The following is a 144,179-nucleotide window of genomic DNA, read 5'->3' as shown; positions in this document are numbered from 1 at the left end:
TCGATAGACCTTTAAAAACCCAGGCTTAGCATTGCCTAATCAGTGGTCTGTGTGGTACCTTGCCTATTGCCAAGTCTAAGAATTTTGGAATTGACATCCAATAAGATAATTTAACTGAAGTCAAGGCAACCTGTTTATGATCTGCACTGCATTCTATCAACTCTCAGTCAAACTTTAGTGAAGCTTAACCAAGCCCAATAAAAAGCAAAGTTATTATGACTCCTTTCTTGCAAAATTATTACTCCACAAAGAAAAGGGGGAAATAATGTTAGCACACTTTGGAGCAAATTACATGGTACTGCGGCCTGAAGGAATATACTGTGTTATACCTCTATATTGTGTTATTCCAAAACATCTGGAAACCATTGGTAGGCTACAAGTCAGGATTGTCAAGAACTGAGGCATAGGAAAGTCTTGGCAGACATGAGGCAGTAGCAATTCAAAAGGCTTGTTGCTCCCTCCCCTCTGACAGGATATGATTTTAGAACGTCTGATTAGGCCCTCATAGAAAATCATCCCTGTTGTGATTCACTTCAGTAACTTGAAATTATTATAACAGGGCATAATTATGTAAGAGGCAGGACTATACAGATATATAAAAACATGAATACAGACATTTAATGATTTTGGGAGCGATTCTCTGGTGGTGTTGCGCCCGGAACAAAGCCCGCTATGTTGGGAGAAGAGTGGGAGAGCAGTGGGCAGCACGGTGGTGCAGTGGGTAGCACTGCTGTCTCACGGCATCGAGGTCCCAGGTTTGATCCCGGCTCTGGGTCACTGTCTGTGTGGAGTTTGCACATTCTCCCCGCCTTTGCGTGGGTTTCCCCCCCCCCCCCCCCACAACCCAAAGATCTGCAAGGTAGTTGGATTGGCCACGCTAAATTGCCCCTTAAATGGAAAAAATTAATTGTGCACTCTAAATTGATAAGAAAAAAGAGAGGGAGAGCTCCTAAAACAGGGTTTGCGCTGGGCGCCGAACAGTGTGGGTGATGGGGGAAATGGCTGGGCAGTGTCTGACCCTGGTAGCTTGGCAGTGCTAACCTTGCTGCCAGGGTGCTAGGGGACAGTGACAGTTTGACATTGCCAGAGGGGGCTGAAAGAAGGCAGCGTCTGAAAAGAATGGGGCCTGAAAAGGGAGGGTTATGAATTGGGGCATGAGGTATGGCATGAAGGCTGAGCATTTGGCGACCCCATAGCAGGGTGTCACTCAGGTGGTTGTGGGGAGGAGGGGGAGGGGGAGGGGGGGGGTGGAAATGCTGGTACCAGCAATTGGGGGGAGGGGACTTGATGCCAGTGAGATGATGTACGGGACAGATTGGGAGAATCCCGATGGAGTGATCTTGGGGTGGGTGTTGATGCCGGCTCGGATAATGTTGGAGAGGGATGCACTGAAGCCTCGATGCAGGCAATGCTGAGGAGGGTGGGCTTTTATTATCACTTTGAATTTGGGGCACGCTTTTTAAATGGCTTCTCTCAGTACAGGTGCAAATCACACGCATAACCCGTCAAAAAAAGGATCAAGTGCGGGAAGATCGTGATGCAATCATGCTGGAACAGCTGACACAATTCACACCGATTTTCCAGCCGGAAGTGACACTTAGGGCATGATTTAACAATCGCGTTGCACTTGATGTGGAGCCGGGCGCACCGGGTAAATCCAGGGAGAGCCCAAAATTGGGCATTGCAAATGGCGTCGGAACGCTCGCGAGTCACTCGAATCGTTCCGACCTGCACGATCTGAAACTCGCCTACACAGAATTCAGATCTGCATATTTAAATAATGGCCATTAGCCAATGGCCATACCTTCGAGACCTTGCCAGGGCACGGTTTAACACTGATCTGCACAAACTTGAACAAGGCGTTTTGGCATATCAGGGCATCTCGCAGGGTTTTAGGGACCCCTGGGTGGTCGGTAATAGGGCAGGGACGTGATGTGTTGGGTAGGCTGGGTCTATGTGGACTGCGTTTGATGCAGTGTAGAGAGAGACAGACTTCCAACACTTGGTGAGATGCAACATGATTTTATTTAACATCCAACTATTTTACATGCTTAACTGTGGGTTGACCCTATGCTGACTTGACTGGAGACCTGAGGCTAGCCTGACCAGACTAACTGACTACCACATGGTGTTTGTACTAGCTGCTGCTCACGAGCTCTGACTGTCTCAGAGGCTGGATCCCTAGAGGGCAGGAAAACTGGTGCCCTCTGGATTTATCGCGGTTGTGGAATCACTGCCTGTCTGCACACCATTATAGACATGGATGTATATTATGGGTACCTTGGCAGTGCCAGAATGTCCAGGTGGCACTGCCAGGATGACAGGCTGGCACTGCCAGGTTTCCTAGGTGCCAGGGTTCAGGCCCATGGGGGGGGGGGGTGGCTTGCAAAGTGGAGGGGAGTGAGGGGAGGTTCCCAGGGGAAAGAGAAGGTTGGGAGGTGTGGGGGGAGGGTCCATAAAGTGGGGATGCCTGAAAAGGGGAAGGAAGGACTGGGGCACCCCGATCTGCAAACAGCCATTCCCGCTAGCAGGTAATGACTCGAAGTGTGGCCTCGACGGGGAGAAACTCCCTGAGGCTAAAAAAATGCCTAACTGATGCCACTTAAAATGAAACATCTGCTATTCTTGTTGGCTGGATCATTGGAAAGGGTGATATTGTTCAAGGAATGGTTTCCTGGTACCATATCATGTGCTTTGAGGAGCGGCACATTGGCACAAGGGGTGGCAGGGTGGCACAGTGATTAGCACTATTGCCTCACAGCGCCAGGGCCCCCGGCTCAATTCCCGGCTTGGATGACTATCTGTGTGGAGTCTGCACGTCCTCCCCGTGTGTGCATGGGTTTCCTCTGGGTGCTCTGGTTTCCTCCCACAGTCCAAAGATGTGCGGGTTAGGTGGATTGGCCATGCTAAATTGCCCGTAGTGTAAGGTTAATGGGGGGATTGTTGGGTTACGGGTATACGGGTTACGTGGGTTTAAGTAGGGTGATCATTGCTCGGCACAACATCGAGGGCCGAAGGGCCTGTTCTGTGCTGTACTGTTCTATGTTCTATGTTCTGTGTGCAGGTTAGGTGGATTAGCTATGCTAAATTACCCCTTTGTGCCCAAAGATGTGCAAGCTAGGTGGAGTTATGGGATCATGGGGATAAGGCAGAGGAGTGGGTCTAGGTAGGGTTGGTGCAGACCCGATGGGTCGAATGGCCTCCTTCTGCACGGTCCGAATTCTGTGGTTCTGTGGTTCTATCTTAAGGAAGTGGTGGCTGAAAGAAATGGTGCCACCTGGTGGCGATAACCAAAACTACCGTATATTTGATATCTGAGCAGGAGTCAGCCAAACAGCCCATTGCACCTGCGTTGCCATTCTATAAGATTTTGGTTGATCTGAGAATTCAACTTTACCACCCAACTTGATTCCCTTAAAATCCAAACATCTATTGATTTCGGTCCTGAATGTTCTCAATTACTGAATACCCAGTCTAGAGTAGAGAGTTTGAAAGACTATCGGTCCTCAAAGTGAAGAAACCTCTCCTCATTTTAGTCCTAAATGGTTGACCCCATATCCTGAAATTATGTTCTCAACCTTTTCGCCAGTGGAGATATCCTCTCAGAATCATCTCTCATTCCTCGAAACTGCAGAGTGTATAGGCCCTTCTCTCCACACAGGAAAACCCTCTAATCCCAGGAATAAATCTAGTGAATCTTTGTTGCACTCTTTCTGAAGCAATATTCTTTCTTAGTTACGGAAACTAAAACTGTACAGGGTATTCGCGGTATGATCTCACCAAAATTGTAGCCAGGGTTTTTTAAATATATGCCCTAACCACCCTTGCAATAAAAGCCAAATGCCATTTCCCTTCGGAATTACTTGCTGTATTTGTGTTTTGACTTGCTGTGCTTCAGGTATACTAACACCAACATCTCTCTGAACACTGCCATTTAGGGCTGGATTCTCTTGTTCCCCAGCCATGTGTTTCTTGGTGGCGGGATTCTCTCCTCCTGCCGCTTGCCAATGGAATTTCCCATTGAAGCCTCCCCACGCCGCCAGGAAATCCGTGGGGGGGAGTGCGCCGACAGTGGGAAAAGTGAATCGCAACAGCCGGAGATACTTTCTCACCCTTAAACAAATATTCTACTCTTTGTACCAAAGTAAATAACCTGACATTTCCCCAAATTGTACATCTGCCACATTCTTATCCTTTCAGATAACCTGCCTGTGTCTCTGTGGGTAGAAATGTCCCACAGCTTTGGAGGCAGCTTTGGAGGCAGACGGGAGGTGGAGCAGGAACTTTGGAGAAGAATGTGCAGGGCGGTGGCTTCCCGATCTGTTCCTGTCCACTTGCGATTCGTCTGGAGGCAGCTTCAGGAGCTGACAGTTCCGCCAATGAAGGTAGTGATGGTGTCAATTAGTGCTCATCATAAGACAAAAGTGAATTTTGCCAGTGGTGTAGGGCACCCCTACTATGTCTGTAGCCCAATTACTCTCAGACAATGAGTGGGAGGTCGGAGCAGTGTGATAGCACAACAGGAGGCCATTGCCTGTCGTGTCAGTGCCGGCCCTCTGTCAGGGAAATTTCCTGAGAGCCACTATGAAATTAAATGAAATGAAATTCACTTATTGTCACAAGTAGGCTTCAAATGAAGTTACTGTGAAAAGCCCTTAGTCGCCACATCCCGGCGCCTGTTCGGGGAGGCTGGTACGGGAATTGAACTGTGCTGCTGGCCTACCTTGGTCTGCTTTCAAAGCCAGCGATTTAGCCCTGTGCCAAACCAGCCCCTACCTTCTCCCCGTATCCTGCACATGTCTCTTTTTGATATTTTAATCCAATTCCCTCCAGAAAGCCTCAGTTGAAACTCCCTCCCCCGCACTCTCAGGCAGCGCATTACAGACCCTAACCACGCGCTGAGGGAAACACTTCTTTCTCACGTCATCGATGCTTCTTTTGTCAATTACTTTAAATCTGTGTCCTCCAGTTCTTGATCCTTCTACCAATGGGGACAGTTTTTTCCCTAACTACACCATCCAGATCCCTGTTGATATTGTATGCCTCTAACGATTCTTGCCTCATTATTCTCTTCTCCAACGAAAACAATCTCAATTTCTCCAATCTATCCATATAACTGAAGCTCCTCAACCCTGAGAGCATTTTCAAGAATCTTTTCTGTATCGTCTCTGATTCCTTCACATCTTTTCTGTAGTGTAACACCCAGAACTGGACACAATACTCCAGTTGAGGCTGAACCAGTGTTCTACACAACGTGTTCTATATAACCTCCATATGCTGTGGTCATTTTAAAGGACCAGATTGGCAAGCCCCAGGCTGTTCACCTGCAAAGGCTTGTAAGTCTCACCAGTAGATTGATCCACCAAATAGCACTGGACATGAGGGATTGGTCAGTCCCATCATCAGTATCACACTTTCAGGGTATGTCAGCCTCTCCTGCTCGATGCAATGTAGCATTGTGCAGGCTTCACATTGGTGCCCCTGGCTGCCCTTTATTTAGGGTGGTCTGATTGGCTTTCTCACTTCCTTGAGCTGCCTGCCATCCCTATGTGGATGGCAAATTCAGAGGCAATTTTCTAACTGATCACCTCTTGCAAATATAGCCAGCAGGCCCGCCACGGCAGTGAATGAGGCCCCGATTTGTGCTGGGCCCGAGACAGCTGCATTCGGCGAAGGACCAGAACGCTGTCCAAGTCCGGGACATGAATGGCCGGCACCGTTGTCCGTAGCATGGGATTCATCATTAATTGAGCCGGTGACAGGCCGGTGAATAATGGAGCGGATCAGTAAGCAAGCAAGGCAAGATAAAAATCGGATCCTGCATCGGCCGCCTTGCACAGGAGTCCTTTTACGATGTGCACCCCCTTTTATGCTTTGCCATTGGATTGGGGGTAATGGGGACTGGACGTGACATGCGTGAAGTTGTATCGTTTGGCAAAATTGGACCAGTCCTGACTGGCAAAACACGGGCCATTGTCGGTCCTGCCTCTCAAACACTTTCAACAGTTGGGAAAATTCAGTCCTTTGTATCCTCCTCAGAGCTTATTTACTTTCGGTGACTCCCATAACTTGTATAAGAAAATGAATATAAACTCTATGATTTTATGCTCTTATTGAATGGCAGAGCAGGCTCGAGGGGTCGAGTGGTCTCCTCCTGTCCCTAATTCGTATGATGGTAACTAACTACAAGAGCATCGCATTCAAATTTTGACTTCCTGGAGGAAAAATAATCCTGGATGCAAATCTGCTGCCTCATCATGCCCGACTTGCTGTCGGGATGAAGTCATTGAATCTCCTGAGAGGACTCTCACAATATGTGCGATGGTCAAAACGTCTTGCGTGATTCAATGGAATTGAGCGAAATGTCGCAATCTGGATCTCTCCCTCAGAGGGCATGATCCAGATCAGCATACAGCTAATTCAAATATAAATTCGCTGGATTCACCCATAAAAGACAATGGACTTCGGAATCCAACAAGGAATGGTGGCCTTCATCCTGGTCGCCACAGCCCTGGCGGATGCATTGCGGCAGTGCGAGCTGGAGCTGCTCGAGGAGGACCCTACAGCGGCAGAGCCTGCTCCCGAGGAACAGGAGCCAGTTGGTGTGAATGGAGAGCCGGCCACCCAACAGGCCGAGGAGGAGGAGGTGGGAAGGAGGCACCGCATGAGGCCTCGAGTGTACCGACAACGCCTGTCATTCGATGACCTGCCGGACCGGTCATACCGTCAAAGACTCCGGCTGAGCAGGGGGATGGTGCGATATATCTGCCAGACCATGGCGTGCCTGGCACTGCGGAGGTATGGGGGAGGTCACGCACTCCTGGTGGCCGTCAAGGTAATGGTCACCCTGAACTTGGACGTCATGGGATCCTTCTAGGCGCCGAGTGCGGACCTGTCCGGAACCTCACAGAGCTCGTTGCATAGGTGCATCCGTGCTGCCATGGAGGTGCCCAGTAGGCACAAGATATCAAATTCAATGTGGACCATGCCCACCAGGATGCCCGGGCAACGTGGTTCGCTACCATCGTCGAGATGCCCCAGGTTCAGGGGGTGGTCTTCAGGATGCATGTCCCCCTATGAGCACTGGCACATGACAGACCGGTCTTCACAAATCGCAAGGGGTTCCACTCGATGAATGTGCAGCTGGTGTGTGACCATGAGATGCTAGTCAGTGACTGTGCCACCTCCCTCTGGATCTGTTCCATGTCATTCAGTGCCTGGACAATACTGACATTGGCTTCAGCCATGACCCATGGTGACTGGATCAGGGGTTGGGGTGGTGCTGGAGAGGGGGGGGGGGGGGGGAGGTTGGGGGGGGGGGGTGTGACGTGGGGGTATTTGTACATTGTTAGACAGTCGAATGCATGCAACACAGGGGGTGGGGGGTGATTACGGTGTGTGGGGCGGGGGTTGGTGCCAGGGGCATGATGCTGCCTATTCAACCTGAGGAAGTTGTGCAGCCTTTTCGGGCACTACTGCCTGGTCCTTGTAGTGTGGCTCACAGCACGTATGGCCTCTGCTACCTGTGCCCAGGCCCAGTGTTCGGCGGTGGGAAGTAACCTCCTTCCCACCCCAGGCAACAGGGTGGCCCGCCTCTCCTTCACAGCATCCAGCAGGGTCTCTAGCTCAGTGTCCAGCTGGGGTGCCACTCTCCAGATGCCATCTTGTTGGCTGGGATGAGAGTGTGTGGGGAGTGGAACACTAATATGTGACTGCGGCTTGTCAACCTCTCGAGTGGCAATCCCGTTCCCAGTGAATCCGACACCATTTTTCAGAGGAATTGATCGTGTACCATGTGGCGCCGGTGCTAGCCCCTTAATGGTTGATGAATTGGTCCGGGTACGGCGCTAATTTTGTTGTCCACCGATTCAGTTCCAGCATTAACACTTGTCTCCAAAACAGAGAATCCGGCCCAAAACTCGGATTCATCGTACCAGAAAATTTCCAGTGTAAAATGTGTGATCGATTGATAAAGAATGGATTTATGTTTAGATACACATTGTAAACAGAGGAAATCTCCCCTCACTGGCCAAAGTACTGGAGAAAGGTCATCTTAGGCAAAAGTTATAAAAAAAGGAACACTTTAAGTACAGCTACAGTCATCCCTCACGTTATAAAGGTGAATCCAGGTGTGCAAGAATGGCCTCACGTTTCAGTTTATAATGCTATCACATGCACCAGGTCAGAAAGATAGGCTTCAGGTTTCTCTGTCGGTGGGATCCTCCGTTTTCTGCAGCCCACGGATTTCCCAACAATGTGGGGGTGGCCACAATGGCAAACCCTATTAGCCGGCTGCGGGAACGGAGAATCCCGCTGCTGGTGGGCGCACAGAAAAACAGGGCTGGCGGGGCGGAGAATCCTGGCCAGGGTGTGAGATTCAGCAGACTTGAGTTAAAGTCTTCTGATCAGCACGTTTAACGAGGTGTCTCTCTCCGCTGGCAGAGCCAAGAAACATCTCGCTGCTCAACGGCACATTGCTGTTTGTCGATGCCTTGGGTGATTCTCTCCACTGAAACCACACAGAGGGATTTCTTGCTGTCACCCTTTCAGACTCATTCCCCTCTTGTTTTCAAACCCCCAGACACCCGCAGCCTTGGAGGAGCATCCAGGAATCTCCCCTAACCCTCTATCTAACTGATAAGGCCCCCTGGGCCCAATCCCTGCCAGTGTCAACCTGGCCCCTGGGTGCCCTGGCACTACCAGCTATGCACTCTGCTAGTGGCCCTGCCAGCTCAGTAGTGCCAGGTTGCTAGGTTGCCAGTCTGGCACTGCCAAGGTGCTTGGGTGCCAGGGGAAGAGCCAGGGTGTCACCCTCCCATCACATGACCGTCCTGGGGTCTCCCATGGCTTGGGAGCACCCCCCCCCCCCCCCGGTGCTGTTATGCCTGGTCCAACTTTGTATGGACTAGTACTAAACGGCACCCAGGCAAGGCCACCCAGGCACGGCCATTGAGTACCGGGAACTGGGTGAATCCAGCGAATTTATATTTGAATTAGCTGTATGCTGATCTGGATCATGCCCTCTGAGGGAGAGATCCAGATTGCGACATTTCGCTCAATTCCATTGAATCACGCAAGACGTTTTGACCATCGCATATAGTGTGAGAGTCCTCTCAGGAGATTCAATGACTTCATCCCGACAGCAAGTCGGGCATGATGAGGCAGCAGATTTGCATCTAGGATTATTTTTCCTCCAGGAAGTCAAAATTTGAATGCGATGCTCTTGTAGTTAGTTACCATCGTACGAATTAGGGACAGGAGGAGGCCACTCGACCCCTCGTGCCTGCTCTGCCATTCAATAAGAGCATAAAATCATAGAGTTTACAGTGCAGAAGGAGGCCATTCGGCCCATTGCATCTGCACCAGCTCTTGGAAAGAGCACCCTCCTTAAGCCCAGGCCCCCACCCTATCCCCATAACCCCACCTAAACTTTTGGACACTATTCCATCATGGCCAATCCATCTAACCTGCACATCTTTGGACTTTGGGAGGAAACCGGAGCACCCGGATGAAACCCACACAGACACAGGGAAAAAGTGCAAACTCTACACAGACAATCACTCAAGGCTGGAATTGAACCTGGGTCCCGGGAGCTGTGAGGCAGCAGTGCTAACCATTTTGCCACCGCCCCGCACATAACCATGGCTGATTTGATTGCAACCTCAACCCTGCATTCTTGCCGATACACGGCAATCTTCCCCTCCCTGTGTTAATCTAGAATCTATCCAGCCCTGCTTAAAAATATTCAAAGGCTCGGCTTCTCCCACCTTTTGAGGAAGAAAGTTCCAATCCACTTCATGCATGTCTCAAACCTGCGGAAACAATTCCCCATTTAGAGTAATGTTTCCCTCAAAACGACTTTGGATAAGGATTTACATCAGTGATTAAATGGTTGACCATGCTCCATGTACGGAATGCTAAGAAAAGGAATATCCTTGGGGTAAGAATCTTTGTAAATTTATAAGTGTCAATACTACAGTCTACCTTGATGAATTCAGTTGTTTCTAATTTTAAATACCTTGGGCGGGATTCTCCGATAACCGGCGCGATGGCCGGAACCCAGCGCCAAAAACAGCGTGGATTACTCCGGCCCCGAATGGGCCAGTAGCGTCACAGCACAAAAGACGCTCCCCCCCCCCCCCCCCCCCCCCACCCCCCCACCGCCCCCGGTCCAGAGACCCGACAAGATGGCAGCCTGCTGTGCAGCTCCGAGGTTCCAGGAGCACGACATCGAGGCGCTCTTGGATGCAGTAGAGCATAGGAGGGAGGCCCTATACCCCGAACATGGATGCAAATTCTCCCCAGGCCTCAGCCGGCGCCTGTGGAGGGAGGTGGCAGAGGCCGTCAGCGCTGTGGCTGTAACACCAAGGACAGGCACCCAGTGCCACAAGAAGGTAAATTACCTATTCAGGGCAGCCAGGCTGAGTACCCCCCCCCCCCCCCCCCCCCAATGTGTGGCACACCCCCAGGTGCAACTAACCCTGACCCGAACCCTAATGTGCTGCGCACCTCTGCCAATACATGCACGACCACTGGCCTGCATGCATATCCCTGCCGAACACTGTTGTCCTTTATCCCTGCCACCCATTCGCCCGCCCCCCACAGGAGAAGCGCGCACACAACAACAGGGAGCGTGAGAGGACCAGAGGGGGCCCAGCTGATGAGAAACCACTCACTGTTCATGAGGAAAGGGCCCTGGAACTGGCAGGCAGACCTGAGGACTGGAAGGTTGCCAGGTCGGGTCCCGCCAGCAAGTGAGCCACCCACGGCCCTTCCCCATTCCCCCAATATCCCCCTCCCCCATATTCCTCAACCCCCATATCCCCATATCCCCCGTATCCCCCTCTCCCATATCCCCCTCCCCCATTTCCCCCCTCCCCATATCCCCCATATCCCCCAAACCCCATATCCCCCTCCCCAATATCCCCCATATATCCTCTCTCCCATACCCCCATTCCCCCATATCCCAATATCCCCCATCCCCAATATCCCTCAGCACTGGAGTGCTGAACTGGTAGCATTTGAGTGCTACAGTGAGAGTCTGGTGACTGAGGGAGTATAAGGGTTCATTTTTATTTAAAGTCTAGTATTTCTTTTATTTAGTTAATTAACTTAAAAGTTACTGTTTGGTCTATAAGAAGGTGAATTTTGAATCAGCTTTAAACAAGGTTCTACTTGTAGGTACTTGCAGCTGGAGTTTGTTAATTAGTTAATTGGATTAGGTCAGTTTTCAGAGGCTAGAGTCACAGTATAAATCTGAGCTAGTTACAGTGCAGACTTTATTTGCACTGGAGTGCTGAGCTTGTGGCATTTGAGTGCGACAGTGAGAGTTTGGTGACTGAGGGAGTGTTGAACTTGGTGCATTTGAGTGCTACAGTGAGAGTTTGGTGACTGGGGGAGTGCTGAACTTGGTGCATTTGAGTGCTACAGTGAGAGTTTGGTGACTGAGGGAGTTAGGTGAGGAGGGAGTAAGGTGCTCCTTATATTTCATTTCCTATATTTATCAAAGAGCGTGAAGGGAGCCAGTAGTTTAGAGTACAGCTGACTGGAAGCAGAGTCAGAGGGCGGATGTCCAGTTGGTCTACGGGGCAGCTAATTCTGTAAAGTAAGAGGGGATGGAGGCTAGGGCAGTTGCATGCTCCTCCTGTAGGATGTGGGTGGTGAGGGATACCACTGGTGTCCCCGCTGACTATACCTGTGGGAAGTGCACCCAACTCCAGCTCCTCAGAGACCGTGTTAGGGAACTGGAGCTGGAGCTGGATGAACTTCAAATCATCCGGGAGGCAGAGGGGGTTATCGAGAAGAGTTACAGTGAGGTAGCCACACCCAAGGTACTGAACAAGAGTAGCTGGGTTACAGTCAGGGAAAAGAAAACTAACAGGCAGACAGTGCAGGGATCCCTCGTGGCCGTTCCCCTTCAAAACAAGTATACCGTTTTGGATGCTGTTGGGGGGATGACCTACCAGGGGAAGGTCCTAGCGGCCAGGTCTCTGGCACTGAGTCTGGCTCTGGGGCTCAGAAGGGAAGGGGAGAGCATAGAAAAGCAATAGTAATAGGAGATTCAATGGTCAGGGCAATAGGTAGGAGATTCTGTGGTCGCGAGCGAGACTCCCGGAAGGTATGTTGCCTCCCGGGTGCCAGGGCCAGGGATGTCTCGGATCGTGTCTTCAGGATCTTGAAGGGGGAGGGGGAGCAGCCAGAAGTCGTGGTGCACATTGGTACCAACGACATAGGTAGGGCAAGGGGTGTGGAGGTAATAAACAAGTTTAGGGAGTTAGGCTGGAAGTTAAAGGCCAAGGCAGACAGAGTTGTCATCTCTGGTTTGTTGCCGGTGCCACGTGATAGCAAGACTAGGAATAGGGAGAGAGTGCAGTTGAACACGTGGCTGCAGGAATGGTGTAGGAGGGAGGGCTTCAGGTATTTGGATAATTGGAGCACATTCTGGGGAAGGTGGGACCTGTACAAGCAGGACGGGTTGCATCTGAACCAGAGGGGCACCAATATCCTGGGGGGGAGGTTTTCTAGTAGTCTTCGGGAGGGTTTAAACTAATTTGGCAGGGGAATGGGAACTGGATTTGTAGTCCAGCAACTAAGGAAGCTGATATTCAGGACGCCAAAGCACGTAGTGATGCAGTGGGGAAGGTAACACTGACAAAGGAGAGTACTTGCAGGCAAGGAGATGGGTTGAAGTGTGTATACTTCAATGCAAGAAGCATCAGGAATAAGGTGGGTGAACTTAAGGCATGGATCGGTACTTGGGACTACGATGTGGTGGCCATCACGGAAACTTGGATAGAAGAGGGGCAGAAATGGTTGTTGGAGGTCCCTGGTTATAGATGTTTCAACAAGATTAGGGAGGATGGTAAAAGAGGTGGGGGGGGTGGCATTGTTAATTAGAGATAGTATAACAGCTGCAGAAAGGCAGTTCGAGGGAGATCTGCCTACTGAGGTAATATGGGTTGAAGTCAGAAATAGGAAAGGAGCAGTCACCTTGTTGGGAGTTTTCTATAGGCCCCCGAATAGAGGCAGAGATGTGGAGGAACAGATTGGGAGACAGATTTTGGAAAGATGCAGAAGTCACAGGGTAGTAGTCATGGGTGACTTCAACTTCCCAAACATTGAGTGGAAACTCTTTAGATCAAATAGTTTGGAAGGGGTAGTGTTTGTGCAGTGTGTCCAGGAAGCTTTTCTAACACAGTATGTAGATTGTCCGACCAGAGGGGAGGCCATATTGGATTTGGTACTTGGTAATGAACCAGGGCAGGTGATAGATTTGTTCGTGGGGGAGCATTTTGGAGGTAGTGACCAATTTTGTGACTTTCACTTTAGTAATGGAGAGGGATAGGTGCGTGCAACAGGGCAAGGTTTACAATTGGGGGAAGGGTAAATACAATGCTGTCAGACAAGAATTGAAGTGCATAAGTTGGGAACATAGGCTGCCAGGGAAGGACACAAGTGAAATGTAGAACTTGTTCAAGGAACAGGTACTGTGTGATTTTGATATGTATGTCCCTGTCAGGCAGGGAAGAGATGGTTGAGTGAGGGAACCATGGTTGACAAGAGAGGTTGAATGTCTTGTTAAGAGGAAGAAGGAGACTTATGTAAGGCTGAGGAAACAGGGTTCAGACAGGACAGCCAGGAGGGAACTGAAGAAATGGATTAGGAGAGCTAAGAGAGGGCATGAAAAATCTTTGGCGGGTAGGATCAAGGAAAATCCCAAGGCCTTTTACACATATGTGAGAAATATGAGAATGACTAGAGCGAGGGTAGGTCCGATCAAGGACAGTAGCGGGAGATTGTGTATTGAGTCTGAAGAGATAGGAGAGGTCTTGAACAAGTATTTCTCTTCAGTATTTACAAACGAGAGGGGCCATATTGTTGGAGAGGACAGTGTGAAACAGACTGGTAAGCTCGAGGAGATACTTGTTAGGAAGGAAGATGTGTTGGGCGTTTTGAAAAACTTGAGGATAGACAAGTCCCCTGGGCCTGACGGGATATATCCAAGGATTCTATGGGAAGCAAGAAATTAAATTGCAGAGCCGTTGGCAATGATCGTTTCGTCCTCGCTGTCAACAGGGGTGGTACCAGAGGATTGGAGAGTGGCGAATGTCGTGCCCCTGTTCAAAAAAGGGAGTAGGGATAACCCTGGGAATTACAGGCCAGTTAGTCTTACTTCGGTGGTAGGCAAAGTAATGGAAAGGGTACTGAGGGATAGGATTTCTGAGCATCTGGAAAGACACTGCTCGATTAGGGATAGTCAGCACGGATTTGTGAGGGGGAGGTCTTGCCTTACAAGTCTTATTGACTTCTTTGAGGAGGTGACCAAGCATGTGGATGAAGGTAAAGCAGTGGATGTAGTGTACATGGATTTTAGTAAGGCGTTTGATAAGGTTCCCCATGGTAGGCTTATGCAGAAAATAAGGAGGCATGGGATAGTGGGAAATTTGGCCAGTTGGATAACGAACTGGCTAACCGATAGAAGACAGAGAGTGGTGGTGGATGGCAAATATTCATCTTGGAGCCCAGTTACCAATGGCGTACCGCAGGGATCAGTTCTGGGTCCTCTGCTGTTTGTGATTTTCATCAACGACTTGGATGAGGGAGTTGAAGGGTGGGTCAGTAAATTTGCAGATGATACGAAGATTGGTGGAGTTGTGGATAGTGAGGAAGGCTGTTGTCGGCTTCAAAGAGACATAGATAGGATGCACAGCTGGGCTGAGAAGTGGCAGATGGAGTTTAACCCTGACAAGTGTGAGGTTGTCGATTTTGGAAGGACAAGTATGAATGCGGAATACAGGGTTAACGGTAGGGTTCTTGGCAATATGGAGGAGCAGAGAGATCTTGGGGTCTATGTTCATAGATCTTTGAAAGTTGCCACTCAAGTGGATAGAGCTGTGAAGAAGGCCTATGGTGTGCTGGCGTTCATTAGCAGAGGGATTGAATTTAACAGCCGTGAGGTGATGATGCAGCTGTACAAAACCTTGGTCAGGCCATATTTGGAGTACTGTGTGCAGTTCTGGTCACCTCATTTCAGGAAGGATGTGGAAGCTTTTGAAAAGGTGCAAAGGAGATTTACCAGGATGTTGCCTGGAATGGAGAGTAGGTCTTACGAGGAAAGGTTGAGAGTGCGAGACCTTTTCTCATTAGAACGGAGAAGGATGAGGGGGCGACTTGATAGAGGTTTATAAGATGATCAGGGGAATAGATAGAGTAGACAGTAAGAGACTTTTTCCCCGGGTGGAACAAACCATTACAAGGGGACATAAATTTAAGGTAAATGGTGGAAGATATAGGGGGGATGTCAGAGGTAGGTTCTTTATCCCCATATATCCCCTCCCCCATACCCCCATATCCCACCTCCCCCATATCCCCCATATCCCCCCTTCCCCATAGCCCTATATCCCCCTTCCCATATCTCCCCTTCCCCATATTGCCCATATCCCCCTACCCATATCCCCCTCCCCTATATCCCCTCCCCCATATCCCCCCTCCCCCATATACCCCCTCCCCAATATCCCCCGTATCACCCCTCCCCATACCCCCCTCCCCATATCCCCCATATCCCCCCTTCCCCATATTGCCCATATCCCCCTCCCCATATCCCCCTCCCCCGTATCCCCCTCCCCCATACCCCCCTCCCCATATCCCCATATCCCCCTCCCCATATCCCCCTCCCCCCTATCCCCCATATCCCCCATATCTCGCTTCCCCATATCCCCCTCCCCCATATCCCCCCTCCCCAATATCCCCCATATCCCTCCTCCCCCATTTCTCCCGATCACCGCCTGCGTGTCTAACCATGCATGCTGTATTGTGTATTGTAGGACCAAATGTCGAGGCACCCGTGCCCGCGGATGCCGACCGCCCGCAGGAGAACCCCAGGGCAGCCATGAAACAGGGAGAGACCCGGCTCCTCTGGCATGTGATGCCCCCACGACACCCCAGGGTGACCTCGAGACAGGGACAGGCCCGGAACAACAGGGGGACCATGCCCCGTCTTGTGCGGGTGCGGTGATGCAGGCGTGTGACACCCAGCGACGAGGGGAGCTGCCATAGGCCCCCGTCGCAGCCGAGCCAGGACACACCTACCCAGGACAGCCCTACCCAGGACAGCCCTACCCAGGACAGCCCTACCCAGGACACCCCTACCCAGGGCAGCCCTACCCAGGACAGCCCTACTCAGGCAGCCCTGCCCAGGACAGCCCTACCCAGGACACCCCTACCCAGGACAGCCCTACCCAGGACACCCCTACCCAGGACAGCCCTACCCAGGAGACCCCTACCCAGGACAGCCCTACCCAGGACACCCCTACCCAGGACAGCCCTACCCAGGAGACCCCTACCCAGGACAGCCCTACCCAGGACAGTCCTACCCCAGGCAGCCCTACCCAGGACACCCCTACCCAGGACAACCCTACCCAGGACAACCCTACCCAGGACAGCCCTACCCAGGACAGCCCTGCCCAGGACAGCCCTACCCGGGACAGCCCTACCCGGGACAGCCCTACCCAGTACACCCCTACCCAGTACACCCCTACTCAGGACAGCCCTACCCAGGACACCCCTACCCGGGACAGCCCTCCCCAGGACACCCCTACCCAGGACACCCCTACCCGGGACAGCCCTCCCCAGGACACCCATACCCGGGACACCGACACACATGAGACCGAAATACAGGACAGTGGCACACAGCGGACGGGTGGACAGGATTCGCCACCCCAGGGGACCATGGACTCTGGGTCGGACAAGGAGCACGACACAATGCCACTGCTATCTCCAACACCCTCCACCATCGCAGAGACACTCACCTCCATTGGGCACTTTAGTGATGAGGCTTCTGGCACACTCACTGGTACGCACAACACGGCCGTACCGGTACAGCAGGTGGAGGTAGGAGCAGCAGAGGGGCCGGGTGGTCAGAGGGCATCCAGGCGCAAGCAAATATCTGCCGCCCAGACAGGTCCCGGGTTCCTGGAGTTACCACACCCACCCACAGACACAATGCAGCCACCGAACCAGGGACGATCGAAGGGGGTGACGGCCGACTTGCGGCAGCTGTAGACGCAGGTGGAGGAGTCCACCCGGGTCCAGGAGCTGGGAGTGGTGCCGGTCATGTCTGCCACCCAGGCCGAAACTGCACGGGTGGCGTCCGCGGTGGAGGCAATGGGTGCGACGGTGTCAGACATGGGGAGCAGTATGCAACGCTTTCCGTGCAGGCGACGTCTGTGGCCCAGGACATGGTTGCCCTCTCACAGGAAGCCATGAGCCAGAGCCAGTGGAAGATGGCAGAGGTGCTCAATACCGTGGCCCTGTCTCAGCAGGCCATGGCCCAGTCTCTGCAGGCAATGGCCCAGTCTCAGCAGGCAATGGCCCAGTCTCTGCAGGCCATGGCGTAGTCCCAGCAGGCCATGGCCCAGTCTCTGCAGGCAATCACCCAGTCTCTGCAGGCAATGGCCCAGTCTCTGCAGGCAATGGCCCAGTCTCTGCAGGCAATCACCCAGTCTCTGCAGGCAATGGCCCAGTCTCTGCAGGCAATGGCCCAGTCTCTGCAGGCAATGGCCCAGTCTCAGCAGGCAATGGCCCAGTCTCTGCAGGCAATGGCCCAGTCCCAGCAGGCAATGGCCCAGTCTCTGCAGGCAATGGCCCAGTCTCTGCAGGCAATGGCCCAGTCTCTGCAGGCAATGGCCCAGTCCCAGCAGGCAATGGCCCAGTCTCTGCAGGCAATGGCCCAGTCTCAGCACACCATCACTGAGGGTATCGGCGCCATTGCTCAGGTGCTGACCGGCGTCGCCCAGACCCAGACAGGGATGGCCAACTCCCTGAGCTCCATGTTTGCAAACTTGCAGACCCTTGTCGATACCAGGGCGGGCCTCCAGGACTGGCAGCGTCAGGTGTCGTGGAGGCGTCGGATGGCCAGTCCGTTCGCATCCCCGACCCATGTAGAGGCCCTGGGGCCATCGGGCACCCCGAGGGAGGAGGAGGTGCTGGGGCCCATCCCGGGTCCCCCTGTAGGGGAGGTCCCGGAACACCGCGGCATCTCGGACTACCCCCCCCTTCCATCCCAGGTGCATCTGGTGGGCAACGGACAGGAAAGGCTGGCAGCTCGCCATCCCAGTCACCCGAGCCGCAGCCTGGCCCATCTAGGCCGGGCCGCTCCAGGAAACGGCCGCCAAAGGGATCCGGAGTCACAGGGCAGGAATCACAAGAGTCCACCTCCAGTTCTGCTGTACCATCTGGGGAACCACCTAGGTGTAGTCAAAGGGCCTGTGAGGCCAAACAATTAGACACTGAGTAAGTTGGCACGGGTGCAGGGCACAGAGGAGTTATAGGGGCTAGGGCACGTGTATGGACTGTTTGTTATTAAAATCACTTTCACATTTGCAGAAGCTGCCATTGTGCTGTGTCCGAAGCGTGCGGGGGTGTTGTGTGCGTTAAGCACCAGTGTGTGTGTGAGGGGTGCCCCCCCCGGGTCGCCCTCACCATCCCCCAGGCAGAATTCGGGACCGTGCGCTGCAGTGTCACGGCCGCATGCAGGGATGGTCCGGGTGGAGGGTGGTACTGTGGCCATCAGTCAGACATGGTCCAACGATGTAGAGCCAGGAGCTCATCGCAGAGCGGGTCGTCATCATCCTCCATGGCCTGCAATAGACACGCTTCCACCGGCGACCATGTGACCCCGGCCCATTGTGCCACAGGTGGATGTTCAATGGAGGGATGGTGTTCATGCGGATGGGGTGAGGGTGGTTGGTGATGGGTGGGTGGGGGAGGGTTTGGTGGTGGGCGGGTGAGGGGGGGTGAGGGTAGTTGGTGGTGGGTGGGTAGGGTGTAAGGGTGGCCGGCTGGTGCCGTGGTGTGCGGTCTGTGCCCATACTCGGCGATTCCCACGACCCCCTAGTCAGTGAACCGGGAGGCTATCAGCCTGTCCCGTGCCCGCTGGCCCAGCCGGTGACGGTGGGCAGCCTCCCATCCATTTCCAGCCCGTCTATCCTGACCATTGCCCCCATCCTCCTCATCTGGGGAGGTCTGCACCTCGTCCTGCTGCTCCTCCACTCCCCCCTCCTCTGCCTGTGGCACATCGCCCCTCTGCTGGGCTACGCTCTGCAGGGCGCAGCAGACCACAATGATGCGGCCGACCCCATCTGGCGGGTACTGGAGGGTCCCTGCAGAGCGGTCCAGGCCTCTGAAACGCATCTTTAGCAGCCCAAAGCACCTCTGTATCACACCCCTTGTTGCTGCATGGGCATCGCTGTAGCTGTTCTCCGCGTCAGTCTGTGGCCTCCGTATCGGAGTCATCAGCCACGACCGCAACGGGTCATCCCTGTCGCCCAGCAACCAACCCCTCAGCCGGTGGGGGGGGGGGGGGGGGGTAGGGGGGGGGCGCGTCCCTCAAACATGCCGGGGGATGTAAGCCTGCGCAAGTACGTATGAGTCATGTACACTTCCCGGGTACCGGGCACAGACGTGCAGGATCATCATGCGCTGGTCGCAGACCCTCTGAATGTTCATGGAATAGGTCCCCTTCCTATTGGTGAACACGGCCCTGTTATCTGCAGGTGGCCACACGGTGACGTGCATCCCATCGATCGCGACCTGGACCATGGGAAACCCGGCCATGGCAGCGAAGCCCACAACCCGGGCATCCTCGCTGGCCCTGTCATAGGGAACCGGATGTAGCGGGCTGCAATGGCATAAAGGGCGTCTGTCACTGCCCGGATACACCGGTGCACCGATGTCTGCCAGATGCCGGACAGGTCCCCACTCGCCGCCTGGAATGACCCCGTGGCATAAAAGATCAGGGCCTTGATGGACACGGGGAGAGGTTGTCCTCCCCCAGTGCCACGCGGTGCCAGGTGTTCCAGCAGGTGGCAGATGTGTGCCACGGTTTCCCAGCTCATCCGGAGTCTCCTCCTGTATGCCCGGTCCTTGAGGTCCTGGTACGACGAGCGGGGCCGGTAGACACGGGGCCTCCTCGGGCGTGTCCGTTGACGTGGCACCAGAACCTCCTCCTCCCCCTCCTCGTGCTCCTCCTCCTCCTCGTGCTCCTCCTCCTCTTCGTGCTCCCCCTGCTCAGCCTCCGCCTCGTCCTGTCGCCCGGGCGGCCCTCCAGCCTGGGCGGATGCCGCCTGCCCCTCTGCGGCATGCTCCTCTGCGGTTGCCTATGCCGCTGCAGCAGCCTGCGCTGCCTCCCTGGCACGCTCCTCCCCCTCCCCCAGGGCAACATGATGCAGAAGTGCGACTGGCTGGGTGTGGGGGGAGGAACGACGACATGTCATCATTGCCTGTACCCCCCCCCCCCCCCCCCCGCCCCCGCAGCCAGTTGGAAGCTGGCACCTGGCCTGGCGGACAACCTGCCCCGTGCGCTCCCCCCCCCCCCCCCCCCCCCCCCCCCCCCCCCCGGCACACTCACTCCCTCACCCCTCCCCGGCACTCGCCCTCTCCCCCCTCCCCGGCACTCCCTTGGCACTCACCCCTTCACCCCTCCGACCCGGCGGGGGGGGGGGGGGGTCGGAGAATCCCGCCCCTTATTACGCAAGGCGATCTTCTGCACGGTTAACAATGTATGAAAAGTCATTGACATATATGGGAGACTATCCATTACATTCCACCCTCGCACTTTCCCAGGCCTCTGATCAAACATTCTTACTGTGGTGGACCTAAGACCAGGGATTGACTGGAATTAGATGGTCAAAGCGTTTTCCCCTGGTTGTGCTTCCACATGCTTGTGCTCCAAGCAGTGGGAATATATTGATTAACAGCATCTCTTTCGATATCTGAGCGCAACACTGTTATATACATAGAGCCTCAGGCAGTTTTTATTACAGTGCTTTCCCTGAAGTTGTGGAACGTGATGCTCTTTTCTTCTGTGAGATTTAACCATCGTGCATTTCTTACAGACTGGTCCATTTACTGTGTGTGTGTGTGTGTGTGTGTGTGGTGATTGTCTAAGGACTTTTTGTGTGTGGTGTAGTGATGTCATGGCTGTGTTGTAATTCACCTACTGACCACTAGGAGTCTCATTAGGCTATAAGTGAATGTTAGAGTCAGGTGACCCTTCAGACTGGCTGGAGGAAGCTGAAGAGAGAGGTTCCTTGTACTTGATCTTACTGTTATTCATCTGTTGTTTTGTATATAGTTTACCCACAGTTAATGTTCATAAATCGTTTATAGCTTTAGCTACAAGTGTTCTTGTAATATAAATCAGGCCATCCGACAAGAACATTACGAATGGGTGTAAGGAAAACAATGACAACATTGCTTCCCTAAACTCCTCCCCCTCTGCTCACAGCCATGACCAGCGGAAAAGTTACTCCTAAAAGTGCAAATTCATGCATCAAGAGGGGCAGAGAATGAGGGAGTATCCAAAGGCCACTGTGCAAGTGTCCTTTGGTTGGGGTGAGCTCTGCTAATCCCCACCTTTTTCTGCAATGGGGCAGCGCTTTTGAAGTGTGTCAACACCTGGGGCGCCACTGTGGCACTGCTGCCTCACAGCGCTAGGGACCTGGGTTCGATTCTGGCCTCGGGTGGCTATCTGTGTGAAGTTTGTATGTTCTCCCCGTGTCTGCATGGGTTTCCTCCGGGTGCTCCGGTTTCCTCCCGTGGCCCAGGGATGTGCGGATTTGGTGGATTGGCCAAGCTAAATTGGCCCTTAGTGCCCAAAGATATGAAGGTTAGGTGGTGTTATGAGGATAGGACGGGGGAGTGCGCCTAGGTAGAGTGCTCTTTCAGAGGGCCAGGGCAGACATGAAGGGCCGAATGGCCTCCTTCTGCACTGTAGGAATTCTATGGATATCTATGGTGGGCCACTGATTGAGCTTGGCCACATCCATCCCCTTGATGATACAACTGGGGTATGGGGTTTTCCAGAGGGGCGGCCTGGGTTGCCTCACAAATAACCAGAGGCTCTCTGAACATTGACAGGACACAGTGAGCAGTCAGCAGAGTGAGCAGCCAGGGGCCTGTAAGTAGCACCAAAGGGGAGGCAGGAGCACAATAGTATTGTCGCTGGAATAGTAATCCAGAGACCCAGAGTCATGCTCTGGGGACCTGGGTTCGAATCCCACCTTGAAAGATGGTGAATTTTGAATTCAATAAAAAGCCTGGAATTAAAAGTCTAAAGGTAACCATTGTCGATTGTCATAAAAACCCATGTGGTTCACTGATGTCCTTTAGGGAAGGAAATCTGTCGTCCTTACCTGGTCTGGCCCACATATGACTCAAGACCCACAGTGATGTGGTTGACTTTTAAACGCCCTTAAATGGGCAATAATGCTGACCCAGCCAGTGATGCCACATCCCATGAACAAATGTTTTAAAAAATTAAATCCACATACTGCACCAATGGTGGCCTGAGCCAGGCCACCCGATGCTGAGAATGACACCATGTCGTTCCTGGCTACTGCTCCCGGCCTAGGCAGCCACCCCCAGCACCCCTGCCAGCAAGCCCGACAATTTGTTAGGCTTTTTCAGAGTTGTTCTAGCCTCCCGCTCCCCCACAGGAGCCATGGTACCCAGTCCCCACTTGTAAATACTTGCACCAATTCACGCCCGCAGGACACCTGCCTAAGAGGGGTGGGGCATCACGGGGTGGTGGAGCATGATGTGTCCAAGCTGCAAATGACATTTAAATCCATGCAAGTAACAGTTTCGCATGGACACACCAGTGAGGGACCAGAGCATGGCGTCAGAATGAGTGCAATTAGTCAGGATTTTTTCCATTTCGTGCACAGACAGTTATATGGAAAAGCTGGGAATGGAAAGTTATGGGCCAAATGCGGGAAATTGGGACCAGCTTAATGGCAAAAACTGGGCGGCATGGCCAATTTGGGCCGAAGGGTCTGTTTTCATAATGTAAACCTCTATGATTCTATGAAAAAAATGCTAATTTACACAAAATTAGAAATGTGCGGCCGGATTCTCGGTTCCTGAGACTACGTGTTGATAACGGGGCAGGATTGGTGGAGGTCTACAACAGCAAAACTGGCGGCGCACCTCAACTAATTCACTGACTGTTGAGGAGCTCACACCAGCGCCACATGGAACACGATCGATTCCAATGGAAAAAGGTGTCGAATTTGCCAGCGAGGGTCAGGATTAGCACTCGAGAGATTGAGGTTGGAGAATCCCGCCCCTGGTGTCTCTTTTTAATTTATACTGTAACCCAAACTTTGCCGTCTGCTGTTCCAAAGATCTCGTACCCGAGTCCCCAAAATTATGTCAATTCCAGCCCCTTCAAGCGGCTATTGGATAGGTACATGGATTAGGGTAGAATAATGGAGTGTAGATTAATTTCTTCTTAAGGGCAGCACGGTAGCATTGTGGATAGCACAATTGCTTCACAGCTCCAGGGTCCCAAGTTCGATTTCGACTTGGGTCACTGTCTGTGTGGAGTCTGCACATCCTCCCCGTGTGTGCGTGGGTTTCCTCCGGGTACTCCGGTTTCCTCCCACAGTCCAAAGATGTGCAGGTTGGGTGGATTGGCCATAATAAATTGCCCTTAGTGTCCAAAATTCTATGATTAACCTCGGATAAAAGTTTGGCACAACATCGTGGGTCGAAGGGCCTGATCTGTGCTGTATTTCTCTCTCTCACTTGGGCCGGAGTCACAACACAATTGAATTGACCAATAATTCTTAGAAAAATACCCAAAGTCCTTGGCCCGTGGCTGACTAATAATTACCGTTTGTACAATTAAACACAATTGCTTTTTATTAATAACCAGAAATATAATGAAATATGCAGCAAATATTAACAATTATCTAATTCCTAAACCTCCACTTTAACTTCTCCTCCCCCCACCCTCTGCCCAAGACAGACAAACACAGAGGAGCAGAGGGGGGTGAAAATAATAAGTAAAAGGATAAAGAGTCTTTGTTTCCGATGGTTGCCTTTAAGCAGACTTTCCTTTAAAGTAGGCTTTCAATCCAGGTCTCTGTTTGCAGCTTGTAATGGTTTCACTGTAGATTCATTCAGAGATTCATTCAGGTCTCTGCAGTTTCAGAAATACAGCAGCTGACAGCATTTCTGGAGAAGCCTCGAGTGAGAGGGAGCAGGTCCTTTCCTCTGTGTGTCCAGGTCTCAACACTGCTTTCTTTAGGTCTCTGGAAATCATCTCACTCAGACAGGATCCAATCACCACCTGTTACTGGGCAGAAAACGGTCTTTTGGTCAATTCATTGGCTGCCAGCCAGCCAAACGAATCAAACCCCACTCATCTCTCGGGTGCCGAAATATCTGAGTTTTACTGTCCAAAGCTAGCAGAGTGGTCTCTGTTGTAACTTTGAAGTTCCTCATTCTTCCTGCTGTTTGACATATCCATTAAACATCCAAATTGGATCAAGAATGATAACAGCAAAAATAAAGGGCGGGATTCTCCCAGCCCCGCGCCAGGCCGGAGAATCCCCGCATCCGCGCCACGCCGCCCCGACACCGGCACGTGATTCTCCGCTCCGCAATCGGGGCCCACCAATCGGCGGGCTGGCCTCTGTGGCTGGGGGTCTCCTTTCCTACGTGCCGGCCCCTGTAGTCCTGTGCTATTTTGCATCGGGGCTGCACATTGAAGGAGGCCACTGCGCATGTGCGTGTTGGCGCCGGTGCCACTGCGCATGTCCTCATTGGCACCGGTGCAACTGCATGTGTGGATCCCGCGGCACACAGTTCGCGCCGGGACCTGCAATAGGAGCGGCGCAAACCGCCCCAGCGCCATGCTGGCCCCCTGTAAGGGCCAGAATTAGATGTGGGAGCGGCCCGTTCACACCATTGTAAATGCCGTCGCGTTTTACGATGCTGTGGACACTCTGCCGCGGGATTGGAGAATCCCTCCCAAAGAGAGGGGAAATGTGGGATCCTTTACATCGACCGAAGCAGGCAGGTGGGGGCCTCAGTTTAACATCACATTCAAAAGACAGCACCTCTGAGTGACCAGTATCAACCTTAATTTTCCTGGAGGCATGAACCTGGAACCTTGCCACTCAGAGGCAAGAGGTCGACCAGCTGAGTCAAAGTTGACACTGAGAAAGGATTCGCTGCTCTGCTGCAATGTTGCCATGGCATCCACCCAAGAGTGCAGACAGGCCTCAGTTTATATTCCCATCTGATTTCAAGCCTTTGACCCCGTGCCACCTTCTCAATACTGCAGGGGAGTTCCAGCCTTGACAATAGGCCCAAATTACTGGAGTGAAGCCCACAACCTTCTGGCCTCGTTGTAAATATGCTGACGTATCAAAAGGCCTTCACTAAACGCACTACCAATGGCTGCATTGGTGACCAGAATAAATGGGTTTCTGGACGGTAATGCAAGAGATGGAAGAGGATGTCACCGCACCTGATCAGAGGCAGCAAATGTCTGAATACTTTGGAAGAAGACAGATCGCCTCACTCACTGCCATCTTGCAGATGTTACAGCCATTCAGCTCAACAGGCCGCCGCCATTGTTTATGTTCCACTTGAGTCGCCTCAGCTAACTCCAGAAATATCTCTTTCTATTCCTTACTCCCTTGTGCATTTGTGGGTAAAGTTGAGACTAAATATGAATGTGTCACTGAAATGCATTCTGCTCTGCTCCTCGTGATTGTCCACTTGATGGAGCTGACACAATCAATACCCGTCACTCTGGGCTCACGTCCACATCTGCTGGAGCCGACAGGCAGCAGCTGTCTGTGCTCATTTTCAATGTGGTTAATGGCAGACGCTGACAGTTACTCCAGGCACTGTTTAGTTAAACACAAATCAGGTTGCTCATGGGACATCGTTCTTAAGGAGCTGAAGCTCTCACTTGATGTAAGGGCAAAACACTTGGCCTTTCTGTAAGTGAAAATATGAGAAGGAAAACCTGTTCCACAAAAAACCTCTTTTGGAAAGAAGGTAGGAAGAAAGGGTTAAACAAATAAAGCATGGAAATTCCTCTAAAGCCAAAGGCAAATTGCTTGCTCACCAAGAATTCATTCGACTGGATTTTATTGCTGATGTATTAAAAGCCGTAGTTAATAAGATCCTAGATGGTTTGAAATTTTTTTAAGCTCACAGATGTTTGTCTATTGAGCATTTGCCAAATATAGCATTAGTTTAAACCACAACTTGCTTTTTTTAGGTAGACGGTGGTGTTGAAGTTCTGCTGTTAACAAGGGGGTGGGAAGAAAATTGGTTTCAAACTTCAACACAAAGCTGGCAGACACACAATCTTTCTATTCATGAACCCAGATCTGCTTTACTGCCAACTGAGGCCTAGTATAAGCAGGGAGGGGTGGCACCTCCTCAGACACACTGTACACAGGCTTTCTGTTCTATAATCCCACACCCTTCCCACCCACCGTATAGCCCTCCACCCCCAAAAAGAATTTATGGGTCCAATAAATAAGGCAGCTGCTTCAAGAAGACGTGGCTTTCACTCTCTGTTGGCTCCTGTTTATTTCAACTGGCAAGGATAAATAAACTCGGGTGCCCTCACAAGAAGCGGCGATTGTCTGTTGGCCGACTGCACGTGCTCCCCCCACAAATCAATATTTTTTACTGGTGCTTGCAAAGGGAAATCCTCGTAATTTATTCCTGCCTGCTGGCACCTCAATCCAGCACCGAGGTGCGAGTGGACATGTTTATTGGTCTCTGTCAGCCTCTGATTCAATGCTCTGAAGCTTTCGGAGCATATCTTCACAGACTTTCTGGAACTCTGGCCTTGAAAAAACAATGGAAGAATGCAAAATGCCAACGTCATTCAAAAAGATTTTGTCTGCGAAGATCAAAATAATCGATTATGACTGCATTACTTGTTTGTCACACTGATCTGGGTTCTTAGGTGTTAGTTCAAATGACACACAAACGTTTGGTGATTTTATTTTTCAAAGATCTGGTGTGCTTGTTTCAAATCACTTCAACTATATATTTATTGAATTCCTGTTTCTCTGAAATCTACTGTGTTGTAAGTACACATTTGGGCGGGATTCTCCGTTGCATGATGCCGATCTCATAATCGGCAATTGGGCGGGGAATCCCTTCCGGCACCCAAATCGGGGGCGGCGCCATTTTGATGCCGGTTTTCGAGTCTCCGCCCTCTCGAAACTACATCATGGCGTTGCGCGGCGCTCGCCATTGGAACGGTGTTGTTGCATCATCGGAAGGCCCTCCCCCGATGCTCCGTCCGCAATGGGCCGAGTATCCGACCACGCGGTTGATGCGCGGTCTGAATGGTCGGGAACCCTGTGTGGCAGCCGCGGACTGTGTCCAGTGCCGCCACAGATGACCGGGAGCCATGCCGCTGGCCGGGTGAGCTTCTGTGAGGGCTGGAGGGACTGTTGAGGGGGTGGCCAGGGGGTGGTCAGTGGTTGTTCTGTGGGGCCGTATTTTGCTGGTCGGCCTGCCCCATATTGTACGGTGCGACCGCTGCACGTCGTCGCCGTGCACATGCGTGGCCACGGACCCGGTCATTCTCCAACCGTTGTTGGCGCGGGAGCCGGCAGTTTTACCCAGTGCCGCTGCTGGCCCCTCACTGGTACTGGAATCAGTGAGGGTTCAGCGCCGATTTTGGCATCGTAAAACACCACAGTTCCCATGCCGGCGTCGGCACTTAGCCGCAGAATCTGAGAATACAGCCGTTTGTTTCTCAACACTTAGGCGTTGAAGTGCTACTATTATTTTCATATTTAATACCTCTCATCTCCACTTTTAAAAAGCTTCTGTTCAGAGAACATACAGTGCAGAAGGAGGCCATTTGGCCCATCGAGTCTGCACCGACCCACTTAAGCCCTCACTTCCACCCTATCTCCGTAACCCAATAACCCCTCCAAACCTTTTTGGACAGTAAGGGCAATTTAGCATGGCCAATCCACCTAATCTGCACATCATTGGACTGTGGGAGGAAACCGGAGCACCCGTAGAAAACCCATGCAGACACGGGGAGAACGTTCAGACTCCGCACAGTGACCCAGCGGGGAATTGAACCTGGGACCCTGGCGCTGTGAAGCCACAATGCTATCCACTTGTGCTACCGTGCTGCCATGACAGAAGGCTCTTAATAACCCATTTCAGCTACAATAAGCAGAAATGTTTAAGCAGGCCAGGGTCCACCATTCAGCCGCAAACCAAATCAAAGCTATGTTAGCCAGATGGAACTGTTTTATTTAGCAAGGTAAGTGGTAAGAGTGTTTGCCTGCAGGGTGTATTTCTGTATGGGTGTGGTGGGAGAAATGAGGAGTAGGGGCAATATAGGAAAGGTGTGAAGTTGACCACCCAGATGAATCCTGTGCCGGGATCGGTGTTCAGCTCTCAAATGTCCCATTTTATTATTATTTTTAAGCACCCTGCAGAAACGGCATTCCATTCTCGGTATGGGTGGTTGAAGCTCCCCTTTCAATTCTGTCTCCTCAATTGCACGTTAAAATTATAGTGCAAAGCCAACAAAGCATGGATGAAGTTATGAATGATGGCCATGCCCGGCCACTCAGCAATCAGAGTTGTTCCACAACCCTGTTCTCATCGATGCCCACACAGTCCAGCAAATGACATTGGATAGTGAGCTGTTGCAGGATTGCGAGCTGCTCATTTCCTTCATCACCCAGAGGCAGGGAGTTCAATGCAAACTTTTCACTGCCACCTCAGCTGAGGTTAGCCAACCCTGCATCTGGGCCTTTTTGCTTAATTTCTCTCATTTACCCACTGCTTTTACTGGCTGATCCGCTGGGTGATCTGATCTTAATTACCTTCCATGATTACTGTCTAAAATGATCGCTGCTGGTGGAATGCTTTTGGCACTGAATATTGTCCCTGCTGAGCTGACCCCCTCATGGCTGCAATCGTGTTGGGGATTTGAATGTCACTCCTGTGTTTAGAAACAGAACTGGCATGCTGGAAATATCTGGAACAGTGCCAACACATGGTTGCAATTCCTTCGCACAGCCTATCTCATTGGATTCACCGGTGTTGTGTGTGTTACACAGGATATGTCACACAAGTACACACACACACTAATGTTCACACTCTCACATCCTCATTTACATACCAGATCTGTGTTCCCACTCACCCCCCTCATTTACACTCAAACCCCTCACAAATGAATATGCATATTCACACACACACACTTTCATGTACAACCTCTGTCATACCCACTCACTTACTAATGCAAGCATTCACACAGGCACACAAATTTTTGCAGTCCACAATTGGTTAATCCATTATTTTTCTACAATCCCAGGTCTTTATTTTCCTCATCAATCACTGATGACAGCTCTTCATTGTTATTCTGCACATACATAAAGCTGTAATACATAAGACTTATGGTATTTGAACATCGGATACTGAGGAAGATGATCACATGGACCCTCTGTCCCCACACCCCAATTCCATAGTTTATACTCCTAAACCATAGAAGCAGAGAAATGTTACCGTGTGGAAAGAGGCCATTCAGCCCATCGTGTCTGCGCTGGCCAAAAATGAGAAAGAAAAACTAGCCGCTCATTTTAACCACATTTTTCAGCACATGGTCCGTAGCCTTGCAGGTTCCAACACTTCAGATACAGATCCAGGTACCTTTTGAATGGGTTGAGTATCTCAGCCAGGGTAGGCCAGCCTCCTCATGTCTCCCTCAGCACCCGTTGGCACACCCCTCACAAATCCACAGTGACCTTATTCCCACCCATAATCCCATAATCGCCAGGAGAGGGCCCAGACTGGCGGTGGTGTGCCTGGGCTAAGAATCCTCACCACCTTCGAGGAGGTGCCCTGGAGATGACCAGTGTGGCTGCGGACAGAGCGGTCACCTACATGAAGGATGGCGGATGCCTCAGAGGTGAGGAACCACCGGCCTCCACCCGGAGGACCTGTCAAACGTGAGTACTGATCGCCTTACTGACTGACGCATCCCTCCCACTGACCACATGTCCATTTTCCAGCAGGCCCTCCAGCTGACAGTGCAGCCCATCTCCAGGCAACCAGGAGACCACTTCAGAGGAGAGCTCCAAGGAGGCAACCGTTATAGTGGCAGCATTGCTTTCATCCCCACCCCCACCAGCGCAGATACACACATCTCGGTGGGACGTGTTAGTGGTCAGGCTTCGGGGGCACAGCCTGTTGCGCACCACACTGCTGCTGATGTACATCAGCTGGAGGCAGAAACCCCCCCCCCCCATGAGACAGCAGTTGGGGGGCTGCTGGATCCCAGGACCCAGCTGGGCCCCAGCCTGCTGCTGAGCATCTGGAACAGAGTTACCCGGAGCTGATGGAGAAGATAGGGAGCAGCCGAGACGTTCAGAGGGAGATGTCAGCATTACTCCAGCAGATCCATAGCCGATTGCAGGAGTCCTAGAGGCTATGGGCCCTGGAACGTTCGCTGGCAATGCGTGGCACTGAGGCCAACACTGCTAGGGTGGCGACCGCAGTGGCGGCACAACGTCGGCACAATGAGTGAAATTGTCCAAGGCACGCGCAGTCGGTGATGGCCATGGCTGAGGATCTCGGCAGACTGTCTGCCTCTCTGGGATATGTCACCCAGTACTAAGCTGACCTTGATGAGGTTCTGCAGCACCTATCTCATTCACTAATACATTAGCTTTCATTGAACTCTCTGAAGGGAAGACCAAATCCCTCTCTCGTGAGAGAATTTGAGTAGTACCTGTGCTCCTTCAGACATTATGGGTTCGGCTACATCAGTGAGAAAATGAGGTGATCTTCCCCATAGACAAAAACCCTTTATATCTCCTATCTACCTTATTCATCATACCTGCTCTCACAGTAGTGTTTATCTCAGGTCCCCTAAATAAATAAATTAAAAAATCTAATGATGACCACTAAACCACTGTTGACTGTTGTAAAAACCCATCTGATTCACTAATGTTCTTTAGGGAAAGAAACCTGGCCTACATATGACTTCAGACGCACAGCAATGTGATTGACTCTTAAATGCCCCTGAAATGGCCGAGCAAGCCACTCAGTCCAAGGGCCATTAGGGATGGGCAATAAATGCTGACGCAGCCGGTGACACCGAGATCCCCTGAACAAATAAAAATAATGTCTTGTTAAAGCTACAGTTTGTCCTGAAGCATTTTCCGCTTTGGTTCCTTTTTGAACTCCAAGAACTCCAAGAAGTCCCATGGGCTTTCCTCGCAACTTCAAACATGCTGAGCGAACATGTCCCACCTTACTACAATGGTAAAACCTAGGTTTTCCAGTCTCACTTTCACCCTCAGCACCAACCTTCCTGATCTGAGGAGGAGATCTTGGAGCATTCCCAGCTATTCTTTCCTTACCTTGGCTACCTGCCTTCCTTTCACTCTCCCGCTTTCTATAATTTAAAAAAAATATGCGGGTGGTGGAACAAATGTTTAAATTTATGGATTAGCTCATAATCGTTAATCATAATTGCTGTTCCTCTATCCGTCGTTACCCTTTGGTGTCCAACATGGGTTCTTATCACAGAAGGCAGGGAAACTCCTCTGAAAGAATGACCTCTCTCAGAGCCTCATAGGAAGTTGCAACGCCCAATGCTTGGACCCATCTATCAAAATTAAAATTCAATTAGCCAATAACTCTCAGAAAAATACCTGAGGTCTTTGGCTCTTGGCTGCCCAATAATTACAGTCACCAGATTTGCAAATTGAAACACAATACTTTTTATTACTAAAAAGAACTATAATGAAATATGCAGCAAATACAACTGGTAGGCTATTATCTAATTCCTGGTCCCCTACATTAACCCCCCCACCCTCTACACACACACACACCCACACATGATAGACAGACACAGAGGGGAGGAGAGGGGTGAAAATCATAAGTAAAAGGAAAAAGTGTCTTTGTTTCAGATGGTTGTCTTTAAGCAGACCTTCCTTCAATATAAGCTTTCAAATACAGATCTCTGTTTGCAGCCTGCAATGATTTCATGGTAGATTCATTCATGCAGGTTATCTGTAGGTTCAAAAATACATTAACTCACAGCTTTACTGGAGAGCGAGCTTTTGTACCTGTGGGTCCAGTATTTAAACTGAGCTCATTGGCTCTCTGAAACATTGCACTTGAGTCGGACCCAATCACCACCAATTGCCGGGCAGAATACAGTCTTTTGGTCACCAGCCAATCAATCAAACCGAGTACCACCGCATCTCTTGGGTGCCAAGAAGTCTGAGTCTTGCTGTCCAAAGATAGCAGCACCGTCTACTCTGTTGCAACTTCTTGAATTCATCCTCCCCTTTGCTTGACTTAAAAATACATGTCCATTAAGCATCCATGGATCAAAATGATAACAGCAAAAATAAAAAAGGGGAAATAAGGGAATCAGCAGGTAGGGTCCTTATACCTGTTTAATTTATTAGAATTCTTTGAGGTGGTAATGAGAAGGATAGATACAGGGGAACCATTAGATGTAATATACTTGGATTCCAAAAAGCATTTGATAAAATAACACACAAACTACTTAATAAGGTATAACCACAACGTGTTAGGGTATAATATTAGCCTGGATAGAGACTTGACAAACTAATAGAAGACAGATAATTGGGATGAGAGGTGCATTTTCAGGATGGCAATCTGCAAATAGTGGGTTGCCACAGAAAGCAGTGCTGGGACCACAACTATTTATAACATATATTAATGACTTTGATGAGGGAAGTGAATGTACTTTGCGACATCGATGCTCCTGGATGCAGTGGAGCAGAGGAGGAAGGCCCTGTACCCCGGACACGGCTGCAGGGTCGCTCAACGCCTCAGCCGGCGCCAGTGGAGGGAGGTGGCAGAGGCCGTCAGCGCTGTGGCTGTGACACCAAGGACAGGCACCTAGTGTCACAAGAAGGTCAATGACCTTGTCAGGGCAGCCAGGGTAGGTACCCCCTCCCCCCACCTCTGATGTGCGGCACAGCCCATGAAGCCTGCAGTGCCAGGAGGTGCTGTGTACCCCTGCCAATATACGCACAACCGCTGGCCTGCATGTATATCCCTGCCTAACATTGTTGCCCTTTATCCCTGCCACCCACCCGCCCGTCCCCCACAGGAGAAGCGAGCACACAATAACAGGGAGCGTGAGAGGACCAGAGGGGCCCAGCTGATGAGAGACCACTCATCGTTCATGAGGAGAGGGCCCTGGAACTGGCAGGCGGACACGAGGACCGGGAGGTTGCTGATGCAGATTTCGGGGGCGCACCACCAAGTGAGACCCCCCTTGCCCATCCCCCATATCCCCATTCCCCCATATTCCCCCTCCCCCAATCCCCACATCCCCCCTCCTCCATATCCTCCCTCCCCCATATCCCCCACATCCCATCTCCCCTATATTCCCCCTCCCCCATATCCCCCCTCCCCCATATTCCCCCTCTCCCATATCCCCCCTCCCCCATATCCCCCATATCCCCCTCACCCATATCCCCATATCCCCCAAATCCCCCATATGCCCCCTCCCCCATATCCCCCATATCCCCCCTCCCCCATATCCCCATATCCCCCCTCCATATCCCCCGATCACCGCCCGCGTGTCTAACCATGCATGCTGTATGGTGTGTTGCAGACCAATCGTCAAGGCACCCGTGCCCGTGGATGTCGGCCGCCCCCAGGACGATCCAGGGCAGCCACGAGACAGGTAGCGGCACCGGCCCCTCCACTATACGACGTCCCCAGGGCGGCCACGAGACAGGTACAGCCCCGGGGCACCACGGAGACGACGCCCTCGTCTCGTGAGAGTGCGGCAACGCAGGCGTGCGACGCCCAGCGACGAGGAGGGCAGCCACAGGCCCCCATCGCAGGCGAGCCAGGACACCACTACCCAGGACAGCCCTACCCAGGACAGCCCTACCCAGGACACCCCCTACCCAGGACAACACTACCCAGGACAGCCCTACCCAGGACAGCCCTACCCAGGACAGCCCTACCCAGGACACCCCTACCCAGGACACCACTACCCAGGGCACCGCTACCCAGGACATCCCTACCCAGGACACCCCTACCCAGGACACCACTACCCAGGGCACCGCTACCCAGGACACCCCTACCCAGGACACCCCTACCCAGGACACCCTACCCAGGACACCACTACCCAGGGCACCGCTACCCAGGACACTCCTACCCAGGACACTCCTACCCAGGACACCCCTACCCAGGACACCACTACCCAGGACAGCCCTACCCAGGACAGCCCTACCCAGGACACCCCTACCCAGGACACTCCTACCCAGGACAGCCCTACCCAGGACACCACTACCCAGGACACTACTACACAGGACACCCAAACCCATGACACCCGAACCCAGGACACCCCCACCCAGGACACCCCTACCCAGGACACCCCTACCCAGGACACTACTACACAGGACACCCGAACCCATGACACCCGAACCCAGGACACCCCCACCCAGGACACCGCTACCCAGGACATCTGAACCCAGGACACCCCTACCCAGGACACCCCTACCCAGGACACCCCTACCCAGGGCACCCCTACCCGGCACACCGACACACATGACACCGACACACAGGACACTGACAGACAAGGGACGGGTGGACAGGAACCGCCACCCCAGGGGACCATGGACTCTGGGTCGGACAAGGAGCACGGCACAATGCCACTGCTATCGCCAACACCCTCCACCATCGCACTCACCTCGGTTGGGCACTTTCGCGATGAGGCTTCTGGTACATTCACTGGTGCGCACAACACAGCCGTATAGGTACAGCAGGTGGAGGTAGGAGCAGCCGAGGGGCCGGGAGGTCATAGGGAAACCTGGCATAGCAACCGTCTGCCGCCCAGACGAGTCCTCGGTTCCTGGAGTTACCACACCCACCCATGGACCTGATGCAGTCAGGGAACCAGGGACGATCAAAGGGGGTGACGGCCGGATTGCGGTGGCTGCAGACGCAGGTGGAGGAGTCCACCCGCATCCAGGAGCTGGGAGTGGTGCCGGTCATGCATGTCACCCAGGCTGAAACTGCAAGGGTGGCGTCCGCGGTGGAGGCAATGGGTGCGACGGTGTCAGACATGGGGAGCAGTATGCAAGGCCTGGGGCTTTCCGTGCAGACAGCGTCTGTGGCCAAGGACATGGCTGCCCTCTGACAGGAAGCCATGAGCCAGTGGCAGATGGCAGAGGATCTCAACGCCGTGGCCCAGTCTCTGCAGGCAGTGGCCCAGTCTCAACACACCATCGCTGAGGGCATCGGCGCCATTGCCCAGGTGCTGACCAGCGTCACCCAGACACAGACAGGGATGGCCAACTCACTGAGCTCCATGGCTGCAAACTTGCAGACCCTTGTCGATACCAGGGTGGGCCTCCAGGACTGGCAGCGCCAGGTTTCGGAGGGGGGGGGGGAGCCTCTGATGGTTGGTCCGTTTGCATCCCCGATCCATGTAGAGGCCCGGGGGCCATCAGGAATGCTGTGGGGGGAGAAGGTGCTGGGGCCCATTCTGGGTCCCCCTGTAGGACAGGCTGGCAGCTCGCCATACCAGTTGCCCGAGCCGCAGCCTAGCCCTTCAAAGCCGGGCTGCCCCAGTAAACGGCCGCCAAAGGGATCCCGAGTCACAGGGCAGGAATCACAGGAGTCCACCTCCAGTTCATCGCAGAGCGTGTCGTCATCATCGTCCATGGCCTGCAATAGGCATTCTTCCACCAGCGACCGTGTGAGCCCGGCCCATTGTGCCGCAGGTGTATGTGCAATGGAGGGGTGGTGTGCATGCGGATGGGGTGAGGGTAGTTGGCGATGGGTGGGGAGGGGGGTGAGGGTGGCCGGTTGGTGCCATGGTGTGCAGTCTGTGCCCATACTCGGCGATTCCCACGACCCCTTGGTCAGTGAACCGGGCGGCTATCAGCCTGTCCCGTGCCCGCTGGCCCAGCCGGTAACGGTGGGCAGCCTCTCGCCCATGTCCAGCCCGTCTGTCCTGACCATTGCCTCCATCCTCCTCATCTGGGGAGGGCTGCGCCTCGTCCTGCTGCTCCTCCACTCCCCCCTCCTCTGCCTGTGGCACATCACCCCTCTGCTGGGCTATGTTGTGCAGGGCGCAGCAGACCACAACAATGCGGCCGACCCTATCTGGCGGGTACTGGAGGGTCCCTGCAGAGCGGTCCAGGCACCTGAAACGCATCTTTAGCAGCCCAAAGCACCTCTGTATCACACCCCTGGTCGCTGCATGGGCATCGCTGTAGCTGTTCTCTGCGTCAGTCTGTGGCCTCCGTAGAGGCGCCATCAGCCACGACCGCAACGGATAACCCCTGTCGCCCAGCAACCAACCCCTCAGCCGGGGGGTGGGGGGGGGTGGGGGGGGGGGGGGCGGCGTCCCTCGAACATGCCGGGGATGTAAGCCTGCGCAAATATGTATGAGTCATATACACTTCCCGGGTACCGGGTGCAGACGTGCAGGATCATCATGCGCTGGTCGCAGACCATCTGAATGTTTATGGAATAGGTCCCCTTCCTATTGGTGAACACGGCCATGTTATCTGCAGGTGGCCACACGGCGACGTGCATCCCATCGATCGCGCCCTGGGCCATGGGAAACCCGGCCATGGCAGCGAAGCCCACGACCCGGGCATCCTGGCTGGCCCTGTCATAGGGAACCGGATGTAGCGGCCTGCAATGGCATAAAGGGCGTCTGTCACTGCCCGGATACACCGGTGCACCGATGTCTGCGAGATGCCAGACACGTCGCCACTCGGCGTCTGGAATAACCCCGTGGCATAAAAGTTCAGGGCCATGTAACTTTGACATCCATGGGGAGAGGGTGTCCTCCCCCAGTGCCACGCGGTGCCAGGTGTGCCAGCAGGTGGCAGATGTGTGCCATGGTTTCCCAGCTCATCCGGAGTCTCCTCCTGCATTCCCGGTCCGTGAGGTCCTGGTACGATGAGCGGGGCTGGTACACACGGGGCCTCCTCGGGCATCTCCGTCGCCGTGGCGAAACCACCTCCTCCTCCCCCTCCTCCCTCTCCTTGTGCTCTTCCTCCTCCTCATCCTGTCGGGCGGGCAGCCCTCCAGCCTGGGCGGCTGCCACCTGCCCCTCTGCGGCAGGCTCCTCTGCAGCAGCCTCCGGGCCTCCCTGGCACGCTCCTGCTCCAGCTCCCCCAGGGCAACATGTGGAAGTGCGGCTCCCGCCACGGCGGCCAACATCGCTGGCTGATCACCAAACATGATGGCCTGCAGGGGGTGGGGGTGAGGAGGGGGGAACAACGACATGTCAGCATTGCCCGTACCTCCCTCCCCCCTCCACGCAGACAGGTGCCATGGGCTGCATGGTCACGTCTGTTGGGAGCTGGCACCTGGCCAGGGCGGACGACCTTCCCAACCCCCCCACCTCCCCGGCACTCGCCCACCCTCCTCCCCCCCTCCCCGGCACTCACCCTCCTCCCTCCCCGGAACTCACCCTCTCCCCCCTCTCCCCGGCACTCGCCCCCTCTCCCCGGCACTCGCCCCCCCCTCCCCGGCGCTTGCCCCCCCCTCTACACCCCCCCTTGCACACACCCCCTCCACACACACACCCCCCTCCACACACACCCCTCCACACACACCCCCCCTCCACACATACACGCCCCCTCCACACACACACCCCCCCTCCACACACACACCCACCCTCCACACACACCCCTCCACACACACCCCCCCTCCACACACACCCCTCCACACACACACACCCCCTCCACACCCACACACCCCCTCCACACCCACACACCCCCTCCACACACACCGCTCCACACACACCCCCCCCCCTCCACACACACCCACCCTCCACACGCACACCCCACCCTCCACACACACCCCTCCACACACACACCACCTCCACACTGACTGTGGCCACGCCATCATTTCTCCTGCGGCCACCCCACGCCGTGACTTACCTCCACGCTGACTGGCATCATCCATCAGCACTGTTTGACGCTGTTATCTAGGTGTTTTAATTTACGCCGACGTGACCACACTTTGACCCATCCGGCCATGAGAATTCGGGCAGCCCCGGGGCCCGTAGTGTCGCGCCGGTCCCCACCATTCTCCGAGGCGGGCGGCGCGATTCACGCCGGGGAAAATTTTGGGGGATCGGGAAATTCGGAGGACGGCGGGGGCGGGATTTACGCCGACCCCCGGCGATTCTCCGACACGGCGGGGGGTCGGAGAATCCCGCCCCTGGTGCGTGTATCACAAAAATTGAACATGCAAATTAAGCAGCTAATAGGGAAAGAAAATGGAATGTGAGCCTTGATTTCAAAGGAAACAGGGTATATAAAGAGGGAAGTCTTGCCAAAATTGAACAAGGCAATAGTTAGACCACACCTGAAATACTGTGAACAGTTTTGGTCCCTGTATCTAAGGAAAGATATACTGGCATTGGAGGCAGTCCAGAGAAGGTTCACTAGGTTGATCCTGGGTTTGGAGGGATTTTATTATAAGGAGAGGTTTAATAAATTGGGATTGTGCTCATTGGAGTTATGAAGTATGAGAGGTGATCTTACTGAGACATAAAAGATTCTCAGGGGGCTTGATAGCGTAAACGTTGAGAGGATGTTTCCCCTTATGGGAGAGTCTAGGATCAGAGGGCATAATCTCAGAGTAAGGGGTCACCCATTGAAAACAGTGATTAGGAGGAATTTTTTCTCTCAGAAGGTAGTGAATCTGTGGAATTCTTTACGGCAGAGGGCTGTAGAGGCTGGGCCATGAAGTATGTTCAAGGCTGAGATGGAGAAATTTTTGATTAGTAAGGGAATCAAGGGTTATGGGGATAAGGTGGGAAAATGGCATTTAGGATTATCAGATCAGATCAGCCAAAGGGCCTACTTTTACTCCTATGTCCTCTGGTCTTATGGTGCCTTGAGTGGTCGATCATATGTCTTAGTCTCTTGGATGCCAAGGTCAGTCAAGATTGCAATGTTGAGATACCAATGTCTCGATCTGGGACATTATTTGCTGTCCCATTGGATGTGGTGTTGTTCAGATAAGTCATTAAGCCAAGACCCTATCAACTATCTTAGGTGGATATGAAAGATCCCATGACACTACTTCAATTGGGCAGGGGAGGTATCCCCGGTGACCTGCCCAATGTTCATCCCTCAATCAACATCGCTTAATCAGCTGATCTGGACATGATCGCTTTGCAGTGCGGTGAGAGCTTGCAGTGCACAGATTGACTGCCTCAATTCCTACAATAGTCAGTGCGCCTCAAAAGTACTTGATTATCTGAGAAGAGCTTTACGGTGTCCTGAGGTGGTAAAAGGCGCTATCGAAATGCAAGCCTTCCTTTCTTTTCATTCATGTGTGTGCGTGAATGTTAGTATCCCACTGCGCAGTGTAATTGCACATTTCAACCTACGTGCCTCATGTTTTAAGATGACAGAGATCGGCTGGATCTTATATCACCATAAGACTGTAGGCTGTCCAAGTAAATTGGCCTAATTTGATCTGTCCCTCATATTTTCTAATCCATTGTACCACACAGGGCCATTTTTCTCCCTTGACCTTTGCACATTTTTTCACAGGGTTACAAGGCATCTCTATGTAACACTGCAACCTGACACCGCTGTGGTGATATGCCTGTGAATAATATTGCATACACTTAGCAATGCGACCTCCCAAAAGCAGGTGGCGACAGACATCATTCTGGCATCCGGCTATCATGAGAAGGTGGTAAAGCATACACCAGGACAGTCACACATCGAATAGTTCCAGAAGAGTCTATGGAACTCAATCAGTAACTTAGTCTGTACAGAGTTCTGATTATTACCTTACCACGTGTGAACCAATAAATCAACATTCTAAGTAAGCCATCAGCAGTGCTGTATGAATCATTGCTAGGACAAGACAACAGAACACAACAACTTCCACCCAACACTGCCAGCTGACAATGCCACCTAACACAGCCAGTAAACACTGCCACCTAACACTGCCACCTAACACTGCCAGGTAATGCTGCCAGGCAACGCTGCCAGGTAACACTACCAGCTAACGCTGCCACCTAACACTGCCACCTCACATCTTCTTTCTGAACATCTGGCGAAAAAAACATTTTCCGTTGCTGAGTCTAAGTGCTGACACCAACGTCAGAAACATCGGCCCAAACCCGCATCGATTCCGCTACCGATGAGGGACTAGCACCGGCGCCTCGTGGAACACCAGCAGAACACATGAGAAATGGTGTGAGAATCGTCAGGTCCAGACACTCGCAGGGCTGACAAGCTGCAGCCGTGCTTTAATTATACACCCCATACACACACTGATCGTGGCCGTAAATATGGGACAGGTTGCCCTGGAGCGCCCATACAGCTGATGGGTCGGTTGGGGCCAAAGGGCACGCAGGGGGTTGTTGCACGTTTTACTGTGGTTGTAAAACGCGTTTATTGGAGTGTATTAACACGCCTCCGAGTTCGACGTGTGCTTAACACTACTAGGCTCTGTTGTATGTAATTATTTAGCTCTGGAGTCGCCAGTTGCCGTATAGGCAACGTCACAAGTATTCCAAGGTCAAGTTCAAAGTAATAAAGACGATACACCGATTAGTAAAGTTCAAACGATCAATATTTATTATACAGTTATAATAAATACTCATGCACACACTAAGAGACTAAGCTATAACTAAACTTAAGTGAACAGAATACTTATCTAACAGGAACAGGCAAGGTCAGAGAACGAGGCCTTCGTCCTGGTCTTGTACTGCAGCCTTCAGCAAGCGTTCTGGTACTTGGGAGTCTAGTGGGCTTGGATCGCGTAGCGAGCGTTGAACTTACGGTTTCGGCGGCTGGTGCTCAACGGCTGGAGTCAGGATGCAAGATGTCAGTCAGAGCCGGAGCACGAGTTTAACAGACCGGGCTCTGTGGGGGATTTGCTTTTATACCCCTCTCTAATGTCCTTGCCCCCTTCTAGGCGGGCTCTACCTTTCGGTACCGATTGGAACGTTTCCAAACGGCTACCTTCGAAATCCTCCAATGCGGGGGCTTCCCTCGATGTTGGGGGGTGGTTTCGATATTCGTTACTCTGGTGCCATCCTGTTTGCACAACCAATTAAGTGCTACATTGAGATGGAAATGTTGCCATTGTGTGTGCCTGGATCTGGGCTGCCTCATCAGAATGTTAAGCGCTTTGCCATTAACACCTTTGGCTTGGAGATCTGCACCTGGCCAGAAAACTGGTTTGCTGCTGGCAAAATGCTAATTAGTTGAGAGCAGGCTGTCTGTTCTCACTAAACAGGCTTTCCCTGCTGTCTTCCATTTTAGTTTGGCTCTGTGTCCATTTTGCGTGGCCAGCATGGCTACATTCCCTCCTTGTGATCCTTACAATCATACTATTGTGAAGGATCACCTATGTACTTTGCCTTCCTTGTGTTCTGACCTCTTGCCAGTTCCTGTTCTACTCTATCTTAAACTATGGGAAGAAGAAAAAATTTTTTAACTAACATCTCTACTTGGCCCTATGTCAAAGGGACATGCATTACTACAACTGGGAACCTCTACCTATCACTATTAACCTTAACCTTAACTTAACATTTCATCACTCTAAAATCTTAACCATTCACACCACAACATCACACTTCCCAACTCGGCAGTCGAGTATGGAACAATATAATACATGGCTGAATTTTTATTTACAGAGTGTTGTAATCAGTGAGGGGTTGAGGGGTTTGGTGGAATCCGAAGATGGGGGATTGAACTCTATAGATGGGTGAGGTGTTGGAACGAGAGGCTCTCCTCTTTCATTTCCTCAACCTGAGGGTCTGCACTAGTATGATGAGGATCGCGATCACCAACAGTGATTCGATTATATAGGACATGGAGTACCACGTCATGAATTTAGTGCACCAGGTCTGAACCTCGCTGATCAGAGCTGAGCACTGGGGGTTTGCTGTAATTGAAACATTTACGGTGGGGGTTGTGGGGGAAACGTGTCTTGTTTCCACACATATACATATGACATTAAACAGTAATAAGTGGGCTTCCATCATTTTGCTGTTCTTCTTCTTTCTCTTCCTTCTTCCTCCGGTATTGACAATCCTGGCTTCGACCTCTGTCTCGTCCTTTGAAACCTTTGGGATCAAGCACAGTATCTGTCAATACACAGTTTAAGACCTTTACTTGTTAGTGCATCTGTCTTTCAAAACCCAATTGACCCTTTAAAATGACTGGCTAAGTCACACCCTGTGACTCCCCTCATTTTTTTTTTCAAAAAGCGAATTTAAAGACCAGCATACACCTAACAATCCTTCCTTCTGCGAGCCGTCTCGCAGGCTTTGCTGATTTACCATCCGAATGTTCCCGGATGTAAATAGCATGTGGGATGGTGGCCGAAGGGCTACCTAACGTAAAATGAAAACAAACTTTGAAACAAACATCCGAATGAGTTGCGTATGGGCCGCTACGGGTACGAGTTGGATGGGATCCCCGGGTAGGGCGTGCTGTGCCATACCCGAGCTTGGCTGACCAAGGGTTGGTTCTCAGACAGGGCGGGTCCTCAGTGCCGTTTGTCCACTGCCTGAGTAACCTGGAAAGAAACGGGTACGAATGTGTTGACCATGACTTGCAGCCTCTATTTCGCCGAATAGAGGGGCACCTAAAAAACCAAGGGAGCCAAGATGCTCCAACTGAGGACATCACTGAAGTTCTCAGAGATATCTGCGGACAAGCTATTTGGCGTGTGGCCTTACAACTTTGGAAAAGATCTCCAATCAAACCGAAGTTCTCAAAAGTATCTGCGGACAAACTAACGTGTATGTGAGGTGGTCACAATCTTTTCAGCTGAAAAGAAGATGTCCATCCTCCAGCTGAACAATGTACAATCCTGAGACAAACAAACATAAAACGAAGACAAACATACGTGCAGGTTCCATCAGAAAGGACATCGTTTCCCTCAAACGATTCCTATTTTACATCATCTGGACACCTCACTTTGATTCTGCCTCTGTGAACAGGGTCACAAAGGGGTTGCCGTGTCGGGAGTCAGACACCGTGTCGCCTGCTCTCCCGGATCCCACACCCTTGTGTGGATCAGGCATGAAACTTTGAAATTGTGTGACCGGGGGTCACTTTCATCATTGCGGACAAGTCTGTAGGAATTGTCCCTGTGCCATTGTGTAGTGTCGAGTGTGTTGTCGGGGTAGTCGGGGTCGGGTGGTGGTTCTGGATATTTGAGGTAGGTGACTTCCATGGGGTCAATGGAGTCGGGGTCGTAGCTGGTGCAGTGTGGGCTGTATGGCTGTGTGCTGTCGCTGTCTTCAGAGTCAGTGTCAGTCCTGCTGTCTCTGCTGTGGCAGCTTGCGGGCGTGTCGGGGCGTGGTCTGTAGTGGTCTGTGGGCGGAGTCGTGGGCGAGTCCGTGGATGAACTGGTCTGTGAGGGGGATGGTGGAAAAGTGTCTCTGGTGGGCGGGGTGAAGTGTTCTGCTGCATCCAGCAGGACATGGTGAGCATGGTTGGCCTGTGTTCCATATGCCTTTAACTGGTTTATATGGAACCACGCGGTCTTCCCATTAGGATATTTGATCCTGTAAACGGAGGGGCTAATTTTGTCCGAAATTGAGTAGGGACCGGAATATTTTGGAGCCAAAAAACTGCTGGGGTTATAAACAGATAACATTACCTGTTGCCCAACCTGGAATTCTGTGGTGTGTACGGTCTTATTGAAACAGGCAGTACGTTGCTGTCGGTGTTTCCCTAGCTGGACTGCGGCTGCGATCTGTGCAGACCTCACAGTCTCAACTAGATCTTTAACTGCCTTTTCATGTGTGAGGGCCGTCACTTCGGGGCTTGTCATGTCCAGTCCTAAAAGGAATTCTGTACCTTTCATAGGGCGTCCGGTCATGAGTGTGTGTGGTGTGTATCCTGTCGATGTGGAGACAGTGTTCCTTATGAACATAAGTGCAAATGGGAGCACTGAATCCCATGTGGAATTATTCTCTTGAACCATTTTCCTGAGGGTCGTTTTTAGGGTCCGATTCATGCGCTCCACAATCCCGCTGGACTGTGGATGATACGCAATATGAAAATTTTGCTTTATACCGAATATTGTCAGGACGTTCCTCATGACCCGTCCTGTAAAGTGAGATCCCTGGTCCGAATCGATACTTCGGGGTAAACCCCATCTCGTGAAGATGTGGTGGGTCAGGATCTTTGCAGCTGTCTTAGCTGTGTTTGTTCGTGAGGGAAATGCCTCTACCCATTTGGTAAAGGTGTCGATGACCACCAGAACGTATTTATAGCCATTCCTACAAGGGGGCAATGGACCTATAAAATCGATCTGGAGGTTTGTCCAAGGGCCGTTAACTGGGCGAGTATGCCGAAGTTGTGCCTTCTTAGAATACCTCTCCGGGTTATTCTGAGCACAAATCAGGCAATTCTCAATGTAGTGTGTGACATCAGTCCTGAGATTAGGCCACCAACAGAGTTGCCTGAGGTGCCTCGTTGTTGCATCAATTCCCTGATGCCCGTGTCCGTCATGGAACAAGGCAATCATCTGATTCCTGTCCTGCTTCGGGACCACATAAAGTTGGTCCTTAATGATCACACCCTCATGTGTGGTCAGTGTGTGTTTAAAGTGTTCGTACGCAGGCACAAAGTTTCCCTTGAAAACCTCCCTGAGGTCTCCGTCCTGTTTCTGTGCTGCTACGAGATCTTTAACCTCTGTTTGTGAGACTTGTACTGCGCTCACAGGGGCGCTAGCTGGTGCGCTAGCTGGGGGGGTCCATAAGTGTCCTCTCCTGGAACCTGCCTTAGCCAATGCGTCGGCTTTTACATTCCCAGGGGGTGATGACCTATGGTGGCTGCGAACTTTTATAATGCCGAAGGTCCTGTCCTTCGCTTTGTCTAGGATGTGCTGGAGTAAGGGGGCTGATGGAAGGGGTTTTCCGTCTGCGGAGACAAAACCTCGTGTCCTCCACAGGGGCAGAAAATCTGTTAGGCTATTGCAGACATATAAGCTGTCTGAATATATGTCTGCTGGGCTGGGGAAAGAATCGGGGTGGTCCACTATATACGCTATGGCTGCTAGCTCTGCTGCCTGCACGCCTAAGTGACCAGGTAACTTCAGAGCTATCTCTTCGAGAGCGCGCCCCTGCGCGTCCTCTACATAGATGCCGCATCCTGTGATACGCTCACCATTTAAAACTGTGGAGGAACCGTCTACATAAATCCTCAAGGGTCCACACGTGTCTGTGGGCTGGGGGCTTTGTTTTGGGTTCCCTATCTTCCTGGGGGGTGTTTTGGCTAAAAAGGGTCCTGTGTTATGCAGGGGAGCTACAATTTCACAGTCATGGGGCTGTCCGGGGTATTGGAGGTTGTCTGCTAAATATGTGTGTGTGCGTGTCCGTTTTACAGTAATGTCCCGTCCTTGTAAAAGTAGGGTCCACCTAGCTGCCCTAATCTGGCTAACTGAACCGTCCTTCAGTCGACCGTCTAGTAGTAGCTGTGTGGGTGTGTGTTCGGTTAGAATGTTGATGGGGTTTAGTCCGGTTATGTATGAAAAGTACTGTACTGCCCAGAAGACAGCAAGGAGGTGCCTCTCACAGGCTGAAAATCCTTGTTCTACCGGGTCTAACAGTCGGGAGGCATAAGCCACTGGTCTTAGCTGCTCGTGCCGTTCCTGAAGCAACACGGCCGAGAGGGTCAGATCGGTGCTCGCTACCTCAATTGCGAAAGGGGAAAGTGGGTCTGGAACTAGCAGCGCGGGTGCTGCACTAAGGGCTCGTTTTAACTCCTCCACAGCCTCTGTATGCTGCGGAAGCCATTCCCAGGGGGCTCCTTTCTTAAGGAGGTCTGAAAGTGGGGCGGCTTTTGTCGCGAATCCGTCGATGTGGTTCCGACAATAACCAACCAGTCCTAAAAACGACCGGAGGGCTGAAACATTCTGGGGAAGGGGCAATTTGACGATCGAATCAATTCTTTTGAATTCGATCTCGCGTTTGCCGTGCGTGATGACTGTTCCCAAATACATCACTTTATCTGCCAAAATCTGGGCCTTTTTCGGGTTAACTTTACAGCCAATTTCAGTCAAGAGTTCCAGGAGTTCGGCCAGAAGCGAAATGTGCTCTGCCTTTGTGTCTGTCTGCAGTAGTAGGCCGTCTACATACTGTACCAGACATTCGGGTCGGGAAAATTTTTCTAATCCACTTGCCAGCTGTCGGTGGAAAATGGAGGGTGAATTGTGGAATCCTTGTGGGAGGCATGTCCACGTATACTGCTGAGTTTTAAAAGTGAATGCGAATTTGTATTGGCACGCTTTTGCCAATGGTATGGACCAGAATCCGTTACTGATATCCAATACCGTGAAGTACTTGGCGTTGAGACCCTGCTTGAGCATGGTCTCGGGACTAGTAGCTACCGTTGGGGCTACTGCGGGGGTTACTTTGTTGAGTTCCCGATAATCGATGGTCAGACGCCATGATCCATCGGGCTTCCTCACTGGCCAAATAGGGGCATTGTTGGTGGAGGCTACCGTTCTCAGTACACCTTGGTCCAACAAGCTACCTATAACCTTTTCTATTTCCACCTCTGCTTCAAGGGGAAATCTATATTGCTTTTGCGGTCGGGGGTCCTGTCCGGTAACATGAACTTGTCCAGTCATTCTGCCACAGTCATGACAGTGACTTGCAAATGCTGTCCTGTGTTTGTTTAGTAGGGCCTTAATTTGTCGGTCGGTGTGGAGTGTAGTCAGGTCGAATGAGTACTCTCCCACTGCGCTAATCCGATTAGCGTAGTCTCCTACTGTGAGGGTGGCTGGGGCTCTGTCTGATCTAGCCATTCGCCAGACACACTGGTTCACTGGGTCGAACGATAAGCTGTGTGTGTTCATAAAATCTATCCCTAGGATGTGTTCTGCTGTCCTGGGAAGGTTTACTAGAACTACGGGGTGCCTTGTGCTAATGTTCCCTAGCTGGATCGCTACGGGTGCTGTGATATGTCCCTGCTGCGAGTGTCCGGTGAACCCGCTTAGTGTAATGGTGGAGGTGGTCGGCCACGTGTCTGCGTGTGCCGTGGTTGTGGAGTTAATGGTGGTGCGGGATCCTCCTGTGTCCCACAGTAACTCTATGGGCTTCCCTTTGATTTTCGCTGTGACTACGGGTCTCCCTGATGAGTCCCATAGTGTGTCACAGACCCAAGTGGGGGAGCCCGAACACCGTCAGTTCGTCTCGTCCACATCGGTGGGTCCTGACTGTACTATCACATTATGGATCGGTTTTGACTTATTGCGGTTCAGAGTGCCTGTCTGCTGGCCTCTCTGAGATCGCTGGGGTGCATTGCACTCTTTTGCCCAATGCCCTAACTGTCCACAGTTATAGCATTCCTGTCCTTTCTGTTGAGGGCTGCTCTTGCCTTCCTTTACCCATGCGGGCTTCTGGTGCTCTCTGACTGCTTGGATATCTGCAGCAGCCTGAGCCTCTTCTGGGGATCTAACTTTGCCTTTTGCCTGAAGCGATTGCTCCCAAGCGCGGGACAATCTTTTCAGGACCCATTTTTCGTTATGGGCCTCTTCTGAGGGGTCATAGCTATTGCAAGCGCTCTGTCCTGCTTCTGTTGCGTGGGAGATAATTGTGCGCGTCCACTTAACCATGTTTTCGCGGGTTAAATGCGCTCTATCTAACTGTCCGAAAACTGCGCTGAAATGAATCCACAGCCTTCCTGCGAATGCTGTGGGGTGTTCGGATCTTTTCTGCCTGCACTTATTCAATCCTTCTACGGGGTCACCTCTATTGTACCCGATGGCATCTAAAATGGCGGTGTGCATCTCCTCTAGGCTGCCTCCTGCCACGTTCTGTGGGTCGGGGAGGGCTGCTACTACACTCTGGTCTAAACTCAGCACGGTGAGCTTAACCTGCTCTCTCTCATCCAGGCCGTACATGGTAGCCTGCTGTTTTACTTTAGCGAAAAACTGGTGGGGGTCTGCGGTGGGGAGGAACGGAGTGATCTTTTCACAAGCGTCCCTTAGCTGGGTTACTGTTAAAGGGGTGGTGTAAGTTATGTCTGGGGCGCCTTCTGATTCGGCTTTTCTCTGCGTGGTTACGGGATTCATGGGTGCGGTTATGGTCTGAGCTGTGGGGGGTTGGGGTGCCTGTCGTTTCTGCTGAGCTGCGGGCGCACATGTTCCCTGAACATAACGCTGCGCTGTCTCGCTTAATTCCTGCCAATCTGGGGCATTTTCCCCATCTAACTGTGCTCCAAAGGTGCTTTGGAAGCCATTCTGCACCGAAAGCAGAGATTGCAATTCCGCAATCTGTTTCCTGCATTTCGCGTGGTCAACTGTGCTTTGTCTTTGTTCGGTCGTTGCAGCATGGAGTGCTCTCAAAGCTGCTTTGAGATCAGAACATTGCCTCTGCAATGCCTCCACCTGCTTTTCCGATTCCTGTCTTATCAGAACGGCACGTTGCACGTCCTGATAGGCTTTCTCATACTGGGTCTGGGAACTGTTCAGATGAGCTAGACAAGACTGATGAGCCCTTTTGGCATCATCCACCTCTCTATCCTTCTCTGCCAACTTCCCTTTTAATTCCAGGTTTTCTTTCTCGACGTCCCTGACATCGACCTTACTCATCCTATTCCGCTCTTCTAAATCTGTCCGGAGCGTCCTGATGACCTCCTCTGCGCCTCGCAACTGTGCCAAACAGGACACAATCGCCATCGGCTTGCGTGCTTTACCTAGATTCTTTTTGTGTATTTGAGAGAGGTTCTCCCACCAAGTATGACCTATACTCCCGGGACCTGTCTCCTCATTTGCACAAAACTCTTTCCAAAGGGGCCATCCCTTTCCTTGTAAATATTTGCGGAGTTCCAGCTCCCACGTGGGACACTGGCCTACTCTGCTACTGCTGCTGGTCGCTGCGACCACAAACTTTGCTGGATCCATCAGACGTTCCATTGCCTGCATGGCCATTTCCTCTGATTCTCTTTGTATAATTTGGAACAGGGGGTTGCTGGGGTGGTGTTTCGAGAAACGGGTACGGCTTACGCTATTTTCCGATCACAAAACTACCGAAAGTTTGTCGCAACAAAAAGCTTTCAGTTTTACCTTACAGCCCTGTTAGTACGCATGCACTAAACACACTTCCGAATTTCGCTTATTATTTTGAACACCTTGAATACTTGTGATCTCTTTCTTTCTCTGCAATTTAGAGTTCTAATTCAAATTTCAGGGTCCTGGACGGTGTGGGGTTTCCACTTACAACCGTGTCCCGCCAGGAAGTCGCCACTAAATGTTGCACGTTTTACTGTGGTTGTAAAACGCGTTTATTGGAGTGTATTAACACGCCTCCGAGTTCGACGTGTGCTTAACACTACTAGGCTCTGTTGTATGTAATTATTTAGCTCTGGAGTCGCCAGTTGCCGTATAGGCAACGTCACAAGTATTCCAAGGTCAAGTTCAAAGTAATAAAGACGATACACCGATTAGTAAAGTTCAAACGATCAATATTTATTATACAGTTATAATAAATACTCATGCACACACTAAGAGACTAAGCTATAACTAAACTTAAGTGAACAGAATACTTATCTAACAGGAACAGGCAAGGTCAGAGAACGAGGCCTTCGTCCTGGTCTTGTACTGCAGCCTTCAGCAAGCGTTCTGGTACTTGGGAGTCTAGTGGGCTTGGATCGCGTAGCGAGCGTTGAACTTACGGTTTCGGCGGCTGGTGCTCAACGGCTGGAGTCAGGATGCAAGATGTCAGTCAGAGCCGGAGCACGAGTTTAACAGACCGGGCTCTGTGGGGGATTTGCTTTTATACCCCTCTCTAATGTCCTTGCCCCCTTCTGGGCGGGCTCTACCTTTCGGTACCGATTGGAACGTTTCCAAACGGCTACCTTCGAAATCCTCCAATGCGGGGGCTTCCCTCGATGTTGGGGGGTGGTTTCGATATTCGTTACTCTGGTGCCATCCTGTTTGCACAACCAATTAAGTGCTACATTGAGATGGAAATGTTGCCATTGTGTGTGCCTGGATCTGGGCTGCCTCATCAGAATGTTAAGCGCTTTGCCATTAACACCTTTGGCTTGGAGATCTGCACCTGGCCAGAAAACTGGTTTGCTGCTTGCAAAATGCTAATTAGTTGAGAGCAGGCTGTCTGTTCTCACTAAACAGGCTTTCCCTGCTGTCTTCCATTTTAGTTTGGCTCTGTGTCCATTTTGCGTGGCCAGCATGGCTACAGGGTGCCCCGGAGTGGTCACCTATACGGCCCAGGGCACCAGGTTTAAAGTGGGCTGTCAGCTGCACACGCCGCCGTCTGGCTGCCCTGCCGGCTGCGGTAATGGTGTTGCGTAGCCGTCCACCCTGACCCCACAGCCTAACTCTTAGCCACCCCCCACTACTCCCCACCCCCGGCCCTGGCAGAAGCCCCCCGGCCAGCGGCACAGCTGGTAGCGAAGTATGATGATGCTGGACACTGTCTGTACGCACTCACTCTTTCTCAGTAGTCGCCATGCCAGGTTCACGATTGTTGAGAGCACACGTGGACCGCGGCATCAGGCCCGTCGAAGACGGAGATCGCTGATGGGCCCACTAATGAGATGCGAACGGGGTTTCAACTACACGCGCCATGCGTCACATTGACTCTATTTTCGAGGAGGCAGAATATCGTGATTCAGCATCCAACCAGCGGTTGCCGTGATTTTGACATCGGGAGCTATTCTCCACCCGATCGCACGCCCCGATTTAGGCGTTGGCCAATGGAGAATCCTGCCCACAGAATGATTATCCAGCAATTTAATCGCAAATATCCCTGTTTTACTACATACCATTTCCCAGCTGAGGGAGCAGGGACCTCTTACACATCCCTTTTTTTTTGTGGGTTGATTGAGTGGGAGGGTTTAACCGGTGCTTGACCTGACATGAAGCCATATCATGCCCACTGAGTGGCACGGCACGTTGAAAAACAAACACTCTGAAATCCTTAGTAAAGTCTATGTCCAATCAATCAGCCAGATTTCTGAGATGACCCAGCTGCCATGATTTCAATTCATCCTATGATCTAGCATTAGCACTGCTGCCTCACAGCGACAGGGACCCGGGTTTGATTCCAGCCTTGAGTGACTATCTGTTTGGAGTTTGCACGTTCTCCCATGTCTGCAGGGGTTTCCTTCGGATGCTCCGGTTTCCTCCCACAGTCCAAAACTGTGCAGGTTACATGTATTGGCCATGCTAAATTGCCCCTTAGTGTCAAAGATGTGCAGGCTAGCTGGGGTTACTGGGTGGCGGGGATAGGGTGGGGGAGTGGACCTGGGTAGGATGCTCTTTCAGAGGGTCGGTGCAGACACGATAGACTGAATGACCTCCTTCTGCATTGTAAGGATCCTATATTTTGGGCAGCACGGTAGCATGGTGGTTAGCATAAATGCTTCACAGCTCCAGGGTCCCAGGTTCGATTCCCGGCTGGGTCACTGTCTGTGCGGAGTCTGCACATCCTCCCCGTGTGTGTGTGGGTTTCCTCCGGGTGCTCCGGTTTCCTCCCACAGTCCAAAGATGTGCGGGTTAAGTGGATTGGCCAGGCTAAATTGCCCTCAGTGTCCTAAAAAATAAGGTGAATGGGGGTTGTTGGGTTACTGGGATAGGTATACGTGGGCTTGAGTAGGGTGATCATTGCTCGGCACAACGTCGAGGGCCGAAGGGCCTGTTCTGTGCTGTACTGTTCTAATTCTAATTCTATAGATTCTATCGCAATTCAGTGCTTCTGAAGCGAGACTCTCACCTGATTTATGCTGTTAGCTCTGTGTGCACCAATGGTCCTTCAGGTCTAACAGAACAATGCATTGAATCAATCAGATTTTGTTCGGATAGGGAATAAGGCTAGTTGAATGCAATTGAGGTAAATGTGTACCTTTGAATATTACTGAGGAGCCTGCACCATTGGCACATCCCTTAACGTGTGCAAAAGTGGGATTGGAGTAAGCACAGTTCGGAGGTTGAAAATGGTCAGAATGAAACACAAAATTGTTTTGCTTTTAATTTTTACTTGGGTTTTCAGAAGAGTTAAGTAACTACAAAAGTCTGCATTTAAACAAGTAATTTGTAGCTGCACCAACACAGACACACATCCATTAACTTACAGAAACTTTATATTTTTCACATGTAGAAGAAAATAAAACTCAAAACATCAGATAACATTTCCCTTCTGTACTTGAACCTTCAATAACAAGCTTCTGGATAGACTCAGCTCACCTCCTGGATCCTACACTTGCAGTTCTTCATGCTAACATGTGCTCCTGGACAGTGTTGCAGGACTCCAAATACTGAAGTCAATGTCATGGGGCAAGTTGAACTCAGCCCGTCTGTGGGGAAACATGCTGGGCCCAAGTGCAACACTGGTTTCACACGGTCCAGTTTTATTAACACTTGAAGATACAGGAGATGTAATATTGGGAGGATGTAAAATTGGTGTTCCATTTGATTCCATGGGTTCCTCTCTTTGCAGCCTTGATTAAAATTATTCCCCCCACCAACGTTCCCAGTCACAAGTCGCTTGTTAGCCTGGGAATATTCAAAAATGAGGCATTTTAATTCATGTACTGTGACAGGTTTGTGCTTTGGTTAAGCTGGATGGTCCATCCATGGTTCTAGAAATTCACACTGGTCGTGAACATGTGGCACCTTTGGCACAAGTTGAACAGTTGAACATTTTACAGTCAACAAAATAATGCAAGGAAATATTTGAAACTTAGACCACCCAACATCTCAATGTGACATGGCTACTACAGCAAACAATATCTAGGGTGGAATTTTCCACATTTTATTCCGAGGGCCAGGCTCTGACTGAAACCCGGCGTTTAGCTCTCCAGCTGCCCTGCCGAGTTTTTAGTCCAGGTTATAAACCTTTCTGAAAAATTAAATTCAGGGAGCATTGTTCATGCCGTCACTGTGGTGGGGTGGGGCCACAGGCATTGGGGCACCCTTTAAATAGGTGGTCCCTTTAATAAGGACGCAGGGGTCCAAACCGAGTAAACGTAAGAACAAAGTTTTATTTAGAAATAGGATATGTACCCTCCCCAGTGGATCCCTAATGGGTACTTCTCTGGTCGGTTCCTTATTGGTCAATCTTATTAACACTGGGTAGTTGAAATACCCCTCTCCTAGCGGGAAGCTCGTATTCCGCAAGGAACACGGGGAAGACAAGCATTCCCACCCCGTAAGCCCCATGCGGGATATTAGCATCCTGATCATAGAATCCCCACAGTGCAAAAGGAGGCCATTCGGCCCATCGAGTCTGCACTGACCCTCTGAGTACCCTACTTAGGACACAGGGGAACAGAAAGAAAACCTTCCCAGCCACCCCCCCCCCCCCCCCCCCCCCCCAACATACACTGGGGAAAACCTCCCCACAAGCATGGATCCCCCACCACCACCACCAGCATCGGGGCTCTCTCTCAACCCCCCCTGCCCCCACCGTAACCTCAACCACCATGAGCATCGGGGTTCACCCTCCCCCCCACCCTCCACCACAAGCACCATCAGGGGGCTCCTCTCCCCCAACAAACATAACACTAACTCTGCCCCAATGGGATTCTCCAGTAGATCCACCCCTGCACAACCCCATTGCACAGGTTGGCAATGCCAGGTTCCACTGCCAACCTGTGCCTGAGCAGTGCCAACCTGTGCCGAGGGCAGTGTCAGCCTGCAGCCCGGGCATATCTCTCTCCCCTCCTGGGGCTATACGTACCTTTTTGTCCCAATGGCGGGAAGGGGTCCCCTCAACTGATTCACGTTTTCCAGAACCTGTTGTAAACCTCGCAGGTAGCGTCACCGCGGCGAGATATGAATATTCAGTGAGGGGAATCATGTCGCGGATGTGCCCAGTAAGTATATTAAAATGTATTTAAATGAAGCGGGCGAGTAGGATCATTTCGGGCTTTGTGTGGGCAAATAAGACCCCGCGAGTAAGGAGATCGCTGTTGGAACGCAGTCAGGGGTGGGGGTTGGCGCTCCCGAACTTTCGCAACTACTACTGGGCGGCCAATATAGGTATGATTAGGAAGTGGGTGATTGGGGGGGGGGGGGGGGGGGGGGGGGGGCGACGTGGGAGCAACTGGAGGCGGCGTCATGTAAAGGTACTAGTCTGGGAGCTTTGATAACGGCCCCTTTGCCGTTCTCGCCGACCCGTTACTCCTCAAATCCGGTGGTGGTGGCGACACTGCAGATCTGGGGACAGTGGAGGAGGTACAAGAGGGTGGAGGGAGCGTCGATCTGGACCCCGATGTGCAACAATCACAGGTTTGTCCCGGGTAGGATGGATGGTGGGTTCCAGAGCTGGCAGAGGGCAGGCATCAGAAGGATGGGAGATCTGTTCATAGACAGGAGCTTTCCCAGTTTGAAGGCGCTAGAGGACAAATTCAATCTGCCGCCAGGAAACGCCTTTAAATATCTGCAAGTACGAGCCTTCCTGAAAAAACAGGTAGTGGCCTTTCTGACGCTGCCGCCACTGAGGATACAAGACAGGGTGATCTCCGGCACCCGGTGGGAGAGGGGAGGGTGTCGGATATCTACCAGGAACTACAGGAGGCGGAGGAAACCCCAGTGGGGGAGCTCAAGGACAAGTGGGAGGAGGAGCTAGGTGAGGAGTTGGAAGCGGATCTGTGGGCAGGGTTCCTGGGCAGGGTTAATTCCTCCTCATCATGTGCCAGGCTCAGTCTAATTCAATTTAAGGTGGTCCACCTGGCACACATGACGGCAGCAAGAATGAGCAAGGTTTTTGGGGTAGAAGACAGTTGTATGAGGTGCAAGGACAGCCCTGCAAACCATGTCCACATGTTTTGGGCATGCCCGGAGCTTAGAGAGTTCTAACAGGGGTTCGCGAGAGCAATGTCCAAGGTGCTTAACAGACGGGTGGTGCCGAGTCCAGAGATAGCGATCTTTGGAGTGTCAGAAGACCCGGGAGTTCAGGGGGTGAAAGAGGCCGACGTCTTGGCCTTTGCCTCCCTAGTAGCCCGGAGACGGATTTTATTAATGTGGAGGGACCCGAAGCCCCCGAGTGTAGAGACTTGGGTTACCGACATGGCTGGGTTTCTCAGCCTCGAGAAGATAAAGTTTGTCTTAAGAGAGTCTACGCTAGGGTTCTCTAGGACGTGGCAGCCGTTCGTCGACTTTCTCGGGGAAAATTAGGTTCTGGGTCACTGTCCGTGTGGAGCTTGCACATTCTCCCCGTGTTTGCGTGGGTTTCGCTCCCACAACCCAAAGATGTGCAGGGTGGGTGGATTGGCCACGCTAAATTGCCCCTTAATTGGAAAATATGAATTGGGTACTCTAAATTTATATTTAAAAAAAATAAATAACAATGTGTTTAAATGAGGTTGCCACCCTTTCTGGGTGTGACCCTCGTTACAGCACTGGCAAGGGAGGTGGAAAATGCGGTCTCGCTGGCGAGAATCACGTTTTACGATACTTGCAGTATTTTCCGTCCATGTTGCTGATCTGACTGAAGACTAACACAGGTTGAAAATTGGCCCCCTAGAAATCTATTGATCCTTGTCTTGGACATATCAGTGACTGAACACCACTGTCCTCAGGGGATAGAGAACGTCAAAGATTCACCACCCTCTGAGTGAAAAATTTTCTCCTCATTTCAGTCCTGAATAGCCTCCCTCTTATTCTGTGTCTCCTGGTTCTCGGAGACTGCACCCCCCCCCCCCCATCCCCCCACACACCCTCCCCCCCTGGGGAATTATTCTTCCCGCATCTACCCTGTCGAGTCCCTGTGAGAAGTTTGTATGTTGCAGTGAATCACCTCTCGTTCTTCTAAACTCTAGCGAATACAGTACTGTCTCCTCAATCGCTCCTCATGAGGAGATAATGATTCTGTTATGTGGCATGCTCCATGAGTGCTGGGTCTCATACCTATGTCTTGCCCACGTGGCCACAGAGAGTGCCAAGAGGCTATTTAACTCAGCTATGTTGTCCATCTATTTCATCTTCACCTTGACATTCACCCATCGACAGGGGTTACAGGATAGGGATTTGGAAATGTGACTCATCTGGTCAACTTTGTTCTCTACGGCCTTGGCGCACTGAGACTAACAGCAGCACCCATCCTCTTGCCCTAATGCCAAGACAGACTAGTTCAGCCCAGACCAGATAATCAAACTGTACGGCTGGCCTGTTCATTGCCATCTCAAACTAGGGCAGGAGAAGATCCCTTTGGAAATTCTCAGGCTGTCGTTTCACAGAAGAATGCTTGGTTAATTTAAACTGCAAACTGCAATGGCTTGAATGTGTCCATTCCAAGTACAGATACTTTGTCAGAAATAATGAAAAAGCGTTTTACCTTTACTCAGTAATACACAGCTCCAAAAATTTAATTCCAACAGTAGTTTAGTTTGGGCCACAAAAATCTCCCACATGAATGCCAAGACAGTGGACTCCAGGTTAATTTTTCCACCAGCCTATTTCATTTTCTTTTCTTTCATTCACAGGATGTGGGCATCGCTGGCCAGGCCAACATTTATTGTCCATCCCTATTTGCCCTTGAGAAGGTGGTGGTAAGCTGCCTTCTTTAACCGCTGCAGTCCATGTGGTATAGGTAGACCCACAGTGCTGTCAGGGAGGGAGTTCCAGGATTATGACCCAGTGATGATATTATTTTATACATACTATATACCAATATAGAAAGGAATATGGGAGAACCTCGCCTCAATATGGGATCGAGGGCTTGTGCAAAGCATTTTGAGAAGTTACTTTCTCTTCACCCAGTAAAGAAAACTCCAGGTCTTACATTGACAGGTTCCACTGGCTGGAGTTATATTTTACAGCCTGATGTTCTGGGGTTATTTAATTTTAAAAAGGTATCCATGAGTATAATTGTGGTGGTATGATTTGCTTAGCTGTCTGCCATTGGTGCAGAACACTGGCTTACCATTGGCCCTGGTCGGTCATGTGCCTCTCGACCGATTGGTTGAGACCAGTCATGTGACGGCTCCCCGATTGGTCGAGAGGCTGAGTTAACCCCGCCTCCAGAGCGAGGTATAAATACCCAGAACGCCCGGCGGTCGTCCATTTACTGTAGTCGACCGCAGGGCTAACTTCTAGCTTATTAAAGCCTACCTTTTGTACAGCAACTCGTCTTGCGTTCGATTGATGGTTCATCAATAATCTGGCATCCAACGCTTTACATTTATATACTGCTTTTTCATTGTAAGTGGTAAAGGAGGGCCTTTCATCCACTGCCCAGTGAGCAATCAGTTTAACAGGATTTCTGGGCATCAGCACACACACACACACACACTGCATGTTTAAGCCATACAAACATGTCTTCAATGTTTTATGTCATCTACCCAGCAGTTAACTACAGCCAGATATCGTCATCTCTACATGTATAAACCTACATCTACAACTATAAAATATAGAAGTATTTCTTATGGAGCTGATGAGGTGGGAAGTGTTTTACAAAAAAGGTGATTGAGCACTTTGTACAAAACACGGGCCAGTTCTACCAATTACAAAGTGTTTCATTCAGAGGGGCATTACAATATAATGAACGAATAACACAAGCATCATCGCTGTCTTACAGAACAATCTGGAAGGGTTTTTAAAGAATGCCCACTCTGTGGAACTACTTAGCACATAGAAATTGGTTCCTGTATCATAGTTAGATCTACATCCTATGCTTTAGCTGACTAAACTTCCTTAGCTTTAATGTGTACTGCGTATGAAAAGCACAACACGATCCTTGTTCCAATGAAAGGCCTTCACATTTTCTTGATGCTTTTGTAACAGGATGTGCACAGCAGCTTGGTCTGTTCCAGCTCAAAGGACTTCCCCAGCAGTGGCTGCTCACATTCCACGCAGCAGAAATGTTTCTTGTGCCATGTCAGTCCCTTGCTTTCTATGTAGTCTTCTGAGAAAATTAACTGAAATGAAAATAAATCACGTTCAACACAGGATTTTATTTCCTCAAAGCAGCTCTCATTCATTTCCCCGTCAGCCCCACTCCAGAGACTGGAGTGCGAATCTAAGCTCGGTGCAGTACATTCAATAATAAAAGACTCCATCAGCACTCTGCTGATGTGCTGGGTTACAAATCCAATGAACAGGACTTGAGTTCATGATCTTCTGACTCGGAGTCATATATAATGCTGACTCAGTGAAACACCTCCCTTCACGACCACCTAACAGTACATAAAGTCAAAAACTGTACCCATAAACATAGCTACTACCTCATCCCATTCCACATAGATGTGGTACATGATATCTCTTTAACCTTGGATGAAACCTCTGCTCATATAGGGGAGTATATACCCCTCCATGGTGTATTTTGGAGGGGGAGGGGAACTTGCTGTGAGTTAAACCCTGCCCTTGATATTGACCCCTGTGGTAGTATGACTAGGGGTATTACGGTACCTTAGAAGTTAGCTGCTATTGGTGCAGCGGACTCGCTGCCCATTGGCCCGGGTAAGTCATGTGCCTCTCAGCCTATTGGCTGAGAGGTAGGTAGCTCCGCCTACAAGGCGGGATATAAGAACCCGTGCTTCCCGGCAGTCGGCCATTCTTCTGTACGTCTGCTGCCGGGCACACATCTTGTGCATTAAAGCCTTTTGTTTGGATCTCATCTTCGTCTCGTGTCCAATTGATGGTGCATCAATTTAATGCACAAGTTTTAAAAGGTGGAGCTTCGTATCAAGCTGGAGTGCCTTAGACTCAGCCCACACGCAACAAATGCAACAGCTGCATTTAAACACTGGCTGGCGTGTTTCAATAGTTACTTGAGCACAGCCGAAAACCGCCGGACGAGGGAACAAAAACTGCATATCCTCCACTCGTGCTTGGGCACCGCCGTGTTCACGCTCATAGAGGACACGACAGACTATGACGCAGCTATGGACTTGCTTAAGGGACATTTCATCCGGCCGGTGAACCAGGTCTACGCTCGGCACTTGCTGGCCACGAGACAGCAAATCCCTGGTGAGTCTTGAGATGAATTCTACCAGACCCGCCTTGTTCTGGGGAGAAACTGCGCCTGCCCACAAGTTTCTGTGGCCGAGCGCATCGAACTTTTAATTAGAGACGCTTTTGTTGTGGGTATTCAATCTACCCAGATCCGCCAGAGACTCTTAGAGAAGGAAACTTTAAGCCTCGCTGAGGCACGGGCCCTCGCCTCCTCTCTCGATATCGCTAACCGCAACGCCCGCGCGTACGCTCCCGACCGTGCGGCGGCCCCCTGGGCAGCATGGAACGTGACCCCCCTCACCGCAGACTCGGAACTCTCTCAGGCCTGCGCCGCAGGGCGCCCCGATAAACCCACGGGGCCCCGCTGCTACGTTTGCAGCCAGGCCAAGCACCCCCGCCAGCGCTGCCCGGCCCGCACCGCAACCTGTAAAAGCTGCGGCAAAAAGGGCCATTTTGCGGCCGTTTGCCAGTCAAAGGCGGTCACTGAAGTCCCGAGCAGTGACCGCGGTTCCCCCCGCGCTCCTCATGTGCCCCGCGCGGCCCTCGCTGCCCCCGATCCCCACCGCCACGAGTGATCCCGGGCGCCGCCATTTTGTGCCCCCGACTCCACGTGTGACCCCCGGGTGCTGCCATTTTGTTCACCCTCCACCACGTGCGGCTGAGGGGCGCCGGCATCTTGGATCGGCACCGAGGACCCCGCAAGTGACCATTCGCTGCCGGATGACGACTCGGAGTTCCTGCACGACTCGCCTCAGTAACATTGGACCAGTCACGGCCCCGCACGCTTTCCACGGCGACCACGAAGATCCTTCTCAATGGCCACGAGATGAGCTGCCTGTTGGACTCCAGGAGCATGGAAAGTTTTGTCCACCCCGCCACGGTAAGATGCTGCGCACTTCCTGTTTACCCGGTAAAACAAAGAATCGCTCTGGCCTCAGGTTCTCACTCGGTCCGGATCACAGGGTGCTGTATAGCGGACCTCACGGTCCAGGGGAGGGAGTTTAAAAACTATAAGCTCTTCGTCCTTCCCCACCTCTGGGGTTAGATTTCCAGTGCAACCTCCAGAGTTCAACATTCAAATTCGGCGGCCCTGTGCCCCCCCTTACTGTCTGCAGCCTCGCGTCCCTCAAGGTCGATCCCCCGTCCTTCTTTGCAAACCTCACCCCGGATTGCAAACCCTTCACCACCAGGAGCAGACGGTACAGTGCCCAGAACCGGACCTTCATCAGGTCCGAAGTCCAAAGGGTTCTGAAGGAAGGGGTTATCGAGGCTAGCAACAGCCCCTGGCGAGCACACGTGCTGGTGGTTAAGACCGGGGAGAAAAACGGATGGTCATAGACTACAGTCCGACCATCAACAGGTTTACGCAACTGGAGGCGTATCCTCTCCCATGTATCTCCGACCTTAAGTCCACCTACCATCAGCTCCCCATCCGCGCGAGTGACCGAACGTACACTGCGTTCAAAGCGGATGGGCGACTCTACCACTTTTTAAGGGTTACTTTCGGTGTCACAAACGGGGTCTCGGTCTTCCAAAGGGAGATGGACCGAATGGTTGACCAACACGGTTTACGGGCAACCTTCCCGTATCTCGACAATGTCACCATTGCAAAGGCCAAGATGTGCGCTATCCACGTGTCCCTCCCCTTTCAAGTCGAAAGCGACGCGTCTGATGTTGCTCTGGCGGCCACCCTCAATCAAGTGGGCAGACCCGTGGCCTTCTTCTCCCGTACCCTCCACGCTTCCGAAATCCGCCATTCCTCGGTCGAGAAGGAAGCACAGGCCATAGTAGAAGCTGTGCGACATTGGAGGCACTATCTGGCCGGCAGGAGGTTTACCCTCCTCACAGACCAACGGTCAGTAGTTTTCATGTTTGATAATGCACAGAGGGGCAAGATAAAGAACGATAAGATCTTGCGGTGGAGGATTAAGTTGTCCACGTACAACTACGACACCTTGTATCGTCCTGGGAAGCTAAATGAGCCTCTCGATGCCCTGTCCCGCGGCACCTGTGCCAGCGCACAAGTGGACCGCATCCGAACCCTCCACGCAGACCTCTGCCACCCGGGGGTCACCCGCTTTTTCCATTTCATAAAGACCCGCAACCTGCCCTACTCCATCGAGGAGGTCAGGACAGTGACCAGGGACTGCCACATCTGCGCGGAGTGCAAGCCACACTTCTACCGCCCTGAACGAGCGCATCTGATAAAGGCTTCCCGCCCCTTCAAACGCCTCAGCATGGACTTCAAATGTCCCCTCCCCTCCAACAACCGCAACACGTACTTCCTCAACGTGATTGATGATAACTCCCGTTTCCCTTTCGCCATCCCCTGCCCCGACATGACCACAACCACCATTATCAAAGCCCTACACACCATCTTCTCCCTGTTTGGTTACCCCGCATACATTCATAGCGATTGGGGGTCCTCATTTATGAGTGACTAGCTGCGTCAATTCCTGCTCAGCAGGGGCATCGCCTCCAGCAGGACGACCAGTTATAACCCCCGGGGTAACGGACAGGTCAAGAGGGAGAACGGTACGGTCTGGAAGACCGTCCTGCTGGCCCTACGGTCTAGAAATCTCCCAGTCTCCCGCTGGCAGGAGGTCCTCCCAGACGCCCTCCACTCAATCCGGTCACTTCTCAGTACCGCCACTAACCAAACGCCTCACGAACATCTTCTTGTTTTTCCCAGGAAGTCTTCCTCAGGGACCCCGCTCCGAACCTGGCTGGCTACCCCCGGGTCCCATTCTGCTCCGGAAACACGTGCGGGTGCACAAGTCGGACCCGTTGGTCGAAAGAGTCCAGCTACTCCACGCGAATCCGCAATACGCGTATGTGGAGTATCCCGATGGCCGACAGGACACGGTCTCCCTCCGGGACCTGGCACCCGCCGGATCTCGGCCACACCCCCCAACACCAGCCCACCCCCCCCCCCCCCCCACTGCCCCCAGCACCGACGCACCCGCGGCTCAGCGGACAGTGACCTCCCTCCCCCGGCCTGGCCCCCTCTAGCTCCGACTAGAGGTAAGGACACAGAAACAAGATCGTCGCTCCCGGAGTCACGGACGACCACCGCTCTGACGTCGCCGGCACCGCTGCGCAGGTCAAGCAGGACATCGAAGGCGCCCACTCGACTGATTGAATCGATGTGACCTACGGGTGGACTTCTGCCTGCGGATGGACTCTTGTGATTTGCTTTTGTTCTTTACCTGTAACCCCAATTCCCCCCCCCCCCCCCCCCCCCCCCCAATTGTGCACACTGTACATAGTTGTAGTTTTTCCTTTTTGCACATAAGTTACGGGTCAGTGGGGAGCCATCGATGCAACGGTACGGCCTACACATCTCTAGTCATACTACCAGTTTCACGTATTCACGGGACACCCCCCCCCCCCGTTTCTTTTTCAACAAGTGAATGTGGTAGTGTAACGAGGGGTATTACGGTGCCTTAGAAGTGAGCTGCTATTGGTGCAGAGGACTCGCTGCCCATTGGCCCGGGTAAGTCATGTGCCTCTCAGCCGATTGGCTGAGAGGCAGGTAGCTCCGCCTACAAGGCGGGATATAAGAACCCGTGCTTCCCGGCAGTCGGCCATTCTTCTGTACGTCTGCTGCCGGGCACACATCTTGTGCATTAAAGCCTTTTGTTTGGATCTCATCTTCGTCTCATGTCCAATTGATGGTGCATCAACCCCCTACACCCCATCCCCCTGCAAGCCCCACCCAGCCATATCCTTCCCTCCATTACTTACCAGTGGCCTCAGTTGCTTAGCAATCCCGGGCCTCCACTAAGTGTTATTCCAGCAGCCATTGCCTCCCCAGTGATGCTGCCATTCAAAAGAGCTGCCGGCCTATAACTGGCCAACAGATCTCAGTAGGTGGGATTTCTGCTCTCGGAGTCCATTTTCCCTGGGGAAAACCCACCGCTGGCCGCTTAAAGTGCCTGAGAGGCATTTAATACTGGCCTTGCCAGAGGAGGCAATAGGGGTTTCTCACTGGTCCTCCCGTCAGCTGATAAGGCCTCCAAAGCCTCCCTGAAATCTCCCGCACAGTACGTGCTTCCCACATTGTATGCGGAACCCCTGGCTTTAAGAGGCCTTTCTAAGCTAATGCCACTGCAGTGCTTCAGCGCACATTCTCCGAGAAGATCCCAATTTTCCAGACGTCACCATGGGTGGGATCTTCTGGCTTCCCGCCAGTGGGGTCTTCTGGTCCTCGCAGAAGGCGACCCCCACTACTACAGGTTTTCTGCAGCATTGAGTGTGACCTGTGAAAAACACCACAGACATCAGATCTCACCAGCGACTAATGGGGAAAGGTATAGAGGAGAGGAATGAAGCTCACAAGAGGTTGTACCTACTCTATTAGGACTTAACCAAAATGGTGTACCTACAGCAGTGACACAAGTCCACCTGTGCAATTTAATTTGAAGCTCGACATCCAAATGAGTTAACATGTTATGTGACCCAATCTTTTCTTAGGTTGGGCGAATAGGATAGTGATGCGCATACATGTTGCAACATGCTATAGGCTTACATGATACTAAATTTTATTTTTGGGTTACTGAGTTACAGGGATAGGGTAGACGTGTGGGCTTAAGTGGGGTGCTCTTTCCAAGGGCCGGTGCAGACTCGATGGGCTGAATGGCCTCCTTCTGCACTGTAAATTCTATGATTCTATGATAACTGACAGGCCCAATAACCCACCTCATCGCAGGCAATACAGCGTGACTTTTCACTCTCACAGTAATGGCGACCGCATAGGAGTTTCCCACTCTTCCAGAAGTAGATGAGGTCCACCAGGGGCTCTCTGCACCTGGTGCACAAAAAGCACGCTGGGTGCCAAAGTCGGTCGTAGCCAGCTCGCTCTCCGTACACCACAGGGCTCTCAGTGCTGACCGCTTGCTTGCAAAGCTCGCAATGCTGAAACAAGAGAGAGAGAAACCCAGATCTTGAGTCGTGTGGGCAAAAAATACCTCAAATAAACATTTCTATCAGTGCGACTTTTGCGCAACCAGGTGAGGAGCTCCCCTCCTCCCAAACCTACTGAAACGACGCCTGGAAATTAATAAGTCCTGATATCAATGAGAAAAATGGAATGACGTGCGAGTTCTTTCAGGTGATGCTGGAACATGCATCTGAAGCAGACCACCAGTGGGCTGTTTTCCAAAAGGATGTGCTACACCTGACAACAGCAGTTCACTTGTCACATACACATTTTAGTTTTCACCCAGCGCACTATTCACCGTAATCATAGCGAGTTCCAGCTCACCAGAACAAGCACAGAATCAGTCCAGAAGTTGATGTGTTGGGTATGCTGGGTCTGCGAAGACTGCGTTTACCATAGCAGTGAGAGAGACAGGCTTCCAACACTTGTAGAAATGCAACTCTATTTTATTGAACTATGAACTGTTAAACATACTTGAACTGTGGGTTTACACTATGCTGAGGTGACTGGAGACCTGAGGCTAACCTGACCAGACTATCCTGCTGGCACATGGTGGATCTTCGTGTTGCTGCGCATGGGCTCTGGCTGTCTCAGAGGCTGCATCCCAAGAGAGTGGGAAAACTAGTGCCCTTTGGCTTTATAGTGGCCGTGTCCTGTCTGGTGATTGGCTGCTGTGTTCTGTGTAATGATTGGTCATTCAGTGTGTCAGTCAGTGTCTGTCTGTGCACCATCATATAGTTGTGTGTATATTATGACAGAAGTCACAATACCCTATGCACAGAATGGTCATTTGCAAATTAAAAATGAACTTCAGACGCATTGATCTGTATGCATGCCGGTGTTTATGTAGTTACATTGTGTACCATGTATTGCCCTATTATGTATTTTCTTTTCATTTTATTTTATTTTCATGTACTTAATGATCTGTTGAGCTGCTTGCAAAAAAATACTTTTCACTGTACCTCGGTACATGTGACAATAAACCAAACCAACCAGCCAACCAAACCTAAAGAACCTAAAGGGCGGCACAGTGGCATAGTGGTTAGCACTGCTGCCTCACAGCTCCAGGGCCCGGGTTCCATTCCAGCTTTGGGTGACTGTCTATGTGGCGTTTGCATGTGCTCCATGTGTCTGCGTGAGTTTTCTCCGGGTGCTCCAGTTGCCTGCCGCAGTCCAAAGATGTGCAAGTTAGGTGGATTGGCCATGCTAAATTGTCCCTAGATGGGGTTATGGGAATAGGGAGTGGGAATTCTGCCGAGCTACGGTGCTCATTCAAAGGGTTGGTGCAGACGTGATGGCCCCCTTCTGCACTGAAGGGATTCTATGATTCTATGAATTGTGAATACTGGGACAAGGTTCACAAATTCAAATAATAGGAAATACGTTCCACTGTGATTTTTGTCTAACATTGAGCTACTCCTGCTTCTCCAGGCTGACCTTACTGTGGAATCCACCATTTACTTTGCAGAGTGAATTCCATAGCACCCGCAGAAACAACTAGACAACTGCACACTACCAAATGTGAACTTCCCTGTTGGTTGTGAATGCTCTGTACATGTCATTATCAATATGCCTGCACAACCCTGCTGGGCAAACTGAGCCCAGTCCTCAGGGCGGCATGGTAGAACTGTGGTTAGCATTGTTGCTTCACAGTGCCAGGGACCTGGGTTCAATTCCTGGCTTGGGTCACTGTCTATGCAGAGTCTGCACCTTCTCCCCATGTCTGAGTGGATTTCCTCCGGGTTCTCTGGTTTCCTCCCACAATCAGTCGTTTGGACATTTCCGGGTACAATACATCAGGGAAGCGCACTGTAATTATATGTATAATGCCAGTACAGTAAAGGGTTAATATCTGCATCTCTGTGTAAATCAAACACCAGAGGGCGTGTGGTGGTATGAATGGGAGCACTGCCATTGGTGCAGAGCACTGGTTTCCCATTGGCTCTGGTTGGTCATGTGCCTCTCGTCTGATTGGCTGGGACTAGTCATGTGACTGCTCACCAATTGGTCGAGAGGCAAGTAGACCCCGCCACCGAGGCGGGGTATAAGTACCCAGAGTTCCCGGCGGTCGGCCTTTCTCTGTAGTCGACCACTGGGCTAACATCTATCTGATGAAAGCCTAAGTTTGGACCTTCATCGTGCCTCGCGTCCAATTGATGGTACATCAATGCATTACTAATTCACGTATATAAGACAACATCTCTAGGAATTCTGGGAGAAGCTGAAGAGAACATGAAGAGTGCAGAGTGAAAGTTGAATAGAGAAATATAGCACAAGGTCAAGTCATAGTGTAGTTTAATAGTTAAATAGAATGATTGAATGCTGTACTACAGATTCAGTACCATGAGTTTATTATCTGTAACTCAGTAGAGTGTGCGAACTTCATTTTAGTGTAGCAGTGTAAAATAAAATAGTTTTGATTCAATCTTCTTATTTGTATATTCTTTGTCAACACTTCATATCTGGTTCTCTTGGAGGAAAATTCAAGGAATATCATCATGCTGCCAGTGGTGGAAATATAACATGTGCCACCTTCACAAATAAATGAGTTGAGACTTAATTCAATTGATTTACAACTGAAGGTATAGAACTTGGGCTGATTAGCAGTCACACCCACCAAAGTGAAAATGGTGCATGGTTCGTCACAATCCAGACAGATAAAACAAAGTCTGCAAACAATTTTTTCTTAAAAATCTATACTTCTTTTATATATTTTATCTTTTGCTCAACTGCACATAACTAAGTAATTACTCAGGAGTTAAAATGCCTGGACTTCCTTCCGCACTTCTGGTGTAATCATCATCAATTGAAATCGGATACATTTCTGTGGCTAAAACTTTATTTTGTGAGTTATATTGACTTTCAGGTGCCTTCGAGCTGCCTATTTGTCAGTTCCCATGCTGCTTGCTGCTAGGATTCAAAGGGCCACTGGTCCGAGATAGAAAGAGGGAGGAAGAGAGGGGGCGGAGGAGGGGGCGGGGGGGGGGGGGGGGGGGAGGCAAGGAGGAAAAAAGGGGGGAGCTGAATAGCGGAGAGTTGAATAAATAGTTTAATTTCTCTTTGTTATTGAGCACAGGGAAAATTCCAGGCTCTTCCACTCATAGGGCAAGGAGACCGTCAACCCTCGCTGCAGGCTTAGACAGGTTTACTGACTCAGTGAGAGGAAGGAAAAGACTAAACAAGATGGCCGAAAGAAAACAGAAGCAACTGGGCCTTCGAACAGGTTACATCTTCACTTGCTGCTGTTGTGTTGCAACGGCTCCAACCCAGAAACAAAAATCTTTGCACTGAAAGGTTGTGTCAGTGGCAAGAGGGTGGTGGTGGGGGGAGGGGGGGGGGGGGGGGGGGGGTGGCGGCGGGAGTGGAGAAAAAACAAAATCCCACAATCTCTTCAACTGCCAATGTTATGTAAATAACTTGCAGCAAATACAACCCTTTTGTGAGAGAGCTGTTTCTACCCATATGTAAATATTACTTCCAAGGCGTTATTCCTCATCTGCATTCCATATCATTCATCTACATTTCCTTTGCTACCCCTTAGATGCTATCGTTGATGGATGGTTCAATGCCTCAGTGTCTAATTTGTGCTCAGAGCTGTGTTAATGCTTTAAAGTAGCAATAAACCTGTCAGGAAATGGCAAAGATATTTGACTCGAGTCTTGTAAATGCATCTTCCCCACCCCCACCCCACCCCCTTGCCTGCAAAGAAAAAGACCTTTGGCATTATCGAGCTCATTAATCTATCAAGACAGCTCGTTTCAATTTTCTATCTGCCCTCTCTTGCGCAGGTTGTACGGTTTAAAAAAAACATTCATGTCAGAAATTGGTGCCAGTTCGCACCTATTGAACAAGATCAGCGAGACAGAGGCATCAAATGCTCTTATGATGTGACAATAATATTTACTTCTCAACGAATGTACTGGCGCAAGCATCAAAACCAGAAGGTTTTCAGCGAGAAGATCTTCAGATGAAAATCAAGTGTCAGCATTTCCTTCACCAGCAGGACATGGGGACAGCACAGTGGTTAGCACTGCTACCTCACAGCGCCAGGGAGCCGGGTTCAGTTCCAGCATTCAGTGACTGTCGATATGGAGTTTGCGCATTCTCTGCGTGGTGTTCCTCCTGGTGCTCTGGTTTCCTCCCACAGTCCAAAGATATGCAGGTTAGGCGGATTGGCCATGCTAAAATGGCCCTTAGTGTCCAAAAGGTTGAGTGGGTTTTCTGGGTTACAGGGCTAGGGAGGATGCTCTTTCAGAGGGTTGGTGCAATGAGACTCAGTGGGCTGAAGGGCCTCCTTCTGCACTATAGTGATTCTATGATGACCAAAGAGGAGCCAATTTACCCGCCTTAACAATGCCTGGCCCTGATGTTTTGCAGACCCTGGAGAATGGTCTCAGAGGCAGTAGAAAACAACAATCATATCAGCCTTCTTGGACACAATAGAAACCAGCAGCACGCCACGTGATTAAAGTACAGGGATCCCATCACACCCATGGCCCTGCACTCTACCCTGGAACACCTAGATAACAAAGACACCTATGTCAGACTCCTATTTATTGACTACAGCTCAGTCTTCAACACCATCATTCCTACGAAACTCATCTCCAAACTTCGTGGCCTTGGCCTTGGCTCCTCCCTCTGCGAATGGATCCTGAACTTTCCAACCCACAGGCCACAATCAGTAAAGGTAGGAAACAACACCTCCTCCACGATCATCCTCAACACCGGTGCCCCACAAGGCTGTGTCCTCAGCCCCCTATACACCTATGACTGTGGGACCAAATTCCTCTCCAACTCGATTTTCAAATTTGCTGATGACACCACCGTAGTTGGTCGGATTTCAAACAATGATGAGACAGAGTACAGGAATGAGATAGAGAATCTGGTGAATTAGTGCAATGACAATAATCTCTCCCTCAATGTCAACAAAACGAAGGAGATTATCATCGACTTCAGGAAGCGTAGTGGAGAACATGCTCCTGTCTACATCAATGGGAACGAAGTAGAAAGGGTCGAGAGCTTCAAGTTTTTAGGTGTACAGATCGCCGACAGCCTGTCCTGGTCCCCCCATGCCGACATATTGTTAGGAAAGCCCACCAACGACTCTACTTTCTCAGAAGTCTAAGTAAATTTGTCATGTCAGCTACGACCCTCACCAACTTCTACAGATGCACCATAGAAAGCATTCTTTCTGGTTGTATCACAGCTTAGAATGGAGCCAGCTCTGCCCAAGACCGCAGGAAACTACAAAAGGTCGTGAATGTAGCCCAGTCCATCACGCAAACCAGCCTCCCATCCATTGACTCTATCTATAATTCCTGTTGCCTCAGAAAGGCAGCCAGCATAATTAAGGACCCCACGCACCCCGGACATACTCTCTTCCACCTTCTTCTGTCAGGAAAAAGATGCCAAAGTTTGAGGTCACGTACCAACCGACTCAAGAACAGCTTCTTCCCTACTGTCATCAGACTTTTGAATGGACCTGCCTTGTATTAAGTTGATCTTTCTCTACACCTTGCTATAACTGTAACATTATATTCTGCAGTCTCTCCTTCCTTCCCTATGTACAGTATGCAATGTTTGTACAGCATGAAAGAAACAATAATTTTCACTGTATACTAATACATGTGACAATAATAAATCAAATCAAATCAAATCACTGCCCATTGCTGTGATGGTGCAGGGAGAACATTGAACAGATTCCCAGTCATGATACTTCCAGCATCATGGGCTATCCAGCATGATACTTCCAGCAACATGTCAGCTCTTTACTTGACCAATCCTAAACTTACCCCGCTGTACTACTCCCTCCCTATTGCCAGTGTCTTCCCCCAATTCCAATGTTTACCCCCGATAACCAAAATTCACGATTGTTACTAAGAAGCACAGGAAAACATAATGGTTTGCAGTTCATTAAAATGTTGACCGACAAGAATTTAGAAAGAATTATTGACCATAGGCCTTCCCTCCTCTGGGGTCATTAACACATCAGCTCATATAAATTAATTACTTTGAAGTTCAGTAACTTGTTACACTGGCAAATTAATTTCTACAGAGCAGGATCCCATAAACAGCAACATGAAAATGACCGGTTAATTTTTAAAAATGATCTTTATTATTGTCATAAGTAGGCTTACATTAACACCGCAATGAAGTTACTGTGAAAATACCCTAGTCGCCACACTCCCGTGTCTGTTTGGGAGAAATCAGAATATCCAATTCACCTTAAAGCACGACTTTGGGACTTGTGGGAAGAAACCGGAGCACGCGGAGGAAACCCACGCAGACACAGGGAGAACGTGCAGACTCCGCCCAGACAGTGACCCAAACCAGGAATCGATCCTGGGACCCTGACGCTGTGAGGCAACAGTGCTAACCACTATACTACTGTGCTTTTTAAAAAATAAATGTCGCGTACCCAATTAATCATTTTCCAATTAAGGGGCAATTTATCGTGGCCAATCCACCTACCACTGCACATCTTTGGGTTGTGCGGCTGAAACCCATTCAAAAACAGGAAAAATGTGCAAAATCCACACGGACAGTGACCCAGGGCCGGGATCGAACCTGGGACCTCGGCGCCGTGAGGAAGCAGTGCTAACCACTGCGCCATCGTGCTGCCCCGCTACCGTGCTTTTGATGGTGTTGGATGAGGGACAAATGGTGTCTTGTACACCAAAAAAAAAAATTACTTTGTTGGCTAGCCCCTTCAAGGGGCGATCTTCTGATCTAGTACATGGGATCGCCTAAGCAGAGCACGGGATTTTGAAATGAAATGAAAAATGAAAATGAAATGAAAATCACTTATTGTCACGAGTAGGCTTCAAATGAAGTTACAGTGAAAAGCCTCTAGTCGCCACATTCCGGCGTCTGTTCGGGGAGGCCGTTATGGTGCTGCTGGCCTGCTTGGTCTGCTTTCAAAGCCAGCGATTTAACCCTGAGCTAAACAGCACCAGAGGCATGACTGGAAGCACTGAATCTGCATCACCCTGTAAGTAGTTGCTGTGTTAGCAACGTTTATCGCTCACACATAGCAGTGAGGAGTCAAGTTACTACAAATACCTTTCGTCAAATGACAGCACGGAGTCTTCAGCATCCACAGGAACCTTGGGAACCACAGGGAGCATCGGTTTGATAGCTCAACAATGACGGTGCCTCTGACATTGCAATGCAACTTCAGTTACTGCACTCATGGTTTTTGATTACAGGTCGGGATTCCCCGGCCTCCCAGACGCTTGTTTTCTGGCGGCGGGAGGCGGCCCGTCGTTTGCTGGCCATGGGATTCTCTGCTCCCGCCGCTGTAAATGGGAGTTCCCATTGAAACCACCCCACTCCACTGGGAGAACCCCACCGGGCGGGGGTATGGGTGGTACCAGTGAATCCTGCCGCCGGTGAACGGCCAGAGAATTCCAGCATCAAGTGCCAGAGGGAGGCTTGAGCCAGCAGGAATAATAGATGTGAATTTATAGAGTGCACATGTGCTCCTTGGGGTGGGGAGCACAATATAAAAAACGGAAACTTCTTAAAAGGAAACAATTGCAGGTTGGCCGTTATAGTCAGCTTTTTATGTCAGATGCGGTCAGCTAGCCAGCCACCAGGGATTGTATATTAAAGCAATTTACACTCTGTTTATTCCACTGACAAATATCCTGGTATCTGTTTGTACGAATCCGACCTCCAAAAGGATGCTGCCTTCCATCCGCCTGTAGCGCTGTTCTGACACATATCACAAAAAGTCATCTTCTCCTGCTCTGCACTGTGCAACAACTGTCAATCTGTTGAGATCTGGGATATGTCATCCAGCTCATAATTTGAACCCTGGTTTTAATCAGGATTGCAGCTTCTGTGAACTCTGCTTACTCCGACCCACACTTTCACACATGATCACAATTTACAACGCAAGGGGACCACTAACCAGATTAGAATCGAAAAGGAAATTGCCTGTGGAGCAGGAAAACCTCCAAACATTAAAGAAAGTTCAAAGTATCAGCTGCAAATAATAATTGGGCGGGATTCTCTGGTTCAGAGATAAAATGCTCCCGCCAGCAGAGGTTTGGAACATTTTCTCGTTGCCGCCAGGAGCGCCGGGGTAGCGCGATTCCATCCATGCCAGTGAGCCAGCACGCTGCCCACGTGAATCCAGCCTGAGTCCTGATTCCCCAGGCATGCGATTCACTGGGGTTGGGAATCCTATTGTGAGCCTGACAAGCTGGAGCAGCTTTTAAGCGCTCCACTCACTCCAGACCTTCACCATGCTCACTTGATGCGGACATCCACAGGATGTTGGACGTTGTTGTGTAGAGGAGGGACTCCCCTCTTCCCCAGGGTGGGATGGAGACACAGCCAGTTGTTATGAGTGAATCCTGAGATGAGGTGGCAGATGTGGTGATTGCTGGCAGCCTCACCCAGAGGACTGGCATGCAATGAAGGACAAAGGTGAACAACCTCCTTCGAGCAGCTCGGGTTAGTATCCACCTGTGTGACCCCAGCATAACTCCCATCTCTGACCCCTAACATCTGCCGCCAAACCTTTATATGCCAGTATCACTCCGCCTATAGCATGTCCCTCAGAATCCACCCTCAAGAAACCCCCAATTCATGCCCTCTGGCCAGGCACCTTGGTCCATATGCAACCAGCTAGAACGCCCCCCCCCCCCCCCCCCCCCCCCATTAAACCGGTGTGTCGGTGTCTCACTACTTACTTCCTGTGTCCCCAAGGAAAATACGGGTCATAATCAAAGGGGGCATCAGAAGAGAGGTGGGGGCATGCCCACAAGAAATGGGTCCACACCCCCTTTGAAGAAAGGGCCATGGAACTCGTGGGGGAGGCCGAGGAACGAGCAGTAGCTGACATAAAGTTTGGCATGTGCCCAGGAAGTGAGAGTCCAAAGTAACGTTATCCAGATGTCTGATCTCAAGTGAGTCTTTCATCTCCCTCGGCCCTGTTCTTCCCAAGGGCTGACCCCAAGTCCTTTGTCTTTCAGGATCACCTTCAGATGAGGCCAGGTTGTCGGGGATCGCAGCCCCGTCTCCAGGCCCGCAGGACACCCCACAGCAGACCTCCGGGGAAGATACCAACTTAACGGCACTGCTTCCACCAGCATCATCCACCAGCACAGAGACTATCACCTCGGTGGGAAATGTTAGCGACCAGGTTCCTGGGTCACCCTCTAGTTAGCACCACACACATGCTGCAGCATATCAGTTGGAGGCAGGGACTTCCGAGGGAGCAGAGGTCAGAGGGCTTCCCGATCCCAGGGAACAGCTGCCTCCAAGACAGATGTTGCGCACCTGGAAAAGATGATCCCATCACTGGTGCAGATGCAGATTCAGAGCTGAATTTACAGGAGGGGGTGTCAGCAACATTCCAGCACCTGCAAGTACAACTGGAGGAGTCCAGCCACCTTCAGGCACAGGAGATGGTGCTGACAATGCGTGGCAGCCAGGCCAACACTGAAAGGGTGGCGTCCACAGTGGATGATCGAGGGCAAGAAGTCAGAGAAGTCCGCTCGGAGGGAGAAGGAAGCGATGGGGCAAGGAAGCATTGAAGCACTGCAGCCCTTCTGAATTCCTCCCCTCCTGACACTGACACATCTGCTGATAGGGTTAGCTGATAGTGAGGCTGTTACTCTCAGAGGAGTTGTGTTCCTGAAAGGGTTCCAGCGGCCACTGGTACATATGTCCTTTGCGTGGGGTTAGCTCTGTTAATCACCTGCTTCTGTTGCTGTGGAGCTGTGCATCTAAGGAGTGCAATTAGGAGTCCCAAAATCAGGTTGTCCAATGATTGAGCCGTGGCCACGTTCAGCCTCCTAATTATAGCACAGATACATAAAGATTTCCAGATGGGTAGGGTAAATGAATATCTACATGATCAGGAGACCTCAGAGCATTTCCAGGATACTGGCAGCAGTCAACAGTTTGAGCGGTCAGGAGCCAGGAAGTACCGACTAAGGGGTGAGTTGCTAATCTTTTACAACAACAATGGAGGGTTCAGCCACAGAACCCCGATTCAGAGGAGGATACCCCATCGAATCCATAGAAATCCGACAGTGCAAAAGGAAACCATTCGGGCCATTGAGTCTGCATCAACCCTCTGAAAGAGCACCCTACCTTGGCCCATTCCCCCGCCTTATCCTTGTAACGCCACCTAACCTGTACATCCTTGGACACTGAGGGGAAATTCTTCGTAACATGGCCAATCCACCTAACCTGCACATCTTTGATCTGTGGGAGGAAACAAAAGTACCCGAAGGAAACCCATGTTGACATGGGGAGAAGGTACAAATTCTACACAGTCACACAAGGCTGGAGTTGAATCCCACGTGGGACCCTGGCGCTGTGAGGCAGCAGTGATAACCACTGCATCACCGTCCCGCCTGCTCCCCACTAGTCCCAGAGCTCCAGATATATAACCCCAGCAAGCCCGAAGACAATGATAAAGGTACTTACCTCCTTGCAATCCCCTCAAAGACAATGGTGCCACAACCCTCTTTGTAAATACCAAATCCCGCCCGCGTGAATCCTGGCTGTGTGGGGGAGCATCATAGGGGGTGGAGATTCGAGCTTCCAACCTGTTCATTGCATTCAAATCCAATGAGATGTTTGCATGATCCTGTCGGCTCAGGGCCCGTTATGGCCGGTGGGGCGGGACCGGAGATTAGGGATGGGTCTATTGCCCAGTGGCGTTCATGGCGGGACTCTCTGAGCCTCCACGCCGAAATCACGCTTGGTGCGGGGGTGGAGAATGGCGCGTCAGATCCGCGATCGGGTCCGATGCTGGGACGTGAACCTCCGCCGACCGGTGAATCGGCGGCAGTCGTGCGTTGACATGCGCCAGGCGGGGGCTGTTGAAAGAAGCCCCCGCGGCGATTCTCCGTGGTCGACGGGCCGAGTTTTCTCCGGTGTGTTTCACGCATGGTTCCACCCGGCGGGAGCTCGGCGTCGCAGTTGCGGTGGCCGTCCTGTTGGGGGGCGGGGAGATCAGTCTCTTTGGGGGGGAGGGGGGGACTTCACGACGGCCAGGCCGCATTCGGGGGCCACCGATCGGCAAGCGCGCGCGATCTGGGGGGGCCTACCTTCTTCCGTGCCAGCCCGCTGTGTGGGACTGCCATGTCGCGCGCGGGCCCTGTGCGGAAGCGGCCACCGCGCACATGTGCAGACCCACGGCTGGCAGTGCAGGGTCGCGTATCGGCAGACGGCGCTGCGTGGAGCACTCCGGCGCCCTGCTGGCCCCCTCTGGGCCACGGGACCGCTGGGCTAAGAGGCCCATTGACGCCAGCCTGAAACGCTCCGGTGTTTATGCCGGCGTCAACACTTAGCTGCCGTTTTGAAGAATCCCGGCCCCCATTTTTGGGCCAACGTGGGATTCTCCGCCTGATCGGGATTCCCTGATCGGAAAGCGGAGAATTCCGCTCAATATATTGGAGTTCCACATCGAGGTTTCAAAATTTTAGTTTGCAATTTCTGCAAATAGCTTGTCTTTCTGAGGCGCTCTGGTGAGTGATTTTCCCCATCCTGCATGGTAAGATGATGCACGAATTGCCGATCTATTGTAGAGCCACCGCAATGGTAAAACTTAGAAACTGAAAGATGCATATGATTATTTCACTGCTGCATGAATGCAACGGTGTTAAATGACCTTATTTCTAGCAACAAGAAAATTAAATGTTCAAAACACTTTTTGGTGAACTTTATATTTGATTTCATGAGCGAAAGTGAGCAATCCAAAAACATGTTGGTATTTCCTTGGGGAGTTATATATTTGCAGCTTGATCTTTGAAATTATTGTACATTTAAAAAAATCAGTTCACTTCCAATCCTGCTAATTAATCTTATCATTCGGGAATGCAGTTAAGACCCTGGTAACCATACTTTTGTAATTAGTGCTACAGGGGAGGGCAAGGGTCAGAGTTCACATTCTGTGGCTTTACCAGAAAGCGTTTGAGATTAATCAGGCTCCGTACTGCAGCTGGACATTCTCAGATTCTAACATATTCCATTCATCATTATGAGTACTTTCAAGTGGTTGCTTCAAATTACTACTATATTCCCTCTAACTACAAAGTTCAACTTCCCAGTGAATAATGCACATTTGGCACAGTTTACCTGCCATTTTAGCCATGCTTGATGTCCCAGGAGGGAAAGAACCCACATCCTAGTGAATTGACTAAAACAGTTACAAAGAACAAGATTGCGCTGCATGCTTATTGGTGCTTTGGGCCATTCTCACATTCCCGAATTTTAACTGCTGCTGAGAGGAATTGTGACTAAGTCAGCAGCTCTCTCATTTCAAGAGGTCACCGCAAAGAAAATTTGGTGAAAGATCTCTGATCCCAGGCGGCTGCTCACCAGACAATAGTCCGGAAGGCATGTGTGAGACAAGTGACAACCTCTCTCTCTCTACGACTCCGTTAGGTGTCTAACGTCGCTTTGGCTCCCCATCATCCAATCACATGGGAAAGGCTCTGTAGTCGTTGGGGGTTAAGTTTCACCAGCATAATGTGCTTTCTCTGAAATAAGAAGCTCATTGTTCCCTGACGCGTACACTCGCTGTGGAGGCCGGTGAGCAGGCTGTCCCCCTGCACCAGGCCTTTCTACGATGTGAAACTCGGAGACATCTGTACACCTCAAGGTTGCTTCGTTTGAAGTTTAGGAGCTGCCGATCCCTCGTGCAGGAAACGTGAACAACAGGTTGGGCTAAGAGTTTTGTTGGGTGGAGATGTCAAGGGTTCTGGAACTGAGGTGGCTGAATGAAGTTGAAATACAGATCTGTCATTGATTGGTGGAAGGGGGCAGGGCGGCTGAATGGCCTAATGCTGTTTCTTTGTTCAAGAAGGAGGGGGGCCAAAGGGACAGTTGAAACGAGCGTTGCTGAAAATCAGACTTTTATTTAAATGGGATATTTCTGATGCACCGTCAATTGCCGCAAAGACGAGAATGGGGGAACAATCGAGGCTTTATTGAAAAAGATGTTTTGCCTCCTGTAGCTGGAACCAGAATGGCTGAAGAGTCGGAGAGCATACACTTTTATACGCCGCCTGCTGGGCGGAGCCAGCAGGCAGGGATGTACCATTGTACCTCTAATATATGGGCGGTGCCGTAATACATATAATATACATTAGTGGTGACTACCACGTTCACCCCCTGTTAAAAGAAAGAGTCCGGCGGGGGTGGTGGAAACATTACAAGTTCAGTCTGTCGGGGGCCTTGACCCTCCTCTGCGATCGCCTCAGTCCTGGTGGAGATGTGGGTGCCGACTGGGTCACCTCTGACTCCGGGAGCGTGTTGTCCTCGTCTTCGTCACCCCTGAGTGGAACCAGTGGGAGGATAGATCCTGGTGGGGACTGTGGTTAGGTTCGCTGGAAGGAGGGCGAGTGGTGCCGGGGTGAATGAGGCAACGGGGGGGGGGGTGTGTCAGGTCGGGGTCGTGGGTGGGGATCCAGCGGGTGCTGGGTCCCGGTGGGAAACTGTGTCTTGGCGCCCGTCGGGGTGTGCCATGTAGGCGTACTGCGGGTTTGCATGTAAGAGGTGGACTTTATCGACCAAAGGGTCTGACTTATGGGACCGCATATGCTTCCGAAGGAGGACGGGTCCCAGAACTGTCAGCCATGTTGGGAGTGAGACCCTGGAGGTGGACTTCCTGGGGAAGACAAACACAAGTTCGTGAGGAGTCTCATTAGTCACGGTGCAGAGGAGCGACCGGATGGAGTGGAGCACGACAGGGAGGACCTCCTGCCAGCGGGAGACTGGGAGATTTTTAGGCCGCAGGGCCAGCAGGACAGCCTTCCAGACCGTCGCGTTCTCCCTCTATACCTGCCCGTTTCCCCGGGGGTTGTAACTGGTCATCCTGCTCGAGGCGATGCCCTTGCTGAGCAGGAACTGACGGAGCTCATCGCTCATAAAAGAGTATCCCCGATCGCTGTGGATATAGGCGGGGAAACCAAACAGAGTGAAAACGCTATGCAGGGCTTTGATTACTGTGGCAGAAGTCATATTGGGGCATGGGATCAAGAAAGGGAACCGGGAGTACTCATCTATCACGTTCGGGAAATACGTGTTGCGGTCGGTGGAGGGGAGGGGCCCTTTGAAGTCCATGCTGAGGCGTTCAAAGGGGCGGGAGGCCTTCACCAGGTGCGCTCTATCTGGCTGGTAGAAGTGTGGCTTGCACTCTGTGCAGACTTGCCAGTCTCTAGTGACAGTCCTGACCTCCTCAATGGAGTAGGCCTTGATAAAATGGAAGAAACGGGTGACCCCCGGGTGACAGAGGTCATAGTGGAGAGCCCGGAGTCGGTCCACTTGTGCGCTGGCATCAGGGGCTAGTTGAGCTTCCCCGGGCGATACAAAATCTCATCATTATAGCTGGACAGCTCAATCCTCCATCTCAAGATCTTGGCATTTTTGATCTTGCCCCGCTGTGTATTATTAAACATAAAAGCAACCGACCGTTGGTCAGTGAGGAGAGTGAATCTCCTGCCGGCCAGGTAATGCCTCCAATGTCGCACAGCTTCCACAATGGCTTGGGCCTCTTTTTTTACAGAGGAGTGCTGAATTTCGGATACATGGAGGGTGCGGGAAAGAAGGCCACGGGTCTGCCGCCTGGTTGTGTGTGGCGGCCAGATCCACGTCTGATGCATCGCTCACCACCTGAAAGGAGAGGGACTCATCGACTGCGTGCATCGTGGCCTTGGCGATGTCTGCCTTGATGCGATTGAAGGCCTGGCAGGCCTCAGCCATCGGGGGAAAAACTGTGGACTTGATGAGTGGCGGGCCTTGTCCGCATAATTAGGGACCCACGGCGTAATAGGAGAAAAACCCCAGGTATCGGTTCAGGGCCTTGGAGCAGTGGGGGAGGGGGAGTTCCAGGAGGGGGCGCATGCGGTTGGGATCGGGCCCTAGGACTCTATTTTCCACTACACAGCCAAGGGTGGCTAAGCGGCTGGTGTGGAACACGCATTTCTCCTTAGTGTATGTGAGATTAAGCGGTTTGGCAGTATGGAGGAATTTGTGGAGGTTTGCATCGTGGTCCTGCTGGTTGTGGCCGCAGATGGTGATGTTATCTAGGTACGGGAAGGTGGCCCGCAGCCCGTACCGGTCAACCATTCGGTCCATCTCTCGCTGGAAGACCGAGACCCCATTACTGACGCCGAAAGGAACCCTAAGGAAGTGGTGGAGGCAGCCTCTGCTTCGAACGCAATGTATTGGCGGTCCTCCGGGTGGATGGGGAGCTGGTGGTAGGCAGACTTCAAGTCGACTACAGAGAAGACCCGTTACTGTGCAACCTGATTGACCATGTCAGATATGCGTGGGAGGGGGTACGCGTCGAGCTGCGTATACCGATTGATGGTCTGACTGTAGTCAATGACCATCCTGTGCTTCCCCCCAGTCTTCACTACCACCACTTGGGCTCTCCAGGGGCTGTTGCTGGCCTCAATGATGTCTTCCCGCAGAAGCCATTGGACCTCCAACCTGATGAAGGTCCTGTCCTGGGCACTGTACCATTTGCTCCCAGTGGCGATGGGTTTGCACTCCGGGGTGAGGTTCGCAAACAGGGAAGGTGGATCGACCTTAAGCGTCATGAGGCCACAGACGGTGAGGGGGAGTAGGGGTCCGCCAAATTTTTAAGTAAGGCTTTGGAAGTGCCATTGAAAATCCAGGCTGAGTAACAGGGCAGCGGAGAGGTGGGGGAGGATGTAGAGCCGGAAGTTGCTGAACTCTACGCCCTGAACGGTGAGGGTCGCGATACTGTACCCCCGGATCTCCATGGAATGGGGTCCGGTGGCCAGGGAGATTTTCTGGATGACGGGGTGTACCGTGGGGGAGCAGCGCCTTACCGTAGTGCGGTGGATGAAGCTCTCTGTGCTCCCGGAGTAAAAAAGGCAGGTCGTCTCGTGCCCATTGATCTTCACCGTTGTCATCGCGGTTGCGAGGTTGCGGGGCCGGGACTGATCCAGGGTGATAGAGATGAGCTGCGGAAGATGCTGGGTGGTCCCGAGCTGGTCAGGGGTGGCGGAGGTAGCGGTAGGCGATGAACGGCCGGACGAGCAGGGATCCTGAGGTGCAGTCCAAAATGGCGGCGAAGGTGGCGATGGCCACGGGGCGCACTTGGCGGGCGGCATCAAAGATGGTGGCGGCCACAGGCCGCACGAGGCTTGCAGTGAGGAAGATGGCGGCGCCCACGGGCCGCACGTGGGGGGTGTAGAAACGCCGGGCCTGGAAACAGCGATGACTGACCGGGCCCGGCAAACTGAAACATAGTGTCCTTTCTTCCCACACCCGTTGCAGGTCGCGCTCCGCGCCGGGCAGCGCTGCCTGGGGTGCTTGTTTTGCCCGCAAAAATTACACTTAGGCCCCACAGAGTTGGCTGGCTGCTGCACGGCGCAGGCTTGCGGTGAGCTGGAGTCAGCAGCTGGTGAGGCCTACAATGCCCACAAGGGTCCCGCGCGGTCGGGGGCGTAGGACTGAACGTTACGGGAGGCCACTTCTAATGAATTAGCGAGCTGCCTAGCCCCGCAAGATCGAGCGTACCCCCTTCCAGTAACCGTTAGCGAACGTACGCAGACTTCATGCCCGTGACGTAAGTGTCTCAAATTAAAAGTTTGGTGTGCTGGACTGCCAAAACTACCTGGCAGTCACAGTTCCTACCTACCCTGCAGGGCACGCAGGAAATTGTCCAGAGTCTCCCCGGGGAGTTGCTGTTTAATGGCCAGGAGGTGCCTGGCGTACACTTGGTTCACCGGTCGAACGTAATGTCCCTTCAGGAGCGCCATCGCTTCGGAGTAGGCGGGCGCAACCCGGATGAGGGGAAAAATATCAGGGCTCACTCGGGAATAGGTAGCCTTCGAAGCAGGCTAGCCAGTGGTCGAAGGTGGACGTGGCGTTGGCTGCTTAAGGGCTCAGCTGCAGGCGATCAGGCTTGATGCAGGGATCCATCGTTAAAAAATCTTGTTCAATAAATTGATGCACTGTCAATTATCACAAAGACGAGAATGGTGGAACAATCGAGGCTTTATTGAGCAAAATGTTTTGCCTCCTGTAGCTGGAACCAGAATGGCTGCAGCGCCGGAGAGCACACACATTTATACGCTGCCTACTGGGCGGAGCCAGCAGGCAGGAATGTACCATTGTTCCTCTAATATACGGGTAGTGCCGTAATACATATAATATACACCAGTGGTGACTACCACAATTTCATCTCAAGGTACATAATCATTAAAACATTTGAATCTGGGTCTCAGTATTCCGTCTTTCACAAGCCTTAGAATTGGGTAGCACGATCTGGGCTGGCAAAGCCAGGCATGGCAGGCACTCCTTGTAAGTTGTAGCTTGTTAGAAAGCATTACACTGGCACAGTTGGAAATCAATAGTGTGGGGATGTTGGAAAAGAGCCATTTCTTCTTTTTATGTCTTCTGGAAATCGCTTCTTTTCACAATTCCCTCAGAACATATCAAGGACTGGATTCTCCCTTCCACCAGCCAATGTTTCTCAGCGGCTGTGCCATTCACTGGTGTTGGGATTCTCTACTCCTGCCGCTTGTCAATGGGATTTCCCATTGAAGCCACCAACCCCACACTGCTGGGAAAACCGTGGGCTGGGGTGCACTGCCGGTAGGAACAGGGAATCCCAATGACTGGAGAATTCCGGCCCAAATCAAAAATGTTTCAAACAATGTGAAAATAAAACATTAGTTCTTTGCACAAAGGCGCTTCAGAGCAGACGTGGTCCAAAGATTTAAATCTTCCTTTGGACTTGAGTCAGATTGACATGTAAAAACTTCAAAGATCATCTGATTGGTATCAAAAGTGAAAGGGGCAGATTGATCAATACCATAGATGAAGTCTGTCTTTTTAAAGATTTACAAGATCATACAGATCATGGTCCATTTTCCTTCTTGCTTTTTCCTGAAGAATACATTCACTTGCTAGTGTACAATCTGTTGATACACCATCCCATTTCTATTTTCCCACCCTTTGAGTGTCCGTCTCCCCCAGTGAGCATTGGCAGGCTATGTTGCCACATTGGGACATTGCAGCCTGTCTCTATTCCAAAGAAATAATTCCATTAGTGTATAAAGCATGTAATGAAGGTAATTACAATGTTTCTTTGGATGCCTATTTGACACATCAATCTGAAGGTGCACAGTTTGGCTGTGATTTCCCTCTGTGGTGTAGTGACTGTCCAACATTACTGCCTCAGATAAATACATGACAAGTGGCCATTTAAGAAATGTGCTGGAGGCTGACAACGCCCATGGACCAGTATCCCAGTATCTTCAAGAGACGACGGTGGAGTAACAACAGAACAATTTGCAAAAAGCAGCCAGTTCAGACGCTGTACGACAAGCTTCATGCCCACAGCAAAGTTGCACCTCAGTATTGTCAAATCCAAGGAATATTTCAATCAATTGACCACCACTGATCTCTTTTAAAATACATTTGTTCGAACGGTGGTGCTTACCAAAAGAAATTCAGACTTTATAATATGTTTTGTCAGCAATAATGCAATAAAGAGTATACATGTACTGTTGCCAAATCAAAAGTGGACAAGAATACTGAAAGATAATAGAACAAAATCGAATCAGTATGGTAACCCATCCTCAACACTGCTCTGTAACGGCAAAATCCATTGTTCTTGATCTTTAGAACTTTTCTGTTTAAGGAAGAAAGCAATGTTCTGCCTGTAGTATCAATATTCATGATTGTCAATGCATCATGTTGTGCTTGAGTGAAACTTCGTACTTCTTCAATGATCAAATGTGGATCAGCCAAAAAAACACTGTTTTTTCACTCACTGGGCCCAGACCACTATGGGGGGTGAAAAAGAGATAAGCGCAAAAAAGATGGCCAACTCAGTTATCCTTTGATGCTCGCATGTAAATTCTCAACATCATGATTTTTACAGATAGTGGTGGGGAGGAGCAAAGAGAGAAAAAAAAGAGAAGAGACAGGGAGGGGGAGAGAGACACGGAAAGAGAGAGAAAGATATCTTAAGATAGACAGTAAATGAGAAAAAGATGAGAAACACATTTGGAAGGCTTCCAGAGAGTATAAACCTTAAGAGTCAAGTAGTTGCGCTGAACTGTGCAACCATTCAAAAACAGCACCGGGAATACATTTCCTGATGTGCACCTTGGAATAATTGGTTTCTCATGGGCCAAAAGAAGCTAATTTTTTTGGAAAAAAAAATTAAGATGTGCACGAAAGTCAAATGGATCTACGAGTGCTTGTTTCTTTCATATTTTGCTAAGTGGCCGTACTTTTAAAGCCAAATTACACTAATTACTCACATATTCGCTTTTTGGTTGGGCTTCTGCGACTGTTCCATTGGTTGAGGCAGGGTCGTCTTGAGGTTTCCCCTTTGCCGCCTTGCCATTGGTAAATTGTGCCTGGCTGGCTTCGTCTTTGGCACTGCCTACCTGGCCAGGCAGCGCCACCTCTCCGACTCCCAGCGAGTCGCTCTTGTATTTCCTGACCAACTCCTCCATGCTCTTCACCTCGCCCTCTGACAAAGCGTGGCATTGAAAGGGATCTTGGTCGTAGACTGGCAGCTGCCTCATGAGTTGCCGACGGCGATAATAAGCTCCTTCTGTACCAGCAATGGGCTGCATTTCCTTCGGAATGAATTCCATGTAATGAATAGCCTGATAGGGAGAGGGAGAAATTTTATGAGGTATAATAGAAAGCATGCGGATTTAATTCCTGTTACGTTAGATCCAGAATTTAATTACAACATGCATGGGAATAAAACAGTCACTTCTGATGCATATACAAAGCTCTTTACGTTTTCCAAAACATTTTCTTTAATATTGCAAAGTTTTACTATAAATGGGAATAAATGATTGCATTGCCAATCGTAGTGCCTACATATTACTCATTCTGAAGCATTAATGGAATTCTACAAATATTGTGCTGTTCAGAACATTTTTCTGTTGATTACACTGTCCACTCCTATTAAATGAAAAATCAGTATCTATTAATGTGTTGTTATTTATTTATCAAGCCAGGTTTATTTTTCAAAAAGTCACACTGATTAAAATTTTACCAGTGTCCTATTGAAGACAGTTCTGGAATACTTTACATGCAATTAAAAGCTCAAATACAAGAAAAAAGGATTTTAAAAGATTGTTCTTATTATCACCATTTTAACCAGACGTTTTCTTGGCAGTATGAGCAACACCAGACTTATTACACATGGGCTGCATACGATTTCAAGGAGTTGGAGTAGAGTAACTGGACAGGAATTTACTGGTATAACATCAAGAAATATCTTCCTTGGCTGCTGTCCAGGCAAGTCGAATGACTAAATAAATAATTGGAGCAGAATTCCCAATGCTGCATTGACCCTTAAACCTCCTTGGGAAAGGGGGAGATTAAGGCAGCAGCTCCTACTTTGAATCCAGCATTCCTCAGGTAGCAGATACTCTTCTCAAATTGCTGGAGTGCATCTCACGCTAAGCTATGCTCTAGGATCGGACTGTGTGGGTATAATGACGCGGAGGAGGGTGACGGTAAACATAAGATAGATTTATTTACAAATATTACAATAGTCTGCATAACACAGCATCTCACTCCCAATGCAATCCTAGATGGGAGGACTTATCTCACCAGGCCCTGATCAGGGCCTGCTTTTAACCCTTATTCTTAACGAGCCCTAGGTGGTAGGCCTTTATCCCTTACCTGGGGAGCCTATACTCCACAAGTCCCACACGGAGATCAATAATGTTTCCCCATGGTCCTCGTGGGGGTTATGCCAGTTGGTATTGTAACACACTCAGTGATGGATTGCAGACTGAGCATTGAAACCATAGTGATCCTCACAACAGGACCCCCCCATGTTAGCTGGGTTGCTCCGAGGTCAGGAATGGTAAGTAATCTTCGCGTTGCTTGACTACGGCGATGCTGGACACTTTCCGTTCCCCTCTCCTTCAGCAGCCACGACACCGGTTTTACGATTTTTAAAGGCACAAGTGAACCACGGCGTTGGGAACTCAACTCATCAGAGGCGAAGCATCGCGGAGGCCCTGGAGAATACTGGGTCGGGCCTGCTAATGACATGCAAACGGTTTTTAATATATGTGCGCTCTGGACCACATTGCGCCACTGTCGAGGTGACTGAGAATTGCGATTTGGCATCAAATCGGCGCCCGTCGCATTTTTGGCATGGGAATCTATTTTCAGCCCAATCGCTTTTCCCGATTTCGGTGTCAGCCAACGGAGAATCCTGTCCAACATATGTTGCTCTATCCTTATTGGATGAAATTGATTTGCATTTCAAATTCCACAATTCATATTTCTTCTAGGTGCGACTTTCACTGAAAACGTGTGGCGTGAAGAGCCAAGGTGGTCTCTTAATCTACAATGCCAGTTCAGCAGGTGTGTAGCTCAAGATATCACCTATGTAAAAGAGTTGATACCTGAGCTTGGAGCAGCCGTTCATCAGCGCATTAAATAGCAAAGTGCCACCAAAATGCCACCCTGCACTCATCAAAGAGGCTGAACATCTTGGTGTCGAACATTTCAATGACTGCCCTGGTGCAACAAAAAACAGCTCAAATTGGAGTAAAGACAATGGTCACAATTCAGCGGCCAAATGTCAGAGTCGCCTTTTGTGGGTGTGTGGGCGCTGGAGCCGCTGAAAACATCCGGCCGACATTTTCTCTTTTTTTTTAACCTAGGGGGCGGAGGTGGGGGGGGGGGGGGGGGGTGGGGGGGGGGGGGGGGGGGGGGTTCTCCCTGCTGAGGCTACACTTTAGTTGGTTTTCTGCTGGAGAGCTGAGTGTGCGAGCAGGAATGGTTGCTCAATGATCGGGGGCACCATTTTGACCTGCTTTTTCACCCCTCTTTCAGGCCCGCCCACTTTATCGACTGCCACCCTTCACCTCCTATCCTTCCTGAGGCTCCCTCCCCCCCCCAGGTCTGACCCAAGGCAGTGCCACCCTGGCACCTGGGCATCCTGGCGCTGCCAGCCTGGCACCCAGGCAGTGCCCCAGCACCCTCACTGTCATGACCATGGCCATTCGACTCATTTGAATATGCAGATCACCCCAATTGGGCAAGATCCATATCTGCACATTTAAATGAGTCTTGCTGCCATGGATCTTGATCGCCTATTAGGGCTGAGATCCAGACCTCACCAGGCGGAGTGAGTCGGGTTGCTCACAATCGGCCCACCAAGTAGTCCGATTTGGGACTCTCGCGCGATTCACCCATTGCGCCGGAAGCCGGTGGCAACAGGGTCACTGAATCATGCCCAATATTCAAGTCAATTTCTTTAAGGGATACTCGTCATTTCATGTTCACTTGTTCCTGGAGCTGTGAAGAAGATCTCGGAAACATATCAGTTGACTTTCTGAACTACACCAACACATGAGCAATGTTTATCCTGGGAGTTCTCTGAGGGCTCCAGCTAAAATAAGTAAACGCTGTGCTGCTCCACGCTGTAGGAGCCATAGAGAGAATGGATGTCTTGACAGGAATCTCCCTGGACAGGCAATAGGAGGACAGGAACCAGGCAGAGCAACACCATGAACCCTTGGAAGGTGACCTCCACCCCGCCATTTGGAGTTTCCAGCTGAATCCAACAAGTGCAATGCCACATTACGCTCAAATGGGAGTTGGATTGGCAGCTGGGGGGATATCTGCCCTCACTTGGAAGGAAGTCCCACCTTGGAGAGTTGTCGGCCAATATGGCCGGAAGAGCCACTGCAGCCTGTACCTGAGATGAAGTAAAGGTAAAGTCGCCATAGTCCCGGATGACCATAGGCTGCTTCGTCCTTTGAGGAGGAGAGCTGACTGGTGGTGATTTAACCTGAGGATCAGCACAGCTCTGGCGAGGGGCAAGGTTGCGAAGACAGGGCCTTCAGGAATAAGGGAGCCGGTGTCAGGTAAGTGGCTCTGGGGGTTCGTGGGGGGGGGGGGGGGGGGGGCACTAGTGGGTAATGAGAGGATAGGCCGAGTGGGTGGTGAAATTGGGGGGGTGGATGAAGTTAGGTGCAGTGGTGTCCAGACCATGAGGGAAAGGCAGATGGGGGCTTCTTATGGAGGTACCACCCTCCCCTTCCTGCCCAAGATTGATGCCAGTGAACTTTTCTTTTGATTTCCTTGAGATATCCAGCGCTCATAGCCTGAAAATTGAGGCTGGCTGGGAAAAAGCCCGTCAGTGGACATTAAGTGTGTCCACTTAAGGGTCTTTTTTTGTTTTAAATATTTTTTAATCTCCTCCTTTTTCACATTTTCTTCCAAATTTACACCCAACAATAAACAATAATCAGTAATGAATGTAATGTCAATCCCCATAGTAATAACAACGATTCCATCCTCCCACCAAACCCCAGACATTAGCCCGCATGTTAACATAAACAAATGACAAAAAGGCATCAGAAATCACCCACAGTCACCATTAACACATACAGTCCCCCTGCCCCCAACCCTCCCAGCCCCCAATCCCCCTAATGTTCGATGTGATCTAATTCTTGAAAGTGCTTAATGAATAATGCCCATGAATTGTAGAATCCCTCCATTCTTCCCCTCAGTTCAAATTTGACCTTTTCAAGCGTTAAGAATTCCAGCAGGCACCCCCGCCACGCCACGGCACAGGGTGGAGAGGTTGATCTCCACCCTAACAGGATCTGCCTTCGGGCGATCAACGAGGCGAAGACAAAAACATCTGCCTCCACGCCCATTTCCAACCCTGGCTGGTCCGACACCCCGAATATGGCCTCCCGAGGGCCCGGGTCCAGTTTCACGTGCACCACTTTAGAGAATATTCTAAACACCTCTTTCCAGTAATCCTCCAGCTTTAGACAGGACTAAACCATATGAATGTGGTTTGCGGGGCCTCCCTCCCAACGTTCACGCACATCTTCTACCCCCTCAAAGAGCCGCCTCATCCTTGCCCTTGTAAGGTGCTCTCTATACACCATCTTCAGCTGCATCAGCCCCAAGCTCGCACATGAGGTGGAGGCGTTCACCCTCCGGAGCACCACTTAAGGGTCTTAATAGGGGCGAGGATGGGCTGCACTTCTGAGACCGTGCCCACACCACTGTAAAATTGGGTCCGGGCTGGGTGGAATCCCGGAGAGAATTCCCCTCCATGCAATTTCACGCTCTCCCTCACCTCAAGACCCACCCGGGTGGGGAGGGGTGTGGGGTGGAATGTAAAATTCACAGCCATATATGTCGATTTTTCAATAGTTTAGCTTGGACATGGCAATGTGGCATGTTGCAGGCAGCTGGATAAACAAAAAAATGTATGTTGTGTTGATTTCTTTCAATCCGCTATGCTTGTCAACCAATGTCAAGAGCGTAATAGATACTATCAAGCGCTAGACACACACATTGCAAAGCAATGTCAACAAACATTACCCTTGTGGGCCAGCCTTTGTAGCACTCTGCACAGTCCAAGGCCCACATGCGTGCAGCCTTGTCAGTTTTTTTCTGAGCTGAGGTAATTTGTTATTAATTTGTACAGGGAACTACTGCAGCGAAAAGATGTCCGGTCAGTCAAGATTTGCTCAAGAGTCCCACTTGAACTTTTCTTTTATTCCAGGGATTTGAAAATAATTAGCCGTCAGTTCAGAAGGAAGATCAATGCTCCACATCGGCCCTTTCTTCCTGCACGCACACACAAAGCCAGGGATATGACAGTCACAGCAGACGGGATGATGATCTTACGAGAATTCTTGCAGAATGCAGATTATAGGGCCAGCAAGAGATGATTCATAGCTCCGAGTGGCTTGATAACTAAAACATGTGCAAGTATTCTTCACAGGCCAAGAGCAAGAATGAAAAACTCTTTATGCTGTCCCCAGACAGTATTTGGTTTAATTTGTTTGCCTGAAGAGATGTCAAGCTTCTTGTTTGTTTATTTCAGACCCCCCCCCCCCCCCCCCGGAAAGTGCCATCACCTCTCCTCCTGAAGATGCAGATTCAGGAATACCAGCTGCCTGCAGACAGCCACTCATCATGCATGGGCTTCAAAAACCAGTCGCATCAGGTTGCAGCATTTAAATGCACTGTTCAATTCTGTCCATGTTCAACCTCCGGCACTGTGCACCTCCGCTTAAATAGGCTCCGATTGGAATCTAACAGGCAGTGAGAAATTGCAACAACTCTGCTGCTGTTCCTCTTAGGATCAGTTATCTCATCACAAATGTACACACGTGAACCTCTCACGGCATGATTAGCTAGATTACATGTTACATCCCAGCAACAGGAGAGTTAAAGCGTGTAATAGACGCTGTTATTTTCAGCTAAGGTAAAGCAATTTTTAAACTGGTTCACCAGTCCCTTTAAGGGCAGCAAGTTTAATAGCTGGAAATCTTGAGGTACGTTAGGGGTTAATTGTTGTTTGCATGGAGATTTGCAAAAAGAGACAGTGGTAAACATCCGCGTGGCGGGGTTGGGGGGGGGGGGGGGGGGTGGCACGATGCACGTTCAGACAGCCTGTGCAGACACAATGGGCTGAATGGCCTCCTTCTGTTTTGTAATAATTTTGTGCAATGTGACAACCACACTCAAGTTGCAGCGTGTTTGCATATGAAGAGGTCAGATAAGACTTTCTGAAGGAGTTCAAGTTCAAGGTAATGAAACCAAATGAATTGGCAACTCCAGATAATATTTAATGAACAAAACTGTGATCAAGCTATCAAATAAACTGTTAATTCATCTAGGAAAGTGTCATGTAAGAGTACCTTTAAGAAATGGGTGTTTTTAATAGAATAACTGTAGTGGATGTACCTTTAAGAAATGGGTGTTTATTACCGCAATGATGTCGGAGAGTGGGTGGAGCTGGGCTGTCTGCTTTACTTTCGTTTTTGAGCAGGCTACGACAGAGTGAATTTTATAGTTTTGTTTTCAGAGAGAAGAGCAGCAGTGAAAGCCAGCAGATGTGCATGGATCTCTCTACAAGCTAATTTCAAAGGGAAAACTGCTCTCATTGGCGAATTTAAACCTGATCTCTTTGTTAAAAGGGTCTTTTGTCTTCTGGATGTTGTTTGATAATTTATTAAGGATTACTTAGTGTTGTATTCTTTGGGGGTTGTATTTGAATTAATGGTTGCTAAGTTGTTCACTGTATGTTTTAAAAAGGTTAACTTGAGTTCATAGAATAAACATTGTTTTGCTCGAACAAATACTTTTCGATTTCTGCTGCACCACACCTGTAGAGTGGGCCGTGTGCTCCCCATACCACAATCTATTAAAAGTTGTGGGTCAGGTGAACTCCATGATACACTTTGGGATTCTCTAAATCCTGGCCCATAACAAAAGGGAAAAGAGAACAGAAAATTGAAACGGATTGAGAAGAAGGAAATAGATAATCATCTGAGAGAATTGTGTAAATATAAAGGATGTATCATCTTGGACAGGACAGGACTAAATGGATTAGGGAGCTGGATAGTCTTCTCATGTCGGAATTACATCACAATCATTTTGATATAATTGGATAGAGATTTCTGCAAGAATTACCGAACAGCTAGGTGGGCTGTTTATTTAACCATTGATCCCAGCGTATACATTAACCTGGCAAATAAGGCAATTTCATTTTTGGGCCCCAAAAATCATGGGCATGTTTTCTGCCAGATGAGGAAGCTCACTTTTGGCCATTGCCGGGACCTTCTGGCCTTGCCACTGTCTATGGCATTTTGCGTGGCTCACCCATCTCACTGCCGGGCACCCACCACGATGTGGGTTTGGGTGGGGGGGGGGGGGGGGGGGGGGGACTGGAAGATCCCATCAGTGGAAAGAACTGGTTTTGCATAAATGCAACTGGACTTTTTATCCATGACATACTATTGTCGCAATTGCAATCAGCCTCAATTTTGTGCCCTATAATTGGATGTTTTACCTGCTGGTACCTTATAACTGGATATAAGGGATAAAGCAGGTGAAATGGGGTGTGTATTGTAAAGATGGACATGAGTTTAAGACACGGTCACACAGAGCAGATACTGCGTGGTGCCGACAAAGATGCTCGCCAGACACACACACTGTTCACTTTTATACTCGTGTAAGCCAAACCCACTTTTTGGGCAATTTAAAATCTGCTAAGGTCGACTGAGAAGCTGACATCTATGGTAACAATCATTAAATACAACTTGCATTCATAGAAGGCCTTTTGGAAAAGTGACTATCAAGGTGCCTCACAGTGGAAAAATACAGCAGTGGAGGAAGCAGGCGACAATACATGGTTAAGGAGCGATTCTGAAGCAGCTTTCAAATGTAGAAACAGAAGCAGCAATGGGGAAGAGCTTGGAGACAGTAGGACTGAGATGGCTAAAGGCTCTAGCACTAGTGGTGGTGGAGAGAGGGATGGGGGTGAATCAAAGAGGACAGAGTTGGGGAACTGGATGGTACAGGTTGAAGTGCAAGGGTGGAGGTTTCAGAACAGAACCGGCAGCTGTTCTTCCAGTGAATTTTACTTGCTTCACAATCAAACCAAATTTACATCACCAATGTTTTTTGCAAATCCCTTCTCTCCAACTGGAGGAAAGGAAGCTACAGTGTCCAAATTCACAGCCTCTAGACAGATATTACAAAATATCTATAATTTACAATTTGATCCTTCATTGATTTATTTCCCAGCATTTATTTCCCATCCCTAATTGCCGTTGAGAAGGTGGTGATGAGTCGCCTTTTTGAACCACTGCAGTCTGTGTAGTGTAGGTACACCCACTTAGCTGTTATGGAGGAAGTTACAGAATTTTGACCCAGTGACTGTAAAGGAACAGCGATATATTTCCAAGTCAGCATGGTGAATGAGTTGACTTGATAGTGTTCCCATGCATCTGTTGCCCATATCCTTCTAGGCAGTAGAGGTCACGGGTTTGTAAGGTGCTGTTGAAGGAGCCTTGGCAAGTTGCCACAGCGAATCATGTTGATGGTACATGCTGCTGCCATTGTGCATTAGTGGTGGAGAGAGTGAATGTTGAGGTGGTGGATGGGGGGAACAAATAAGCAGGTTGCTTTGCCCTGGATGGTGTTGAGCTTCTTGAGTGTTGTTGGAGCTGCACTCATCCAGACAAGTGGAGAGTATTCCATTACACTCCTGACTTGTGCCTTGCAGATTGTGCACAGGACTTGGGTGGGTGGGTGGGGGGGTCGGTAAGAGGTGAATTACACACTGCAGTATCTCCAACCTCTGACCTGCTCTTGTAGCTACAGTATTTTTATGGCAAGTCCAGTTCTGTTTCTGGTCAATGGTAACCGCGACGACAGTGCTAGGCTAACATTACAGTTTGTTGTTTCCTCAACAATGCGGCTTATAAGTCTGAATATTACTGTTACTGGGCCTTGGGGTCCCTACTCTCTTGCCGTTTTGTCTTGTGAATCTTTGTACATTAAGCAATTGGTTGCTTTTCTGGCAGAAATGGGACATGCCCAAGGATACTAGCCAGAAAATCTGTATTTGTAATGGTGATTGAGGGATAAATATTGGCCAGAACACGAGGACTATCTTCCTTGGTTCCTCTTCAAAATAACGCCGTGGAATCCTTTACATTAATTTGAGAAGGCAGACTGGGGTAATTTAACAAATGGCACCTCCAATTGAGTCCTGCACTGAGTGTCAGCCTTTATTTTTGTGCTCGCATCCTGAAGTGAGACTTGAACCCCAACTCTAGTGATTCAGAGGCAAAGGATGCTCCTGACTGAGCAACAGCGGACAACTTGAATTGAGATTGTATGTCAAATGTGAGCTCGAAGGACCATGGAGTCCTGGCTCATTGCCGGAAAGTGGAGCAAAACACTTCCATTACATGAGCTTTCAAACTTAACAAAAGCCGTTTCATGATTGGTTCGGGGACCTTAAAGAAAAGTAGCTGGCTATCAAATTGTAGTTGCAACCTGCAATGTGCCAGAGGCAATGAGTGTCTGCCGCAGCAAAAAAATTCTCGAAGCAAGAACTAACAAATAATGAGCTATGTTAGCCTGGGGCGTGATTCAGCGGCCTCGTCGCACCCGACTTGGTGTCGGGGTGAGGCCGTTGCATCACACGAGATTTTGTGATCACTTTAAGATCTCGCTCTCACTGGGTGAGATCCAGATGTGCAGATTTAAATGATCCATTAGGCTCAGGATTCAACTGGGCCCAAGATTCACTGGTCCTGCCTGGGAGACTTTGCCAGGGTGTCGTTTATGTGGACCAATCGTAACGGCACCCAAAAGGAGGGGGGGGGGGGTGACTCCCAGGCCATTGGAGACCCCTGGGTGTTCAGACTTAGGGCATGAAGGAACGCTGGCACTCATGATGGCATCTGGGCACCTTGGCACTGCCACCCGGGCCAGATAGCACTGCCAGGTTGGCAGAGGCAATGCCAGGGTGCCCGGCATGCAGTGCCAAAGTGCCTAGGTGCCAGCTTGCTTCTGCCGGGGGTCGGGCCCGGGGCTGCCTTGCCCATAAGAGGTGGGTGAGTGGGGGCTCGAGGACTCTGGAAGAGGTCATTTGGGTGGAGTGGGTGGGGGGTGCAGAGGCTGCAGTGGGGCTGCTGAGGGGTTGGAGAGATCGGGGCTGCCTTTAAAAATGGCACCCCAATCAGTGAGTAGTCTTCCTGCATTGGCGAGTTGAGCAGGTGCCAAGAAACAACCCGCTAAACCCGTCTAAAACCAGATATAGAAATTCTTTGGATTGAATCGCGCCCTGTTTTCTTTGACACCCATTTCATGGGGAATACCCAGGTTTAACTTGAGTATAAGGGCCTGTGCATGATATTTTTTACAGCGGGGGGCCTGTAGCACAGCACATACCATGTTACCGTTATAGGGCACTATCTAATTACGATGATCAGACAAGTATGTATAATCAAAGACAAAGACCTTCTGCGACCTTTCAACTGCTTTCAGTTATTAGTCAATCCACTGTCCACTGGGAAAGGTTTGTTGTGGTAAGATTTAATGAATGAAGGCCCTTGCCCGCCTTGTCACAGGGTTCTGTCAAGTAGGCATAGGGGGGATTGGAAAGTCCCAGTCTAAACACCCTCTCACCGAAATCCGCAATTGCTTATTCTTCAGTAGAGGTCCTGCTTACTTTGCAGCTGGTCTCCATACCACGGGGCTGTTCCAGCAATCCGCCATTCACCAACAGGGGATGGGTCGCTGCAGCCTGCCCTTAACTTGAGTGATCGGAGTTCAAAAGGGCTTCTTGTACCTCAGACCAGATCATCTGACTTTGCACTCCAAGCAGCAAAAACAATAACGTGCCCTAGAGAACCAGTAACTCCTGCTCATTTTTAAAATCCTGCAGCAATGTTTCGTTGAGATTTCATTTTAGAAAAAAGTGTTTCCTATGATCTGAAACAAGACAGACTGTCAAGTCGGCTTCACAAGGTTCCTGCTGATAATGACAGAAGACTTAATTTACTGCTCAGTGTGATCATTTGAACCATTGATGCCGTAGAACTTTTTCAGAAGGCCATTAATCAGAGAAGTTTTAATGCGAACACTGCCGCAGTGGTCCTGGTAATCCTTGTAACAAGCAGAGCTACACTACTGGGACTTGTAAAAGGCAAGCAGTCACTGAGAGACTTATTGCAGCTGCTCAGCTTGCACTGTTTTGAAAGAACCAAGAAAAGCTATAGGCAATCTTCCACCACCCAGATTATAAATCTCCCACAGGGAGAAAAAGGGAAAGCAGGCCAACCTCGCAGTTACACATGCTTCACACCCTACACCTTCACTTGTGGACAGGAGGGGGTTAATTTAAACAGCCCTGCTTTCCCCTCTCACCACCCCTCCGTTAACAGAAAGGTGGTTTTGATTTTCTTCCCTCATTTCCCAACCACTCAGTTTTGGTGTGATCCAAGTTCCATTAATAACCCCAAAGCAAACTCGTGGCATGATTAACTCAGAGGGTTAGTTTATTTGCACACACTCAAGTGCAGGAGGAGGGTCGCAACGCTGCCACAATAAAAGGGGGACATAGAAGGAAAGATTTACAAGGCAAAGTCCGGAGAGAAAAGAATTATTTACGTCTGTCCAGAATAAAAGTCCAGTGATGCACTGCTTCACAGAGGTCAGTAGGTTGAAACCTGATGCTGGATAATTCACTTTTCCAGTAGAGGTGATTTCCATGATGAAATAAGCACATAGAGCTGAATTGGTCTTGTAAGTGATGGTATAGAAGTTCAGAAGCTCCAGTGTAACCAATGTAGATGCTATGCTGCTGCTTTGTAGATGAAAATACATCAGACTGAGCTTGACAGTTCCACAAGGCAATACTGCAGGTTGCATCAGCTCAGGGGGTCACATCACATGACTCTCCATTTTAGCTTTGACAAGGGTGCATATTCTTTATTTGGGTTCTTGAGATTGTTAATGCTCTAACCGTCAAGCCTTAATGGGAGGTTGCAGGATCATTTGCCCAAGCAGATGACTCAGCTTCAGTTGACCTCTATGAAATGTTTTGTATAATTCCCTTTGAAATTTCTCTCAGCATCCCACAGGGCTCATTATTATCTCTTCGGAGATGATGAGGTGCAAATTTCTGCGATGCTGCCATATTGCTCGAGTCCTCATTCATCTGAGGAAGGGGCAGTGCTCCGAAAGCTAGTGATTTGAAACAAACCTGTTGGACTTTAACCTGATGTTGTAAGACTTCTTACTGTGCCTACCCCAGTCCAACGCCGGCATCTCCACATCATATTGTTTGAGGTACACAGCCAAATATGGATTCAGCCATCTTAAAAGATTGTTGCCCAGTTTTTACATTTTCGAAATTAGCCAGGAGGATATATTCTAAAAATGTAGATTGTGAGGTCTTAGCCCCGTTACAATTCAGAAGGTAGGTTGTGAAGCAGACCTAATGCCTGAGAGGGCAATATTAGTAAAGTTAGCAAGGAAAACAATGAAGCTTCTGAACACTTTGAAATGCTTTACAGTTAGGTCGGTGTTTTTTTCAATGTGGATCACATGTTTTAAGTTCAGTTGCAGCTTACAGTGATATTTTTGTGAAAACAATGGAATGTGGTGTATTGAAAATTGCATTTTGCATTTTGTCAACTTGAGGCTACCATACACACATTGACCAGCAGAGGCTTGGGTCACTGTCTGTGCGGAGTCTGCACATTCTCCCTGTGTCTCCGTGGGTTTCCTCCGGGTGCTCCGGTTTCCTCCCACAAGTCCTGAAAGACGTGTTGTTAGGTAATTTGGACATTCTGAGTTCTCCCTCTGTGTACCTGAACAGGCGCCGTAATGTGGCGACTAGGGGCTTTTCACAGTAACTTCATTGCAGTGTTAATGTAAACTTACTTGTGACAATAAAGATTATTATTATAAGGTGGCCATTTATGGCTTGCGACATTACTGAATGATTTATATTGGACAAATAACAAATAAACTAGCAGCAGAGATCAAAAAGACCCACATTTTGATAATCTCATCCAGAAAAGTGTCTGACATGATTCAAACAGCCTCACCATCCCCTGACTAAGAAAGAAAATAAAATGAGGGGTTCCACTCCGAATTGCTATTCAATAAGTTCTGCAGGAAAATTAATTTGAAGATCTTAAGAGAGGATGATGAATAGAAACAAGAGTACGTAATATCGGCTGGCGAGTCTGTTCCATGATTCAATGAGGTCAGGTTTCCTCAATATTTCAATTATCTGACTTGGTTTCATAATCCCTTATATCGTTGGATGGTATGTTGCCTCCCTGGTGCAAGGGTCAAGGATGTCTCGGAGCGGCTGCAGGACATTCTGGGAGGGGGGGGGGGGGGGAGGGTAAACAGCCAGCTGTCGTGGTGCATATAGGCACCAACGATATAGGTAAAAAACGGGATGAGGTCCTACAAGCGGAATTCAGGGAGTTAGGAGTTAAACTAAAAAGAAGGACCTCAGAGGTAGTAATCTCAGGATTGCTACCAGTGCCACGAGCTAGTCAGAGTAGGAATGTCAGGATAGATAGGATGAATGCATGGCTCGAGAGATGGTGCAAGAGGGAGGGATTCAAATTCCTGGGGCATTGGGACCGGTTCTGGGGGAGGTAGGACCAGTACAAACCGGACGGTCTGCACCTGGGCAGGACTGGAACCGATGTCCTAGGGGGGGGGTTTTCTAGAGCTGTTGGGGAGGGTTTAAACTAATGTGGCAGGCGGATGGGAACCGATGCAGGAAGTTGGAAGGTAGTAAAACAGGGACAGAAGCAAAAGGAAGTAAGGGGAAAAGTGCAAGGCAGAGAAGACATAGTCAAAAATCTAAAAGGGCGACAGTACAAGGTACAATGACTGAGGGGAGCTCAGTGAATAGGCCCAGTAATAACAAAAGGAATAAAACTGGAGATGTTAAGATTCAAAACAGAGGTAAAAAAACCAACATAAGTGTACTTTACCTGCATGCTCGTAGTATTCGGAATAAAGTAAATGAGTTGATGGCACAAATCATCGTAAATGACTATGATTTAGTGGCCATTACTGAAACATGGTTAAAGGATGGTCACGACTGGGAGTTAAATATCCGAGGGTATCAAACTATTCGGAAGGACAGAGTGGATGGTAAGGGAGGTGGTGTTGCTCTGTTATTTAAGGATGACATCCGGGCAATAGTAAGGGATGACATCGGTGCTATGGAGGATAAGGTTGAATCCATTTGGGTGGAAATCAGGAATAGTAAGGCGAAAAAGTCACTGATAGGAGTAGTCTATCGGCCACCAAATAGTAACGTTATGGTGGGGCAGGCAATAAACAAAGAAATAACTGATGCATGTAGAAATGGTACATCAGTTATCATGGGGGATTTTAATCTACATGTCGATTGGTTAACCAGGTCGGTCAAGGCAACCTTGAGGAGGAGTTTATAGAATGTATCCGCGATAGTTTCCTAGAACAGTATGTAATGGAACCTACGAGGGAACAAGCGGTCCTAAATCTTGTCCTGTGTAATGAGACAGGATTGATTCATGATCTCATAGTTAGGGATCCTCTCGGAAGGAGCGATCACAATATGGTGGAATTTAAAATACAGATGGAGGGTGAGAAAGTAAAATCAAATACTAGTATTTTGTGTTTAAACAAAGGAGATTACAAGGGGATGAGAGAAGAACTAGCTAAGGTAGACTGGGAACTAAGACTTTATGGTGGAACAGTTGAGGAATAGTGGAGAACCTTCCAAGCGATTTTTCACAGTGCTCAGCAAAGGTTTATACCAACAAAAAGGAAGGACGGAAGAAAGAGGGAAAATCGACCGTGGATATCTAAGGAAATAAGGGAGAGTATCAAATTGAAGGAAAAAGCATATAAAGTGGCAAAGATTGCTGGGAGATTAGAGGACTGGGAAATCTTTAGGGGGCAACAGAAAGCTACTAAAAAAGCTATAAAGAAGAGTAAGATAGAGTATGAGAGTAAACTTGCTCAGAATATAAAAACAGACAGTAAAAGTTTTTACAAATATATAAGACAAAAAGAGTGGCTAATGTAAATATTGGTCCTTTAGGGGATGAGAAGGGAGTTTCAATAATGGGAAATGAGGAAATGGCTGAGCAACGGAACAGGTTTTTTGGGTCGGTCTTCACAGTGGAAGACACAAATAACATGCCAGCGACTGATAGAAATGAGGCTATGACAGGTGAGGACCTTGAGAGGATTGTTATCACTAAGGAGGGAGTGATGGGCAAGCTAATGGGGCTAAAGGTAGACAAGTCTCCTGGCCCTGATGGAATGCATCCCAGAGTGCTAAAAGAGATGGCTAGGGAAATTGCAGATGCACTAGTGATAATTTACCGAAATTCACTAGACTCTGGGGTGGTCCCGGTGGATTGGAAATTAGCAAACGTGACGCCACTGTTTAAAAAAGGAGGTAGGCAGAAAGCAGGAAATTATAGGCCAGTGAGCTTAACTTCGGTAGTAGGGAAGATGCTGGAATCTATCATCAAGGAAGAAATTGCGAGGCATCTGGATAGAAATTGTCCCATTGGGCAGACGCAGCATGGGTTCGTAAAGGGCAGGTCATGCCTAACTAATTTAGTGGAATTTTTTGAGGACATTACCAGTGCAGTAGATAACGGGGAGCCGATGGATGTGGTATATCTGGATTTCCAGAAAGCCTTTGACAAGGTGCCACATAAAAGGTTGCTGCATAAGATAAAGATGCATGGCATTAAGGGTAAAGTAGTTGGATAGAGGATTGGTTAATTAATAGAAAGCAAAGAGTTGGGATAAATGGGTGTTTCTCTGGTTTGCAATCAGTAGCTAGTGGTGTCCCTCAGGGATCCGTGTTGGGCCCACAATTGTTCACAATTTACATAGATGATTTGGAGTTGGGGACCAAGGGCAATGTGTCCAAGTTTGCAGATGACACTAAGATGAGTGGTAAAGCGAAAAGTGCAGAGGATACTGGAAGTCTGCAGAGGGATTTGGATAGGTTAAGTTAATGGGCTAGGGTCTGGCAGATGGAATACAATGTTGACAAATGTGAGGTTATCCATTTTGGTAGGAATAACAGCAAACGGGATTATTATTTAAACGATAAAATATTAAAGCATGCCGCTGTTCAGAGAGACTTGGGTGTGCTAGTGCATGAGTCACAGAAGGTTGGTTTACAAGTGCAACAGGTGATTAAGAAGGCAAATGGAATTTTGTCCTTCATTGCTAGAGGGATGGAGTTTAAGACTAGGGAGGTTATGTTGCAATTGTATAAGGTGTTAGTGCGGCCACACCTTGAGTATTGTGTTCAGTTTTGGTCTCCTTACTTGAGAAAGGATGTACTGGCGCTGGAGGGTGTGCAGAGGAGATTCACTAGGTTAATCCCAGAGCTGAAGGGGTTGGATTATGAGGAGAGGTTGAGTAGACTGGGACTGTACTCGTTGGAATTTAGAAGGATGGGGGGGGGGGGGGATCTTATAGAAACATTTAAAATTATGAAGGGAATAGATAGGATAGATGCGGGCAGGTTGTTTCCACTGGCGGGTGACAGCAGAACTAGGGGACATAGCCTCAAAATAAGGGGAAGTAGATTTAGGACTGAGTTTAGGAGGAACTTCTTCACCCAAAGGGTTGTGAATCTATGGAATTCCTTGCCCAGTGAAGCAGTTGAGGCTCCTTCATTACATGTTTTTAAGGTAAAGATAGATAGTTTTTTGAAGAATAAAGGGATTAAGGGTTATGGTGTTCGGGCTGGAAAGTGGAGCTGAGTCCACAAAAGATCAGCCATGATCTAATTGAATGGCGGAGTAGGCTCGAGGGGCTAGATGGCCTACTCCTGCTCCTAGTTCTTATGTTCTTATGTTCTTATGTTGTTGAATAAAAATTGACCAATCTCAGTTTTGGGCTTTTCAACTGATTTTACTTCAAATTCTTTGGGGTGCAGGTTGGGGGGAGTGCCCCAGAACTCAATTGTCATTTGTATGAAGAACAACTTCCTGACTATAAAAGCTCTGGCGTTTTGAGAAGGTAAATCGAGAAGAGGTGTAACTCGACCACAAAATTAAAGGCCACAGCACTCCTTACGACTGCAAGGTCCCAAACGGGACTACTGTTTTAGCCAGTACAAATCCGGGCCGGCTTTTATAGGGAAATCTCCACGAACCCAAGCCGATGAACCTCCCCCACTAGAAGGGGAGCTCATATTCCACGATCCTGTGGAGAGATCTATTGGGGTGTCCCCATTCGTCCCATGAGGATTATTACACTGACATCACCTCACAACAGCTCACCACTCATTGTATGGTATTGACCCCTTGCTCTGGTCTCTCCTACCTGATTTGCGGAGAGTTGCTTTCACACTGTGCCATTAGACCCTGTGCCAGTGAGGCTGGCTTCCAACGCACAGGCCTCGTGCCCATGTTCCAAAAGGAAGGTGACTGGGATTCTCCTTCGAGCTGCGCGTTTCAACAAATCCTATTAATCTTCAGATTGCAGCTAATTCTATCCGATCCCGCAATAGCAACACACAGCAGGTGTACGGTTCTGGGCATAGTTTAAACTGCTTCCCCAGTGCTGGTGAAGATATATATATCAGATAGAGCGCACTCAAAGTGCATTCATTTTGACAGCACATGAGCTCAATGCCATTTGAATTCAGCAGTCCTTAATCCTGTCGAGCACATCACCTGGTTGGATCCTGTGGTATGGCATAATGGAAGGGATTCAGCCACTGCTGCAGTGACCATCTGCTGTCCAAAAATAGCAGCCAAAAGACCCCAACCCCAATCTATCATCTGATGGTGCTGAAAACGCTGCTGGTCCTTTGCCCGGCTCCCAAAATGAGCACCCAGGTCATGCTCACATCAGTTAATTACAGTAGGGTTAGGAACAAAGCCCAAGGCCTGGTTCTCCTGAACATATCCCTTGTTGAACATCTGCCCAGAGTAGAGACTGGGAACTGAGACACACTTGCCATCAAACCTAAACTAGGTGCAAGTCTTCCACAAGCGAGGCCAGGAAACTCTCGGGGGACACAAAGACCAGCACGGGCAGCACGGTAGCATGGTGGTTAGCATAAATGCTTCACAGCTCCAGGATCCCAGGTTCGATTCCCGGCTGGGTCACTGTCTGTGTGGAGTCTGCACGTCCTCCCCGTGTGTGCGTGGGTTTCCTCCGGGTGCTCCGGTTTCCTCCCACAGTCCAAAGATGTGCGGGTTAGGTGGATTGGCCATGCTAAATTGCCCGTAGTGTCCTAAAAAGTAAGGTTAAGGGGGGGGGGGGTTGTTGGGTAATGGGTATAGGGTGGATACGTGGGTTTGAGTAGGGTGATCATTGCTCGGCACAACATCGAGGGCCGAAGGGCCTGTTCTGTGCTGTACTGTTCTATGTTCTATGTTCTAAAGGCGTGAGGTTGGTCTCTTCTGCCTTGTAACTGCTAATTGCATTTTCCCTTGGCATGAATCAGAGAAAATTAGCCATAGGATCTGCTAGGAGACAGAAAGACTGTCTAATCTATAAATATCACAGACAGCATGCAGCACTGAAGTCAAAGATTAATGTACAAAGTACATAACCGGAAAATAAAGTCAGGCAAAAGGGATGATGATGCATCTGGGTAATATAACTAGCCTGGAATATACAACAGCGCGAGCATTATTTGATTAATCTCATGGGCTGAAGAATCATGACAGCCTGAAGTGAGCTGCACCATCGAGGCAAACAGTTCACGCATCTGGGGCGGGATTCTCTGACACATTTCTGCCCTGACACATCGGTGGGATTCTCTGTTACGCCGGCCGGTCAATGGGGTTTCCTATTGTGGGGCAGCCCCACGCAGCAGGAAACCCCCGGGTGCCGGCAAAACGGAGAATCACACTGGCGGAGAATCCTGCCCCAAATGTGCCAAAGCAAAGCATTGTATTATTAGATAATACAGTTCAATAGTACCCTTCGCCAATTATTAAAGTTGTCTAACAAGCACTTATAGCAGACAATGATTCCTTGCACATGTATATGGTGCTCAATAGGAAGTTGGTCTGACCTGCAAGAGTCCAAAAGTCAGGAACAATTACGGTGTCATGAACAGTGGGCTGATTTTACCTGTCAATGTTTAACGACTGTTGTGTTTACTCGCTATTCCCAGTAGCTTCAAGCATTTCCTAATGCTCTATTGTTGCAGTTTGCCTGCAGGGAGCCAGCAGAGAATTAGCATAGTACAGAAAGATGCCATTCAGCCCATTGAGTTAGCTCTGTCTCTTTCGAAGAGTGTTTGAGTTAGTCCAATATTCTTTCTTTTCCCCAAATATCAGCAATTTTCTTCTCCTTTGAGTATTTATCCAATTCAGCTTCAAAGGTTACTATTGAATTATCATCTGACAACCTGCCAGGCAGCACATAAAATGCAAAATTGCAGAAAACAGCTTTCCTCCTGGTACATCTGGTTCTTTTTCCAATCGGCTGAAATCTGTAATCTCTGGTCATCAACCCTTCAGCCACTGAAAACAGTTTTTCTGTTTTTAAAACCCCCCTCTTCATGATTTTCAACATCTTCATTGAATCTCATCTCAGCCTTCTCTCCTCAAAGGAACACAACCCTAACTATTCCAGTCCACCCATTTAACTTCCCTCATACCTGGAACCATTCTAATATGTCTCATCCAATCCTTTTCCAAAGTCTTCACGTCCTTCCTAAAGTGTTGTGCCCAGAATTGCACACAATATTCCAGCTGAAGTATTTGACAGTTTTACAGTTGTGTTCTATACTTTCAACAACATGGGTGGAATCTTCTGTTCTGGCGATTACGTTGCTAGTGCGAGCGGACGTCTGAGTGAATTTGCGCTGGAGAGTGGGGTAGCTGAACATGCGTGCTGTTTGATTCATTCATCAAGCATCCGTGCGGAGCATATCCATGAGCGAATCTCGTGGTGTCGTAGGGTGGACCACTTTCCACCATCACCTCATAGGCTCCAATGTGCCAGGTGCCAGATTTCAGTGGCACTTGGAGATCCCATTCATTCTTCCACTCTACTCCTTGACTACATTGCTACCACCAGCTATTGACAATTGTATGGCATGCATAGTGACTCAGCAGATAATTCTAGGTTTTCACAATGCATTCAGAATCTGAAACAGCTTTACAGTGCCACAAATAGCTGGAACGAAAATCTGCAAATCCCATCGCACATCAGAAAAGGGGGAATTCTATCCTGCAGATCAATCTCACAACGATGTAGGACTGCAATTGTTTACTTGAAAGGAGGTAGACAGAAAGATTGACGTACATTAAAAGGGCTGTTATATTTTCAACATTGTTCCCCGCGATTCATGGGATCGATGGGAAGATGGCAGAGGCTCTTGTGCCATTCTGATTTTTGAATTTTATCACATTACTCCTGTGGCAACATACCAATAAAAAATATTTCCAATGGTCAGCTGACAGTGAGCAGAATCTTACCGCCTTTGGGAGTAGTGAACCATTGGGGAATAATCCAGTTTGCGACTCCAATATTCTATAAGTCAGGCCCATCTGCCAAATCCTCCCAGGAGGTGCCGAATTAAGGGGCAGCCTCCAGGAAACCCGTCTGTCATGATATGCAGACATGCAGATAATGATATACAGACAGGCACAGACAGGCAGCTGATGAACAAAGACAACAGGACATGACCAATGAGCAGGCAGGACACTCAGGGGTGGTATCTCACTATAAAAGGCAGGAGGCCCTCACATGCCGCCTCTTTCCATTGATGAACATCTACAGAGTGAATCAGGGTGTATGTACAGTATCACACCTCCAGCACGTGGCTAAGAGCTAGTCTGGTTCAGTCAGATAGAGTAACCACACTTAGGTTAGCAGAGAGTCAAACTCATAGAGAACTGTGCTAACTGTGCTACTGGTTCAATCAATCAGATTGAACAAACTTCAAGGTCTGGAGTATCTTTTGGTTAAAGTTGCATCCAGTTGCAGCCTGTGTTATCCCAGAGTACATAACACAACACTGTCCAATTAAACATGATCTCCACATTCCCCACATTTGCAGGGAAGGTGAGCGGGTTCCTGAGGCCTCCGCCCCATTTAGTGGGTCTGTGGCAGGCCCACTGGGAGAGGTGGGTGATCTAATGGCAGCAAGGAGAGCGCAAAGGCATCCCAAAGGTGCAGACACCTTTTTTTGACATCAAGTTCACAAATGCTGACTGTCAATGCCAATAGGCTCCTTGGTGTGTGTGTGTGTGGGGGGAATTCCAGGACTGCAGCTGTGCTTTTTCCTGCTGGTAGTCCTGACTTTGAGGTATGGAGCCTTCAGCTCCGATTGCCATCACCAACTTCCATGGAGCTGCCAGGCTCAGCATTCAGCAGAGGCTATTCTAGTTTCAGGGGGACAGACAGATGGCTATCAGCCTCCCAGTGTAGCAGTTACTTACATCCATTCAGGTATTTTTCCTGTGAAATCAACTTCAAATGTGGAAGTTAATTGCTGACATAACATTCACCAATAATTGCCCTAATATTTATGTAGAGGTCAGAGGGGGTGTGTGGGTCGAGGCGTAACTTTTAAGAATCTGGAAACCTAGAAATGTGGGGAACGTGGCGATCATGTTTAATTTAATGACTAGACCTCACATTTCTTTTCTCCTCTATTTCCCACCAGGCAGTCAGCCAGGTTGAGAGACTGGTTGGCCAATGGATAGGAAGACATGTGGCTGGTGGTCGAAGCTAGGGACCTCTGGGGTTTAGAGAGGAAGTGTTTGTGGATCAGTCTCGGATTAGGGGATGAAGGCTGATCAGTAAAGGACGGCAGGAAAGCGATGAGAGGGGGGCACTGTTGCTCTTCCAGACCCACAGGTCATGCTGGAAAAGCATTTAACTGTTTAACCCAGCAGCTGCTGGGTTTGACGAGCCCCAGGAGGCTCACAGTATCTATCGCCTCGAGACTTCCAAATTCTGAGGCGTGTTGCCTCGTGAACATATTACAATTATGGACCCACCTCTTGACAGCTGCTTACTCGGACACCGCCTCCGCACCCCCCCCCCCCCCCACCCCCACCCCCCCCCCCCAACAAACACCCATCTGTCCATGTTAAACCAGCGGCAGGTGTATTCGCGCCATTTAAAATTTAATCCCCACTCTCCCGCTTTTCCTAGCGAGTTAGAAATCCCCCTAATGGCACACATTATCAGAGCTTTAACAGTGAAAACTGGAAGCACAGTTTCTTGTAAATGGAGGCATTTCGGTTGATAATTAAACAGTAAAGTTTGTTTCTGCCCAATCTTCCCTCTAATTATTTTGGGCAGCCTCTCCTTACCTTTAAAATGGTAAGGTGTGGACGCATGGCGTGCTATTTGAAAATGGGACCACCTCTGTTCAGCTTGTGTGGCATTTTCTGGGCTGCTGTAGTTAGAGGGAATATTGCTTCTGCCAAAGCTTTCTAAATGAGTTGATAACCTCCTTTTGTTCTACTGTTAAACTGATCTTTCAGTAATTATAGTCTCCTCCCTCTCGCCTCAACCGTTGCATCGTGCTGGGGTACAATATCCAGAATGGGGCCTCTCTCTAACCTGTAGAAGCTGAAACAGTTCAGCTCTGTTCCCACCAGCCCACTAGAAACTAGTTAATTTATAAACTATTGATCAAATGTAGGACTACCCACACTATCCTATTCTTCACGTGTAAGTTAGAGAATGATTGTAGGCCATCCGGTGTAGGATGAACAGCATCACCCAGTCCGATCCTTACCCAACTGCCATGAAAAGTGATGAAGGGAGGAAACCTTGACTGGTTTCCCCTTCTCCAGGGCAATGGCTCTTCAGTCAGTTGAAACAAACCACATGCACCAAAAGGAGCTGAGATTAGGAATGAAGTGTGGAGCCATTTGGTGTGGACATCTCTGTTATACTCTTCACTATGCAGATATATTGGGCGGCACAGTGGCACAGTGTTTGGCACTGCTGCCTCATTGAACCAGGGTTCAATTTCGACCTCGGGTGACTGTGGAGTTTGCACTTTCTCCCACATCTGCGTGGGTTTCCTCCGAGTGCTCCGGATCAAAAGATGTGCAGGTTCGGTGGATTGGCTGTGGGACATTGCATCAGTATAGGGCGGGGAAGTGAGCCTAGGTAGAGTGCTCTTTCAGACGGTTGGTGCAGACACGATGGGCCGAATGGCCTCCTTCTGCACCGTAGGGATTCTATTATAACCAAACCTCGTTCTGGGGATATTTGCTCAACCACAGTGAATGAATGCAAAAGGTTAAGTATCTGCAATTTAATATCTGCAATAGTACACCCAACCCCTTTTGAAAACTTCACTCAGTCAGCAGTACTCTTCGTGCTGAATCACAAGGTTCCAGGTTCAGGTCCTACTCCAGAACCAAGCACAGAATTCTAGGTTGACACCCTGGTGCAGTACTGAAGGATTGCCGCAGTGTCAGACACCTTCTTTCAGATGAGACATGAGCCTGAGGCTGAGTCTGTCCTCTCAGGTGGATGTAAAAGATCCAATGGCATGATTTTGAAGAACAAGGGAGTTATTCCCGGTGTCCTGGCCAATATTTATCCCTCAATCAACATCACAGTGATAGATAACCTGGGCATTCTCACCTTGCTGTTTGTGCAGTGCTGGCTGTGTGCGGATTAGCTGGTGTTTGCCACGTTATGACAGTGACCACACTTCATTGGCTGCAAAATTCTTTGGGATGCATTGAGGTTGTGAAAGGCGCTTTATTAATGCAAATATTGCTTTTCTTTCGAGTTTATCCCTTTCTCTGAAATAAGACCATAAGACATAGGAGCAGAATTAGGCCACTTGGCCCATCGAGTCGGCTCCGCCATTCAATCATGGCTGATATTTTCTCATCACTATTCTCCTGCCTTCTCCCCATAACCCCTGATCCCTCCAGCCTTACAACCCTCTGAGATAACTGCACACCTTCAATTCTGGTCTCCCCCAATTTTAATTGTTCCACATGTGTCGGTGACTCTGTCTTCTGCTGCCTAAGCCCCAACCTTTGGAATTCACTTCCCACACCTCCTGTCCTCTTTTTGACCTAGTTACTTAATGGAGATTTGGGTCACCTGACCTAGGATCGCCTTGTGTGGTTCAGTGTCGCAATTTCTTCTACGATGCACCTGGAACATTTCATTGCATTATCGGCCTTTTATAAAGAAGTTTTGCTTCAGAAATTTTTGGTTTGTGAAGAATATTGCTTTGTTTTAATCCACGGCAAACAAATCTCATATCGAAAAAGAAACTGATTTTTTATGCTGATTTTCAGAACAGCTTTAATTTAATAAAATAATCCTGTTTTCTCATATTTTATTAACTCAATTTCCCTAACTATGTCAAGAAACTGCATTACTGTAGTCCTCTCATTCTTACAGTAAGACAACGTGTGAAACATGTCAGCGTTTCTGAGTGGATCAACTTACCAGTTTCTGGGTCAGGCCTGGTGGGGCCCACTCATATGTGACTGTGTCAAAAGTTGGATCTTTCTTTGTCACAATTGGATTGGTAATAATCATTCGGTTCCTTTTATAGATGCGGACTCCATCTCCTCCCTTCACCCGGGCAGTCAGGTTGGAATATTTCGAGTCAGCCAAGAGGCGACCGATTTTCCGATCGTCCTCTGCATCGGAGTGCAAGCTGTGATCCTCCTGGTTGCACTTACATGACTTGCATATCTTCCTGAGTCAAAAAATAAACAGAAAAAAAAAACATTAGATAGCTTGCATCTCTCTGTACAGGGACGGCTATCATCTGACAGATCAATGGAATTAGTCAAGTGACAAAATTGGATCAAAATACCTTTGTTTGCTTGAGCATGGGCACATTTGACGGAAAACCTGCACTTAATATAAGTCGCCGTCTGCATTTTGGAAGATGAGTTGTACTCGGAGTACTTTAGCATCTGTGCAACAAGTCATTATCTAATGGGACTGGGTGGTACAGTTTCCAGGAACGTCGCTTTCTTAACATCTGGGTATTGAGTCAGAATTCAGACCAGATTGAAATGAGCAATAAGATGGTTTCCTCCCTCTTGATGTCAAGAGTCAACAAGAATTGGCACAAAAGAGCCTACAGCACAAACTGCTTTTTATTTTGATTTGACAGAAATTGTATTATTAATCTGTTCGCACCTCTTAGGCTTGGAGAATAAAATCTCTGAGAACTTCCGAAGTTATAACAGACGACGATAATTATATCGACACATGGACTGCACTATCCCCCCTTCCTGACTCATAAAGTGACAAAATGCTCAGCGTGGGCTATGTCCACAGATGTGACAGATTGACAAAGTTGCAGAATAAAAGCTAGCAACAAGGAAGGATGTCTTATTGAATGATGGAACTTACTTGTGTTCCTATTTTTTTAAATACTCATTCATGGCTGAGCCAGCATTTATTGCCCATCTTTAATTGTCCCCTTGAACTAAGTGACTTGCTCGGCCATTTCAGAGTCAACCATATTGATGTGGTTGGGTCTGGAGTCACATGTAGGCCAGACCAGGTAATATTCGCTCCCCTTTCGTATCCCGGCCCTGGGTCACTGACCGTGTGGAGTTTGCACATTCTCCCCATGTCTGCATGGGTTTCACCCCCACAACCCAAAGATGTGCAGGTTTGGTGGATTGGCCATGCTAAATTGCCCCTTAATTGGAGAAAAAATAATTGGGTACTCGAAATTTATTTTAAAAAAAGATTTGCTCCCCCAACGGACATTAGTGAACCAGATGGGCTTCAGGGTCATCATTAGACTTTTAATTCCAGATTTTTTTGACTGATTTTAAATTTCACCATTTGGTGGGATTCAAACCAGGGTCTGGAGCATTACCCGGGTTTTCTGGATAACTAGTCAGCGAGAATATCATTACGTCACACCTCCCATCTATTTCTTTTGATCTTGGGAGTCTCAGCTGGATTTCGACAGAGTCCAGTCCATCCCAATCGAATGGTATGCTTGCATCCACATGAAGGGGTAAAAAAGAGATCTTGGCAGGGAATCTCCCATCTTGCTCGCCCCGCCACCTCTGCCAGTGACAATTTGGCGCTCAGCCAAAATTTCATTCGCTGAAGCGGGACTGGAGAATCCCAGCCGCGGGCAAGATCGGAAATTCCGACCCTTCATTTTAATCTTGTGGCAAATCAAAACTGCTTAGCCTTGTAGGTCATGTTCTCCCCATGAAATAAACTAACCAAACAAATTTGGTTTCCCACATTAAAGTTAAAACTGAAATCTTGATTTGTTTTGATCTTTGTTCAGCTAAAATAGTATTGGCAGCGGATTGTTCTGACAATTTCAGTTTAAAATTAAATTTGGCAGGAACACAAGACGACGAAAGCTCGTTTTAACTCAGCACCCAATTTTTCACTGCATTTAGAGGCAGATCACAGGGTTGTTTGAAGTGGGAAATTAAAAAGTATCAGACTGGTGCAGTATGGGTTTACGTTATCCTCCATGTGTACCACATGTTAACTCAGACTGTGTCAGTGTTGTAACTACTGTGTATTATCAGGTATTTCTGCATTTCACCGGGTCAATAAATGTTTGATGTGTAATCCTGATTTAACTGTCTCACAGCTAAAGAGAAATTGGATAAGCACGAGGTGGGCAGATCCTCCGCTCAGATATTGAACTCACATCTTCGACATCTACATTGGCTACATTAACATTTGTTATTTTGTAGGCGTGATGCACCTAAAAAATAACTCAGGGCACGATTCAGCCAACCCCTTGCACCCAGTACAGAGCTGGATGCAATGGGTGAATCACGCAAGAACCCCAGATCGGGCTCTGTGCCGGGCGCGGGCTGATCCTGAGTCACCCAACGCACTCTGCCCAGCACAATCTGGTTCACGGCTGATACATGGGAATAGCACCAAATAAAGTTCCCTTCCAAGCCACTCACTATCTAGACTTAGGAATGTATCGCTGTTCCTTCACAGTTATTGCTGGGTCAAAATCATGAAATTTCCTTCCTGACGGCACAGTGTTGAACAGAGCCATGTGTAGAAGCAAGCAAGGCGACTTTACCCTTTACCCATGTATATAGTTTCTAGTAGTGAATAAATATTGTAGAACTACCTGAGACTACTTAATAAGGACTTAGAGACAGGGAGGAACTGAAGGAGATCAAGATTAGTAGAGAAACGGTGTTGGGAAATTGATAGTATTGAAGACTGATAAATCCCCAGGGCCTGATAATCCCAGCGTACTTAAGGAAGTGGCTCTTGAAATAGTGGATGCATTGGTGGTCATCTTCCAGGATTCTATCGACTCTGGAACAGTTCCTGCAGATTGGAGGGCGGCTAATGTAACTCCACTATTTAAAGAGAGAGGTAGAGAGAAAACAGGGAATTATAGACCAGTAAGCCTAACATCAGCAGTGGGGAAAATTCTAGAATCCATTCTCAATGATTTAAAGCAGAGCACTTAAATAATGGCAGGATCAGACAGAGTCAATATGGATTATGAAGGGAAATCATGCTTGACAAATCTCCTGGAATTCTTCGAGGATGTAAAGGGTAGAGTTGACAAGGGGGAGCCAGTGAATGTGGTATATTTGGTCTTTCAGAAGGCGTTTGACAAAGTCCCACAGAGATTAGTGTGTAAAATCAAACCACATGGTATTGGGGTAGTGTATTGAGATGGATAGAAAACTAGTTGTCAGGCAGGAAACAAAGAGTAGGATTAATGAGTCTTTTTTAAATTGGCAAGCAGTGACTAGTTCGGTACGCAGGGATCAGTGCTGGGACCCCAGCTATTCACAATATAATATTAATGATTTGAATGAGGGAACAAAATGTTGAATTCATTTGCAGACCTCGGTGTATCCATATCATCATGGAGGCCCTATATGGCCGATCGACACAATATAACAAATTCAATGTGGACCAGGATGCCTGGCAGTGGGGTTCGCCGCCATCGCTGGGATGCCCCAGGTCCATGGTGTGATCGACGGGATACAGGTCCCCTACGAGCATGAGGGGCCGGTCTCCACAAACCGAAAGAGGTTTCACTCAATGAACGTGCAGCTGGTGTGCGACAACGAGATGCACGGCAGTGCCTGATACCCAGGCATCGCATACGACGGCTTCATCCTTGCGCATTCAACGGTTCCTGACACCTTAGAGGCGCACTCCTGGATAATGGGTTGCCTCTTGGGCGACAAGGGTTATCTTCTCCGGTCATGGCTAATAATGCTATCTGGAGACCACAGACCAAAGCAGGGATCATGACAAGGGGCGTGATCAAGCGGTGTTTTTAAGTGATTAGGATTGCTGTGGTTTCAATTTTTGAAAAAAAGGTATTTGGATGAACGGCAAAGACTTGCTGCAGTTAAACATGTTCAGAAGCTTAAAAAAAGGGCTGGCACTAGGAAGCAGTGCTGTAGCTTTAAGAGTGAAAAAAAGAAACAGCCCAAGACACCCTGTACCTGCGTTGATACATTTGTTGTAAAATACATCTGCAAAGGGAAGCCGACTGTATCCTTGCAACTACAGTCTGTGTGGGGACAAAATAGTTACTGTACAGTCTTAAAGCGGCAATGCATTTAAAGAGATAATGCATTTAAATTGGCAATACATTTAATGCATCAACCACAGAAAGAAACAAGTGGCAATGGACAGGACTATTGGAGAAGACTCCAGATAGAGGGCAACTCTCAAAAAAGGTCCTGAAGCAACAAAGACCTCAGAGGAGACAATGAAGACCTCAGGGAAGAAGAAATAGAAGATCCCAGAATGAGGGCACCAAAAGACCCCAGGAGAGCAATGAAGCCAAAAAGGGTTAAGCTGACGTTGAGACAAGGAGAAATGAAAGGTTCCATTTGTGAAATGTATATGTCCAGTAAGAATGTGATGGATTCCGCTTTGAAGAAACGCAGATATGAAAGACTTCAAAAGAATCTCAGAACGATTGAACATGATGAGGAATCAGCAAAAACAATTAATGCTCTGGAGAACACATTAAAACAAGATGAAATGTCTCACAGCAAACTTAAAAAAACAGTTGCAAAAATTTACAAAATGAAGTTAAGGAAAATTCAATGAGACAATTGAGACTAAGCTGAACTCTGTGAAATATGTAATGAGGAAATAAGATCAAGTCCAGTGAAGAATTGAATCGGGAGTGTCATAATATACACCAGTATATCATGGTGCAGACACACACTGATGGACGCACACAGGGACCAATCAACATGTACAAACACCGCAGCCAATCACCAGTTAGAATACATACACTATAAAGGCAGAGGGCACCACGGTTCCCGCTCATTCTGGGTGCTGCCTCTCGGTGTAACAAGAACTCATCCAGCCCAGCACAGACTCACACCACGTACTGAGAGAATCAACTGGTTCGGACAAGGCTTAGGTCTCTAGTTTAAGTTAGCATCATTTAGACCCACCAGTCATCGTGTGTTTGTTAGTTAGAAGCTCGTTAATAAAATTGAGTTGAACCTTCATCAGTGTTGGAAGTGTCTGTTCATCTCTCAAGTCTACACTAGCCAACACTTCAGGGAGAGTAAGAGCTTGAAGAAGGGAAACCCGGCAATGAGAAATTAACAGAAGTGGTGAAGACATTGAAATTGACGCAGAATCAGCAATTCAGACAGAGAAAGAAACTGAGATTGCGCGCCAGAACAAGATTGCTGAAATGGTCATTCGAATGGAAAAACACAACCAATATGATAAAATGGCCGATGAAAAAGATGCTGAATTGAAATGCTGGAACGAAAAGAAATTTTATCACACCATCTAAGTACCAAAAACAAAATCCCACGATCACTCCTTCCCACGTCACAGACCGGGATTGTTAAAGAACTGTCAGGACATAAGACTTTGTTGTATTGTGATGATATGTATCTGCATGCATTATAACGCAAGGTGATCGGCAGAGCAAGGGTTAACGTGGGACTGGAGAGTGGCACCACCCACAGAGTGATGAATGGAGTCACATTGTCAGAGAACACTCTGGAACCGAACTCGGTAAGCAATAAGCTTGTATGGAAGTGCTCCATGCAAGACTATATTTGGAACTGTACGTAGTTAAAGCCTACCAGTAAAATTGTTTATCTTTAAATACACAAGCCTTAAGATCTCATTAATAAACCATCGCCATCCTACAAGAAACAGAAAATCTCCTCAAATACTCGATTTGTTGTCGCCAGACTCTTGTATAATGTTTAGATAGAATTTGGGTTTGAGCAACTTAGTTATGAAAGAGTTAAAGGGGGAGGAATGTGATGATTGTCCCTTTAAGGGCATCCAGCAGAAGGGGGACCAATTGGGACTCCCAGAGGGGAGTCCGTTTTTAATTTGAAACAATAATTTGTGAGATGTGGGTATCACTGGCGAGGCTGGCATTCATCATTTATTGCCAATCTTTAATTGTGCTTGAGAAGGTAATAGAAAGCCACCTCCCAGAATTTCTGCAGTCCGTGATAATCAGACCATAATGGGTACCATTAGGGGAGTTTTTCACTCTCCAGGAAACCCGAGAGAGGAGTTTAAAATTATAAAACTCAGAACTGAATGCTCAACCTGCCAGGAAGGCACGCACTTCTGGTTTAACCTGGGCAGGTGGGGTGGTCTGAGGAGGCAGTTATCAAGATGCGGGGTCGGTAATTATAATACGCCCGTGAGGAACCGTTCCTCAAAATTTGGAAGTCTCTTGGAGATAAATACTGTGAGCCTCCTGGGGCTCGTAAAACCCAGCAGCTAAAGGGAGGTGAGAACTGCCGGATCAAATGGTTAAGTACTTTTCCAGCACCACTTGTGGGCCTGGAGGAGCAGGAGTGCTTCCCTCTCATCTCTACGCTACCAAACCCCCTCCTCCCCCTCTCCCCCCCCCCCCCCCCCCCCCATGCCCTTCAACAACCTGCTTCATCCCCACTATCCAATATTGACCCACTGTCACTGCCTCTGTAACCCCCCCCCCCCCCAGCGGTTCCTAGCTGTGGGCATCTACCACTGGTTGTCCTACCCACCAGCCAGCCAGTCTCTCATCCACAGTTCTGTTAGGAATGAAGATCTTAACCCAGCAGCAATGAAGGAACACTGATATCTAAGTCCAAATAATTTGTGACTTGGAAGTGAACTTGCAGCTAGTGCTGTTCCCAATTGAGTGACTGCTAGGCCATGTCAGAGGACAGTTGACTGTTCCATTACCTAGCTAGCATGACTCCACCAGAAAAAGAGAAATTACATTAAGTCTGAATAAAGAATTTATAACTAAATAGATTCCTGTTTAACCTTTCACTTGTCTCTCCTTGCAGCCCTCTCTACCAGTCTCCATATAAACAAGCAAACCTTCATCCACAGGGTTTTTTAATATCCTCAGAGACCAATATTTTAAATGTTCAAGATCTCTTATTTCAGAAAAAACAATCAGCATAGATGAGGAGAGTTTACAGACTTTTTAAAAAGTCCCAATGTAATGAGACCAACATTTCTGAGATGTGACTCTTGTCTCTCCGGTAATTGAACCTTCAACCCACTGAACTAACTGCTTCCCCAAGAGAGAAGAAGAGGCAACATTGCAAAGCCTCGATGTAATTGCATAGTTTTATGCATAGTCCAAAATTCTGAAGTGTGTGTGTGTGCTTAAGTTAATATTTGTACGCCTGTGTTGATCTCATACCAGCCACTGTGCAATTGGAACAAAAGATGAACCTTTGTCAATAACATAGGGATAGGGGCAGGCCATTCAGCTTGGTTTGTCATTCAACTAGATTGTGGCTGATCTTTATCTCAATTCCACATACCTGGTTTTGCTCCATATACTTCAAAACCTGTACCTAATAAACAATTGCTAATCTTAGTTCTTAAAAATTTCAATTCACCCAGCATCCATAGCCTTTTGGCAGTAATAGTTCCACCATGCTTTGTGATAAAGCGCTACCTGATTTCACCCCTAAATGGCTTAGCACTGATTTTAAGATTGTGACACCTTGGCCGGGATTCTCCCTTCTGGGGACTAATTAGGGCGCGATTCTCCGCAAAGGCGGAGAGTCGTGAAGGCTGCCACGAAACCGGCCGTGTTTCACGGCAGCCTCCGCGCCCCCTCCCGGGACCCGATTCTGCTCCCCGGTCGGGGCTAGCATCGCGGCCCCGTGAACTCCGGCATCGCGGGCTTAACGAATTTTGCCAAGGTTAGCGACGGCTGACGCATATGATGACGTCATCCGTGCATATGCGTCTGACCCGCGCATGCGCGGTCCGTAATGCCCCTCAGCCGCCCCGCGGATTTATCCTGCGGGGCGGCGAAGGGAGAAAGAGTGCGCGGGAATCGGACCTGCTGCCCGCGATCAGTGCCCACCGATCGCGGGCCCATGCCACCCTTGGCACGGCCGTGGTGAGGCCGTGCCAATCGGTGGCATGGTTGTGCAGAACGGCACTTTGCGGCCGTTTTCACGAACTGGTATAGCAGGTGTATTAAAAATCGTGAAAACGGCCGTAAAGGCCTTGGAAATCGGCCCATCGGCCAGGGGAGAATCGCTGCTCGCCGTAAAAAAACGGCGAGCAGCGATTTGTGCCGGGGGGCAGGCGTGGGGGGGGGGGGGGGGGGGGGGGGGAGAATAGTGGGAGGGTGTCGGACCAGCGTCGCCGTAAAAATTTGCGCCGCCCTCTATTCTCCGCCCCGTCGTGAGGGAGGAGAATCGTGCCCTAAGTCCCCACGCTGGCTGTAAAACAGGCGCCAACCACTCCGGCGTCAACAACCCCTGAAAGTGCAGAATTCTCCGCATTTTCGGGGGCGAGGTTGACGGCGGAGGGGTTGGTGCTGCTCCAGCTGGCACCGGACGGTGCGAGTTCGCGCATGCGCGGAATGGCCGGCATGATCTCGCGTATGCGCAGATCTGCCGGCGTATTTTCGCGCATGCACGGGGGGTTCTCTTCTCCGCGCCGGCCATGGCGGAGCCCTACATTGGGCCTGATGCAGAAGAAAGAAGTGCCCCCACGGAACGAGCCCGCCCGCAGATCGGTGGGCCCCGATCGTGGGCTAGGCCACCGTGCCCCCCCCCCACCCCCCCCGGGGTCCGATCCCCCTGCGACCCCCACGAAGACTGCCCACGCATACTCACCTGCCAGATCCCGTCAGTGCGTGAGTTGGGTGATTCATGCCGGCGTGACTGGCCAACAACGCACGGCCACTTGGCCCATCGGGGCCCGGAGAATCGCCGGGGGGCCGCTGCCAACGGCCCTCGACTGGGGTGGCGGGAATCCCGCCCCCGCCTGAAAAACGGCACCGGACAATACGGCAGCTGGCATCGGGTGGGATTTGCGCCTCCCCCCGGGGATTCTCTGACCCGGCCAGGGGGAGGTCGGAGAATCCCGCCCCTTTAATTCTGGACTCCCTTAACTGGAGGGAGATATTCCTCCATATCTATTCAGTCAAATTCTTTTGTAATTTTAAAGATGTCAATTTGATCAACCTCAATCTTCTAAACTCAAGGGAATACAGCCATGGGAATGCAGCCTGGGCTGATAAGTAACCCGTCAAGTACTGATGCAAGTCTGGCGAATCTGTATTTTTACCCTTTGCAAAATTGGTTGAATTTGTGCTTCATTTGTTAAAATTTCCCTCCAGGCATCCAGGACCAGATTCTCCCGCAATTGGCGGGATGGCCCATTGCCGGAGCCAAGAACGGCGTGAACCATTCCGGCGTCGGGCTAACTGGAAGTGGTAGAATCCCCCGCACTTCCGGGGGCTACGCCAGCGCCGGAGAGGTTGGCGCTGCGCCAACCGGCGTCGAAGGACCGGCGTGAGTTAGCACATGCGTAGAACCGCCGGCGTGGTTCCGCGCATGTGCAGACCAGCCAGTGTATTCTTGCGCAGGGGGCGTCTTCTCCATGTCAGCCATGGCGGAGCCCTACAGAGGACGGCGTGGAAGGAGGAAGTGCCCCCACGGCACAGGCCTGCCCGCAGATAGGTGGCCCCGATTGCGGACCAGGCCACCATGGGTGACTCCCCGGGGCCGGATCTCCCTGTGTGCCCATCCCGTTCCCCCCCCCCGCCCCCTCCGAGGACCGCACCAGCCGACCTACCAGCCAGGTCCCGCGGTGTTGGACCATGTCCATTACACAACAGCGGGACTGGCCAAAAACTGATGGCTGCTCGGCCCATCGGGGCCAGTACAATTGCCAGGGGGACTACTACCAACAGCCTCAGACCGGGGCGGCGTGATCCCCGCCCTTGCCAAAAACCGGCGCCGGAGAATACGGCAGCCGGCGTTGGATCGGCGGGGCGGGATTCATGCCGCCCCCCCCCCCCCGGGGATTCTCCGACCCGGCGGAGGGTCGGAGAATCCCGTCCCAGTGTCCAAAACTGAGGAGGTGAGGTCTTCCCAAGGTGGTGAAGCACAAATTCAACAGAAACAACTTGAACAGGATTCTCCGATCTGCCAGTCACGTTTACCTGGGCGGCGTGTCCCTGCTGGCAGCGGGATTATCTGTTCCCACAGTGATATATGATCAATTATTGCGAAAGCGAGATTAGAGAATAATCAAAGGCTTTATTAGATAAGATGTGTTCCCCAGCAGCTCGTAACAGAAAATGGCTGCAGCCGGGGATCAACACCTCTTTATACCACCCACTGGGCGGAGCCAACAGACAGGGATTTACCCACGTATCTCTAATACAGTAGTACCTCCAACGCAGGTACCGTAATACATATAATACGGTCGACCACACACAGCCGGCCAATTGGGTTTCCCATTGTGGACACCCCACGCCGTTGGGAAACCCGTGGGCGTGGATGTGCTGCCGGCGTTGCGGAGAATCCTGCTGATGGAGAATTCTGCAGCTTGTTTTCACACAGTACAATTTGCATAAAAACACCCCAAGGCGCTTCACTGGAGCATTATAAAGCAAAATATGACCCAGAGCCACATAGGGAGATATTGGGGCAGGTGATCAAAAACATGGTCAAGGTGTAGTTTCTAAGCAGGGACTTAAAGGAGGAAATGTACAATCTGTACACTTGTTTTTGGCTCCATTCTTACTCAGAAACATTTCAAACTATTCTGGTGTAAATCTGACACCTCTGGAACTCATAAATTGCAATCAACTTCTCAAAAACCTCAGTCATTTTACACCTGGTCTATTTGGTGTAGACTCAATATTATCCACTTGGGCTATGGCTATCGACCAAAACAAGATACTCTTTTCCTTCCACTTCGAAGAAATCGATATGTATTCATTCCCACAGTTTTCCTGTGTTTGAACCTGGAATGAAAGAAACCTTGGCTGGATCATTTCTCATTCTGAAACACACTTTGCAGCATTTCCACCTCAGTGGGTAGGAATAAATCAGACTTCACAGGAAATCTCAGGAGGGTATCTGCATTTGCCTGGCCTCCTTACTTACGATATTTAATCTCGTACTGGTGGCTCGTTTGAACATTTCGTCCTCCTTGATCAAAGACCAAATTGTGCTCTCTTCAGCTCTTTCTCAGTGCCAGCTGTGCTCTAACTGATCCCTGTTGTAAGTAACTCGGCCCAGTTTAACTGTATCTTCTTAAGCAAATTCCTTCCTGACCGGGGGACTTTGTTCATTGCTATTGCCGCCAATGCCAAGTGATAGGACGTAGCATTGTACTGCACCCTATCATTAACTGCGGCTAACACTGGAATACTATTATTGGAATAACACATCACTTTCGCACCAGGGATTCTGGTTTTGCTTCAGATTCCAGAATCCTTATTTTGCTTTGCTTTTATTATAATAATCTATTTCCTTTTTCCTCAATTGCTTGTCATTTTCCTATTAAACTCAACCATGCTATTCACTTCAACAGCAGCAGGTAGAGAATTCCACATTCTCACTACTCATTGGGGTAAAGAAGGTTCTTCTGAATTCCCCATTAGATTTCTTGCTGACTTGAAGTGCAAAAACACTGCAGGGCCATGGGGGAAAAAAATGGAGCAATGGTACTGACTGGATATGAGCATACGATAAAAGGAGCACAAGGAGGCCAATCGGCCCCTCAGCCTATTTCACCATTCAATAAGATCATGGCTGACCTGTTGGTGTTTCAAGTTCCACATTCCCATCTACCATCAATAACCTTTGGTTTCCTTGCCTAACAAGCACCTTACCTTAAAAATATTGAATGACTCCGCCTCCACCATCTTCTGAGTCAGAGAGTTCCAAAGTTGGACGTCTGAGAGAAAACAATTCTCTTCAGCTCTGTCCTAAAAGGGCGGCGCCTAAATTTAAAATGGTGCACCCTTTTTCCTGACTCACCATATGAGGGAATGTTATATCCAATTCAATTTTGTCAAGACCATTCAGGATCTTATATACTTCAATCAATTCAGTATCTCTTCGGAATTCCATTGGAAACAAGCCTAGTCTGCCCAACTTTTCCTCACAAAAGTCAACCGACTCATTCCGGGTATCAATCTAACGAAGCGCCACTGAACCACCTCCAGCACATTTCCATTCCAGCTCTTTGAAACAGCCAGCAAAGACACTCGGAGCTGAATGGTCTCCATCTATAGCTGTAATGTTCCATTACTGACATACAGATCACTTACCTCCAAGCGTGCGGTTCAAACGTTTTGCACATTCCTCTGCATGCCGAACATGGGGATTCTTTTCTTGTTTGATGGAGAATGGACATCTGGAAAGAGAACGTAAAGAAATACAAGAATGAGAAGGCTAGCCCATCAAGCTCAATTAGCCCACTAATGATCTGTTCCATTATAGAGCCTGTCCACCCCTTCTCTTGAGGAAAGCGCCTGCAAGATCTTTTCCTGTCCTGTAGCAGGCCAGTCGTCAAACTCCAGAATATCATTCCGGCATTATCAAAGCTCCAGTGGATTCAGTTGCACAGAAACAATGCTACTATAACCTGGGAATGATAGTGCAGAGGAGGTCATTTGGCCCATCATACCCAGAAAGACTATGCAATAAGTCTCAGCTCCCTGCACTTTCCCCAAAATATTTCCCATCTGTGACAAAGCAGTGGGGTACTGAGCACCCTAAGTGACACTAGGATCAGACGATATGAATCATGAAAATTAAAATGAAATGAAAATGGCTTATTGTCACGAGTAGGCTTCAATGAAGTTACTGTGAAAAGCCCCTAGCTGCCACATTCCGGCACCTGTTCAGGGAGGCTGGTACAGGAATTGAACCATGCTGCTGGCCTGCCTTGATCTGCTTTAAAAGCCAGTGATTTAGCCCAGTGTGCTAAACCAGCCCCAATGAATCATTTAATGAACCTCAGCTATAGTCAATATCTACTGTCAACTGGTCGCATTTTGAAGATCCTGAAAAGTTCTGGATATTACTATGAAATGAAAAATGTTAGGTGAATTGTGCTGAGGGATAGCGACAGGTATTTTCTGTCTCTGTCTATTGATTCTATCATGTTTTCGCAAATCAGGAGCAGTCTTCTCTTAGTCTGTCAATCTAATGGCAAATCCTGACATGCTCACATGAAATTCCTAATTCGGATATTAGCATATTTTAATCATAGAATTTACAGTGCAGAAGGAGGCCATTCGGCCCATCGGGTCTGCACTGGCCTTTGGAACGAGCATCCTACTTAAGCCCATGCCTCCACCCTATACCCGTAACCCAGTAACTCCACCTAACCTATTTGGACACTAAGGGGCAATTTAGCATGGCCAATCCACCTAACCTGCACATCTTTGGACTGTGGGAGGAAACTGGAGCACCCGGAGGAAACCCACACAGACATGGGGAGAATGTGCAAACTCCACACAGACAGTCTCCTGAGGCCAGAATTGAACCCGGGTCTCTGGAGCTGTGAGGCAACAGTGCTAACCACTGTGCGCCCATATACTGCCCACAAAGGTTGTTTTGCAAAATTCAGCCATATTCCTGGTGTAGTGAAGTGGAGAGTTTTACAGTAGATGCTGCCTCAATTCCTGGCAACAAAAGCTGGTGAGTTCAACGAGGCATAAACAGACCAGTGCTTGAACTGACCACCTTCAGCACCTCACCCAGGCCCACTCCTCCATTACCCTACCTAACCTTTTGTGACACTAGGGGACAATTTAGAATATCCAATCCACCGAAGCTGCACATCTTTGGACTGTGGGAGGAAACCAGAGCACCCAGAAGAAACCGACACAGACACGCGGAGGAAGTGCAAAGTACATTCAGTCACGCAAGGTGGTAATTGAACCCAGGTCCCTGGCGCTGTGAGGCAACCACTGTGCCACCGTGCCGCTCCATTTTGGGCCAAGTCACGAACTCTCAAACATTGTTCAGGCTCCATGACGCTTGCTGTGCTGTGAAGTTTCTAATTTCCCTCCCTGTATTTCCTACACTATAACAACTTGTTACTCATTACTATCTATGATTTTTGACACTATACTTAGAACGCCTATTGCTGGGCAGCATGGTGGCGCAGTGGTTAGCACTGTTGCCTACAGCGCAGAGGACCCGGGTTCAATCTTGGCCCGGGGTCACTGTCCGTGTGGAGTTTGCACATTCTCCACATGTCTGCGTGGGTTTCACCCCCGCAACCCAAAGATGTGCTGGTTAGGTGGATTGGCCACACTAAATTGCCCCTTAATTGGGAAAAAGATAATTGGGTATCTGAATTTTTTTTTAAATGTCTTTGCTGGGAAAAATCTCATCAAGTGTTCTTTTGTTTCCAGTGTCATAAGCTAAATAACGTAATTAATTTGCTGTTTTAATTTAGTTTCACTGCAGTAAGCGCTTTGACAGTAGTCTGCAATGTGTTATATTTGGCCGGAATTTTCCGACCGTTGGGATTCCCTTTTCCTGCTGGCAGTGCACCCCCACCTGCGAGTTTCCCAATGGTGTGGGGTGCCTTCAATGGACAATCCCATTGACAAGCGGCGGGAAGAGAGAATCCCACCATCAGTGAACGGCCCGCCGTCGAGAAACACCCGGATGGGGGACCGGACAATCCCCCACTTTTTATGGTATGGATATGTTATTAATGTATGAATGTAGGTAGACATGAAGTATTTACTGTTCTTAACTAATGACTGTATGATATGATTGACAGGAGGTGAAACCAAAGACAAAGGGTGGGATTCTCCTCTTCCCTAGCCACGTGTTTCTCGGTGGCGCGCCGTTTGCTGGTGGCAGGATTCTATCTTCCCGCCACTTCTCAGCGGGATTTCCCATTGAAACCACCCCATACTGCCGGGAAACCTGCGGGGATAGGGGAATAGAGAATCCCAGCGACGAAAATTCCGGCCAAATTTCCACTTTTGTCTATATAGCTCTATTCTATATATTTTTGAAAGGCTGTGCACACAGAAAGAGAATCGGAAAACTTTCTCAATATCAGTGCAGAACACCATTGCACATCGCTTCCTGCTTACCTGGAGAATTACTGAGCCCGACAATCTGAGACAGGAGATCTTGTGGTGCAGTGGACAACATCCCTGCCTCTGAGCTAGAAGCACTGAGTCCCACCCTGGGACTTGATGGCCAAGGCGTTCAGAATGTGGCCAAACAGGTTGTGTATCAACCTGCAAAATCCTCCCAACACACCAATGGCTGGCAGTAAGAGGAGGAGAGACTCCTGGGGCGGGATTGTCCCCTACCCGGCGGGGCGGGGGGGGTCCCGGCGTAGCGGAGAGGCGGCAAACACTCCGGCGTCGGGCCTCCCCAAAGGTGCGGAATTCTCCGCACCTTTGTGGGCTAGACCCGCGTCGGAGTGGTTGGCGCCTCGCCGACTGGCGCCAAAACTGGCGCCAGCGGCCTTTGCCGCCCGCCGCCCGAAAGGCCTTCGCCGGTTTGCGCATGCGCCGGTGCATCAGCTGCCGCTGACATCACCACCGGCGCATGCGCGCTGGGGAATTCTCTTCCGCCTCCGCCATGGTGGAGGCCATGGCGGCGGCGGAAGAAAAAGAGTGCCCCCACGGCACTGGCCCGCCCGTCGATTGGTGGGCCCCGATCGCAGGCCTGGCCACCGTCGGGGCACCCCCCGGGGTCCTACGACCCCACGCCCCCCCCAGGACCCCGGGGGCCTGCTCGCGCCGCCAATCCCGCCGCCACCAGAGGTGGTTCAAACCACGGCGGCGGGAGAGGCCTCTCAGCGGCGGGACTTTGTCCCATCGCGGGCCGGAGAATCGCCACAGGGGGCTCGCCGATCGGCGCGGAGGGCACTCCGATCGGCAGGGCATGATTCCCACCCCGCCAATTCCCGGGGGGCGGAGAATTCCGGCCAAGACGGGGGCGTGATTTTCACTTGTCCTGGGCGATTCTCCGACCCTGCAGGGGGTCGGAGAATTTCGACCCTGGTCAGCCGCACTTGATGCAAGCTGGTAACCTGTTCCAGGAAAAGAAACTTCCCTATGGGAACAGATGTGAGTCTGCCTTGTGCACCACTCAGTGTGGGAAGAGAAATAACAACAACAACAATCCCAGGTTTGACCCCCAATTTGTACCAACTTAAAACTTGGTCAAGTTGTCAGGAGGGCACTCGGAGGGCATTCATTGAATTAGGGATTCACCGCTGACCACCGTTGACCAATGTTGGCAGGGGTATATCTGCTGATGATAATATTGGCTAGAGTGTGAATGCCCCCATTGTTGGATAGTTCCAATATTCACCAAGAAGGCTACGAATTACAACTTGGATAGAAGTACCAGAGATTGAAAGGTTGATGTAGAACTGTTGATTTAGGACAGGTGTGGAGGAATAGAAACAAAACTGGCAAGTAAAAAAAAATAGAATAGATACAAGGTGGATTAAACCCTCTCCTGCATTGCCTCACCAGTGGGCCTAACATTTATATTCTCAAGAGACCATCTTCAATTGCAGTGAATATTACTCCGCACACCAGCCATGGAGCCTTTTGAGCTTACCAATTTAGCAGCATTGCGATTTGCCCTTTTAACCAGAGATAGATCACTGAAACCAGCAGAGAAAGGCAATTTGCAGCCTGTGAAATTGGGACTGAATTTGTTATCACCCACAAGTATCTTACGAGGTGGGAACAATTAACTTGCCTGTGAACCTTTCATAATACGCGTTCCCACGGGCGAGTTATGTCTAAACAATGTCCAGTGTAAGATATATGAAGCTGGCCAGTTAGTCAAAGGCAAGGCAGATCCAATTGGGATCTACTATATGATGCACATAATAGTGATTGTAAATAAACTAAAATTCTTTGAGCTACTCAGTGTGGACTCCTTTGTGGTCTTATAAAACTGCTGACAAGGGTAAAACTGAACTGCTATCGATGTTGCTACATCATCGGATAACCGGACTCCTGGTTCCTGTTGGATAAAGATTGGAATTTTATCTTCATTATGCCTCTGTTCAGATGGCTAGATATCTCTGACGCCAGTGGGTAGCACGGTGGCGCAGTGGGTTAGCCCTGCTGCCTCACGGCGCCGAGGTCCCAGGTTCGATCCCGGCTCTGGTTCATTGTGTGGCGTTTGCACATTCTCCCCGTGTTTGCGTGGGTTTCGCCCCCACAACCCAAAAAATAAATGTGCAGGCTAGGTGGATTGGCCATGCTAAATTGCCCATTAATTGGAAAAAATGAATTGGGTACTCTAATAAATTTATTTTTTAAAAATCTTTGACGCCAGTTTGGAAGACTGGGATCAGCATTTGCAGCAAATGTGCTACCTTTTCAGAGCAAAGAGTATCATGGAGAATGATCGCCAGACAGTCATCCTGCTGACTGCCTGTGGCGCACATACGTTCAGAGTGATGTGCTTGCCTTGCCTACCTGGCGGTGCCTGACGCCCTAACCTTCGAACAACTGGTGGGGCAGCAACTTAACCCAACTCCACCCATTATCGTACAGCGGTATCGTTTTAATACCGCAGAGAGGACCCTGGGTGAGCCTGTCACGAGTATTTGTCCAGGTTGCACAAGATTGCCAAGTTTTGCGAATACAGCACTGCCCTGCAGAAAATGCTGCGAGAGTGTCGCGTGAGTGGCATTAACAATGTAGTCACCCAAAATAAACTATTGGCCAAACCTTCCCTACAACAAGCCATACAAGTTTCGCTGCCATGGGAAAGTGCAGAGCGAGGGGTGCAGGAGATACAAGGCATGGAAGTGAATACATTGGGGTGCGCAACCTCCTGGTGTGGGACCCCTCCCTAGATCGTTGCCCTGCCTGGACTAAGCGCTGTAAAGGCCCCACCCATAAGACCATAAGACATAGGAGCAGAATTAGGCCACTCGGCCCATCAAGTCTGCTCACCATTAAATCATGGCTGAAATTTTCCTCATCCCCATTCTCCTGCCTTTTCCCCATAACCCTTGATCCCTTAATTAATCAAGAACCTATCGATCTCTATCTTAAAGACACTCAGTAATTTGGCTTTCATAGTCTTCTGCCGCAAAGTATTCCACAGATTCACCACCCTCTGGCTGAAGAAATTTCTCATCTCTGTTTTAAAGAATTGTCCTTTAGTCTGAGATTGTGTCCTCTGCTTCTAGTTTTTCCTCCAGTAGAAACACCCTCACCACATCCACTCTATCCAGCCTCTCAGTATCCTGTAAGTTTCAATAAGAACGCCCCTCATCCTTCTGAACTCCAACGAGTACAGACCCAGAGTTCTCAACCGTTCCTCATACGACAAGCTCTTCATTCCAGGGATCATTCTTGTGAACCTCCTCTGGACCCTTTCCAAGGCCAGCACATCCTTCCTTAGATACAGGGCCCACAACTGCTCACAATACTCCAAATGGGGTCTGACCAGAGCCTTATATAGCCTCAGAAGTACATCCCTGGTCTTGTATTCTAGCCATCATGACATGAATGCTAACATTGCATTTGCCGTTCTAACTGCCGACTGAACTTGCACGTTAACCTCTAGAGAATTGTGAACACGAATTCCCAAGTCCCTTTGTGCTTCTGATTTCCTAAGCATTTCCCCATTTTGAAAATAGTCTATGCCTCCATTTCTCCTTCCAAAGTGCATAACTGCACACTTTTCCACATTGTATTCCATCTGCCACTTCATTGCCCACTCTTCTATCTTGTCCAAGACCTTCTGCAGCCCACCTGCTTTCTCAATGCTACCTGTCCCTCTACAGCTCTTTGTATCATCTGCAAACTTAGCAACAGTGCCTTCAGTTCCTTCTTCCAGATCATTAATGTACATTGTGAAAAGTTGTGGCCCCAGCACCGATCCCTGAGGCACACCACTAGTCACCAGCTGCCATCCTGAAAAAGACCCCTTTTTCCCCACTCTCTGCCTTCTTCCAGTCAGCCAATCCGCTATCAATGCCAGGATCTTACCCTTAACACCATGGGCTCTTAAGTTATTTAACAGTCTCCTATGCGGCACCTTGTCAAAAGCCTTCTGGAAATCTAAATAAGTCACGTCCACTGGTTCTCCTTTGTCTAACTTGCTTGTTACTTCCTTAAAGAACTCTAACAGATTTGTCAGACATGACCTCCCCTTGACGAAGCCATGCTGACTCAATCCTGTTTCATCATGCACTTCCAAGTATTCCGCAATTTCATCTTTAATAATGGACTCTAAAATCTTACCAATGACCGAAGTCAGGCTAACTGGCCTATAATTTCCTGTCTTCTGCCTCCCTCCCTTCTTAAACAGTAGTGTTACATTAGCCACTTTATAGTCCTCTGGGACCCTTCCTGCATCCAGTGATTCCTGAAAGATCACCACCAATGCCTTCACAATCTCCTCAGCTATCTCTTTTAGAACCCTGGGGTGTAATCCTGTTGGGTGAAGGTTGCGTCGTCCTAAAGGGAAACGTCCCTGGAATCCATGGAGGGTGAGCCGGGCCATTGAGGGGTGTGTGGTCACCATCGCAGGTGAAAGAGTAGACCACAGTCCAACCAGAGATCCAGGTGCCCCGCCGGTATCCACCTGGATGAGCCTGAAGAAGGTGACTGCATGCAGTTAAATTGCGTGGCAATGCGTCGGATGGCCCCCATGGGCATTTACTGGACATGGAACCTGACACTGGCGTGGTGGTATCCGTTGACGGGCAGAGTACGTTTGACCACATTAAACAAGGAATACAAAATTTGGACCTAACCGATACCGAAGCTAAGTTGGCCACCTACACTCGCGAGCCATTGGTACCACCATGCACCTGGTGGATTATGATCATCAATTAGTGTGCCTCCCACTTATTGTGGTCAGGGGACAAGGCCCCGATTTGTTGGGCTCTGATTGGTTGCGCCAGTTACAGCTAAATTTGCAGTGTATCCTCCAGATGGGGTCCGTGGTGAATTGTTGGGTAAATTGTTGGGCAAGTTAGACAAAGTATTTCAACCCAGACTGGGGAAGATAAAAGACGCTGTAGCTCGCATTCATGTCAACTTCGGAACCCAACCGTGGTATTTTGGGGCACGCCCAGTCCCCTTTGCGCTGTTGGAAAAAGTAGAAACTGAACTCAGTTTGTTGGAGAATCTGGGTATTACCAGGCCTGTTTGTTTTGTGGATTGGGCAGCGCCGGTGGTGCCAGTGTTAAAACCAGACAACACAGTCCAGTTAAATGGGGACTAAAAGATCACCATGAATATGGCTTCAATTCTGGATCATTACCCCATGCCCCACATTAAAGGTCTTTACACAAAGCTGGCAGTTGAATGATTGTTCACTAAGTTCAACATGAGCCATATGTGTTTACAGCTTGAGTTGGGCGCAGCCTCCCAGAAATATGTTACAATAAATACGCACAGAGGACTGTACGAGACGATGGCTGCCTCTCGGGGTTCTGGTGTACTTTGTGTTGCTTATTTAGGATGGTTCGCAAAGTGTTCCATAACGTCCACAGTATAGCTTTTACTTAAACAAAACTATGATTTTATTTACACTCAACTGGGTTTTGACACCTAATCCTTTAGAATATAGAATTGATCAATAACATTTAACTACACTCATCTACTGCTAATCTCACTACTGGTATAATCTATAATCTAATCTTCTCACACTATGACCTTCTCTAGTTGTCTCCTGATTACACTCCTCCCCTAAGGTCTAGCATCACTGCTTTATATAGTAGTATCTGCAGCTACATCTAGTGGCTATTCTTGGTACTACATGAACCCTTGTAATGCTGATAGTTATGATAATACCACAGGGGTGTCCTCTGCCTGTGCTATAACAAGTCATGGAGAACATCCTGAGGGTTTGCCACGTGTGGCAGTTTATTTAGATGACGTGCTAGTCATGGGAGCGACTGGACAAGACCATCTGTAGAAATTTGAGGCAGTACTGAAGCGTTTCTCTGAGTCTGGTGTCCGCTTGTGACAAATTAAATGTGTCTTTGATGCTAGGGAGATGGTCTACCTTGGTTAGCAGGTGAACCGCGAAGGCTTAAACCCTGTCGCAGACAAGGTGCGCGCCTTTCAGCAGGCGCCCACTCTGACGGAAGCTTACACAGTGTTGTTCATAGAACATAGAATATACAGTGCAGAAGGAGGCCATTCAGCCCATCGTGTCTGCACCGACCCACTTAAGCCCTCATTTCCACCCTATCCCTGTAACCCAATCACCCCTCCTAACCTTTTTGGTCACTAAGAGCAATTTATTATGGTCAATCCACCTAACCTGCACGTCTTTGGACTGTGGGAGGAAACCGGAGCTCCCGGAGGAAACCCACGCAGACACGGGGAGAAAGTGCAGACTCTGCACAGACAGTGACCCAGCGGGGAATCGAACCTGGGACCCTGGCGCTGTGACGTTACAGTGCTATTTACTTGTGCTACCATGCTGCCCTACTGCCCTACGCCTCCGAACTTTGTTCATTTGTAGGATTGTTAACAATTACGGATGTTCATTCCGAATCTTCCGACCACGTTGGCCCACAAACACATCCTTTTGAAGAAGAATCAAGTATGGGGGTGGAGGAAGCCACAGGAAACTGCTTTTCAGCAGTTGAAGAGGCAGTTATCGCCTTCCGGGTTACAAATCCATTACGATCCTGCCAAACCCTTGTCTCGTACGATGGATTACCTTGTGGTATTGGAGCCATCCTGTCACTGGCTGCGGTGGAACGGAAATTTGCACAGGTCATTATTTACGCGCACCATCACCAAAGTGCTCATTACAGGTAATGGACACCTTCACGAGTGAGGAGTTCACACAGTTTTTGAAGGCGAATGGGAAATGGCACATTCATGCCGCCTTGTACCACTCGACTTCTAATGATTTTGTGGAGCGTGCCGAACAGGCGTTCAAAAGAGGCCTGAAGAAGCAGTCTTTAGGTTCGATGGACACAAGGCTGGCTTGTTTCTTATTTTGCTGCAGGACCGCCCCACACACCGCCTTCGTATAATTTTACCTGACATAGGTGTGAAACTGCACCACAACAAGGACCTGCAAGGGCAGTGCCGCGTTCGATAGCGACCATCCAGATGCTTTGTAACAGGTGATTCGAAACTTTACAGACGGCGCCCAGTGAGTCTCCGGGACTACCCTCCATCAGACAGGCCCGGTTTCCTATCCCGTACAAGTCCAAGGGTCGAATCATGAAAAAACACCTTAATCATATTCTGTCCAGGCGACCAATTCTTCAAAGGCTTCCTCATGAGCATACAGTTCTCATCCAGCCCCTCTGTTGCCACAGGAGCAGCCATTGCAATGATCCACTCGGAAGCAGCGTTCACCTTCCAGGTTCACGCCGCCCGGTCCAGGGCCTTGGGTACATGACGTCCATCCAGATTCAAAGACAGTCCAGCACCCTCCTTCCCCAATGACGTCGGACTTTGTGGGGGGGAAGGATGTTATTACCCACAGGTATCTTACGGAACAATTAACTTCCCCATGGAACTTGCAGAATACAAGCTGCCCAATTAATGGGCTGGCAGGGCACTTTAAACAATGTATAGTTGTATAATATATAAATCTGGCCAGTTAGGCACTGGCAAGGCAGACCCAGTGTGATGTAGACAATAGCTCCTGTAAATAAATCGGTGTGGACTCCTTCATGACCTTATCAAAGGATCCTAACACAAATTCAGTTTTGCAATTGAAACTTTGCATTTGTTGTCTCACCAAGTGGTGAGGAAATGGGATGTGACCGCTGATGACAAAATAAAAGCCGCTACTCTGCATCATTTGACAGAGTGATGCAGCCATCACTGTGTCATAAGTATGTGTGGGCAGTCCACAGGATCCCTAATAGCAGTAGCAGACACATTGACCAACTTGTGGTCAGTGTCACACATGCAGGCAGACAAACCATAATATAAAGTGAACATTTCCACACACTGCATCATAGTCCAACTACATTTAATCCACCCCTCCCCCAAATAGCATTACTTTAATGTCTGAAAATATATTTGACATTGGATAGGACTAAACCACGGCTTAACATGATAAACTACACCCTCAATCACTAATTACTGTGCCACTAATCTTTGCTTTAAAAAGAAAGCACTTAACACAATCCTGGAAGTCTCCAACATTCCACAGTACTTTCATCACAACATAATGTGCAACAAGCTCTGCTAATCAATCACAGAACATATTTAAAACATAACACTAATTTTATCTAGTTACAGGAGTATTAACATCTCAGGAAGGGGTGACTGTACTGCAGTTTCCTTTATTCCCCATTGCCCCCCGACTGCAAATAAACTCTTAAACAGTGAGCAATGTGATTGGCCTACTCAGATCCTGGCGTCAGACTCCAAGCAGAACTCACAAGAGGGAATGGAAACTAGATATCCCTACCACAGTCTTCTCTTCGCAGACCTCCAGGAAGGGCAACACCGCACTCTCACATTAACCCTTTCAGCCTCACAGGTCGTCTGAACCTATTTAAAGAAATCTCAAACTGTTGACCATTTTCACCCTCATCTTGCATAAATGGAGAATCTAGGAACATAGGAACATACGAGCAGGAGTAGGCCATTCGGCCCTTCAAGCCTTCTCCACCATTTGATAGGATCACAGGTGATCTGGTTATGGTTTCAGCTTCCCCCTTCCTGTTTTTCCCCCAAAACCCTTGACTCTCTTTCCATCCAAATATCTATGGAACTCATCCTTGAATAAATTAAATGATCCAGCTTCCATTGCTTTCTGGGGAAGAGAATTCCATAGATTAATGATCCTCTGAGAGAAAAACATTCTCCCTCATCCCTCCACTGCTGGGATTCAGTCGGTGACGGTTCAAGGCTTGCCTTGCAGGGAGCCCAGCAATCAAAACCCTGTCCGATTTGCTTGCAGGCTCCCTCATCAGTGTTTGGTCGAGGGATCTGGCACTGAGAAGTGGGCGGTGAGGCCCTGATGGCTACTTCCTTGCCCTTGCTACTAACCCCCCTCCTCTGACCCCCTTCCCATGACCCCCATCCCATGAATGTGCACCTGCCCTCAAAGGCCTTGGTCCTTCGTTGATCCTGGGCCTTTTGGCATGCACATTACCAGCAGCTCCCACTGCTTCTGTTGGCACTATCTGTAATGGACAACTGTCAAACTCTGATTGATCAACAGCTCTTGGAGGCCTTGATCCAATGGAAGGCCCACTATTTGGACAATTATGTATCTGATTGGCAGGCCTTCCCCAAAGAAGGTAATGAGCGGCTGCCAGATCTCAACATGTAAGGTGAGACGCCCATCACCTGGATTAAATTCCAACCAACAATGATCTTTCAGAAAAACTTGCATTTATATAGTACAACATCCCAAGGTATTTCGCAGGTGAGTCATCAAGAAATATTTGTCGCCAAAGGCGCACTATCAAAAGCATGGTCAAATATATAATTTTAAGGGGCATCTTAAATGGGAGGAGATTCAAGAATTTAGGGCCCAGCTAAATGAAGGCACAATTGCCAATGATGGAGTGAATGGAATAAGGGGTGTACAAGAGGCCAGAATTGGAGGAATGCTGAGATCTTGGAGGAGTGTGGGGCAGAATAAATTGACAGAGATCGGGATGGGTTTCTCCATCCCGCGCACCAGATTTCAGGTGTGGCACGCTGTCAGAATTCTACGTTTCGCCGGCTGATCAATGGGGATTTCCCATTGTGGGGCAGCCCCACGGCGTCGGGAAACCTCCGGGCTGCCGACAAAATGGAGAATCCTGATGGCAGAGAATTCAGCCCAAGTTGTGGCAAGACTATTGAGGGATTTCAATAGCATGGCATTGCCAAGATGCTAATGTAATGTCAGGGAGCATAGAGCTTATGAGGGGTGAGTGGAATTTGTTGCGAGTTGGTAGGTGCACAGCAGAATTTTGAATGAGCTCACATTTACAGTGGGAGGTAGGATTTGTACACCATACATCCCATTTACACCTTTACTGAATTGCCACGTGGAATGACAATACGCCTCCCTTGCACCACATATAACAAAAAAGGCCTTGATATCAATACCACTGTTATTCAAATTTTAAACCCAGCGCTCCAATGCAAGTTGACATCGGGCCTGAATGCCCTGTGCATTTCATTACTCATCAAGAAGCTGTCACCAGTTCAACCTTTCACATAAATAGAAAATGCTGGCTGTTGTCTGGAGTGTGCACAGTAAGAAGTCTTACAACACCAGGTTAAAGTCCAACAGGTTTGTTTCAAACACGAGCTTTCGGAGCGCAGCTCCTTCCTCAGGTGAATGGAGAGGTATGATCCAGAAACATTTATATAGACAAAATCAGAGATGTGGGATGGGAGTCAGAAAGTCTGTCAGCATCTGCAGAAAGGGCAAATAAATTAATCCATAAAATCTCTACAGTCCGAAAGGAGGCCATTCGACCAATCGAGCCTGCACCGACCCGAGGTGGACCTACCTAGAACCACTTCCCTGCCCTATCCCTGTAACCCCACCTAACCTGCACATCTTTGGACAGTGGGAGGAAACCAGAGCACCCGGAGGAAACCCACGCTGACACGGGGAGAAATTGAAAACTCCACACAGGCAGTCACCCAAGGCTGGAATTGAACCCGGGTCCCTGCCGCTGTGAGGCAGCAGTGCTAACCGCGCCACCATTACTGCTTTAATGTTTTAGGATTGCTCTCTCCTCCAAAAAAAAGACAATTTGGTGTATGAATATAAAATCAGTAACTAGAGGGGACAGAGAGAGAGGTGACCATTCTCCTCTCAGTTTCTAACATATTTATTTTTCCCTCTCCCCTTTATCTGATTGAATGTTTCTGCTCTCTCATTCTTCATTTTGAAAGGCCCACACCCTGTTCTCGCCAGAGACGTTGATTGATTTGTGTGTTCCAGCATTTTTCCATTGCCGTTTCAGATTTCCAGCAAACGCAGTATTTCTTCCACTCCTATGAACCTTTTTGTTTGCTTGCCAACAGGTAAATCTTAGAACGTAGAAAAATATTTAACAGGGCCATTTTAAGAAGCTTCTTCCCACAACACCAAACAAATGTCTTCTCTTTCAGTAAGAAATCTTACAACACCAGGTTAAAGTCCAAACTTCTCTTTCAGTGTTAGAGCACCTTCAATAAAATGCCAAAGTTACAGTTTATAAAACTGTACACCAGACAGATCAGCTGTATAGTGACTCCAAGAGTAACATAACACTAATAACCTGAAGTTCCAACAGGAAGGTACTCAGGCCAAAACAAGCTTTCTTAATTTAATTATAATTTGTGTTTTTTCTAATGCAAACCCAAACGCCTTGTACTGGCAGCATTCTCTTATGGTGCTAGCTTACAGTTTTATATGTCACACGATAGCTGCACAGAAGCAGTAGTTTTGCTTTGCAGGAAACTGCGGTGAAGAAGGAGAGGGGAACTGGATCAGCATTTCTGATAGTCTCTTTATGAAGTGGAAAACTTTGATCAAGTTACACAAAGTCCGATCTCCACTTTTCCGCATAATTGAAATGCTTGGTAACAGCAACTTGTTGTCTGTGTTGATACCATCTCAAACACAAGAACATTCCCTCTCAATTAGATTATCAAAACTGCACAATGTACTTCAGTTGGGATCTGACAAATACCTAACTGGAACAATATCACCACTTTTCCTGTAACTCTATCCTTCAGCCAGTACCTTATGACCTTTTGTCAAAATAAATTGTATCTCAGCACAGAGTTATTGTTTCATAGATTCATCCACTATAACTCAAACTCTTTCCTAATATTATAATTGACAGACGTTCCCACCTTTCTATTTTTACCCTGGTCCACATTTTTGCATGATATGCCACAATTCTGTTTCTATGTTTATTCAAGTTAGTTGTTATTTATTAAAAATGGCAAAAGTTAAAGACTGACCACTAATAAGAATGGGATGCATGGTAAAGAGTGACAAAGTTTGATATAAATTGGAAATGTCACGCAGAGACCAAGATGTGCAAATCATGTCTGGTGGGAGATGGAATTTGTCAACTGGGTTCATGCTTACTGTTGGACAGAGTGTCTGATCCATGCTCCAACTGACTTTAATCCTTCCATGAAGAGGGTAAAACTAAGTGCTTCGATAAAGTTCTCACCGTGCTTCAGAGAATGACCTTGGTGATGAGCCCATTCTCCTGGAGTTCTGCTATCCCTTCCACATTCTCTATTTTGTCATTCCAATGACCACCTCCAGTTATTTTGTGACTGTATCTAACCTTTTGCTGATTATTCAAATGCACTCTTATCAACCTCTGTTCGATGTGTGCCAAGTCCCATTCCTTTTGGGGGTGCTACTGTTCTGCCTTTGTGCCTAGACCCTCTTCACAATGGTCTGACTAAAACCCTGCTTCTTCCCATTCTTCAAAGGTAGAGGTTCTTCATACCCCTGCAGGTCCAACCAGCAGGTATAACTGAAAATGATGAGATCGCCACCTTAGTCCTCCTTTATTCGTTGTATTCCCTTCATGACAAATTATTTTGATATGAAATGGAACTCCTAAATCCCCTCCACTTGTAGTGCTGTCACCAACACACTGTTTCCCTCTCTCCTCCAAAAACAAATCAGTTCCCTTTAAAGTCCAAGTCTATTCAATATTTGAAAATTGCTCCTATGTCAAATTGCCCTCTCACTCCCCCAGACAGGATATAAGCATCATCTCATAAGTAACCAGTGAGTAACCTCCAGCCTGTCATAGAATCATAGAATTTACAGTCAGAAGGAGGCCATTTGGCCCATCAAGTCTGCACCGACCTTTGGAAAGTGCACCCTACTTAAGCCCATGCCTCCACCTTAACCCAGTATTACTACCTAACCTTTTGGACACTAAGGGGAATTTAGCATGGCCAATCCATCTAACCTCACATCTTTGGACTGTGGGAGGAAACTGGAGCACCCGGAGGAAACCCATGCAGAAATGGGGACAAAGTGCAAACTCCACACAGACAGTCGCCCGAGGCCGGAATTGGACGTGGGTCCCTGGCACTGTGAGGCAGCAGCACTAACCAATGTGTCACCGTGCCATCTGTCTCTATTGATTAAATTACATAGGTTTCATCGATACTATCATTGCCATCCCTTTTCCTAATCCTCAAATCTGCTCATTTTTGTCCCAACACCTTCGCTGCATTGAAATCATGACTTCTTGCCTTACACTTAACTGAACTCATTTCCCCTCAATAGCGTAAAGCTGTGGAACTTTTCACCCACCTTTGTCTGCTCTTCCCACTACAGTTTTCTGAACTTGAGATTGGCTGCAACCAATGATAACTTCTTGATAAACCTCATTGTTTCCCTTTTCTTCAATCTATCTCGCGAAATATGGACCTTGAACATTCACCTGTGCTTCTCAATTGAAAATTTAAAAAAGCACTGATATCCTGCATTGAAAGTAAATGTACCCCTGGCCCCAATAATATAAACTTTGAGAAGAAAACATCTGTGGTCAACTGATCGGCAAGATGATTTACTGTTTGTTTAGTTCTGGACATTAGCAAATAAGGTGAATAGTTACACATAGATAGTTGATCTGCTCTGCTTCCAGAACACAGTTCTCCTTCCTCTGTCCTGCTACATGACTAACTCTCTAACTGCTCCAGCAGCTAAACCTTGCTGGGTGACTGTCACAATTGGTGGGGCACAACTCCAGTTCAGTCCCCTCCCTAGCACCATTCTTTTACTCCCATCTTCAGCCTGAAATACAGTTCTGTGGAAGGGCCAAATGGTCGAGAAACATTAACTCTGTTTCTCTCTCCACAGGTGCCGCCAGACCTGCTGGGTTTATCCAGTATTTAGTAAAGGCGAGTAAACAAATAAAGACGGCTATTTATAATATGTACTATTTACAAGGGGCCTGGTTAAACCTCATTGGGTCCTCTCTTGGTCGGTTCCTATCTGGCTACCTTTGGTACAATATGGTTATCAGCACCGTTGTTAGCGGGGGAGCTCATACTCCTCGACCCACACGGGGAAAACAATCAAGCCCGCCCCATGTTATAACAATTCCGTGCAGGTTATAACACCCCTCCCTAACAAAGTCCGACGAACCCCAAAGGGAATGATGAGGATGTTGAAGTCGAGGAACAGACGAAGAAGAAGAAATTAAAAACACCGATGCCGAGGAAGGAGCAGAAGAAAATGCCCCCCCCCCCCCCCCCAACCCAGGGCCGGAAATTCTGCAGGAGAAAGTGAAGGGGGGGCCAGGATTGTCACCAAATGTGGAATAAAATGGCTGGAAATAATTGATTAGGCCTAAGAAGGAGCAAAGCTCTGTAGCATCACATGGCGTGGAGGCCATCTTGATTGCCTTACTTAGTTGGCCATTGGGTGCAGGCCATCCTGGTTGATCCAGTAGCCCAAATACATCACCTCTTTAGCATTGAAAACACACTTTGCCTTATGCAGGCAGAAGACATATTCTGAAAATCTCTGAATACCGCTTCAAGGGTTTGCAGGTGCTCAGCCTCCGTTACCCCCGTGATCAACACATTATCGAGATAGGTAGTAATGTGCGCAAGACCACATAACACCCCATCCTTGTCGGCAGTTTAATAAAGGTGAGGGGAGTCAGACAAGTAAACAAAAGACATTTATTTATAAGAACGTGCTATTTACAAAGGGCCCCCCGTTGAACCTCACCGGATCCTCTTTCTGTGTTGGTCGGTTCTTATCTGGCCGACCTTTTATACAATATGGTTATCAGCCCCGCACTTAGCGGGGGAGCTCATATTCCTCGAGCGTCATGGGGAAAGAGATCAAACTCGCCCCATGTGTCCCGTGCAGGTTATTACACAACATTTGCTGTTTTATTTGAAATACAATGGTACCAAAAAAAATGTGAATCCCTGTGTGATCCACTGTCACAACGAGCAGAGAAAAGATGATATTCAGTACACTCATGACAGTTACCTCAACTCCTAATAGACAGCCTCGGAGAGCTATTACTTTCTTTGGGTGGAAACTTTATTTCTTGTGCTTATACTGATTAAAACAATATAGACAAAACAGCCACAAAATTGCTGTAAAATGCACAATTTGACTACTGCAAACAGACAAAAGCATTGTTTTAGTCAAGGGCTATTAATGCTGATAAAACAGTAAGAGACCAGTACAGTTCTGGCTATTTTCTAATTTTGTAAGAGCTTTGTTAAGAGATGAGTGATATGAGGTCAGCAGCATTCACCCAGTGACATACATCATTCATCCAACATTATAATATGACAAAAGGGTGGTTTGATAAACATAGCCAGAACTATGCAACCAAATAGTGGTCACTGAATAATCACTTCTTCTGGGTCCTAAAATCCAACTAATACTGTTAAATCAATGGAGAATTTCCACCAACAGGCACAAGGAAAGGATACTAGTATGGGTGAGATTTAACTGTGTTCTGAATTTCAGTTACACTTGAATAATGTGCAGAATGGGCACTATATCACTCCATCACCCACTACCAACATGCATTTCTGGTACATCCACTTTTGCTATCATGTGCATTGACACCCAGGGGCCTGCAATAAGCAGAAGGTATGAGAGAGGTACTTTGTGTTGCAATCCCATCAACGTCCTTCTTCACAATTTGAATTTTGCTGCCTTGTCTGTGATAGCCCATCTATTTGTCCCCATGTCTGAAACAAGCGTAAGGGAAAGTTTCACATTATCCAATTACCTTCTTTAACCTCTGGGCTCTATCCTCTGTTGCTTCACTCACTGTTGCAACTTTTGACTCAATTTTATTAATATTAATAATAGTCAATGTTTCTCTGAATCTTCCAGTCTGTGCTCTTCTTAAGCAATAAATATTTATCTTCATATACTCTCCCCTCCACACAGTATTGACATCAAGTCTTACTGCATGGTCATTTCAATTGTTTGTACAATCCTTTGGTCTGTAAAACTCAAACTGATTGTTAACCATCTATCACTATTTTTTCACTCAAAATTGGACAGTCGGCGGCATGTTGGCACAGTGGTTAGCACTGCTGTCTCACAGTGCTAGGGACCCGGGTTCTATTTCAGCCTTGGGTGACTGTGTGGAGTTTGCACATTCTCCCCATGTCTGCATGGGTTTCCTCCAGGTGCTCCGGTTTCCTCCCACAGTCCAAAGACATGCAGGTTAGGTGGACTGGCCATGATCAATGCACGCGGTTATGGGGATAGGGTGGGTTGGGGGGGGAGGGGGGGGGGGAAGTGGGCCGAGGTAGGGTGCTCTTTCAGAGGATCAGTGCAAACTCAATGGGCCAAATAGCCTCCTTCTGCTTTGTAGGGATTCTGAGGATTCTATGCATTATCAACCTTGACCCCGGATCTTCATTTCCTACTTCCTTTCAAAAAGTAAATTTTTGCCTTAAGTGGGAGTAGAGACTTATAACTGAGACAGTTGAAATTTCAAGATATTGAAGGAATCGGGACAATCTAACATTCCTTTATCATTCGGAATCTTCTCAAAGACTAATGTTCTGTAATGCCCACATTTCAAAATTGCAGCAAAAAGGGTGTTACATGATTGAGGCAAAGCGAATGGGAAAAACTGGGAAATGGATTTCAGTGTAGTCAAATTTGACGAGGGAGATGGTGGGAAGAGCATGGTTTGCATACCTGTTTTCCTGACACTGATACGTTCAGAAAATTCAAAAAAGTAATGTCTTCACACAATAGGACACAGAATTCATGTGATGAAAAAATAAACCATTGCTAGTTATCTGACTTAAATATTTTAGACACCTGCCAGAAACTAGGTTAATTAGCAGGATCTTCTGAGCAGTTGGTTAGTCAAAGAGCCTTTCCTGATGTCCATGAATGCCTAACCTGAAGAAGTACTGCTCTTCTCTCCGACAGGATTTTAAAATTTCCCACTTTCTCTGTCTTTAGCTTTGACAAAGGGTCATCTGGACTCAAAACATTAGTTCTTTTCTCTCCCTTCAGATGTTGCCAGACCTGCTGAGATTTCCCAGCATTTTCTCTTTAGTTTCAGATTCCAGCATCCGCAGTAATTTGCATTTATCCTTTCCTGAATAGAGGAAAGCTAAATCTTGTAATTTCAAGCCGAAGTACACTTTTGATGATGTTAATTTATGACAGTCCAAAGACGTGCAGGTTAGGTGGATTGGCCATGCTAAATTTCCCTTAGTGTCCAAAACGTTTAGGTGGGGTTATTGGGTTATGGGGATAGGATGGAAGTGAGGGCTTAAGTGGGTCGGTGCAGACTTGATGGGCCAAATGGCCTCCTTCTGCACTGTATGTTCTATGTTCTATGACAGTCAACCTCTTTGGCACTGAAAATTAATCACTGCAAGTGTGGAGTCTCATTCCTTCAGGCATTAATTGAATCAAAGGATCATAGAAATCTACAGCACAGAAGGAGGTCCATTGTTACTGGGATTGCTGACAAGTAGATATCCAGCCTAATCCCACTTTCCAGCTTGTGGTCCATTACTTGGTAAGTTATGGCATATCAAGTACTGTAATTTTTTGAAATTCCAGTTCAAGATTTGCACAATGTCAAATTTAACATTTTTAGATTTCTTATTACTTTCCCTTCCTGCCCTTTTCCACTCTATTAATGCAATCTCTTTCCACGCCTGATTTGATATCAAATTCACCCACTCTAATTGATACTTCCCTCTCATTCCTTGCTTCATTCACTTCACAAGTGTTGAATGTCTGGTTAAAGGAGGCACGCAATTGTTTGCCCCGTTCACCTAGATCCCAGATATCCTGTCTTCCACACTACACTGTGTTTAGCTTGAACTTTCAGCAAATTGCCACACGATTCTTTTATGAACTTAAAATGTGAAAGTGCAAGTCTAAGTGGCAGCAGATGTCACTCGATAGCTTTGCCCCTCGGCAAATTCACCCTTACAACTTAGTGAAAACAAATCAATCCCATCTGCTTGCTGGAGGGCATCGGGGTAGCGTAATAACTACAGCACTTGCACTTATTTGATGCCTGCTGCGTGTCAAATTACTTTCACCACACAAGTTTTAGCTTCAGGTACATGAACAGGCGTGCCTAACAGTCTGAGCTGAGAAGTAAGGAAAGCAAAGTCGCCACAGTCCCGGATAACCACAGGCTGCTTTCCCCTCTGAGGGGGGGGGGGGGGGGGGGGGGAGAGAGCTGAGCGGTGGTGATTTAACCTGAGGATCTGCACACCTCAGACGAGGGGCAAGGCTGAGAAGTAGTCAATGGGCAGTGAGCATTCCTGCCAACACAAAGCTGCTCAGTTTGGTATCAGCAGCATTTTAGCTGCTTTTAAACCACAGAGCACAGGACTGGGTGCAAACTTAGCTCTTGGAATCAATGTAAACTTAATTTAAACAAAATTCTAGTACCTGTGGTGAGTTATTTCATGAATTGTATGAATTGAAAAAGGCTTTCGAGAAACATTTATTCCATCAGTTGTCGCTTCTGGTTTATTGAAGTATTAATTGTTTGCCACTCTCCAATGTAGGGATGAAGGGCAGGACTTTTGCATCTGTTTATTTTTCCAGGATTATTTCAGAATGCACCTCGTGCTGCGGTGTCGGTGGGCACAGTAACCCTTTTACACACAAGGTCCAGCAAATAGTAAATGTTTTTTTAAATAACCGATTAATCCATATTTTGGCAGCGTTGGGGGCAATGTTGTTGTACAGGGGAGTGGGAGAGCTGGCTGCTTCTCTGTTACCTGGGATCTTGAACTACAGGAACTGTTCGATTTAACCGCCAGGAATGATCCTGGGACATTGCCCCACTCCCTCGGCACTGGGGAAGTGTCAATCCCGGTTCAAGCACTGGAGCAGCGGGGAGGGGAGGGGAGGTTTCAACGCAAAATCCCTCGGGTGCAAGTGGAGATGGTTGTCAGAAGAGACAAAGGGACCATTCCAACACTTAGGAAACTATATGTGTGTGTGTGTGTGTGTGCAGAGAATCCTTTCCGAGGTGTGGAGAGGTGATACCCCCAGGCAGCACCGACTAAAGGTTTAGGGAATTGCTCGCCCAGAGGAGCTGGTTTGGGAGCTGAGAGCCGGGGGGGGGGGGGGGGGGGGTCATTGAGCTTCTGTAATGAACACGGACAATTTCCGTCTCGCCAGTAACCCCCCCTAGAGGATGGGGGGGGGGGGGGGGGGGGTGGTAGCGTGTCCCATCCCTGCGCTTCCAGGGTCTTTCTTTTGAATATATCAGCCAGCGACACAATGCAGCAAATTAAACTCTACAGCGAAGTGCAAAGAGGCAGCGACCAGCGCCCACACTGATAGGATTCGTCCCAGGTAGAGGGATGGCAGGCAGTCAGAGCCCTGGGGGACATCTCTACAGGGAGGGTGGGTTGGGGGGTGTCAGAGACTGAGACCAGAGGCACCGGGACAGACCCTTCTGCCCTGTCCAGCTGTTTGGGGCACAGGAGGGATTTTGTGACATTACCCCTTCCTCCCTTGATGTCAGTCTGCAAATCCCGCGCTCGCAATCTCTGCATTGACCTGGTCCACAATAAACACAGGGAGTTCCCCCCTCTCATTCGGAACCACAGCTTGGAGCAGGGACTGGCTGTTCCCTCAATATCCCAGCGCCTTGACAGGCTGTGAGATCCCTTCCTAGATATCCATTCCATATCCTTCCCAGATATCCCTCCCCTATCCTTCCTAGATACCTCTTCCCTATCTCCTAGATACCTCTTCCCTATCTTCCCTATCCTTCCTAGATATCCCTCCCCTATCCTTCCTAGATACCTCTTCCCTATCCTTCCTAGATACCCCTTCCCTATCTTCCCTATCATTCCTCGATATCCCTTCCTCATCCTTCCCTATCATTCCTCGATATCCCTTCCCTATCCTTCCCTGTCCTTCCTCGATATCCCTCCCCTATCCTTCCTAGATACCTCTTCCCTATCCTTCCTAGATACCCCTTCCCTATCATTCCTCGATATCCCTTCCCTATCCTTCCCTATCATTCCTCGATACCCCTTCCCTATCCTTCCCTGTCCTTCCTAGATACCCCTCCCCATCCTTCCTAGATACCCCTCCCCTATCCTTCCTAGATACCCCTCCCCTATCCTTCCTAGATACCTCTTCCCTATCCTTCCTAGATACCCCTTCCCTATCATTCCTCGATATCCCTTCCCTATCCTTCCCTATCATTCCTTGATACCCCTTCCCTATCCTTCCCTGTCCTTCCTAGATACCCCTCCCCATCCTTCCTAGACACCCCTCCCCATCCTTCCTAGATACCCCTCCCCATCCTTCCTAGATACCCCTCCCCTATCCTTCCTAGATACCCCTCCCCTATCCTTCCTAGATACCCCTTCACTATCCTTCCTAGATACCCCTTCCCTATCCTTCCTAGATACCACTTCCCTATCCTTCCTAGATACCACTTCCCTATCATTCCTCGATATCCCTCCCCTATCCTTCCTAGATACCTCTTCCCTATCCTTCCTAGATACCACTTCCCTATCATTCCTCGATATCCCTTCCCTATCATTCCTCGATATCCCTTCCCTATCATTCCTCGATATCCCTTCCCTATCTTCCCTATCATTCCTCGATATCCCTTCCCTATCTTCCCTATCATTCCTCGATATCCGTCCCTATCAAATAACACGGGGAGGATAAGGAGCCTCCGGTGTTTCCCTGGACGAGCTGCCGAGGTGTCCCGGGCTCACTGTCTGTGAGCCCCAGCCTGGTCCCAGCCATTCAGCAGAAACCAAAAAGGGGATCGAACCCCTAGCAGCTTGAACAGGAAACTTTCAACTTTTGCACCCAAGTCCATTCATGGCAACAATCTCCATCTGGAAACGGGAACTGACAAGGGGGGGGGGCAGTTTGCCCCGAACTGTAAATATTAACCAGGGGAATGCCCCCCTTATAGTGCCACCCAGCCGCGGGATGTTTCAGAGTCACTGACAGCCCAGTCAGGGTGCAGAAAATAACGACACCTACCTTCTGCATCCCCGAGTTCAGCTCCATGTGGACAGACTGCACCTTTGTTTTTGTTAAACGGTGGATCAATGACTTGAATGGGTTTCCCCCACAGCCCTCTGCAGCTCCGAAATCGACTTGGGTGACGGGTTTGCAAAGCTGTCGGAGTCCTGGTGGTTTAGCTGAGTGTGTGTGTGTGTGTGTCTGCCACTTACTGACTGACTGCAGCTCCAGCCAGAGGTAGTTTTGAGTGGGAGGGCAGTGCTTCGCAACTTGCAGAAGCGAATCAGGACGTGTTGCAAGCGAAGGGGATTCTGCTGACCCCTCCAGGGTCTGCCTGCTTGCACCCCGCCGGGGGAACGCCCTTTCCTCGCTGGCCTGATGTCAGGCTGGCCCCTGAGCTCATCTGCTGGCTGGATGGTGGAGAAATGCTCGATTCATTCTTTTCAAAGCCCAGCCACCAGTACTTCCTGCTTTCTGCTCACCAGCTATTCTTCCCTTTCAAGGGAACGATAGACAGTAATCCTGGCCAGATAGAAACAGTAAACCACGGGCCCCAAAGAATGGGCGTTTATTTTTAAACCAGCCGGTGCTGACATTTGTGCGTTGAATTTAAATGACTGTTCGCTGAGCTAAAAACTTCACAATTCATTAATCATTTCTGTACAACTAACTCACTCCAGAACTGGTGTAGTTACACACGTTGACAATGCGGATTAGTTAAGGGACGATCACGGGCGGATGTTTGAAGAATAAAGGGATTAAGGGTTATGGTGTTCCGGCCGGAAAGTGGAGCTGAGTCCACAGAAGATCAGCCATGATCTCATTGAATGGCGGAGCAGGCTCGAGGGGCCAGATGGCCTACTCCTGCTCCTAGTTCGTATGTTCTTATGATACCGGAATCTGGAAAAGCGATTCGGCGGAGAATTGCACGTGAGCCGAAAATGGTGGCTGGTGCTGGGGGCAGCCGGCAG

The 144,179-nt window shown here is 49.2% G+C and overlaps 1 protein-coding gene across 1 annotated transcript; it reads right to left on the bottom strand.

Moving 5' to 3' along the window:
- Positions 1-57,305: 57,305 nt before the first annotated feature.
- lmcd1 (LIM and cysteine-rich domains 1) lies at positions 57,306-143,574 on the bottom strand. The gene is made up of 6 exons (XM_038810762.1): positions 143,227-143,574; positions 119,583-119,668; positions 107,474-107,729; positions 82,987-83,340; positions 63,463-63,678; positions 57,306-57,725 (listed from the first exon to the last, which is right to left on the bottom strand). Exons 1-6 carry the CDS (start codon positions 143,251-143,253, stop codon positions 57,564-57,566), a joined length of 1,101 nt encoding a protein of 366 aa, XP_038666690.1. The 5' UTR covers positions 143,254-143,574; the 3' UTR covers positions 57,306-57,563.
- Between the last annotated feature and the right edge of the window lie 605 nt (positions 143,575-144,179).

The sequence above is a fragment of the Scyliorhinus canicula genome, chromosome 11 (assembly GCF_902713615.1).
Source record: "Scyliorhinus canicula chromosome 11, sScyCan1.1, whole genome shotgun sequence".
NCBI classification, from domain to species: domain Eukaryota; kingdom Metazoa; phylum Chordata; class Chondrichthyes; order Carcharhiniformes; family Scyliorhinidae; genus Scyliorhinus; species Scyliorhinus canicula.
The sequence above is the reverse complement of the archived record's forward strand: the minus strand, read 5'-3'. Positions and strand labels throughout refer to the sequence as shown.

What these genes read in the sequence shown, in the direction of transcription:
- lmcd1 (XM_038810762.1), bottom strand. Translation starts at nt 143,253, where the DNA reads ATGGAGCTGAACTCGGGGATGCAGAAG. An exon ending in TGAACTCGGGGATGCAGAAG is followed by an intron (nt 119,669 to 143,226) that starts GTAGGTGTCGTT and finishes TTCTCTTTCCAG; the next exon opens with ATGTCCATTCTCCATCAAAC. An exon ending in GCTGTATTGCCTGCGATGAG is followed by an intron (nt 57,726 to 63,462) that starts GTGGGTTATTGG and finishes TTTTCATTTCAG; the next exon opens with TTAATTTTCTCAGAAGACTA.